Consider the following 144,179-nt stretch of genomic DNA (forward strand, 5'->3'; position numbering starts at 1 on the left):
AAAGATGAGTGACCTGTGAGTTAATATTGTTGGGGAATTATTTTTTAATTGGATGCAGTCTTACTGCTCGTTGCGTTTCACCTTGAAAGTTTTAAACAACCATTTCTTAGTTCAAAGATCTGAAAGTTCACCTGTCAGAAGTGGTAAAACAGGGCACAATAAGGGTATGCTCCTATAAATAGTCTGTGCTGTGGTCACTGGAACCTGTTAGAGTTCTGCAATAAATTATTTGCAGAACAAAATCCAAAAGCACAAAGTCAGCAAATAAGTTAATTGCATGCTCAAGCTTAAGTCTGGGACAGATTTACAGACATAATAATGTGCTGATGTACTTAAATCTTGTTTTCTCCCAATAACATCCAAAGAAGTGCCGTACTGACACAGGCTAAAGTTTTTTCCTAATCCAATATACCACTTGACAACAGGAGAAACTTGGATTATAAAAGAAATAGGCATATGCAGACAGATTCTCCTCCAGGTAGATTCTCTGCCATCAGCAGTTTCTGGACTTTCTGAACCACTTTATGCATGCAATTGTGTTTAAAAGTCAAAAGGATGGACCAATTTTACATGAATTTGCATAATCCTTTTATAATCCATTTAGACATTTATGGGAACTTCCTGGTAATTTGCTACTTGTTTCTATGTACATTTTTCTACAGATAGAGCTAAAAATTCCCTGGCTATTTGTTAAACAATACATGCAGCTCATCCTCCATAAAAAGAAGATGGAGGTATACCTTGCTTTCTTGTGTAGTGACTAATGATGTCTAATGATCAATAACAAATTTTATTCCCTGCTGTGGCCTGATGGTCTTTTTGTTTCTACTGAATTTCTAATAGTTCTGTTCACATTTATAATATATTAGAAAGAATATTGAATATTCACAACATCCACTTCAATGTTTTTTAACAGGCATGCATTTTTTTACGTACAGGCACACAGAAAAACACATACTTTTATATGCATACATATATTTGTATAAGAGCTGCCTATCAAACTCAGTAGTTTTTTTTACTTCTTCACCTGGTTATTCCAGCAAGATCATTTTATAACGATAAAATTTATACACCCAATATAAGGAGATAATTTTCACTCAAGTATCTTTGAGCACGTTCAATCATTCATACTTTCTGCGGGATGTGATAACATTGCTATTAGATTTAAATACACTTTAAAATCAGTATATAGAAGTTCTGTATAAGAAATATCATGTGAGAACCATGTAATTTCTAAATAACTGCAATGTCTCAAATCAGTTCAGCATCACAAAAAAGAGAATACTCTAAATACCTTTATTTTTCATTTGAATTAAGTTACTGTTGCTATTAATATTTTAGACTTCATAAATATTTTAGGAAGTAAGTTTTCTTTATGTTTATAGACTATGGCAGCTGATATATAATTTAAGGAGAAAAAATATAAATATACAGATATTCATTAGAAGCACATAGTCATAGCCTCAGAAAATGTCCATGTGAATTTTCTGTGAAGATTATTCTGTATAAAGTTTATCTTTTCTGCTTTACTCATTTACCTTACTTGATTTAATAATTAAAGCTGATGGGAAAAATCTTTGCAAATCTGAACTTTGAAATATTTATTAGAAGGGAAACAAAACATCACAAGAGGCAAATAAGTGAAATTGAGAGAGCAACTTACTGGAGTCATGTTTGCACAGTTCCTAAAGGAAGAAAGAATCTTCCTCCTTAAATGTGTTGTGTTTTCACTACAAGCAGTTAACTTCTTTATGAATTCTCTTTTATATTACATTCTTTTTGCCCCCTTCTTCTTACCACAACAATATTGCAATGGGTCTAGGGTTAAAATACAGGGAAAAGATCTCTTTGTTTCTGAAGCAAAGTCTATACTTGATCTTTGAGCTGTGACTTTAGCTGCCAGATGTTCAAACAGACTTTATTATTTATCTATTTATTTAATGTTTCAGAAATTAAAACATTTCCAGACTGATCAATACCTGAGCTTTTATAAAGGCAGGAAGTAAAAAGACTCCCAGAATTTCTAATTGGCTGACCAGTCTAGCCAGACTTGACTTATGGCCGTGTGTCTTTTTCTCCTACTTTCTTTTGTTCTTGTTTTGGCAGTATAAATAGGATTTTTGCAACATCTGTGTTCTGGTATGGCTATGGCCTTTCCAGATGTGCTGCCTGCTTGGGGATTGTTTTCTTAGCCTGATTATGCTTTAAAATTTATGAATGGGGAACCCATCAAGCTAGCTCTTCTTCAAATTCTCTTTTTTCTAGATCCATCTAAACACTGCTGTCAGAAATATAACCATGGATTTCAAAAAGGATGCCTCTTCTTGCCTGACATGCATTCTTCAAGTGCCACAACTTAAACTGTATATACCTGTCCTCCCCACCTTTCACTGTGTCCTCCTTATATGTCCATTACAGAGAGAAAGATTTTTATCACCCCAACCTTAGTAATATTGTCTCTGATCTACTTAAGTGGGAGTGTCAACATTTTTTCTTAATATCCTAATAGGTTTGATATGACTTGAATCAATAATTTCAAAAAATTACTTTCTCATTTACTATCTTTTGCATACCAAATGGTAGGTGATTTCCATCTAAAATCTGTAGTTAACTGCACAAAAACTGTATGTAGAAATACAGCAGGCTCCAAATGAATAGTTGAGTGCACTGAATGCCTATAAGATACTAAAGGGAGTTGCCTCATGACACACTTGTGAGAAAGGGAAACATTCAAATTCCTATATTTTTTTTTAACTGGGAAATTATTACAGAGAATGACTAACCATTGAAGAACACGCAAGGAGTAAACCCAGTTACCATCTTCCAATAAGATGGTAATTTTTTTCTAAGATTTATTAAAATGCTGTATTACACACCAATCTCAGTAGCTTGAATTGAGAAATACACATTTCAGAAAAATATTTTTTGCAGAATACCTTTGGACTTAACATAGGGAAAATATTAAAGCTTGGGTAAAGCAAGAGAAAAAAAAAAAAAAACCAAAACAAGCCCACTCACAGCTGTAGGAAAGATTATTCAGCCTTGCCAATACCATTTCCTTAAAATGACACTATATTGTCCTTGGAAAATAAAATATTACACTTTTCTTTTATAGTATTTTCAACCGACATTAAAATTGTATAATTTTAAATTCAATTGAAAATTTACTTTGAGTCAATTAAAGTGTGCCACATTTCCATGTGGTACTACATTGTAGATGCAGTGAGATAGGTTTGACTTTCTCCAAAGTGCCATAGACTGGAAATAGACTGCATTTCCTGACTGCACCTGTTCTCTACAGAAATTATGTGATACATCATATTTTCAGATCTAGTATGTGAAATGCATTTTGATCCCCAAATCTGAGATGAGAAGAAAAAACCAAAAGCACTCGAACCTCAAGCTTCCTTATATTACCTTCCCTGTAATACCACAGTACTGTACAATGTCAACACTCTTCAGTAATTTTGTTACCTCAGTCGAAGCCAAGAAATTCTGCTCTTCATGTTTTATTTTCTTTACTGCTTAATACCTAGCTTGACTCTATAAAGAATGCCAAAACAGATCCCTTAATGCCATTACACAGATATTAATCATTTTTAATATGTTGAAATATGCTGATTTCCTGTAGACAAAATGTTATTCTTTTAACTCTTTTCTAAATGCTGCTTTTTGTAAGATGTATGAAAATCATGCAGAAGTTATGCTAGTTACAAGTAAGACAAAAATTGATAAGTGCACTGCTTGTATGTAAAGAAATGAGCACTTTCCTCTGACTTATAATTCCATGGATTTTAGAATGACTGCTGTTGAACATAAATCAACTCACCCAAGCTAATTTTTGCAGTATTTATTTTTGTATTTCTGTATTTCCTTCACAAAACATTTATATTTTATTATCATATAAATGGCTAAAAAAAAGAGCATAGGATCTCATTGCTTGCTTTATTTTTCATTGTCTTTTAAAAATGTATTTACCCCTGGCCACGCAAAGTGAGTTTGGTAATTTTTTTGAACTGAATTGTTCATTGCCCTTTACCTTCAGGGTCATTTACAGGAAAGCAACATACGACTAAACTTACTGGACCTTCAGGGCAGTCTTACATTGTCTTGTGTTTTCTAGTTCATTGCCTGATGTGCAGAGCGCTGGGGAATATTAGAAAAAAAATTATTCTTTTCCCATAACAAATTTTTACTTCAGTTGTGTATTAACTGCAAAATCTTAAAATTTATTATAAAATCTTACTTGATTCACTTGCAAGGGGAAGTTTAATAATCTGCTGGACGAAACATTTCTGCTTCTTGTACATTCTGCTTTTTCTCAAAATCATGGAGTTCTTCTATTCAAAGTTATTCTATGTTTCCAGCAAGTAGCTAAATTAATGTGTCCCTTTTCTTCTATCATTTCCTTCTGACAGACAGAACATGAAAAAACCCGCTGTCAACTGCCTATGGAAGATTTATCTTTGACATCATGAAATTCAGGATTAACTTCTGGAAGGAGTCTTTTGGAAAAAAGGGAAGGTGCCACCATTGCTTGATGAGGGCTGCTGAATTTTCAATAAGACTTCTCACTGCAGCTTGGCAGGATATGTTGTTCAGTGGACTGAATTTTTTGTAGTGAAAGAGAAGTCTCTGCAAAGGAACAGGAACAGACCACACTCCTCAATGTGATTGATATTTAGATGTGAGGCAGGGAGTGCAATCAACCATTGATTGTGTATTTTCAACTACACACAAAGTGTTTAACATCATCTGATATCAGTATCTTTGGAAGATATTATTAAAAGTATTTCAGTGAATTTATCACAAGTATCTCTTGCTATAAAAGGGCAAAAAATATTAAAAAAAAGGCAGCACACAACAGCATAAGGTTTGACACATATGGAGCATGTCCCTAAAGAGAAAGATCTGGGATTTCCATTTGTGAGGATGTTTTAAATTGAGACAACCTTCGAATATAAACTGATGGGGAAGAAAATGCATTGTAACTGTCATTGGCAAAAGCAAACTGCCTCTAAATGCAACTTTAAGGACTTTTTTCACTTCAGACTCAAAGTAAAATCTCATGAGGTATGGAAATAGGAAGAAGTCACAACTGCTGATGATCATCAGCAAGAGTAAAACCTGAGATTTTGAAGATTAAAAGCAGATGAAAAATGTTCTCTGCATGACAAATACTATAATGCATTGCATTTACTTATGCAACTAATTGAAAACAAAGAGGCAGGTGGTGCTGCCTTATAAAACAATCTCTGCCAGTTAAACCTGATCTACATGTATCCCTCAGCCTACAGTTTCTCAAAGTTAGGTTCCTTTTACAAATATATTTTAACATAAATTTTATGATGTATAATTTTTATTCTGATCTGCTGAACTCACAGCAGATTCATAAATGGAAACACATATGGGGAAACAAGTATTTATCAAGGCAGAATATTGCTCATTTTTGGTTCAGATTTCCTTCCTCACCAAGGCATTTCCAAAGGCCAAAGTACTATGCAGGTATTAGAAAAGCTGTATGTTAAGAAGGCATCACTGTGCAGTGGCTTCTACGTGATACACTTTCAAGAAGAGCATTAGCTTTGAGATTCATCTTGCCTTAGTTTAAATATCAAGAGTTTAAATGTCTAAGCTTTCACTATTGTGAATGAAGACATCCTTTAAGGGATTTTCCAGATGTTTCTTAGCAGGGCGGGGACAAATACATGAAATATGCACATATTGGACTTTATTTCTCCCAATGTGATGGATGGAGCACCAGTAGCTCCTTGGTCCCATAAAGCTTGTACTAGTGCTGCAATTGGTTTTATTCCTTTGTCTCTCCCTTTGCCTTCCTCCTTTTTGGGTTTACATATTTATGGTATTTTACCTTCATCTACACAAAAAGCATTATGAAGAAGGATCATCACCCTGGAATCTCCTAAGGAGATTAACAACTAAATATCTGAAGTCATATCAGAATTTCTTTCTGGAAGAGGTAAGGATGGAGTGGTAAAGCAAGGAGGATTGAGTAGTTTAACATGAATAGAGGAGATAAAATGATGGATGTATATATGAAAGTAGAAAAGAGTGGATCAGAAATGCACTAAAACATTTTACAGGTTTCATAATTTCTGATGAATGTGCAAGTTTTTTTATGAAAACTCGTTATTTTTACTAATCTCTTTTCTAATTTTAAAATGGATTATTTTACATTTTAATATTTTTAGAAGGAAGTTTTCTTCTTTTTTTCCCCTTGAAATGATGTAATACCTATTTTATCTTAAATTGAACAAATGAGTTTGACAGCAAATATTTCCAAATTTATCCAAAGTAGTCTAATTAATCATTTATTTTGAGTTTTAGCTCCCATGTGGAGGGCAGGGAAGAAATTAGCCCCAGACCTCTGACTTTTGACTGAGAGAGAAATATATGCATTGTTGCATAACAGAAAATCTGGTGAAATAAAACTGTAAGCTGGATCCATGATGCTCCCAGGGTTGAGATAAAACCCTCCTTGAAACAGCAGTAAGTCCACAGAGTTAAACTGTGATTGGGATACACCCTGTACAGAATTTGGCAAAGGTGAAGCAGTTATGTTGTGTGATCACAACATAAGGTCCTCTCTGGCCAGAAGTCAACCAGCTACACATTTTCATGAGCCAAAACGTGAAGTCAAGGAACATGGTATCTCTGTGTAAGTCAGGACAACAGACAGTGAGTCAGATGCATCATTCGTGGTGATCTGCTTTGCACAGTACTATTGAGAGCAGCAGCCCAAAAGCAGCGAAGAACAACCATTACATCGTTGCTGTTACATATGGCAAAAGTTTTATAGACCGTAGACTCTGTATTGGCTTTTTTTTTTTTTTTTTTTATGCTTCCAGGCTAAAATGGAGAGGTTTATAATCCTCCTGATGAAGACAGGGAGTCTTCACAGCTATGCAAAATGGTACTAACAAAGGCACATTTCTAGCCACCCTTTGCTGTGTACTCCACAGACTAGAATCATCCTTTTAGACCTAACAGCAGCTGAGTCAGTCATGTTGCTAATATATAAACAGAGGTGGTCTTTCAGTATTATGTGCCACTTCAGATCTACTCTGGAGAGAATAAGAAAGGGCAGCCAGTGTTTATGTCTTCATCTTTTGCCTCTCATGCTCTGTGGACTGAATTCTTTTATCAGTTATGTTTAAGTGGAAAATAATTTGGTGGGGTTTTTTTATCCCCGGTAGAAGTAAGCCATGACTTCAAGTTGCTCTCTCAGAAATAAGTGAATGTATCCATATACTTCTTTTTTCCCCTCATTTTTCCTTTCTCTTTTTTTTTTTTTTTCTTTGAAATTCCACTCCGAGATATATTTGTCTAGTATAGTAACCATTTAAAAGGACTGCCTGGAGAGCTTGGGTGTTGCTTGGCTTGTATTGGATTAACTTTCAGGAGAGTGAGTCAGGAGCATAACAAGGAAGATGAAATGAGGTTTGTTCAGTGATATATATTCAGAAACATGGTAAGACACAGTCATGCAGACAGTTAAGATGCTGGCCAGCCTTTTCATCTTTGCAGACTTACACACATCCAGGGAAGGTCCAATTGATTTTGAGAGTTTTAGCTTCATCCTTTGTGGATGTTTGTCCTCATCGCAAAAAAACCCAAACGGAATTTGATTCAATTGTGTGTGTGGAAACACAGGAATAACAGACATCACAAGCTTCAACTATAAATGGATTGGCAGCAGTATCTGGGAAGCCTGTAAGACAACTGCACTGTCTTTCAGAAAGCCTTTATTGTAGTCTTTCAGTCTAATTGAACCTAAAGCCTCATCAAATCAACAACTGAAATAAGTTTTCAAACTAGGAAAAAAAAAATGGAAAAAAAAGATTGACTGCAACAATACTTCCTAAACATCAAAGAACAACTAGGGAAAAAGAGAAGAAAAAGCTATTCTTAAAATTATGTACTTAGGGAAAAAAAAAAAAACAAAAACAAAAACCAACAAAAAACAGAGGAGAGGAAGGGGAAAGAGCACTAAAGAAATGCTGAATACACTCTCTCAAGAAAAATACCCAGACCATGGTGCCTTGTGGGAATTTTTATTAGTTCTGAAATTAGAAACAAGGCACTGGGGTTGGGGAGAGGGGAGTGTCTCAAACCAGCTGCAGCTCATTTTAATTAAGGGCTAATTAGCAAGTAAAGCCTGCTGGAACTGGGAGAAGTCTCTGTCCCTATATAATGCAGAGCAGCTCACTAAAGCAGTTTTTGAGAGCTTGGTGATATTGGCAGGGGGAGAAGAAAAGCGTTTAAATTTAGAAATGCTTGAGCAGTTCTGTAGGTATTTTCTTTCCAAAAGATCTGTGTTTGCTTAGAAATTGCTGTTCTTGTAGGAGAAAAATGTTAAAGATGAAGATCCATAGGTATACAGGTATAGAAAGTTAACTTTCTAAATCTATTATTTCTTGAAGCTTATGATATTCCTCTCTCCCTTATTCTTTTGTCCTTATTTCCTATGCTAGTTATTCGGGTAGTTCTAATTTGTACCATATGAAACCTCTTTTTGTGAAATAACTAAAAATAACAGTTTTCTCTTAGTGCTGAGATATTTCTGAATTGTTTGGATGTCTATGATGTGTACCTCCTCAAAAATATAGTGTAGCTCTATGTTTACAAGATCTGCCTTAATCTTGATTTATCTAAATCTAATCTTTTTTAGGTGTGAGAACTTAATAGGTGTCTAGGTGATATTTCCTGCTGTTCTGAATTCTATTTATTAGAGGTATTAAAAAGAATAAGAAAAACTGACTAGGAAAAAATCCACCTGCTTGTTTAGTTTTTTGAAGTTCACCAGAGAATAATTAGCTACTTCTCTGACTAATAATAGCAGATATTCCTTGTCCAAGAATGATGATATGGTACCCATGTCTTCAGTTCTGCATGTGTATTTAGAAAGAGTATTATCACTTGGGTCTAGCCGTTTTTTATTGCTCCTTGACTGCTGTTAATCTGAGGCTGGTGTATATCAGAAAAGGCTGCATTACTGAACATCTTAAGGCAGTGAAGGAGAATGTTTAGCCCTAATGTTATTTGACCTATCTACAGACCGGCTGACTGGAGTAACATCAACTCCTAGGGAATCTTTTAATGGGAAAGATACTTCTGTATAAAACTTAAATCCCTCAGGGTTGTGCTAGGAATTTGTTTCCCTGTGTTTAATAGTATTAGGAGCCAAATGACATAGATGAAGAGGTTTTTAATGACTGAAAAATGGCAGATGTTGTGCTCATCTTGTTAGGGGTTGGAGGAAAGAGAGGGGAGGTCAGAAAAGAATGTGAAGGGAAATAAATCTCAAATTTTAGTTCCTTGGAAAACTGCTTAACAAGTATTCTTGGAAGCTATTTTCAGGTACATGAGCAAAGAGAAGGTGACTGTCAATGGACAGCGTGCATTTAACAAGGGTAAACTGTGCCTGACTAAGGTTTTTGCTTTTTTGTATCATTTACCTTGACTTAAGCAGATTTTCAGTTTGGTCCTCCATAACATCCTTTTTGTCAAGTTAGACATGCATGGACAAATGTGTGACTATAATGTGGGTGAAAAACTAGCCAAACTGATCAATATTTTTTGAATTTTAACTAGGAGGTGGTTGAGTGGTCTTTTTCTTAGGGTCAGTACTGATGTTACTAATGTGTAACGTCACCATCTGTAACCTGGGTGATGATCTGTAACAGTACTGGCTCCCATCTGATCCTCCCTCAGGCACTCTGCAGATGAGACTCCTGATGCAGCAGGTGTGGTTGTTCCAGGCATTACAGGGGTTATGTACCCTGTGTTCTGTACTCTGCTGTTTTGCCGACTCCTGAGGTCGGTGTCTCAAATGACTTCTCTGTGGCCCTTGACTATGCCCGTTCTGTGGTCCTCTTCCATACCAACTACTGTATTAACTGAATGGTCTGTTTGTATGTCCTGGTGTCCACAGACAACCTCTGCTCTGGTGTTGCTAGAGTAAAAAGCTGGATATAATTCTACTATACCCACCAGCACCAGCCAGAAAGGATTCCCAGCCCAGAAAAAAATTTCTTACTGACACTGGGTTCCTAGCCACATGGTGATGCCAGGTTTTTTGCGCTTTTCTTTCTTCTTTGTTGTGCTCTGAACAGGACATGGTTAAGCAACCGGTTTTGGGTTGGGTTGGTTTCCCCCCCCCCGTTTATTTCCTTCAAGCCCAACTGGACACCCAACTTTTCTTAAGGCATAGGCATGTGTTTTGCTCACTGAACAGTTCTGCCAACTCCACTCTAGTCACATAATGTAATTAGAAAGGTGTGTTGGCTATGTTGAGACAATGTGCAGTGTTCAAGCTAAATGCAGCTGTCAGTGCAATTTCTTTGATCCAATGAGTTTCTGAGAGAGAATACATTTCACTTGGGCTGGCAGTGACCAGTTGGGATTCCTGCATTCTGGCAAGGCAGTAGTCTAGTAACGCAGTATATCCCTCAGCTGTCTGTTCATGCATATGGTCTAGAGGCATGTTCAAACCGGTGTATTGCCTGTCATAAAATACAGTGTGCTTTTTAGCTCTGACTTGGGTCCAAGAGATATTGGTGCTGTTGAAAGCTCACCAAGTGCTGGACAAATTATGATGGTGTATTTCACGGGGTGTTTTTGACTTTTTTCAGCTGTATGCTTTTGGGACAGGTGATAGTAGACAGAGAAGCAACCACTGAAAAAGAGCAGCATGGACTGTCACAGATAAAAGGTGTCTTTATTTGACAATTCACTTGACTTGAATGCTCTGTTAAAGGTCTCTCTAGTATCTGGTAATGGAACTTTTTCACTTTTTTAAAATTAAAAAACCTGTTCAGTACTGAAGTGTATATCCAGCTGATTGCACAATCTCCCAGCTTCATTGAAACTCATATCATGTTTTACCATCAGCAGTGATGTTTGGGAGTTGAATCCACTAAATGATAAAAGTGAAAATACAATGTGACCTATGTTAAAAATCTTTCATCTAGGAAAGAAAGCTGTAAAGAATCCATGTCTATAATCTAGAAAAAATATAAATTACTAAGAAAACTCCATATGCAGTAAGGGTAACAACATACTGTAGATGAATGTGGAAATAGTGGAAATATTGAGAGAGGAAGAATTCATACCAAGCACTATGCTCTTGTAAGTTATGCTATCAGAGAACCAAGTATAGGCTGATGTTTGTAGATATATGGCATGTAGTAGTAATCCAAAACATGATACATTTACTACTAGTATGCAAATGTCTTTGAAGAAATATCCAAAAAAAAGAAACAAACCTGCAAAGTGAAATGCCAATTACCATTTTTTAATAGCTTGGTTCTTAATGTGGTGCCTACAAGTGAATAAATCTGAATTCCTTGTCTAATGCTGGAGAAGTGATCTGGTAGTCTTGGTTAGAAAGCTGAGGAATCAAAATATAGTAGTTGTAAGTAAGTCCTGGAAGTACCTCAGAACTAGGAAATTAATTTTTTCATTGTTTGTTTGCCTGGAAGGAAAAGGAGTTTTAATTTTTTTAAAGCTGTAAGACTGTCTGTTTCAGAAGATATGCCTTCTCATTAACATGAAATTTCTTCTGTGCTGTAATGAAGTGCTGGCTTCTGGCTATGTTAAACTTAATTATAATTATTTTCCTCCTAACACCTTTGTATCTGATGATTCTTGTCTTATCAAGTCAGATAGCAGATGCAGAATTAAAAGGAAAAGTGTATCTAATGTTTAATTCATGGTAATTTGTTCAATTTTTTATGATCTGAGTAAAATAACCTGTGTGAGTTCATATACTTGATTAATCTTTTTTGTCCTGGTTTAATAAATTTGTTAGAGGACATCAAATAATTACCAGGAAAACCCTAACAAACAACCAAAACAACTTAGATACAGCTTATTACCATAAATAACTTGAATTGTTAGTTCAAGCCACCAAAAAAAGAAACCCAGAATTGCATGTGACGTTGTTGAATATGCAGAATGTCCTAATTTCCCTTTATAAAATGATGTTTAAAGATACCTTTCCTGACTGTAATAGGATGAAGCAAACTCGAAACGATATTATGCTCTAGAAGCATCTTTGCAGACAATAATATGTTGCAGTTAACATTAAGGTAGCTAATAATGAATCTTATCTGACACTGTATTTTGTAGACTAACTTTAAGGCCAATGCCATTACCTCCTCTAAAATTTTATAGGAAAGTTTGCATCATTCTTATTAGCATTTGTCAGCTATGAATGACAAACTGATAGGTTGCATGGTTAGAATATAAAGAAGTCTGTACCTCTTCAAAACCAGGTCTGGGGTACTAAAGTGAAACTCAAACACACTGAAAGGTGATTGTATTTCCAGAAAGCCACAGTTTTCTACTCTTCAGTTCCTAGCAATTCTTTTGTTTTAGCCTGGCTTGGACATAATCAGAACTACAGATATGCAAAACCTCAACTTTCCTGCCAGCTCAACGGCCAATGCATTGAGTGGAAGTTGGACCTTTGGCTTTGTATCTCCTTGCTGTTCTAACACATGGCTACAACAGGGAGTAGGTGAATTCTCCCTGCTTGTAACTGAACTGTTCTTGCATTAAATGGAAGATGACAGATATTACAGAACTTTTACAACCTTTGCGCATTGGCAGCAGGTCTTGGAAATAGTTCCCTTATGAAGATGTTACTACATGAAGATTTATGAGGAGCTCATATACACGTGCCACTTCTGAGGCAGGTAATTTTGATAATCTGGATACAAATTATCTCTGGATATCTTGAGGTCTGTGACTAGTCAAGTCCACAGTTGCCAAAAAGCTGGAAACATGGTATGCAGAGCTCAGCCCTGAAGTTTATGTTGGTTGGACATTGCTTAGTGGCTAGAACAAGTCTTTGACTTGTGTTTTCAAGCTGTGATGAGACCATCAGTTGTGTCCTTTTGCTCATTGTGTCTACAAAGACAGTATGAAAGCATCTTTATTACAGAAGCATTAAATGAACAGCTCATTCTCTAATTAAATCTCCCCAGGAAGCTTTTTTTTAGAAGTAAGTGCAGAACAGCAGCTTAGAGTTACTGTCAAGCACCATTACTGGTTCAAAGGAGGACAAACTCCTTGCCCCAACAGGTATCATAAAGATATCATGTCCCTCAAAAAAGTCTGCATGTTAGGAACAAGTCTGCCTTGCAATCAGTCATGTAATTGTACAGATGTCAGGCAGAGAGCCACCTGGATTGTTGGCTTTTGTTTTTTCCCTTGTACATGAAAGTTACTTCCATGCCTTTGTGACCTGTGCACTGCTTAGACATCTAGAGAAAAGTGTGTCTTATAAGGAGGTTTCCTGGGTCTCTTAAGCTGCCTCTGTACTAGCAAATAGAGCGGGCACTGGGTTTCTGCATTGGCCTGTGATGATCCACACAGTTCGGTCCACTCTGGTGCACCAGGATGGTCTGTGCCAGCTAATGCACAACTCCCCCAGATGATGTCAAGACATAGCATGAGCCACATGCTGTTTCCATAGACAATATGCATATAGCCTGACAGTTCTGAGGTGTTTGTGTGTGTGGATGTAAGCTCTGCTATAGCACTTTAGTTCAAGGTCAAACACACCCTGGTCTGATATACTTAGAAGTTCATGTTGCTTTAAAAAATGTCTAGTTTTAAGTATAAATTCAAACAGTCATTCAGTAGACCCAAAGCCTTGGCCTTTGGCAGGGTTCTTCAGGGGTAGTGGGAACCCTGGGGGAACAAACTCTCAGTAATATTAGTAGTATATTCATTAAAGTCTTACAGACACGTTATGGAAAGGTGTTCAAGTCCTTGCAGCTATGCTGATCAGAGGTTAAACATTATCTCTGTAAACAGAAAACAATCTTATTCTAAGAAGTCTGGCTATGGAGAGAAAATATTTTGTACAAGTTTCAGAGGATGCCACTTTGAATCTCTTAGAATAATAAAATGGCATTTGGCAAAAACTGTTGGCAAGAGCACTTTGACTTCAGGCAGGTGTTACAGTGCTTATTGGTTTGCCTTAGCTTTATCCAGTTCTAGCTATAAAGATTTTGGTGGTGTTGTGGTGTTGTTGTTGGTTTTGTTGTGGTTTTTTTTGCCAGCATCATCAATATGAGTCAGTGTCTTATTTCATACACTTGGTGAGACCTACAGAGATAAAATACAAAGGATTAAAATCGGGACACGGGATTGCAGGTTAGGTTAGCAGAAGGTAACCTTTTCATTGTTAGGAGTGAATCCAGGAAAGCAAAGGAAGTAGTGCATTTCTTATAATGTGTGTACATGGAACATTAAAATGCTCTACAAAATATATTGCAGTATTTATTTACTCCTACTTTTATGCCATAGGATTTCAGTTCTTCAGAACTTAGAAATTAAAAAGTTATTTCCTATCTGCAAGCAATTATGCCAACACATCACATAAACAGTTTTATTACAAGGTATTAAAATTTGTATTTGGAAAACACTGCACAACTTCCAGGCACTTGTCAGCTTACACTAGTTGGAAGTTACAATGTGCAAAACTGTTGCAATGTTAATCTGATGTTTAACAGCCTTTTTTTAGTATTCTTTGATATGAAGAGTGCATGTTGCCTGTTTCCAGCTAGACAGAGAAGTCAAATTCCACCTCAAATACCTCAGCCAGCACTAATTTTGTTTCATTGTTATGCTAATCAGTCACTTTGATAGTGAGACTTCTGTGTTCAGTAAGCCACACTGGGTGGGTAGTGCTGTGTCCTGCTAGTCAATCAATGAAGATTTCTGACTTTTATTAGTGCCTTAAATGGAATGATTTCTTTCTGTTGTGAATAACTATAGTCTAACACTTGGTCTAAATTATGGTCCCTGCTCTCAAAAATGAGGCTGACTCCAAACTGACTTCCAAACGCAGTTAGGCATCTGAAGCCAAATTTCTGATGGGAGTTGCATTGACCATCAAAGTGATTTAAGTGTCTTGGAAAACTGTTGAGTACAGATGTAGTCTCTTATTAATTCAATATGTGTGATAATCAAGGCATGAGTGGAGCATGCAGTGACTTGAGATGAATCAGGCTTCTCTAGTTCTTAGCCTCTCACTCTAGTTCTTAACAGCTGCTGTTAAACTCTAGACTGATTTTGAACTTCTGGGGCATCATTGTTGCTTTGGTTATGTTTCTGCCCCCATTTTATCTACTGTATATTTCCTTGGATTTATTACCTTTATCCATTGTGTCATTTTTTGTGAGTTCTTCTGTACTTTAGAAGTCCATTGAAATAAGTGAGAAATATGGAAGAACACAGTTGTAATGATCAGAAAGAGCTGATTATGGTTTTTTAAGATGCTGTAGGGACTCTCCTCGTGTAACATGTACATGTCTACTCTGAACAAACAAGGTACTATGCCTTATTACAAACAGCAAAACTCCACTAAACCTAGTCTAGCCAGACTCATGTTTCCTGGTACAATTTTAGAACCATTTGATGAAATCAAGTGAATATGCAAGTATACTTTGTGAATAAATACTATATACTATATATATGAAATACATATATTATAAAAATCGGACTCCAAGATGACCAGATTTTGAGTAATATGGAATAAAACTGGAAGAATTCCATAGTGGTACATGATTGTGTCTGAGAAGAATTTGATCACAGCTAAACTTAAGATTAAAGTTAAGGGCAGTTTGGGGTTTTATTCAAAATATATGAAAAAAAGGGCTTGCCTCTAGATTTAATCAGTTTTAAAATCTTTGCCTTTTCAAAGAAAGGCCAGGCAGAGGGTTTAAGTCAGGGAAGATTAATGCATACTATTGGGGATTTTTATATTAGTTCATTCTTCTTTCCTGCTGTCTGCAGTGATGTCAGTTGCTCATGTTTTCAACCAATAAAACACAAGCTAAAATTATAGGTTGCTAAATATAACTTGCCACATCATTTAATTTGACAACTTATTTGTAAGGAAGACCCCAAAGCAAAATATAAAATGTTAATTGGGGCCAGAAATGAAACCTTGCAATAATTTTTACTCATTGCTTCTTAATTGCAAATTAATAATGAGTAGAAAATATGATTATAAAGCCCAACAATAAATGAAATGTGACTGTGGTTAACTCAAAGGAGGCTTCTCTCACTGGATTCCATTTAAGAGGCAAAGGTCACAGTTTCAAGGTAAAACATTCTGCAGCACAAGGGCATTTTTTTAACAAAAGGTAAACAAAGCTGAATTCCCCCTTTGCAAAGAAATTAAATCAAGTTTAGCAATCATATGGAAAATACATAATGCATATCTTTTAATTCTAGGTTGACTTTAACTGCCTTGGAATTGAGGTTATTTATAAAGGGAAATCTTCTCTAGGAATTAGAATTCGATGTAGGAACTTTTTTATGTTTGTGTGTTTATGTGTAGGCATGAGTACAAAAAAAGATGGGGATCTGCTGTCTGTCACCTAAATATAAAAACTTTGGGATTATATAAAATATGAATAAAACATATTCATGTTGCATTGATATTTGAAACAAATATTGCAGAAAAAAATCATTTGCATTACCTTGGAGTCAAACTCCTATGACTTGGCAGTAAAGATACTAGCTTAGACTTTTTTTTTTCAGTCTGTTATAAGTACTTTTTGTAAATATCCATGTTACATGAACTAATCATCAGGTAAATCTTACTGGTAGAGGATTGGGTTCCCAGGACTTTGACTTCCAGCTGAGCAGTCTAGCCCTGAGATTATAAAATCATGATTTTCCTTCTAAATAATCCAAACCCACTTTTATTCCAGTTTGAAGGTAAATGGGAGAAAAAAATGGGGGGGTAAAAAACCCCAAAACAACAAACAATTTAGTGGTTAGCAGTGGTAGATTATCATAAGGTCCCTAAAGGAACGTGTTCATCAGAGGAAACAATGGTGAAACAGCAACTTCCTGTCTGAAATTATTTGGATATGTTGATACAAAAAATGATTCAATGTAAGCAAAACTAAGATGAGTTAAAAATAGATCTTATGCTGCTAAAGACCAGCTGGCAGAAAGTCTGAGACTGGCACAGATTGCTGATTAGATTCCTCTGACCCTTTGTATTTCCTCTGGTGTACTCTCCTTCCTGTTGTCTTTTCCAGAAACCTTTTCATATTGCAGCTTCACTTGATTCAAATACTTTACTGTTAAGCCTGCAATAGACACTTCTACTGTAGCTTTTTTATCTTTCAGAAATAGTCTTACAATCTAAGTCTTAAACTTCTGCTTATGGACTATTTTAGACAACAACATTGCTTCCTTTGCACACGGATTTTCATGAGTAACAGGAACTACAAAAAAATCGTGGCCATCTGTGCAGATGCTCACCTGAATCAGGAGCACCCCACAGGTTTCATTAGCAACTACCAAACCTGGGAATATGCCATTTTGACTCATTAATTTGTGGTTCTACAGCTGATAATATTAGTCACAAGAACTCTAAACCCCAAACCCTCAAAAAATCTTCTATAGGTTCTCGTATAACTCAACTTGTATAACCCATTGTGTTTTCAGATCAATAGAGACATATATTATCACTGCTCCACGCTGGTATGTCTTGAGGATGCTATGATGAGGCAATTAAACCCAGAGTAAGATAATTTTTTGTTTTTCTTGCAAGCCAGTACTATACTTATAAACTACATATACACATAACCACTTCTTTTCCTCCTGAAAAACTAGTACCTTCAGGATCAGAGCATGGTGATGGACATAGGTGCATGAAGTTCCTTACCTATATATAGCAAATATATTAATAAGTTATAGTAAGGCTATTTGTAATCAATTTGCAATAAAAGCACAGCCTTTTGCAATAAAAGCAAAGAATGGGGAAAAGGTGGAATTCATTGTATTCAAAGTGTTTTATCTATTTCTGCAATAAAAGCACATCAAATTAGTAATAATTTGTAATAACTAAATTTTGTAAATTTTGTAGTAATTTGTAATTGTAATTAAATTTTGTAGAAATAACTAAAAATTGTAAACTGCCTTTAGACTCTGTACTGAAAAAGCTAAATGCACTTTTTCACTCCACCTATTTAGTAGTTACACTTTATTAACCAAGCCTAAATGCATAATTTTCACATTAACTGATGTTCTGGATCCTGACATAGTTATAAATGTAAACACATCCCATGCAGTAAGGTGTTATATAAACATGAATTATATTGTCAGCGTAGCTTGCCTTAATCCATAAGCATCTGCTATGAATCCCAAGGAGGGTATTTGTCACTTCAACTTTGATGCAAGTACCTATTCACTAAGAAGTGAGATGAGACTGATTCTTGCATGTTGTATCAATGTGGAAGATCAAGTTTTTTATCCAGGGACACATTAGTTTGAAGTTTGGTATTTTTGTCAGGTGGCACAGAGCTGCCCATACGATTTTCTGTGGTTTTATGCAGAAACTTAAGCTTTGAATGGGGCTCTCCTCACTCCACAACTATTAAGTAAAGATTCATTACATGAGCAAAAGGAGACAATGCAAGAAAAGCGAGAGACTGGAGGTAAGAGATATGAGTGAGTGTTCCAAAGTCTGTACAGTATTTGGCCTTCCTTGTAGCAGACATGTAAGTTGGTTTATGATAGTTCCTTTCATTATTGTAATGCTGAAAAATGTTATAGGCAGCCATTTGGGCCTCTGTTATATCTTTGCAATGCAGGGAATTTAGAAGAATAAACTCCTTCCTCATCAGAAGTCTTAGAGAAGCTTTAAGTCAGACACATGCAAACACAGCCACTTCTAAAGAGCAGGTCTATCATTTCCAATATCTCCAATTTATGTGAACCTGGAGACCTAACTTTGAGTTGATAGCCGGACAGTTCATAAATCTGAAGATGTTCTTTGAGCCAAAGGGTAACTCATGATGATTTACCTTCCTGTGCAGTTTGGCTCATGGAACTTCAGCTAATGCTTCCTTATTAGGTCCAATAATTTTATCATTTACTGGTGCATTTTCTGAATACATAATATTGAGAACACCTCAGATACACATTCTACATAATTTGCCATTACCTTCTGTAGCTGGACACAGACTTGAATAATTTACTCCACTGAACAATGGAGATATGTAAATTTTTTTTATCCCAGCTAGGGAAGTTTTCCTCTCTTATTGTCATATGACAATAAGAGGTGTTAAGGAGGTCGCCTGCACTGCTGAATTCCTTGGATAATAACAGAATCCTTCAGCCAAAATTGCCATGCTTTCCAGGGTCCTGGTACCCTCTTTATAGCACGATAAATCTCGTCTTTGTATAGTTACATCATAAATAGAGGATTTTTTTAAGCCATAAGGGACACTATGACTTGTGACCCAACTTTCTTTACAGCAAGGTGAGAACAGTTCCACCAGTTCTGTTCTGAATCCTGAAGAACTTATTGTAGCTATAGATTATCTACTGGAAAGACATGCAGTTCTGACACTCAGCAATGGATATTCTGGCAGAGTTTGTGTACATATATTTCAGGTGATAGTTATTTAACTTACATTCATAAGAAAGTATTGCCATACAGAAGCTGTGCTTCTAATTTAGCCATTATCCAAATTCTGCTTGCCTCGCATGCAACAAAATAACATAGCCAGACAGTTGCTGGGCCAGGAACTACAAAGAAAAACTGACTTGAAAAAAAACCAACTTAGGTGTACTCTAACTCAATATTAACATATTCTAGATTTAACCACTTCGAAAACTGGGAAAAAGAACAAGCGAAAATGACAGAAAGGAGTAATAGCTAATGTGATTGCCCTGTACTTATCACCATGTAATTTTGACAGTCTGAGGTGGATCTGACTTACCTTGGTTAGAAAGAAATTTGGTTTCAGTGTCCTGTGAGGGAGAAATACAAGACTTCGGGCTCTTCCTAATGAGGTATGAGACCTACTTGATCTCAGCTAACTATAACTTAGTGTTACCAGATTCTAAGTGAATTTCTAAATGTGTTCTGCCTCTTTTGAAAACAGTAACACACTGGGGTAACTAGGGATGATGTTTCATTCCTTACTTGCATTTTTTATCATAAACTAGACTACCTCTTCAGTCTTAATTTTGGGGTTCCCTTGCAATTTTTTTAAAAGCAAGAATGGATGACAGAACCAAAAATATTCCATCAATCTACTAGTCTAGTTGCTGAGTGGTAGCAGCCCTCAACTAGTATATGACAACAAACCTGTTGAATGTCATGGTAACATCTGACGGATCACTTTGGTGGTGGTCTCCAATGTGTACAGTGCTAACATCCATCCATTTCTAAAGGTAGAAAATTCAAGGTGTATTCCTTCATCAAGGGATGCTTTACCATCCCCTGGGATTAGGCATTGAGTCTCATTACAATGCAAAAGAAACTCTAGCTAGAGACTGGTAACTACAACAAGGCTGTCTTCAAGATTTTGAAATCCCCCTCTTCCCTGGATAAAGATCCTGTATTTTTGGGTCCCAAACAATCTTGTTTTTAGCTGTGCAAAGTGTCTGGTCAGATTTCTTCATACAGAATCTACATAAGGACAAATATAGGCAAATTAATATGTTGTTGTTTACCAATGGTAGGCTTCAGTGCTATTTCATACTCCAGGTGATGTTGCAAGGCATTCAGAAAAGTCTGTTCCAGACAGAAAATCACAGATTTATAGAATCATTTAGGTTGGAAAAGACCCCTGAGATAAAGTCTAACCTTTAACCCCCAGACTGCCAAGTCCATCACTAAACCATGTCTCTAAGCATCACATCTACATGTGTTTTAAATCCCTCCAGGGATGGTAATTCCACAATGTCCCTGGACAAACCTGTTCCAATGCTTGACCACCCTTTTAGTGAAGAAATTCTTCCTAATATCTAATCTAAACCTCCCTTGGCATAACTTGAGGCTGTTTCTTCTTGTCCTGTTGCGGGTTATCTGGCAGAAAAATGCTTATGGAAATATGGTTATTTTTCCTTATGTTTTCCAGGCAGTATATGGTACTTTTCCACACAGTTGCACTATAAGAATGACTGTGGTGCATCAGATGAAGTGTGCATCTAGCCTTGTATTCTGTCACTCAGCATGACCAGTATTTGATAAGTGCATAAAAGTATAAGAGCGGGGAAAATAAGCTATGATACTTTTTTGGAGTGTTTTCTCCCAGCTTGAGGAAATTTCTGTTCAGAGTCCCACTAACCAAGCAGAAGTGCCTTTACATAGTAGCCCATGGTGAATTTATTATATAAATATCTTCAACTTCTTCAATTGCCTTTTGAACACTTCTAAAAATTTGATGCACAACTGCCTGTGGCAAGAAGTACTGTTTTAACTATACACTTTGAAAATGTGTACTTATTTTGGATCTGCCTGCTTTATATTTCATTCTATTGAAAGAGACAATGAATGACTTATCTTTTATGTGCCACTGATGGCATCTGTCATGTATCTCTTCACCTATCTTTTTTCCAGGCTGAGAAGTGCTAGACTGTTTTATGCTCATCATGCTGATGCAGTCCTATACCTTTGATCATCCTTGTTCTTCCACAAGAACTTGAAAAGGTACCGAGAAGTTAAATGATACTGCAGGGCAGCTCCAAACATGAGGGAGTCTATAGGCCTCTCAAAAAGGTCTTGTTTTCTGATACAACATTACTGTTGAAACTACATCGTACCTCAAACCACATCTCCACCAGCTGGAAGTGACTGTAGCAGGTTGGGTTTTTTTTAAAATTACTATTGATATTACATTCTCTTCCCAAAATACATGAAGCCAGTCAAGCAAAGGAAGAGAAGAGGGTTGTAAAGGGAAATGGGATGATACCCATTCTCAGAGTGCTTAAGAATATTAACATAATAAAGGCAATTTCTTTTTCAATGTCCGACACTTAAAAAAGTAAAGGCAGCCTCTTCATGTGGTCTGTATAAATAATGCTTGACACCTCTAACATTTCAAGGAGTGGTAGAAGTGTTTACCATTTGATTAGTATAAAAAACACTTTAGACAATAAAATGCTTTGAAATTATTTATTTGCATTTCATAAAACAATTTGCTATAATGACAATGACATGCTTTTCTGCTTCCTTGCGTTTTATTTTGTGTGTCAATTCTCCCAAGCTAAACTGTAAACCATGTGGTGCTTTTAAGGGTTGTCTTTGCAAACTTTGCCTTGCAGACTGTAATACTTCAGAAAAGGATGAATAGAAACTTCTATGCAAAAAAAATATTCAAAACAGGTGTATCATTTATTTTTCTCTCCTGAAGTGGTGCTTTGCAAGTAGGCTGGATTCGTAGTGTTTGTGGTCTAGCCTGGTTCTGAGCACAATCTTAAAGCAGTGTGCATACAAGGCTATCTCTCCATGCAGCTCAGACTGCCTGTGTTCAAGCTGCCCATAAATCCCATATGTTTTTGTGTCAGGATGTTTTGTGGCTTTTCAAGGAAGGACTGTTTATCTGCCTGTCTGTGACAGATGGGTTATGTTGAGATAATATGCATGCGGTCCTGAGGATACTTTCAAATATATTCTACTTATAAAATTTATAAATATTTTTTTCCCCATTGGAAAATTTCATGAGGTCTACTCTATAACAGACAGCAGGGGTCATTAACAGGCAAGCAGTGAAGTGTGGGTGGTTAATTTGGTCTTAAATGGGCAAATCTTTCTCACACACAATACCATGAAGGTAGATGTACTTCTATCCATACAGGGATAACTTTCACAGGCACTGAAGGTCAGCTGCCCATAGATTGTGGGACTTACTAAAGTGCAAAAAAACCCCCTACTCCATTTGCAGGAAAAAGTTCCTCTTCTCCGCAGTTACTGGCAGGAGTTTACAGTGCTGGGCTATTGCTCATTTGCTGACAAGTCAGTGGTGCTCTTGGAATCATCACCTTATTTCAGATAACACTTCTGGGAAGGAGAGGGAGAACTTCAGACAAAAGAGCTGGTACAAAGAGGTCAAGCTTCAAGTATGGTAGCAGCCTTAGTTTAAGCCTGCAGAAATAATCTTTTGGGGGAGGAGTAACAGTCTCAGGTATGATGTTTCACAACTCGGAGGTCCTCACTGCTGGATTACACAGCTTCTCAGTAGTGTTATATTAAAGATTTATGATAAAATACAGCACAGCACAGATTCTGCTGGGAGACAATCTCTTGTTTGAATTGTTTAGGAGCAGATGCTCTGGGAACAAAGATGCCTTGGAAAAAGGGATGCCACACTATGAAGGTCTGGATGTACATCGTAATGGGCTGTCACTGACAATGTGTCAGTTAAAATGGGCAAGGCTTGTGTGAATTAGTATCACATCTGTGATTTGATATCAGGGTCTTCTAATATGGGCTGTGATGTTTCTTCATATGTTTCATTGTCAAAGTATTCCCAGACTTGTGTAGAAATAGAGTATTCTGGGGCACAACATGTGCTGGTGAATGAATAGGCTTTAAGATACCGCATAAAAGGCAGATCTTTGGGAAGGACCAAGCAATTTGAATGGAAGATGTCTTAAAAATATGATTCTGGAGGTGTCTTAACAACATACAGAAACTTCTGAGGGAAGGTTTAAGCAGAGGTGTACAAAGAATGATACTTATATAGCATGCCTCAAAATCACAGTTGTAATCATCTTTGGCATTCAGGTGCTTTTCATCACACTTCATAAATATTTCCATGCCTGTTTTATACTGTGCATACAAAATTATCTCTGGGAACATTAGCTGAACTTTGGGACCACGGAGACAGTTTTCTTGCTGGAGATAGATCAATGATGCAAGATCTTGATTAAAATACCTGGTGATGAATTTTTTATTCTTTGTTTACACTGCAACACACCTCAGATACAGGAAGTAACTAATTACATGCAGGTAAACTCCTCTCAAATACTTTCTCGGTGCTGATTTCCAGGAAACAATCCTCCTGAGGACTGAAGTAAATGAAATTAAAAGAACAGAGTAAATTTTATAACTGATTGCAAGAGCATCTCTTAAAATTGCAAGCAAAACCAGTGTAGGGATTGCATAGTAACTAAACTGTACTGGATGGCATGTGTATGTGTATAAACTGATTTATATTCCATGAGAGGGTAATGCACAGAACCCGTAATGTACTTAACTGTGTACTACTTAGTCACTGCTTTTCTAAACATGCTCAAAAACCTAGGCTTGACAGAATTGTGTATGATATCAAAGCATACTTGATCAAGTAGGCTGTGAGTGTTCATGTTTATTTCACCAGTGTTCTTACTACCTGTGCCTCCTATCATAAAGGAATAGAGAAGTTATTAATTTTTGTAGCAGGTTGTCCAAGTCAGTGTTGCCATAGAAACTCTAACTTTCAGAATTCTTTGTCTTCTCAGTTGCAGATTGTTCCGTTTCGTTTTTTGGCATTGATACTAGCCTTGCATTTAATAATTAATAATAGACTTTTGTTTGTAAGCCAATAAACAGGGGCGCATAGGTTCAACATGTAGTGTGATTACCTGCACCTGGTATGCCGAACTTCTAAAACTGCTGTATTGAACATGGCAGGGTGCGAATAAGCCAGCACCATATATTGAAACATTGCTAGGCTCATTTTTTTTTTTTCAGATATTCTCTTCAACATGTCAATGAAAGTGGTAAATGGCAGGCATCTTCACAAGCTTTAGTCCTTATGAGATTTATAACAAAAATGCTACCTCCTCCTAGAATTAGCTGCCTACACACAGCCTTTTTCACAATGGATCTAATAGCACAAAGAACCACAGAATGATGCATCAAATAATCACTCAATGCATCTCAGACTTGAACTAACCCTTTTATAATAAAATTATTTTTTTTCTGCGGGGATAGAGTGAATCTACCTTGCCAAAAATATGGCATACTCTTACACTGAAATTTCAGGGTTTATTTGTGTAGGATATGATATGATCTGGTAGCAACAACTGCAGTCTAAATAGCCATTGTGCCTATTGATCACTTTCTGCTGCAGTTGCTTAGAGATAAAAAATTCTCAGAAATGAAAAAAACCAAACCCAGCACATACACAACTATGATTTATTTATATTTTAAACATAACTTAGATTTTTCTCCCAAATCAGATTTCAGTTCAGTTGCAGTAGCTACTCTTGAGGGGAAAAAAAACCCAACAAAAACCCCCCAAAATATAAAACTTTCCAGATGCTGATATTCTGCAACCAAAACTGTCAAGTGAAAAACCAGCTTGATTTTGTAATGGTTTGAAATCTTGGCTATTTATGCTAAAATAAACCAATCCATCAAAATGTAGTTCACCTATTTCTAATGACTTTGTCTTCAAAGCTGGTATCATAGTTCTTTTCCTTGCTATCATGACAAGCAGAGACACGTGAAGGAGAATTTTTCCTTTTGCTTATAAAGGCCATTTCTTCCAGTCATTTTGAATGTACTGATAAGTCATACTCAGAAAACTTGGACCAATTTTGTTGCGTTGGTGTCCGTTACAGGAAACTTTGCTGCCAATGTGATTTTGTAACCATTGAGAAAACCTTCAGAGGAAGAGTATGGTGTGAGATATAAAGCTGAGGAATATATTAACAAACGTGCTTCCAGGAGCACAGTATTTGGAAGAAATGGAGTGTAATGCCCTAGATTCTGTCATTGGAGTATCTTACTTGCCTAAAGACATGTCCATCTTGAGGATGGTAAATTCTCATTTGCTTTTCTTTAGGTACACAACTGTCTTTTGGAAAAAGATATTTGATTGACATTGAAATATTTTATGGTAATATACTTTTTAAAGAAACTGAGCATTATTGAAAATTATTTTAAAATCATATTAGTGTCGCTAAAAAGCTCCCACTATTTAAAGTCATTCCCTTTGTTATAACCAATTTGTACTTAAATCGTCAATACTCCTTAAACTCTATTTCAACATTACATAAAAATGTTAGCATAATTTTTATATAATGATAAAAATAGGTAAGAGAGTCACAGGTAAGTGCTACTGTTGGAGTTGTCCACAAGACACTACAAAGTGACCCTAATATTTCCCACTTTCCCATTTCTGTGTTGTATGTCTTTTTTGTTATTCCCGAGCATGTGTGTTTGGATGGGGGAAATGACTCCCTTATTACAGCTTGAGTTGATCAGTCTAAGCCTAGAAAAGCTCTTGCCATAATACTGTAGTTGTTCAAAGTATTTTTAAATACCACAACTGGACGTGGCTGAAAAACTGCTGGCTTCAAGTGAATTTGATTCATGCTGTGTAGCCCACAACGCAAGTGACTGCTTCTTTGGTGCCTGTGCAGCTATGAAAGGTTTTCTTTTTGTATTTTTTTTCCTCTCCATAAAGCCCATATCTACTTTTCACTAGCACTATGGAAAAGGACAGGCAAATGCGTAGAATAGCTAAGTATCTTCAGGTACACATACCTGGCAATACAACTTAACCCTTACACCTGAAATTAGTTATGGTTTGTTTCTCTGAGTAGCAAATATATGTTCAAACCGGACCTATTAACCAAGACACAAACCAGTTTTCACAGTCCAATGACAAATCTGAAAGATGTTAAGCAAGAACTTTAGGATAATTACCTTCAAAATGTCTGTCTGCATAAGGTTTTCTAGTCTACCTCAGTATAAAATAAAAGCTGCATAGATGAAAACCGAAATTTTCTGTCTTGACACATTTGTGGAGTAAAGTTATGTTAGCTTTTTGTTAGGCTTCTGCGTGAGTGTTTAAGAATGGCTTAGTGTGAGAAAAATCTTCCCCATGTAGTGTATTTTATAGACTCTTACTGCCTGGCATAGATACAGACTAATGGGTGTGCTTCAAGGCTCTCCTGAGAACATAACCTGACACAGATCCTTCAGGTTCTTCTTTGAGGTATGCATATAGGCTTCTTCTTAAAAAAACCAACCCAACAACAAACACAAAACCCCAAAACAAACACACACACAAAGCAAACAAAACCAGAACAACAACAGCAAAAAAACCCACCAAGAATTCTGATATATAAGAGGATGGTGCATGCTGGAGTCTCTCATTTATTCAGTACTTTTAACCTTTTTGTATATATACTGCTGCAGGAAAAAAAAATACTACATAAATAACCTGTGAAGGACAGATGACCCCAGTTTTCTCTTCTCTTAAAAACATGTCATCATCCACTCACTGTCCTCATCCCCTTCTATAGTAGTGTGTTGGTCAGAACAGTTAATGAAACACGCATGAGAGGTAAAGAGCAAATCTTAGATCTGATATCTTCTCAGTCTCTTTTTAAAAAGATATTAGCTATCCCCATCACACTATGAAGCCCTGAGGTAAAGGGGACATAAATATCATTATTTGCTGTTAAGTCTGTTTCAAATTACAGCAAGAGTCACAAAGACCAAATACCAAGTCCTATTTCATGCTTTAATCACCATAAACTATAATGAGATTCATATCTGCAAACATTTATTGCTCTGCATCACAAGGATATTTTTAGCTACTTTGAAGACTGTTACAATGAAAAATAATTTCTACAAAGGAAAAATGATAGCTGCTTTTAAATTAGACATTAATCTTGGAGCAACACATAAGCTAAACAGTATAATAAAGATAACTTTTCTAGGCGTTTAAAATAAGAGCCTGTGATGTGCAATTAAAGCAAGAAGTCAAGTACTTAGGGTTTTCTTTCTGGTTTTGTCCTTTGCTTGCTGAGTTCTGCATTTTGAAAGTTAACTGTTGTGAGAGTTGGCTGCCTGAGAAGTCCAGCTGGATAATTCAGCATGAAGGCAATAGCCTCTTAGGTACACAAGTATATAACATGGAGAAGAAGTAATAAACCCAGCTATGCTGAACACAGCATTCACCCATAAAAAAAGGAAAGAGGATAAGCAGGATGAAAATTTAAAAAAGAAACATCTGGCTTTACGTACCTCAGAATCCAACCTTTTCAGTCCATCTGATTGCTTTTTCCTGGATGAACTGAACAGGTTCATATTAAGGACTTTTGTCATTGTGCATCATCTCACCTACTGCATAACATTGGCCAGAGAATTCTCTGGGGGAAAAAAAAAAAAAAAAAAAAAAATGTTTGAACAACAGTATTTAGAACATAATTTAGAAAATCATCTGTGTGACAATGATGGGCAGTACAGAAGCTATCCTCACCCCAAGGTAAGTTGCGTAGACTGATGGTTATTTATATAGTTTGCTCAAGAGTACAAATAACTTCTGGATTGAATGTGTCTGGTTTCCAACTCCAGCTCATGTACAGTCAGGAAACACTTCTGATCTCTCCCTAATAATATAACACAGAATATCAGCCCATCCTAAAAGGAATGTGGATGTATGAAGAACTCTGCTTCCCTCATGATCCAATCATGGCGTATGAATGCAGTGAGACGGGGATGGATGGATGACTACACCTACTTACTATCCTGTGCCCTAATTCATGTCATGTGGAAATAACTGGGTTAGTCCTGGGCGATGAGGAGTTTGTGAAGCTGTAAGAAGTGCTGGGGTGCAGGTTATGTCTTGTTTTGCATTCCTTGTGTTGGACTGAGCACTGTTGTAAAACTGATGTCTCCTATGCTTTGAGTTTTTGCCAGTTTAATATTGGTAGACAGAGTTTTTTATACACAAAACTTCTATGCACAGGTATTTTAGCATAAAATGGATGAAAGAAAAGGCCAACACCAAAGACCAAGCAAACAAATCATTCTGATGGCAGAAAGACAGTGAGGTCACTGTTCTGTATGGTCAACATTTAGTTCAGCTGATGTAGCAAAGAATTGTTTTTACCTCTGCATATTAGGGCTGATTTGAAAAATATTACTCTTTTGGTCACAGCAAATATTTTGTGAGACACCTTAATAATCATTTTTTCTTTTAGCACCAGCATCATACTCTGAATAACTTATAACAAGAGCATGAAAGGGACCTATCTTGATAAAGTGAATTACATAGTTTAAAGCGCTAAATTTATCTGATGAAAGATAATTTGCTCCTGTCTTGTCTTTAAATTTTTCCAAATCACACAGTTACAAGTTGTGACAGACTGAAGACATTGTAGAGACCATCCCAAGGGTGCTCAAGATCCGTTTGCACTTTGCCTCCAGAGAAATGGAAAGGTATAGTTCTGCTGACTTTTCCTTGCTTAGAAAGGAACGCTGCGTTAGGCTGTGGAGCTGCTAGTCAGAACAGAATATTACCCAGCTTAAGGCAACAGTGAATTGCAAAAAGCTTCACTCTGGGCTGCACCACTAAGAGCTGCAATAAGCTCTTCACAGTGGGAAGCAGAGCTGCTCAAAAGTCCTCTGAGAGTGACTTGATTCCTTATTAAGAAGCAAAGATAATATCTATCACAGATGAACAGACATGTTCTTATACAACTTTTTTGAAGTAGCCACAATCCTGTTATGTACAAGTTTTTAAAGTTTTATCTGTTTTTTTCCCCATCCACTTTTTCTTTTTAGCTATTAAAAAAAATAAAATCCATTCAACCTGATAACATTAAATAATAGAATGAAGCAAGGAAAGAATGAAAAAAGAAGCAGCTCTGGTGATCTTGTAAAGTGAGTTCAGATATTTAACTTCAGAATTCTCAGAAGCCTTGCATTTTAAATAATGAAGAAAGGAAAATAACAAAGGAGACATACAGAAACAGGAAAGAGCGAAAATTGGTGTTCTCAGTACAGCATACTTTCACAAAACTACAAAAATAGGAGGAGAAGAAAATATCACCATTCTGTGATTCTGTGAATCTGAAGGATGATGGCTTTTACATTTTCCGAAAGGTATCTGAAATTTAATTGTCCCTTTTTTCACTCTTTTGTTACCAGTGTGCCTTGAAGGGTGCCAAGTTTCCTTTCAAACTTGGTTTCAGATTTATTAGCCTGATGACCTTCTCCTTACATGACATTTGCTTTGCTTTTAGTTTCCATTTATTTTTAGCTGGGTTCCAAAAGATACAATTTCATGTTAATCTGAAGTATTCGTGAATCATTCATGAATATTTGCTGAATGGCCAGTTCTTCCTCTTTCTTTCCCTCCATTTGCTTTCCAAAATTAAAAGAATTAATTCTTCCCTCTCCCCTTACAACATTTTACTACAATATATCAGAAAGGAATTTTTTGAGTCTTCTAATTTCTATATGACATTTTGGAACCAAATTTAACTGGATGTAAATTCTAAAAAAAAAGTGAAGTTTTTAAAAGAAACAATTCATCAAGTTTTCTCTTTGGGTAGGGAGCGGAAATTGAAAGGTTTCCCTTAAAGCAATATATAACAACTTTCCTTGTTCCTTTTCATATTTTGATTTTGACCAACATTTTGAAAAACTTTAACAAAAACCTTTTCTATGCAAAGAATAGTTTGAACTATACATTGCATTAATCTAAGCTAATATATACTTAGAGCATTCACAGAGCCATTTTTTTACATTTTTGTATATTCCCATTATTTTCAACAGAACTGGGGCTCCTAAAGACCATATGTGTATGTGTATTTCTATACAATTTTGCTTGACACTGTGTCATTGGTATTTCTACAGATACCTAATCATCAGCTAAACTTTCTCACAGTGGCCGGGTAGCCTCCTGGGTAGTCAGATGTAGGGTCTTACTGAAAATTAAATAGCTGAATTAGAAAGATTTAATTATATTTCACATGTCTTTTGTTGGCCATCACAATACAGTAGCACTACTTCTATGCATAATATTATAGCTTAATGGACTGATATTCTAGATACTCAGCAGTGTAAGAAAGAACCTGAGCCACCAAAACTACTGTACCATGAGACTTTATGTTTCCAGGACCATATGCAGTCTCAGTGTGTCACTATGAGGTCAGTTCAGGCCCACATGACTAAACCTAAACCAGCAACCTTGAACATTAAAATGTTGTCTTGTCTGTTGAGTTAGCCAGAATAACAGCCCAGATCTGCTGAAAAAATTTCACATTTGGGAAATGAACTAACATGATACTGCTGCATGTGCAAAACCATCTATTCCCTGTCCTAACACTAAATTGTTGCAGGGAGTGGGTTGTCCATTGAGAGGAACATAAAAGAGACTAATAAGTACCTTTGTCTCAATGTCATTGTTTTTGTATTGAGAATTGTTCAGCTTCATCAGTCTTCAACCTCAATATTTCATAAATATTGCCTATTCCGAATTCTGACTATTGGTGTACAAATTATATCCTTCCAGTTGTGTAGATCTATCTTCAGGATCAGGGCCTTGTTTTACATGTCTGAACAACATCATTATAAAGGATGTTATCTGGGGGAAAATGGGATGCCACCAACATTGCATAATTTGCAAACAGCAAAACTTCAGACTGCCTGCCTCCTGATCATTTTGGAAAGGTATGGGGAGCATCCAATTGATGATTAAAGACCTCTCCATAGACAAACTAAACAAAAGGTAACAATTTATCCCAATGTTTTGGTTCACTGCTGATTAATTTTCTTAGCATCTGCTTAAGTGTTTGATTAAAGTATTCTACAAGCCCATCTGTTTCTGGCTGGTGCGAAAGGGGGAATATTTAAAAGCTTGCACACCTCATTTAGCAGAGAAGACATAAAATTAGAGCCCTGATCTGTTGAATTTTCTAAGGGTAAGCCCACTCTGATAACAGCATTAATCAATTCATTAGCTTTGTGTTTTGTCAGCTAAGACTTTATGGCACTACTGTGGGGTTTATAACGTGCCAGCACCCCTTCCACATTTTGTTACACACTTCAGACAAGAAACTTGACTGAATAAGAGTGAAGAGTCATATTGAATTTTTCTAGTCTACCAGTATAATATGCTGCTGGATATAAAATGGAGAGGACATGTTTGGGATTTCTACTTATCTTCTTGTTCTGGTGGGAGCCTTCAGCTTAGCAGCTGCCCGCTGGAAGTACAGCCCGGCAGGGAGGGACCAGCCCAGGAGGTTCCCGGAGCGTGTGGAAGAGACCTCCCTGGCCCAGCCGGTGAGGGAGCCGGCGAGGGAAGGTGCCCGCGGGACCGGCTGCTCCTGAGCCGAGAAGGGCGGTGTGGTGGCTGGAGGCCACCTGGGGCACAGCTATCATGGAGCAATAAGAGTTTCCCATTCCCAGAGAAGCGAGGCGAGGCGGGGGCCAGCAGACCTGCCTGGGGCTAGCGGGGGGCAGAGCTGGGCCTGTGGAGGAGCCGGGCTGACAGAGCCCCTGGGGCAGCAGCCCAGGGGCTGAGTGCTCCGGGCAGGCCGGACGATCCGAGCAGGTGTGTATGGCGGTGGAGCCGGTGGGGGAGGCCAGCCAGGCTGAGCAGAGAGCTTGGCTGGGACTCTGGAAAAAAGGAGAGTTTATGGCCTTTGGAAGGAGGGGCAGGACACTCAGGGGGACTGCAAGGGTGTCCTGAGGTTATGCAGGGAGAACATTAGAAGGACCAAAGCACAACTAGAACCTAATCTAGTTACTGCTGCGAAATACAATTAAAAATGTTTCTATAAAGACATTGGCAACAAAAGGAGGGGTAACGAGAATCTCCATCCTTTATTGGGTGCTCCGGGAAACAGAGTGACCAAGGGTGAGGAGAAGGCTGAGGTACCTCATGCCTTCTTTGCCTCAGTCTTCAATAGTCAGACCAGTTGTTCTCAAGGTACCCAGCCCCCTGAGCTGGGACACAGGGATGAGGAGCAGAATGAAACCCCCACAATCCAAGGGGAAACAGTCAGCGACCTGCCAGCCCACTGAGACACACACAAGCTTGTGGAGGTGGCTAGGATCCCCCCAAGGGCACTGAGGGGGCTGGAGGAAACGCTCAGCAAGCTGTGGTGCTTAGGGATATGTTTTAGTGATGGATTTAGCTGTACTAGGTTAACGTTTGAACTTGATGATCTCAAAACTCTTTTCCAATGTAAATGATTCTATGAGTCTATGATTCTAGGATTCTAGGATTTGAAGGGTCTTATTTCTCCTAACTACATGCTTGAAGGCCAGGCCAACATTATTTTATTATATTAATTATATTTATTATCAACATTATATTAAGGGATGCACAGCTCACCTGACTTCTATACCTGAGATATGTAATTCTGAACTTCATGACACATAAACTATACAATGAGTTGGGTTAGTCTTCTGACTGCTTTGCATCTCAAGGGACCAGGCAAAACTGTCTTGTGGGATGGAGACATCTTTGAGTTGTCAGTTGGTCATCTCTGCTATAATCAAAGAATGACAATAGCAAAGTTGTGTGTATTGCTGCTTATACTTCATATAATGGAATTTAAATGGTACATTTATAAAAATTCAAACAGCCTTGCAAGCAGCAAGACACTAGAGAACTACAGCCAAATATTAGTGTGAAACATTGAATAAAGGTGAAGATTGATACACATAGAGTCTCAAGGAATAGACAGACATGTCCAGCTTGGTTTAGAAAATCTCCATGGATGGCAATTCTACCCCATCTCTGGCCCCCTGTTCCCTATGGGAATAGTTTTGATTATAATATCTGATGAAAATTTCATTTATTGCAGCTTGTCTGTGGAGTCTTTTCCTTTGAATGTGCACCTTTGGCTCCAGCTGAAGCTGCCCTGTTGTTTGGGAGAAAAGAGTTCAGCCACCATTAAACTTTCCTGTGCTTCCTGCCACAGGGTCAGTCCTGTTTTATTTACTGCTGTAAATTTACTCCAGGAATTCTGTTCCTTTACCATGCATTCATTCTGCAGCATTAGGCAAATTAAAAAATATTCCTCTGTTCCGGTTTCCTATCTGTAAAGTCAATGTCATGGTACTAGTACTTTTGTAAAATCTGTTATACAGGTCTTGGGGAAGTGATTTTTCCTTTGCAAGAGTGGATTTTCTCAGGGTAGAAAAGATGACAGCTAACTCTGAGATTATCATGACCCCAAGCCAATATGTATTTCATGCCATACAGAAGTTGTGATCCTGTGCTGCTGTTTCTGTCAGCAGGAGGGCTTTGTTCATCTCTTCTATTTGTACATTTTTTTACACAGGAGTCCCCCTCTCAGGTGGACATCTTAGATAGGCCTTAATGTGAAGAAGAAGAATCAGCATAAACATTAACATTATTGACAGGATGTTCATGTCAGGGGAAATCTTCATCCCAGTGTATGCCAACAGTAGGGAACAGAATAGGTTTTGCTTGTTCCTTTCCTCAAAACCCTGCTAAAATGGATCCCTTGCTTCAGCACCTCCTGCCCTCTGGACAGAGGTATGGCAAGAGTTCCACATCCTTAACACAGACCTTGCTGCCTGCTCAGGTAGTTTATGAATAGTGTAGAAGTCGTCAAGGGCTTGTTTTTTAACTCAGGCAACTGGGCACATGCTGAGCTCACAGACTCTGCCTGGAAGGGTCTGAATTAGGGATGAGCTCAGCATACTAAATCCTGATGCTGGACTGAGGCATGTGAGCATTAGAGAGAACTGAGACATAGAACTTTTTCCTGGGGTCCTTCCTGGAGTACAACTGGGGGCAACAGCCCACTTATGGCCTCTGTTGATATACTTAACGTTTACACTACTGCAAACTTTATAGTATGAGTCATCTTTTTGCAGTGAGTAGAAAGGACAGTGACAATGAATGGGAAGCTGACAATTTTTCTTCTCTCTTACTGAGTTTCCCATTACAGAGCATATACAATTTGAGGTCTTTTTCTGTCTGATACACACACTGATATTTCCTGCAGTAATACATCATTTTATACATTTTCTCATGGTGTGGCTTGCATGATTTCTTTTGTGCAGTCATCTGAAAGCAGCCTTAGTTTCCCTTCATTCACAGGTGTTAGTTAAAGCTTTCTTCTCTGCTAAAGAATAGTCTAAGATTAAATAGAAAGATGCTGGGTTTTATTCCAGCCTACTGAATATTAAATTTCATCTAATGAAAATAGGTATCTTTATTGCCTTTTTTATACTTTTAAATGAATAAGAACAGGCAAAGCAAGATAGTCCCTACACTGGGATGATGTACGCAATAAAAACACTAAAATCACTGTAGAACTTATCTTTTCTAAAGTTCAAAGTTTTTCTTTACATAATAGAAATTATTTTAGCTCATGTCATCAGCCTGAATAAATCTAATAAGTCTTATTTCCTATCCTATGTCATGTGTGAATATTTACGCTTTCCTGTAATTATGAGAAATGAAAAAGGATAAAGGTTAGATTAGTAATTGAGCTGTTGGAAATCTGTGCATTTTCTTATGTAACCACAAATAAGTATGGATTTATCATCCTGAATCAGTAGAAGCACTGAGGGTTCTGAACATCTAAAGGGTATTTCAAGATTACTGTCTCTTTCAGACTACCGTTGTGATCATCCTGTGTATTTATTTGTTATCAAATTGCTCTCTCTAACTTTTTTAGAAACTTCATAAACTTTTATTTTCCCTACAATGAAGACCTGAAGACAATGATTTGGAGATACTTTCTCATCCTATCTGCAGCTGTTTGTTGTTTCAGGATTCAGCTGCACTGCTGAGCTATCAGAGCAGCGACAACATTCACTTTTTCCAAAAGCAAGGAAATTTTCTTGACATTACAGGTTCTAGAAAGTTGAGAAAAGCAGTAAAAAAACTATTGCTTCTGTAAGCCCTTGTGTTTGTGGGTTCTTCAGAAAAAGTTCAAATTTGCAGGAATTCCCTAAGTTTTGAAGGTTCCTAGGTTTTAAGGCAATGCAATTTCTCCCTCAAAATCTGACATTCTGCTTTAAGGAGGGAACACATAGGATCAGGAAACTTTAGTTTGGGAATCCAATACAGGAGCATATCCCAAGGCACACATGTAGAAACCTTATTCTCTACTTGCTTATGGCATAGGCATTTGTGGGTATATTTGTTTTAAAGTGGTGTGGCTGTAAGTTGTCAGCGTTATACATGAGGCAAGAACATTTTCAACAGCACAGAAAACTTCTGAGCCAATGAAGATCAGATAGCTGTGTGAAATCCTTCAGATCTAATAAATTTACTGATTAATATTTTCAAGATCACCAGGACCACTGTGATCAACTACTATATCTTCTCATTTAAAGACTGAAGGAATACAGTCTTCAAGTGCTTAATGAGCATTTGTTATAAAGAGCAAGAGAACCACATAGTCACTACATTGAAACAAGTACCAGTGAGCTTCAGCTTGTGCCTTAGTTGTTAACAGAGTTTAAACACTGGGAAAGCCTGTGCAAAAATGTTGTAACATTCTTAACTGGAGTTATAAAAACATTTAGAAAAACATTTATCAGTGATGATTTAGTTGATGCTGTTTGGTGGAAGGAGCTGACTTCTAATGGTGCCCTCACTTGTTTATCCATAGTTCTTTTCTGCAGATCATATGCTTTTCTATACTTATATAACTCTATTAATTTATGGTTAAACTAAAATATATTTTTTAGATAGACTTAAGGCAAGTGTGGCATAACAGCAGATAAACATTCAACTATGGAGAAGAAGGTAAGAAACTTTAATGCAGTAGCAAGCATATATTGGAATCCAGTTAGAGTGCACCTCAAATCATTACAGGAAAAAGTCCTTGAAGTCTTTTCAGATAATTAATTATTTAGTTGCAGTTAAACAAACAAAACATAAAAGCATTTAAAGAAGGTCTAGAAAACAAAACTTGGAACTATAATAATATCATCACACACTTTCCTGGCTTAGCTTTATGTCAGACTGTTCATTCTCCATTATGTCACCTCAAAAATATATAGCAGAAATGGAAGGGATCCAGAGAACCTGATGAAGTTCTTGAAGGCATGGAAAGACTGCTTAGTTTTGAGGTGATTAAAACCAGGCATTACAGAACCACACAGGGTAATGAACATCACAGAGAAGGTAAATTAAAAGTCCTTGCTTACTCTTTCTTCTAATAAAGCACAAGTATATGTATAAAAAATATGAAAAGAAATCAGTATGGAGCCAATAAAATGAATGGGAGTTCTTGCAGACAACATAATTAAACTACTGAGCTCATTGATATCGTACTTAATGGAGGATCAAGGTTTAGAAATGGGGAAAGAATTGTGGAAAAGAAGCATGACCAGCAGGTCGAGGGAGGTGATTCTCCCCCTCTACTCTGTTCCCGTGAGATCCCCCTGCAGCACTGTGTTCAGCTCTGGGGTCTCCAGAACGTAAGAAGGACATGGACCTGTTGGAGCGGGTCCAGGGAGCCACAAAGATGCTCAGAGAGCTGAGCTCTCCAATGAAGGCAGGCTGAGAGGGTTAGGGCTGTTTAGCCTTGACAAAAGAAGAGTCCGGGGAGACCTTACAGCCACCTTTCAGTACCTAAAGGGGCCAACAGGAAAGCTGGAGAGGGGCTTTTTACAAGGACATGTAGTGATAGGACAAGGGGGAATGGCTTTAAAATAAAAGAGGGTAGATTTATATTAGATCTTAGGAAGAAATTCTTTACTGTGAGGGTGGTGACGCACTGGCACAGGTTGCCCAGAGAAGCTGTGGATGCCCCATCCCTGGCAGTGTTCAAGGCCAGGTTGGACAGGGCTTGGAGCAACCTGGTCTAGTGGAAGGTGTCGCTGCCCATGGCAGGGGAGTTAGAACTAAATGATCTTTAAGGTCCCTTCCAACCCAAACTATTTTATGATTCTCTGATTTACAAAAAGATAAAAAGAATATGATTCTTTGCTAATGGCAACACCTACAACTGCAAAACAGACAGCAATGTAACTACTAGGTTTTGCCAACATTTAGGGTCACAAAAATATGTAGGCAACACACTTATTTGAATTTCAGTGAAGACAGGTTTTAAAGTCTACCTTAGGATGTGGCTTTTACAACCCCAGAGTTCCCATTTGTCAGGACCTTTCTCTGAAAGAGCTGGGAGTCGATGGACCTCAAGAAACCATGGCTGAGAATCTCTGAGCCACTTGCTGTAAGAAATTAGCAGCCTCAGCATCATGCCTGAATGAGATAAAACAGACATAAAATCTCCCATTCTCCTTGTGACATGTGCATCTGATTTCTCTGAAGTTCCCAGTCTTTCTAAGCATGATAATTTGTTAACAACTGCACTTGCACTAAGCGTCACCGGTTCTCCTCCATGAATAGTCAGGTGTCACCTTGTTCAGAACAATGTACTTTTGAATCCAAGCCAAAGTAATTATGTCTTCGAAGACTTGTACCTAGTGTGAGATTCATCTCAGCTGATTTCATTTTTCTAGAAGTTTCTAGAATTTTCTATTCAAAGCCAAGTACCTAGATTCCCCTATGTAGTCAGTGGCAAGAGGCATCTCCAGAGGAAGGCTGTTAAGATATCTTCCTTTAGCAGTAGCTGAAACTTAGATAAATGAAAGTGTATTTGTCTTACATTCAGGCCTGAATGCCGTGGTAACATCCTTTCCAGATATCACAATGAGGCAGCTTTGCTCAGTCTTAGCCAGCTTTGACATTAGTTCACTGCATACCTTGCCATCTATAATTGCTTCCAAAGTAACAGTAAAGATGTCTGCAGCCAGTATTTTTCTAAGAAAACTTTTTCTGCCAGTCAGCAATAAAATATAAGCTCTTTAGATGATGTGACCAGTAACTGGCAGCATTATTCAGCAAGCAGGGTCTTATAGAACACTAAAAAATAAAAACAGCAAATCCAGCTGCTAAAAATGTCCTCTTGGAAACACAAAAATGGAAGAAAAGCATTGGTCATTCCCCAAAATGGGCTGTTCTGCTTGTAAAACTACCTCTTTCAGCTTAAAGGCAGTCTTTTGTAACTTTTGTAACAAATGATTGAAAATGAAATATTCAGCAGACTTTCACTAAAATCTTGTAATGCATATTTCAGAAATATTGCAACTCCAATTTTTGATGGATGAAAAAAAGCACCTGAACATGTACTGAAGTCTGCAGTTTGTAAATTCGTAGTTGTTGAAGTTTTGGTCTCTTTTCTATGTCGTTTACAATTATAGCACCACTGTTTGCTGATCAAACTGCAAACACAGAATTCCAGGATGATGCCACTGCCTATTACTAAGTTTGTCTGGCACTTCATACCACAAGACCATCTTTTTATTACTTCTAATATCAAACAGTAATCATCTGGGCTGAAGTGGCTTTTGTTTTCTTTTTTCCCATGTCATGTGTCTGCCTGTTTTGTTCTATGGGTTTTCTTTACTGAAAGTTACAAACATACACTTGCTTCAGTTGTTTTTGACAAAAATGTTAAGGAGAAAATATATTACTCTTTCACAGTGTTGAATATAATTTCTCATCCAAGCATATGCACCCCTGAAAGGTAAGTCATCTAACATCAAATATTTTAGGAAAGGAGGAATCACCCCGTAGAGATGTCTGTGTCATCTTTGAACACAAAAGCAACCTATATGACTAAAGATTTACTAGCTTTATTGCCTGTACATCTAGTGAAAAGATTTCAGACTTGACAATAATGCACTTTGTGTCATTGGGATATTTGTTGTCCCTGGTAACATTAATTCCAACTGGGCAATGAGTTTGGTTTTGAGCAAGTGACGGTTTGCACACTTTCAACGAAGTCACATAATCCCAGAGAGCCAGCTCTGTGCCTCAGAGACAACATACTCTATCTGTTGAGGTGCTGGCATGTGTACCCCAGCGTGTGCATCAAAGCAGCTTAGATTATGACTAATATGCCTCTCTTTCTTCTGTAGCCCCACAGCTGTACACTGTTCTTGCTGTAGATGGTCAAGAGTTGCAATAATGGGAGGGATGTGAACAGCCTGATAGTAAGAAACGTATTGTTTACTTAATTCAGGCAGAGGAAGGAGTTCAAACGATTTATTCATAATCATTAGAGTATTTTAGCAAGTCTCATGGACTGTCATCTTGCCTTTTGAAATACAACCTGCTTTGTAAGCCATCCACCTTTGGAAAGGATTCTCTGGAAGAGGTTTTGGCACTACAAAGACTAGGAGTTCAGTTCCAACCCTTTTCCTCTAATCTTTCTTGTGAGTGTATTTAAATGACTTCCTACTAAATATGAGGGATATCTAAATTGAAATATTGAGTTAACTGATCTTGAAAACCAATAACCATGTCTTTTCTATGCTGTTTGTGATTTTGTCAGTAAATTGGAAAAAAAAAAAACCAACCCACATTGAAATTGATCCGATCCCATCAATAAAAAGTCTGCAAATGAAAAAGCTTATTTAGTATAGCATTTCTCAAGAAAATAATATTCTAAAGATAGTTTTTCATATAGCTCTAGAAATTAACAATTCTGTTTGGAAAACAGGTTTTGAGCTGCATCCAGTAAATAAAGCATTGATACATCTCTTATCCAAACATATAAACCCCAAATTTATTAGCTGCCTATTATAAAAGTGCAGCAAGTCATCTTCATTCCACAGTCCAAGAGGAAACCAGTAAAAAGTGGTATCCTTCAAGGGTCCATGCTGGGGCTAGTACTATTCAGTATGTTCATTAATGACATAGACAGTGGGATTGAGTGCACCCTCAGCAAATTTACGGATGACACTGAGCTGAGTCGTGTAGTTTATATGCTTGAGGGAAGGGATGCCATCCAGAGGGACCTTGACAGGCTGGAGAAGCTGGCCCATGTGAACCTCATGAAGTTCAACAAGGCCAAGTGCAACATCCAGTGCCTGTGTTGGGGGAATTTCCAGTATCAATACAGACTGGGTTAGGTGCTGGCAGAGGTTTCCCAGAGAAGCTGTGGATGCCCCATCCCTGGAAGTGTTCAAGGCCAGGCTGGACAGGGCTTTGAGCAGCTTGGTCTAGTGGAAGGTGCCTTTGCCCATGGCAGGGGGGTTGGAACTAGATGGAATGTATGATTCTATGATTCTATTAATGGATTGAGAGCAGCCCTGCAGAGAAGGACTTGGGGAAACTGGTGTATGAAAAGTTGGACACGAGCTAGAAAAGTGCACTTGTGGCCCAGAAAGCCATCCATGTCCTCAGATATATCAAAAGAAGCATGACCAGCAAGGTGAGGAAGTTGTGTCTCCCCATCTACTCTGCTTTTGTGGGACCCCTCCTCAAGTACTGCATCCAGCTCTGGGGACCCAGCAGAAGAAAGACACGGACCTCTTAGAGCAGGTCCACAAAAATTATCAAAAGGCTGGAAGACCTCTCCTATAACGAAAGGCTGAGAGAGTTGGGGCTGTTCAGCCTGGAGAAGAGAAGGCACAAGGGTGACCTGATTGTGGCTTTTCAGTACTTAAAGTGCATTTATAAGACAGAGAGACTTCTTACCAGGGCCTGTAATGATAGGACAAGTGCCAATGGTTTTAAACTAAAAGAGGTAGATTTAGATTTGACATAAAGAAGCAATTCTTTATTATGAGGGTAGTGAGACACTGAGACAGGTTGCACGGAGGTGCTGTTGATGTCCCATCACTGGAAGTGTTCAAGGTCACATTGGACAGAATTTGGAGCAACCTGATATAGTGAAAGATGTCCCTGCCCATGGCAGAGGGGTTGGACTAGATGATCATTAAAGGTCCCTGCTGTCTCAAACCATTCTGATTCCACAATCTTCAGTCCTAAATAAGTCATAAACAAATCATTCAATTTTATAATTAAGGTCCACCTTGTAATGTAAAAACATAAGGAGGCCAGCATCTGGTTGCTGGACCAAAATGTTTCCTGCATTTCATAGTATCTAGGTGGAATATTTGGCAGCCTAAACTCCTTTCAATCTATTTTTCTGTGGGTGTGTTAAGCATGTGTGTGAGCAATAGATCTGTATTAATGAGATTTCATAAATACAAATCTATTTTGTACAGCAGTGGAAAATATTTCACTGAGAGGTTTAACACTTCATAGTCTGCAGAAAACATAATGGCCAAAGACATTTATGGTAAAAAAAAAAGAAAAAAAAAAAGAAAAAAAAAAAAAAAAGAGAGGCAAATCCAAACTTTCATGGTACAAGACTGGCTAAAGACTTGTTAATAAAGGCAGAAAAAAAAAAGATTTTTTGTAGCATAGTTATCAGGGATATTTTGTTACCCATGAGAACTGCTTGTATGTCATTGCAGCCGTAATTTCACCTCCTGTTCAGCACTTGTTCTTTATTCTGGTTTCTAATGTGGTTGATACTGTGCTGTGCTAGTCATCTTTTTTTGTCCACCTTTTCAGATTTCTCTGATCTTTGGCAATTTTATCTTAGTGCTTTGCAAGTTGTCTTAGAATAGAATTGTAGCCATCATTAGAACAGCTGGTTTTGTAGGTTTTGTTTTATTTTTATGTTCTTTCCTTTCTTGTATCCCCAGTGACAAATTATCTGACCCTTTCCTCCAACTCTTCTCTTGGTGCTGAATTGCCTTCCAAGTAACATATATTACTAGGATATCTGTCACCTTGATGCATGATATTTGCCAGAAGGTATGCAACTCATCCTATACACAAATAAGGATACACAACTCACTGTAGTTTAATGTATCCAGCAGCTTGAATAATGTGCTTAGAGTGGATACATCAAGATGAACAGCAAAAAATACATAACCAATATAGACTGGAAATTTAAATCTTATAGTAGTTATTTCATTCAGCACTGTGCATCATGTCAGGGGTGTTGGAGATTCAGGTTCAGAAACTCACTTTGTGGAGTTCTGAGTCAGAACAATTTATCATCTACTATTTCAGCTCAGACTGTACTAGAACCTGAATTTCATTCATCCAGCTCTGAGATGAGTATTCTAAGTATGTAGCAATCTCTTAGCAACCTTTACAGAGCAAATTAGTTTGCTGTTTGAGGCAGCTCCATGAAACATGTAGTTAGCTTCATGACTTGTGTATTTTCTCCATTGCACTTGTAAGAAGTCTAAGGAGATTCACAGCATAGAGATAGATGTGTTTAGGAAAGGGGTCAGCATTTTGCCCCATAGTTGGTATCATAGTGACATGCCATCACTGAGAGATGACAACAGTATTGTACAGTGTGATTGTTATCCTAACCACTCTATAGGGATTTTTCTGACTCTAGAACAATCTGCTTGGATCAAGGAAATTTCTACATCAAGACAACTTTTGATTTCTCAGCCATGTAATCCCACTCTGGGAGTCCACAACTTCTCCTTCACTGTGTAAAGAAAATAGGATTCTCATGTTGTTAAAAGGTAGTCGCTGCAGGGGTAGCCTATAGAGTTATCAGCTCCAGATGACAGTTTATTCTGTGTATCTATTTTAACAATAAAGGGATGGGAAGAACTGAATTTTTATGGTATCTTTTTATTTTTATTTGCTGTAAAGGGTTATACAAAATACAAGCCTCTGACTGGTCATTGAACTCTTAGGTGGCTTAAATAAGCAGATGAATCCCACTATTGGGCTCCTGCCTCTGGTCCTTGATCATTTCACATAAACATTGTTTCTAGATCGTTGCTGGCAAGCCATATCTCACAAGAACAGAGAGAACAAACTAGGAGTATAAAGTCTGGTTCGTGTGTTAATCACAGCCTGTCAACAGATCAACAACTTGCTTTCAAACTTTTTACATCATTCCTGGATGTTGTTTGGGCTTGGTAATGTTGACTGCTCAATACTCCATACAAAGCAGCTGGTTAGGGTGCATTTCTTTCACTCTGTCTTTCCACTGGGATATTTAAATGTATGATAATTTACAGTTTAATCAAGTTTACTGATATTTGAGTATATGAGATTCTTGCTACGCTATACTGTGTGAATAACATTAAGCTCACTTCAGATTTAGACAGTCTAGATAATTAAATCATTCATGTTACTAAAAAACCCCAACAACAAAGAATACCACAAAAAAAAGTCCCACAAGACCAACCGAACAAAAAGACTTCTTCAACATTTCCAAACCTCTACATTCAAACAAAAATGAATTTCAGATTTTAGTCATAGTTTTAACTCATCTAAACACACCCAAAGAGCAAAAAAAAAAAAAATGGAAGTTACTCTCCAAGTTACAACACATTCTTCACAAAGAAAATAGTGTTTAAATTTTATTGAGAAACAGATTACACATGTATGCAATACTTCTCACATCCTTCGCATAATCAGGGCTTTTAAAAATTTAATCAAAGCACCACCTGCTTCAAAAATTCATCATAAAAGTATTTAAAATTTAAAACACAATTATGTGTCAAAAGCACTTGAGAACTTCCAAATCGGTAATAAGAAATTGTTCAAAAAATGCTGAGTATTGTCCCATTAACACACTTATTCAGCACATTAATAAACAAACAATACCTACATCTAGTCTTCCCCATTTAAGAAACAAAACCCAGTATCAGTAGCACTTTCTGAATTTATATATATATATATATATATATATTTATCTCAGACATATTTTGAGGCTGTATGTTCCAGTGTATTTAAGGTCCTCCATTGCAAGCACACTACATAACTTAAAAGGTTTAAATTGTGTTCTCTAGCTCTAATTCATGCAGCCATGTATCAATCTTGACTCTACAGACTCAATGCTTTTCAACTAAACCCAAATTTTACACTGGGGTTTTGCTGTTAATAAAACCATAATCAGAGGTTTGTCCTGCTTAAAAGGCTCAAATACATCAACTGGCAGTTTCTACAGATGACAGACAATTTCACCCCTGTTGTAACCATTCAGGGTAACCACTAAGACACAAATGAACCATACAGAGCTGTAATCCCTTTTGATGGGAGGACTGTCAAAGAGTAATAGTTGCGGCTGGTGAGAGCATGCAACTCTTTTCGGTCTCTGGATTTAACCAGGTTACACCATCAGCAGTTCAACAGTTTTACGAGGCTTCATGTTGCTGTGAAAACGTGTTGAAATAGAGGGTCAACTTCAGTGAGGCCAGAGGAGCAGATTTTTCTCACTGTTTTAATGATCCAATCCAACAGAGAGATATACTGAAGGAATATTCTCCTAGGGAACCCATTTAAATGCCCAGCCTAAATTGTGCCTATTAATTTTTTTCTGTATCCAAAACCCTGGATGTTTTCTTTGTCATTAAAGAACAATAGGAGGATACAGGGGCCATTGTTTTGCCTAAAATTTTGACTAAATGTTGGTTTGAGAAGCTATTCTTTTTTGCTTTTCGTATGGCAAGGATATGGTATGTGATGCTTATTAGCATTTGCTTCCTTTTTGACAGACTTCAAGTGTACATGATTGTAGTACATCTAAACTAGAATTCATTGAGCAAAACTCAGAACTACAAAAAGTCAGTAAGAAATAAACATACTGAGAGGAATATAATAGAAAATTACATGCTATGACCTACATAATATATATTAGCTGCCTAGAAAATTATAACTAACATGAAGACACTTCTTGGGAAACGAGAAATCTGCCATTCACCATAAAACGGGGGGTATAAACATACAATGGACAACAAAAAACAAGCATAAAATAAAAAAAAAAAGTGAGTATTTATTTAATCTTATTTTCTGTTTCTACTGATAGGAATTGAGAAGCAAATTGCTTCTGTAAGTGAAGGAAATGATCTGTAGAGAACTACTAAGTAACCTGGAGGTACCTTATGGAAAAATCTGAAGACTGAGCACAGGGATTTTGCTTCTGTCAACAGCAGGAAGCCACTTTAGTTTCTAACACACTGCAAAAGCATTCTAATTTCCACAGTACACAGGCAGCTGTGTTAACAGTGTTATTAGAGCACAAGAGAAAATACATCAATGTCTCATAAGGGACAGTGCCTTTGAATGAGCAGAAATTTTATGTATGTAAATACAAGTGTGAATGTTTCAAAAACATACCTAAAACAGAAAATTCCATTTTTATCAGCATACATTATTCTGTATTTTGAAGTTCAAACCCAATAACTATGCATTTTATCTGATGTATAATGTTAATTGTAATATTATTTTATTAACAGTCACTGTATTAATATGGCAGCATATTAAAAAAATTTCAGAGTATTATACAAATATATTACCACCTTGTCATCAAGTATCAGGGTAAGTGGATTTCATGTTAGCCACTCCACTGTGGTCCTGACTACAGGCTTTGCCCTGGTTTAAACTTTCCTGAAGCACCTCCTAGGATTGAGCCAGAATTCTGCACTTAAAAAGCAGTATAAATCTTAATATCGACAATCATAATAATACTTTTATTATATTTTACACAAGTGGTATCATTCGTATAGGTCCCCTGAAGCTTGAGCACACAAAGTCCATTAGAATTTTGCATGTTTGGTCTGCTTCTGTGTCCTTGATAGTCCTGCTGTGGTGGCATATAAAGGATTTGCTTTTAATTATCCAACTGCTTACTAAAGACTGCCTAATTCTGCAAAGAGAGGGGCTTAATGGCTGCATTAAGAACAAGTTGACTAAGCTCCCACTCTCTCTTGGAGTGAACACAGAGTTATATTTGGGCATAGGCACAGCAGCTCATATTAATACTGCAGCTCTGCTACAGCATGACCCTCTGAGACAGCTGAATGAGAGCTGGTAATGGCACAAGGTTTCACATATGGTAGTCCCCAGCTGTTAACTCATCTTCTGTTTTACACAAAATGATATTTTCAGTGAGTCAAATCCAGGCTCTATGCTTCTAATACAGCATCAGGAGCAGCACTGTTCAGACTTTTTTGTCTAGGAAAGTGGAATTCCAGGTCTTTTTGATTGTCACACTCACTTCAGATTTAATGTTAGGAGTCTTGGCTGTCAGCATCATCTCATTCCCTTTTAAAAATTAATAAAATTTAGCAGAATATATCTTTTAATCCATCAGATCTATTCAAAACTCATCAAAGAATCACCAAATTCTTAGCAGAAGTATTTTTCCATGCCCAGAAAAGGTATACTTGCCGCATATGTATGTAAACCAGCAGAACTGAAATATTTAATTCCCTTCAGTCCACCTTGAATATGAAGTAAAACTACAGATCTCTGAAAAAGAGGGAGAAAAGTATATGGATTTATCAGAATTTTCTAAAAGTGAGAACAAATCCAATTACACATTATTTTCTTTCCACGTCAGTGAAATTAAATGAGTTAATTTAATTAATTTCTGCCTAATTTAAGGGCTCAAAACTTAGATGAAAGTCAATAAGAATTAATCTCTGCCTAGAAATGATTGTGTGAATGTATAAGCAGCAATATGAGTATTCTTACTTATCATGAATATTCATAAGAACTGAATGTAAAACAAGGTACAGTGGCTATAGAAAAAAGAGACTAAGATGAAGAATCTTAACTTTTTATGTCTAAACTATATCCTTATTACTGACAACAAATCTGACTACAAAGAGAAGGGAACAGAAGTAAAGATTACTGTATTTCTAACTCACAGGGCAAACACTGTCCTAGGAGGAAGATCTGGTTCTAGTGTGTTACAAATGGTATCACCCTTGTCACATGAATTTTATTTCTGGAAAATAAACATTGTCAGTTCCAATTAGAGCTTGATTGTCACAAGTACTCAGTTTGCTCTCTGCTAAGCATTACATTGGCTGTCCAGCTTTCTAGTGAATTCGCGGCCTTGAATCAGTCCTTGAGGGTCCCCTTTGGGAGTACAGTTAGTCACTGGAGGTGAGGAAGCCTTGTTAAATAATAACAGAGTTAGTTAAGCAGTGAATTCTATAAACTAGTCAGGAGGTAAATGCAAAGAAAGAGTCAAGATCCACCTCAGAAGCTGAGAAACTGTCTTGCTCTTTCTTATTATTCTCAGATTTTTTTTCCTCAAGGTAGCTACTTAGCACTTTTTATTTTTTCTGTCTATGACAGAACCCTGAGAGAACCCACAAAAAACCATTGTGCTTTCTACATGCCCTTGAGATGTAAGACATCAGTCAAATCACCCAGCTTTTGCAGAAAGAACTTCCCCCTGCATTCCAAGGCACATTCTAATCAAGCTAGATATTTTAGTAAGAGGTAAATCAAAAACATTTCCATTGCGAATAATGGATTAAATATTAATTTGGACTAAGACAGGCAGATTCTACTGAGCTATTTAAGAGGCTAGGTACTTCACTTGAGCATCAAATAAGGCAGCTGGTCTGGAGAAGAAAGTGTCTTCTATTCACAAGGACAAGTTTTTAACTATGACACTATAATCTCTGCAAGTTACTGCCTTTTTAATATAGGCTGACTAGTGGGAAAAGAGGTTTCTCCAGCAACAGCATTTATTAGCATAAAGTAAATATAGTAGTTGTGGAAAATATACTGTGCTGGAGACAGAGTGAACTGGATTTCTTTTGGCAGTGGCAACTGGACATTTAAGGCCAAACTATTCCTCCTGCAGTGCCACTGTAGTACACTGGGTGCCATGGTGACTTGAATTTTTCCTAAACACTTCTCAGCTATGGAGTATCATACATCACTACTCACATGCTATTACATGGAGTATCACAGTCACTACTCTGCCAAATTCAGAACTGTTAAAAAAATAAAAAACGAAAAAAAAAACCCCAACCCAAAACAAACAACTCTACTGATCAATTGTTCAGCAAGTAAGTTATTAAATCAGACCCATCATTTACAAAAGGAGATAATAATAACTTCAAAAGTGGCTAAGCTGACTGAAATCTTATTTTCACATCAATAGCTCTGGTCTCGAATCTGATTTTGGTGCTGCACAAAAGGGGCACAGGGAAAGGAAACATTCACTCTAAAGCCAAGGTTTAGCAACAAGCTGCTGCATGCATTTCACAAACAGATATTTCTGTTAAAGTGGAGAGTGAAGAACTCAGTTATGATTTGTATAGAAAGTAGAAACCTCTTTAGGACATGTAAAAGCTGTCCACACATACAGAAGTTACTAATGGCTGTAGAAGGTTAAAGGACACACATTGAACAGAAGAATTGGGATGAGTTAGGCTAATTGAGTATGTGTATTCTCTCATTTTTTTTCCATGCAGAGTTTAGATCTATCTGCAGATCTGCTTTCCACTATTCTGTAATGTCCTAGACACACTGCTACAGCCTCCCTCCATTGTGCAAAGCACATTAATGTCATAGTCTGATTGTGAAGTATCTAAGATACATGAAAGGTGGTGTGCACAGTCACTGACCTTGCTCTGAATGGCAATTTGTCTTCCCATGCACTGGGAACAAAGGACAAATCAGCTCATAGTTGATATAACTAGAAAACTACATGTTCTCTTTAAGATACATAAAACAGAAGTTACTGATACCAAAAAAAACCCACTTGGAGTGTGAGTCTGAGCCTTTGGAAGAAAGTGTTGGTTACAGAGATAAAATAATATTATCCCAACCTGTAATAACATACACTGTATAGCAATGCTGCCTGAGAAGTGACCCAGACACAGCATCTAGCAAGGATTTCCAGATCCTTTCAATCCTGCCAGACCCTGGCATGTGCTGGTACTATGGGACTCTTAAAGTTCAAGTGCTCTGATTAACTCCTTAGACTACACAAGCACTTGATCCCAGCATAGCTGCTTTCCAAAGGGAGACAGTTGTGAATACTAGAGGTGCAGAGCTGATACTAACTAATCCTTTTCTTCCTGGGAGCTTACCTGGGCCAGAAGGAAGGAAGGAAGATCTGCAGAGGTGGGAAAATGTTATACCCTTATTTCCTGCAGCAAGGGGAACCTCTCATGGTCTTGTATGAACTTAGATTTCAGCAGTGCAGGGCTGTAGGTTCCCGTTTAATATATAGACTGCATCCAAAACCCACTATAATCCTCCTTGAATTTGGACATTAACTCTAGAGATAAATATAGGCAAAATTTAGGCTAATCAGAGCTGGCTGCAGACATGGGCAAAGCTGGCAGCTGCAGAGGGCAATGGATTGCTTGGCGTAGGGAAGAATAAAGAGCCATGTCCCCGTTGCCCATTTTATCTCTGCCAGAGCTGAGGTGAGCCAAACTGGCAGCAGCTGATGCTGCTGGGGAGGAAGCGGGAATAAGCAGAAAGGGGGCTGCATCTGAGGGGCTGCATGGCCATACCCCTGGGTGGGGCTGCCCTTGGCCTCTGTGCCAAGCCCTGCCTGCTCGGAGAGGGGTCAAAACTGATTTTTGTATAAGCCTCTGATAAACCTTGAGCCAGCTTTGAGTCAAAAAGAGCTTATAAAATGTGATGGCGGAAAAAGTAAAATAAATTTTAGAGAAAGATGCTCTTTTCTTTATGCTAAAAGCACTCGGGAGAAGATTAATAAGTAATCTTAAAAAGGGTAGTATTATGGGGTGTAGGCAGAAGCATGGGCTGCAAAAATATGTTTCTGACTAAAAAGGTGGTGTACAAGCTGATAAGATAGTGCATTGACTTTATAAGTTACTGTTTTGTTTTGTAGTTTCCCTTTTCAACTTTTCTTTATTTCTTGAAGAATGCTAAAGGAAACATAAAAGAAATTACTTCTGTCGATGGCATATCTGCTACCAATTATGTCATATCACAATGGCCTTCCCTTTCCATTTGAAACAAATTATTAGATAGATGAAAAAGAACATTTCAGCTTCAAAGACAATTTTGCTGTGTTTTAACTTTTCTATTTGAATATACATTTTGAAGCTAAGAAAGCCAGAAGTGTGTACATTTTCTACAAAATAACCCCAAAGTTATCCTGATAGTTGAAAAAATACTACTTTGTCAAAGTGATTATTTGGATATAAGGATTTAACTAAGGTACTCCAAACAAACATACAGAATAAGTCCTGCTTTACAAGAATTTATTTACATTGTTCATGTTTTTTCATGCTTTCCTTTGTGCTAGGGTTTTTGTATTCTTCTCTATTATGCAGTCAATATGTTATGCAGGGTACTCTGGTTACTCCAAAGTAAAGGAAAAATCCAGAAAAGGTTGCAAGATAACTTCATAAGAACTCTGTATTTCAGCAGTGTATAATTAAGCTGATTGGAGGCATTGGTCTTGAATTCAGGCTCTCTGAAATGCAGCTTCATAGCTTGTTAAGTTTGCTCCCAAAACAAATGCTTTTAGATGAAGTGAATTATTCTCTCAAAAGCTTTATTCTGTACCATCCCTTGAGGAGGTTTGGAGAATGTAAAAGGACCATGTAAAAGCATTTTTTATATATGAAGTAGAAAAATAAATTTTTATTTAAGTCATTTGCTTTAACTTATAAGCACTAAAATAAAGCTGCAGTGTAAAAATAAACAATAGTATTTTGAGCAGCCACATCATCTCAGCACAAAGCACAAAGCTGTGTCTGTCTGGGTTAAACAGCTTAGCTTCTCTGTAGCACATACAGTAGGAAGACATTATTCATCTCATCCAATACTGAAATGCTGCTAGATCTTGGGCACATGTTTGAAGCAAATCATAGCAGTCACTGCTGTTTGAAGATCTGCTCAGTCCTCCTCAGAGAAGTTCAAGCAAAGTCACTTTGTGTCATTTACATATGTTGTCACTTCTTTCTCATTAATAATGGATCTTCAATGGAGAAAGAATTAAAAGTAAAAATACCCACTTTGCTATGTCCCATGATCACATGAAGCATCTGGGATACATGCTGAAGACAGTTTTGGGTGTTCTTCTAAATTAATTTGTGCTTACTGATGTTTTTACTGTGATTTCAACAGGGATTTTTGTTCCCAGGTGACATAGCTGTCCACTGTGTCTGCAGTGTGAAATTTTCACAACATCCACTCTTAAAGCTGGCTGTGTTTCACCAGAGGGATGGTGAAGTTCAATCCTGGCTTTTTTATTGTTGTTGTACACACAGTCAAGTGTTATGTACATACATCACATTTTTTATCACCTTTTATGAGCTGATTAGGTAGTGTATCTTTTAATTATGCATCAGTAGTATTTATGCTTAAATATTTATTTTCTGTGAAAGAACCATATATGTAAATAGTTGTAAAACCGTCTACCTGGCCTACTTAATACAAATGGCCATGTAAGTGATTTGTTGATCTGAAAAGCTAAACTGTTTATACTACATCACTCCTAATAATAGTCTATTTATGTTTATTGTCTCTGTATCTACAACACACTGTTAATTCCAGCTCCTTTAATGGGACTATAAATTTGAAGGTTTCATGGTTAGGATTCATGAGGCTGACTTGGTGAATTCATCCCCTTGGCGACCTAGGACCAAAATGACCTGCTACAATGTACATGTTTCTGGAGCATGACTATACAAGTCATCAGGAAGGGCTAGAGAAGTAAGATCTGCCTCTTGCACCGCATTTCCCCTGATGATTATATTACACTGCAGCACATTTTCACTAACACTGGTAAAAGTATGACACTGAGGACTATTGAACACTTTTAATTTCCCCTGTGTATCCTAAGGGCTGAAATATCTGTTCTAAATAACTTTCTCAAGACCTGGAACGGAGTGGTTTGTATTCACAGATTGTATTAGTAATCTCTAGTGGGATAGTTTGCCACCATCTATGGGGAAAATAAGTGATAAATGGATGTAGTAAAGTGATCACTGTTTTTCTGTGGAATTAATCACTTGTGGACTATTTGTAATGCTTATTCAAAATGTTCAACAGCCCTTTCATGTGAACGTGGTGTAGGCTGTGAAATGATGATCAGCTCTTCACAGGAAGGATTGAGCAAGGGTGGTTCACTAGTTCAGTATTAGACCAATGTCAAGCATTGGCCCTGAAAATCATGTGGTAACATTCATTCGTTGATTAGATGATATTTTAACTACAAACATACTTTGTTGCCTCTAGCTAGCACATAGGCATATTAAGAGTGAAAAGTCATTAACAAGCTCATTTGAGTTTCTGCTGGTGTTAGCATGATTTTTTTTTTTTTAACTCTTACAGAAGATGTTCCCAAAATTTTTGCAGATAAAAAGCTCAGTCAATAGAGTTTTATTTGAAAGAGCATGCGGGTATTCACTTTGGCTTTGTCGCCTCTGTTCTGAAATGTATGTATTTGGTTCTTTTAACAGGTGACTCATATCATAACAGGATTAAAATAGTAGGGAAAACTTGGAATCAGGCATGAAAAGATAATATAAAAATTCTCTAAGATTGTTCTAAATCTTATGAAACTAAACTGTTAGGAGGACATGTTAAAATCTTGCTATGTGCATTTCCATAAAAATCACCGTAATTGGATGTACATAACCTAAAACATATTTATCGGCTTTAGTTATCAAAAAAGTGTTGCTAGAGTAATTGAGACATCGAAAATAGTCACAAATGAAATAAAGGTTCCAGGAAGGAGACTGGATAATTGCAGTCAAAATCTCCAAAATATGTTGAGCATTAACAGAGTAAAATCACAAATGTTCTTCCTAGATGTCTTGGGAGAATGAGTCACTAAAAAGTAAAAACTGATGAAGTGCCAGCCATGATGTTTTATTACCCCTGTAAAGTTTCTTCTGGTCCAGGTATCTACACTTTGTAGTCTGGTCTTCTTGTACTGATCTTGAGGGGTATGATGTGCTTACCAGACCATGGGAATTCTGAGGATGGTGCTTTTTCTAGTAGTCAACTAAATCCTGGACAGCACCTAGAACAAGAGATGGGTTCATGATGCCACAGTGCTGTCTTACAGGTATTTTCCTGCCTTTGTTCCTTCCCATTTTATCTCCTGCCTAAGTGTGGTTGGTTGGCAGAGGCAGTTCCACCTCTCAGCTATTTCTGTGGACCACTGAGCACTGAGACAGGTAGAATAAGCACCTTAGTAAAAGGGTTGAGGAAATGTATCAACTTGTGCAATAATGTGACAAGTGCTTCAGCAGAAAAAAGGAAAAGAAAGGAAGAAAGGATCCAACTCTCACTCTAGCCCAGACCGACTGCTTGTGTTGAGCCCCATACTGATATAAGGAGCACTCTATCACATAAAATAAGGGGTTTGGTTGGTTGATTATCTGTCCAGAGTATTAAGCAAGTGGCCAGCTTCCATCACTAGTCAGCCCTGAAGGATGTCCTCACTACCTACCTGTTAAACTTTAAAGGTCATGTTTCTGTGCTCTCCTCCATATTAAAGTATATTTCTTTATCAAGTTATCGATATCCTCTCTTAGTATTTAAGCCTTTGAGGTCATAAGGCTTTTGCTTGTCATGCTAGCCTATAGCATGTCATTGTTTTGCGTAAGCTCAATCTCTGTTGATATCTTTTTGAGGACAATTTCTCCATATTTGCTTTACTTCTCTTTAGAGTGAAGAAAATGCAGTTCCTTTATTATTATTATTATTATTATTATTATTATTATTATTATTATTATTATTATTGTGTGTGTAGTCAAGTCCTGGTCTAGAGCTCCCAAGAACTGCTAAAATCACAATGATGAAAATGTGACAAAACTTAACAAAACCCACAAAACCTCAGTACTCTCTTACACATAAACTGCCTCGTTCTACTTAAATGTATAATCCTAAGTAACTTGATAAATCCAGGTCCCACTGAGGAAGCTGATGAAGTTCAACATGGTTCAGAAGCTGCCTTCTGAATCTTTATGAATAAATGAGCTCAAGTTTTGTGAAAAGATGAGAAAACTCAGATAAGGAAATTTGGAAAGCTACCTTGATAAGTTACATATATAGATAATTGTCTAAATCCTACCTAATACTTTTATTGCACCTCTAAATGATGAAAAATTGAAGCTTTCATGGCTTCCATCCTCTTTCATTTTCTCATAACATAAATGAAAATATTTTTAGCAAAAGTGTTTTCCCTGTACCTTTTTTTTTAACATGACAGATTTGGTTTTAAAAGAAAAATATTGGAAACAGTGGAAAAATGTTCCTTTAAGGAACACAATATGAACAATTAAAAATTAGTGTAAATACTTTCCCAAAGATATAATAAAGATATATTTTAAAAACTGAAAGATAAAATTAAAGTCCTGCAGCAGTATAAACACCTATATTTTGTGTCCCAGTTTACATATGCTTTAAGAGAATAATACACTGTGATTATTTCCATCACATTGCTGGTGAGATACTGGTTCAGGAAAAAATGAGACTTAAGGAAGATCAAACTATTCATGTTAGGAACTCGTTTCTGCTCTCCTAACTGTTTTCTGATATTGCTAGTATGAAGCATCTTGGTTGTCGTTGGTGACAGGTGGTACATATAGCAGACTATCTACTAGTCCTGTAAAGGAAACCCAACTCATGCACAAGCTGTTGAATGATTTCTCTGCATTAAGATCCATTCTAAATAGTCTTTTATCACATCAGAGAAAGCCCTCAACTCTGTAGATCATATACACTAAAAAACTTCCTATATATTTTCTATTTTATAAGTGACAATTTTTTCCAGTGTTTAACCAACTGTAATGACATTAAATCAAATTTAGGATTTATCTAAAATCACCTGGCAAGAAAGTGAAAACTCCAGCAAAGCATACTTATAATTGAAATAGAAACATTAGCTGGTTTGGAAAACAAAAGCTCAGAAAATGGTGACTGCATTCATCATCTTCTGACTTGCATTTACATAAATGATCATGAACCTGGAGTTGCTCTACATAACTCATCCAGAGCAGCTGCTAGTGGTCTTTGCTGGCACAGCAATATGGCATATCAAATATTTAACAGTATACGTTCACTGTGCTTTCATGAAGCAGCCGGTTGTCTATACTGTACTTGGAAACTTTTGGTAAAGATGCCCTTTCCCTTGTCTAAAATGAGCTGGCATGTGATTTGTTATTCTGCTAGTTAACCCAGGAGGCAGTCAATTTCTGTCATTTCAAATATATCTGAAACCAATGAATCATGAATGGGACTTTTGTAGTTAGCTAGTGGCAGTTCTGCATTGCACATTTATACTGGATTTTACTTCTGAAATACTAACCTTGCCCAAATGATTTTACAGGAATTTCTTCACCTTCTCATTTTTATATTTCTTATATTCAACTTACTGCAAAACTATATTAGTTATATTAATTACAATATAACTTATATATATATTATATATAATATACAATATACGAAAGTTAGTGGTCATTTAATTTGATTTACATAGAGTATTCTTTTTTACTTTCTGTCCTGGTTTCACCTTCCCTTCTTCATCGTATTATAAATAAGTCTAGCATTACAAAACTACATGCGTTTGTCAGAGCATGTGTTCTCATGTTCAACACAAAATAGTTATTTATACAGCATCCTTACAACAGTGGATGTGCATTTGTCTCTCCAGTGTAAAATTATGTGCACCATTTAAAAACAGAGAAATGTTAAAGATACAGAAAAGAAGGTTCATTGAAAGGTAGTGGAAGCTGTTGTGGCTGAGAAGAGGCATAAGTAAAAAGTCAGCTCAGTGATTTTGTAAAAATTTGTAGTTATGGGACATGGAATCATTGGGCAGTTGAGAAGAACATATCAATGCAGAGAGACCAAGAGGCTGTGGAAATCATATCTTCAGTGGGATTAAACAATATGATTCCTAATTAATTTCCTTTTTGGGATAAATTAGAGTGGATAATTTTCTGTAAATCTATAACTCCACCTAGTTTCAGCCGGGAAGTTTATTTCTATGGGAAGATAACACAATTCTTTATATACCAAACCAGAAATGTGGGAGATGTTACGTATCTTGTGAAACAAAGTGCTTACAGATCAGTTTGTGACATAAACTGCACTATTAAGTCAAACCAAAGTACTTTGATCAATTTGCCAGAAATCATTCAACCACCACAGGCATAGTATAATACAGCTTCAACCCAATGAAATATTGGGGGATTTTTTTTTTTTTAATCATACTTGTGATTGAAAAACTTTTACCTGTTGTCAACTATTTAAGTGGAAAATTTCCTTTTTCAAGGCACATCATTTATAATAATTTCTGGTCAGTTCCAGTGGTAACCATTTATTTAAAGAAATTGCGGCATGTATAACTGCAGTGACAAAGAAATTAGCTTCACAGTCATGCACACAACAGTTTCAGCAAGGCTGCCTATTTCAGGATGTCATTTAAAAAACCTGTAGCATCACACAGTAACCAGTTTGAATGTAGTCCAGGTCAACAGTAATGAAAAGTTATTGCTGTCAGATAGCTGTTTGATTGCCTGTGTGAACTGAGTTGATGGGATTGATCCAACATGTAGTAGGCAATACTAAAATACACTGCCATTACTAAAGAAAATTTCCTAAGACAAGATAAAGAATCCCAGGGGACAAAGGGAAAGGACTGGTGAAAGGAAAGTGGGGAAGTTCTTGAAACAGCTTAACAGAGATGTGTAAAAGCAACATGCATTAAAGTCATCATGGTGGCTACTTTGAGTTTTGGGTATATGACTGTGGTATATAACAGATATGTTATTGGGAGAAGAACTCAACAAGAGCCTAAGACAATCCAAGTTGGTGTCTGATCTAGGAACCATCCATCCCAATTAATTTTCTGGGTTTAAGGGCCAGATCCTGCTCTAATGCTTCTGTGTGAAGCCAAATGCATACAGACACTAGTGATATCAAGATATAATGAATTAAACCACTGCAGCATCCCCAGATCTCTAGTAGGAAGGGAAATTTCCCTTTGTACAATGCAAGAAGGGAACCAGTATGTATGTCTGCATGCATCACCGAGAAATAGAGTGTAAAAAATAGTCTCACTGTAAATGTGACATATTTTTTCAATTATGGGAGGGTAGCCTTAAAGACTGTTATTGATAGCATTCTACAGATTATTATATTACATCCAGGTGCTTTCCAATGTGAAGTGTTGTTTGTATATGTATGATTCAGTAAAAACATCCATGAATCAATAATAATTTCAGAACTCTCTGAAATATAATCAGTGATCTCATTCCAAAGCTTTCCTTGGAATATAGATTTATTACATTATACCATGGACAATTAAACATAGAATGATAGACTTGTCCCCTCATCTATTCATATTATCTGACTAGAAATATTTTCTTAGCTAATTGAACAAGGAAGATAAGCAACAATTGTTAGTCTTACAAGCTTTATGTGCTTTTTGTTTTCATGCGTGACTAAATGTGTTCTGAGCTTCTTTGTTTAGGTAACTGATTTCTTTCTTTGTATCTCTGTAATCAACAGTTTGTAAACATCAAATATAGAGGCTTCCAATTTGTATTCACTTCAATGAAAAGTAAATGCAAAATGCTTCTAGAGTATAATCTAACACTTACTTTGCCTAAAAGTAAATAATTACTCAAGGATAACAGAGAATCAAGCCTTTGAATTGCAATCTTTAAAACTTGCATATCTGGGTCAACTACCAGAAAATAAATTGAAAAAAACCAACAAACCCAAACATTTACCTTAGTCTCTAGAAGGAGTAAAGTTCAGCTGATAGCTGTGAGACATGAAGCACTTTTATCTCTGGCTCCTACTGGCAGCCAAATGATGGATGTAAGCAAGATGACTTGTGGCAACAAACCATCAATGCTTTTCCCACAGTCACATGAAGTGGGAAGACAAGTTCTCTTGCAACTGTCACTATAGCAATGGAAAAAAAGGTAAGAGCTTCTTCACCAAAACTTATATTCATGCATATGCATGGATCAGTGGAAGATGAGGACCTAGACCTGGTGTTGGGTCATTAGGGAGGAAAAAAAGAAGCCAGAGACATATTCAAACTTGGCTAACCTGGAATTTAAGACCCAAATATCACTTGGTAAGACTGTCATTGCAGAACTCTAAAAAGTTTGAAAGGCTGAAAATATTCAGGTGAAAGGCAGCTTTTTCAGGAAACAACAATTAATTATTTCAACCAATGCAATCTTACTTGGATTACTGGTAGATTACCTTCTAGCTGTGATTTTGTGCTTCTAGACAGACCCATGAGCAGACTGATCTAGAAAAAGGACTCTGTGTTCATGAATCTTTGGGCAACTTGCCAGGTGGATTATCCCTGGAAGATCTGGACACCAAGGGTTTCCAGGATATATAGTGCCAAGACAACAAATGATAACAGGACTTCCAGGCTTCCTCTCATCATATTGGAATCCTCATGGCCCCAGGCTCAGTATCTCTAATCAGACTGCTAAACCCAGGTATTTAAGGCAGCTGCTCAGTGGAATTTATACTTTTATCAGTTTCACTGAACAACCGAAGTAACAATGAAAGGAAAGCTTACTTGGATGGGCTTCTATAACAGAGTTCTGCTAAAATTTCTTTCTTTTTTCCCCAAAAAGATTTAATTTTCTGAGTTCAGCTAAAACTGCATTAAAAAAAATAAATCCTAAGAAGTACTGGGAAACTTCATTATTTAACTATAATCAAAGATCTCATATAAATTATGAAGGGAAGGGGTAGTGTAAACCATAATCTCTACTTCAGAGAAGTTCTGTTTGTTCTCTGCAGTTCCCTCATTAGCCCTATGCACTGCCCAAAATGTTTAAAAATGGATTCATGGTGATTCCAGCTGTTCCCTCATTCCTGAGCAACAGGCTGAATGTGATTGACAGACTGAAGCAGGAATGTGATTGTCCCTGTCCACTCTTTATGAAAGCCTTGATCATTCCTCATTCTCCATGCACTAACACTGCAGCCACGTACTGAATCATCTTTTTTGAACTCCACGGAGACTCACATTTTGCAACTGCAGAATGGAGGTAAATGGAGGAAGATGAAGATAGACTGGAGGTAAATGGAACTGCAATCTGGATAACAAGCCTGTGCATGCTCTTCTGTATTTAATGACAAGTAGCACGTGCTATGCTAGGAGTGCAAATGGTGAAGAGGTGGATATAACTATTAACTTAGCTGTCCAGTATAGTTATGCTTGGGAGTGTCAGAACAGGGGGTTACATTTTGCCAGTGTGAGACTAATTTTGTTAAAAAATAATATTTGGTACTATTGCCCACAGCTTCTCTACTTGCCTTTCAACAACTTTAGTTTTCTGACACAGATCATTCTGTAATCTGTCAAAAACACTTTTTTACTACAATTTTGGAGTACTTCTACCTTTTCAATAGTGCTTCCTTCAGTCCCTGTATTTGATAGTTTTTATAGGTTGCTTCTTCAAAGAAAACTTTTGTACTTGTAAATCTATGAAATGCTGGCCTTGTCAGGTTTTGAGAGAAAAACAGAAAACAAAACTTGGAATTTCTGAAGTTATTTTCAGGTACTTTAAACAAAAGTGTCTACTATGTTGTGCGTTGCATGCTGTGAGGACCAGTGGGAGTTCCCAATAGTTCTGTATCTTGCCTCCTTGCACAGCAAGAGCTATTCTAGATATATATAAAGTAGTAATTTTCAGCAGACACAAACACAAAAAGAGGACCCTGTCCTCTTCTCTTGACAGCAGGAATTCAGAAAATAGAATAAAGCACAGACATTCTACCTGAATGTAACAAACATGTAGCACCGACCTTTGTCTTTTAAAATGAAAAGGTAGCATTGCACTGTCAGCAAGAGGCAATGTATGACTTTTATGCATGTGTAGAAGAGATATACAGGAAGAATTTTCAAAGGAAAAGCAAGATCTGGCAAATTCTTAGTTTGCAATTACTTTTGAAATTGAGCAATAAATTATTAAAAGTTGCTGCATTGTTGCTCAGAGATTAATACATATTTGCTCTAATGAAAAACATTATTCCTCTTAGCATATTTTGGAAACATTAATAGATTATAATCTCTAGGAACAACTGATAATTTAGAAGAATCTTCCTTTATGATTGTAGCAATCAGCTATGGTTGTGCAACACTTACAAGGCACAGAGAAGTATCGTTTGGTGTTCTGTCCAATCTATCATTTAATGTTGCATCTGCTCCTTTTCCCAGCAGTTTAGTTCCTATAAATGGGAGATAAATAAAGCTAAAAATTGTATTTACCAAGTTTAATAGTTCTGGAAAAGAAAAGAGAGTATTTTGCAACACCCAGACTGCATGCATCCATACAAATAGGGATCCAGAAATGTACATTTGGACATGGTTCAAAGAAATATGCTTGTATTTGTTATGTCAGCCTACCAGTGCTCAGTCACCTGCCAGAGCTGGAAAGGGAAGAAGAGCAAAAATAACTTCACTACTTTCTTGAATCCCTATAAAACCTTTGTTGTCCTAATCCCAAGCAGTATGAAGGTTGCCCTCAAGTCCACTCTTAAAGATTTCTCAGGGTCATTCTGACAGTGACATACAAATTTAGGCTGATAGATGAGTATTTTGGGGAATAACCTTAATTTGCAATTACATGTGCTGAATTTGGGCCTTATTACTCAAAACCCAGGAATGAGCAGCTCTAACAGCTTTAACATTTGTTCATGTTGCAGACACAGAGTAATAACAACAGCAAAAACTTTCTGAACAGCACTTCAGGACAGAGAGAAGGTGAAACACTTCATATTTTAGGACTGTAAGTGTAAATACTGGGAATAGCTTTGCCACACCCAAGCTATTTTACATGAACTAAAATCTTTGTCATGATAGTGGATTTTTGCCAGCAACCAACTCATTAAAATCTCCTATATTGATGTATCATACTGCCCTCTGTCTACACTTTTTCATAGTATCATGTTACATCTATTGCTGCAATGTAATCTAATACAAGTTCAGGTAAGAGGTTAATTCTTTCATTCTATTTGTGTCAAAGATGACATTCAGTTGTGAAATGTAATCCTGTGCATACGGCTCCAAACCATCTGTAAGCAAAGAATAAAGTGCTCAAAGAGAAAATATCTTTGCAGGGTTCAAAGGTCATTTATGTTTTTGCTTCACCAGCATTAAATAGTTTTAAATGGCTTATTAACTCCTGAAAAGCACAGCTGGAAGGCAGCTCATATACATGTATATTTGCTGACGATTTATGAAAGGAACATGAGGGAGAATAACTTTCTTTCATTACCATATAACCTCCTTAAAAGAGTGCTCTCAGTGACTTTATAGCAGTAACTGTGATTAATTACAGCTATTGAGATCAATCTGACAGTTAAAATAACGTTTGTTTTCCATCCTTTAATATTTTCCTGTGAAGAAGTTACCCCAGATATCAGAGCAATGTATGTGTATTCTGCTTTCCCCTTAGTAAATGAACGTGAAGGCCCACTTCAGAACTCTTTGATGACTTCCATTCCCTTAATCCTTAAAAAATACCCCAACAACATGAAAGGTAATGATACGTTTCAGTTTTGCCTGAGATTCACATAGTTATCCTAAATTGATTTAGAATTAAACCTAGTAAACTATGGCTGCTTTATTCAAGTGTTACTCGCTCCTTTCAACACAAGAACCAGTTAAAACCAAAGCAAAGCAAGCAACAACATAAGAAAGACAATTAAATTAATTTCACTGTGAGTTGAAAAGACTGAGTCTTCCGAGGAAGCTTTGCAAAATATAAGCACCCACAGGTCTGCAGATCTGCTGTTGCTGGAAGTCCCTGGCACTAAAGTAATTCCAGCTATATCTGTAATGTCAGTTCATCAAGAATTTCTATCTTTGCATTGTGACAAATACAGATAACTATTTTACAAAGGGGAAATGTCAGAAAATAAAATAATTCTGTGACAATTTCTTCTAGCATAGGAAAAACTCCATGGTGAGTTGTCCTTGTTCAGTTCATGCATTTTACTCTTAGCTTATTTATGCAACCTTTCACCCAGCATGTTTCTGAAGACTCACGATGCATCCAAATTTTGTCCTGCACTTTGGGAATTCTGAACACACAACTCACAGCTGGTAATCACAAGTCACCAAGGAGGAGATGATTCCAGGCTCCTGATTCCAGTCTCCTCTTGGGACAGAGCAAGCGGATTCTTTTTTTTTTTTTTTTTTTTTTTTTTTTTTTTTTTTTATCTTGCAACTACAGTGTAGCACAAAGCAAGGAAAAGTGGGCACAACATCAATGCATGGGTTAAATGGATATGCATTTTGGTCATCTACACTTTGGTGGCTTTCCTCTAGTTCAAAAGTCTTCCTTGAAGGTAAAGAAATTGCTAGACTTAAATGTTGCCTTCTGCAAAGCTCAGAGCTAATAGCCGATTACAGGTTAAACATACCATAATTGCAGATCATTTGGCATCAATCTGAGCAGCAGGCAGACTGTGAATGTTCAGGTGAGAGACATCTGGCAGGAAATAGATTTGGAAAGAGTTTTTGCAGCCCCAAAGATCAAAGGGTTTGTAATTTTGTTATCTGGCATTTGAAACTGTGGCAGAGCCTTCATTTGGGATTCAAGTGAAAAGTTTGGAATTCTTCTAATAAGTAGCATTACAAACAAATCTTTTTCCTTCCTCCCACATTTTTCAAGGTAAAGCATCCATAATTCTTCATTTCTTTAAACTTAATGTTTTAAACTTAATTCTTTAAAATATGAATAAATAAACACAGAGACAGAGACCTTTTGGTCTTGAAAGAAAATCTCTAAATGAGTGGTGTTCTAAAGAGAATCTTTAGCCAAAGTGAAATAGTTCATTTTATCTGGATGAAAAACACAATACACCCCTGCTCCTACTAGATCTTTGGTCTGCGGGACATGATTCAGACGTGGTTCATTGAAAGCTGGACTGAGCTTTAATCAGACTTTAAATGACTGTTAAGTTCTTTTGTGGGTGGAGTTCAGAAGACCATAGACAAAGCTTGAATTTCTGTTTCAGAGTTTGCCTGTTCCTGCTATTTCTTGTTACTTGATCTTTGTATGCCCAAAGTATGCTGCATACATTGGCTCTTTTGTGCTAAATCTTTCAATTCAGAGTACAAAGATTTAATGGAAATTTAGGTGGAAAATAGCCAGACTTCTCAGCAATTTGAAGGATTTATCCTTTTTCATATAGTCATATTTCTCTTTATTAGAGCACTACTACTCTTTTCTCAGTTTTTCTTTGAGTAGTAATTTTCTGGAAGGATGATTCAAAACAAAAATAATCAAAAAAAGAATGATTGTTAGCCAAATTTATATTCTAACTGATGCTTGCCTCTGAGAAAATTTCTCTTACAATTCAATAGCAGAATGTGAGATCTCAATGCTTTTTATTCTGCTGAGTTTCCCAGACCACTTACCTGTGTTTTGACATCAAACAATTCAACCTTTTCTTCCAAGAGCAAAAACCTCAAATGCTATTAAAGTCATCAAACCAGAAACTTTTGTTTTTCAGTAAATCATTCCTCTGAATAACAGTCCTAGAACCCTGACCCAACCTTTACCCATTCCTTATTTGTCAAATAATGTATCATAAGTCTCAACAGGAGTTAGCAGAACATTGAGGATTGCAAAAAACTGTAAAAATATTGCTAAGAGGATGTTAAATCCATGCTTCCATTTAGACAAATAAACATAAAGAATCACACTTACAAAAAGTCTTATAAGCAGAACTGTGAGGGACAGGAGCAGACATGTGGCTGAGTTGGAAAGTACCATGTGACCGAGTACATGTATGGCTAATTCAGTGTGCATGTGAGCTACAAATCATTGTTCAACCCTTCTCCTCACATGCTTAGTTAGGTAAGATAGCCGTGTAGAAGCTAGCTCCAGCCCATAGGCTGTACAGTGCAGTATGCTATATAGTACAGAACTGAATTCAGATTATTTTTGCCAATAAATTTGTGATAGAGAGCCTCCACATCTTCAACCTGCAGTATCGTCACAGTCACTGCTGCCAGAGTAGACTGACATCATCAACGTGAGGCTTTATGGTTAGAGACCAGTGGGAATTCTGGTGATCACGGACTTATACATGGATGTTCAGGACCTCAGCAATGTCAAAATGATAGATCAAGGCATTCAAAGTGATGTCTAGATACCCACTGTCTTTGCAGATCTAGATACAGAGTGCACATTGATAAATAAATGACTGATCTGACCATTTCCAGCTTCGTGAAAGCTAACCCGAAATTTTTAACATTGACCCTCATATGTAAAACGTGGATGTTGCCCCTTTTGTGGCCTCTATATAGCTCAGCAGTGAGAACAGTGACACATGCATAGCTCAGAAGGGGTGTTATGGGACGAGCAGCTTTTTTAACACTAAGAAACCCCATGCAAAATACATTTGAAGGGCAGTCAAGGGAACCAGTTACCAATGACACAAATACACTCATCCAAATAATCTGTGGATGGAAGCTATGACATGAAAACTTTGAAAATAAGAGTAGTTGGAGAAATATGAAAGTTGATTTAAGGTATTTTAATGAAATTTTCTAAGGGGCATTTTGTTAATTTGTAGTGATAAGGTGACTGATTTTTTTTTTCTATTAGACAAAAACAGCACTATGATTCTTTTTAATAGTGTTTTCGAAACATCTGTTATGATACCAAAACAGGTACTTAATCTTCAATGACAGAGTGTTTTCCATTTAGAATGCAGTCTGCAAAATGAATATTAATCTCTCAGTAAAGAACATGCCACCTTTATCTAATTTATTGCAGACATATTGACATTGATATTATCAGCTATGCTGAGTCACTGGAACATAATATGGGACAAAAGAATTACTTGTTCTGTGAAATAATGAAAGCATATCCCTTTGGATTGCCACAACATGTTGAAGTAAACAATAGCTCTGAAAACTAGCTTTTCGTGGAGAAACTGGCTACTCATGCTTTGGACAGGCATACTGTTCACTAGATGAAAACCTGGCTGGATGGCCTGGCCCAAAGTGTGGTGTGGAATTGAGTTACCTCCTGCTGGTGGCCTGTCACAGGCGTTGTCCCCAGGGCCCAGCGCCGGGGCCAGTCCTGTCTAATGCCTTTATGGATGATGTGGGCGAGGGGATCGAGTGCACCCGCGGTCAGTTTGAAGATGGCACCAACATGGGTGGGAGTGTTGATCAGCCTGAAGACAGGAAGGCTCTGCAGGGGGGATCTGGGCAGGCTGGATGGATGGGACAAGGCCAACTGTATGATGTTCACCAAAGCTGAGCACCGGACCCTGCCCCTGGGTCACACCAGCCCCCGGCAGCTGCGGGCTGGGGGCAGGGGGCTGGGAACTGCCCGGCGGGACAGGGCCCAGGGGGGCTGGGCGGCAGCGGCTGGGCATGAGCCCCCAGCGTGCCCAGGTGGCCCAGGAGGCCAGCAGCGTCCCGGCCCGTGTCCGAAACGGTGTGGCCGGCAGGGCCGGGGCAGCGCCCGTCCCCCTGCCCTGGGCACTGGTGGGGCCGCCCCGCGGGGCCTGGGCTCAGCGTTGGGCCCCTCACGGCCAGACAGACACTGAGGGGCTGGAGCGTGTCCAGAGCCGGGCAGGGGCTGGGGCAGGGGCTGGGGCACCAGCCTGGGGGGGCGGGGGGGTCAGCCTGGAGAGAAGGGGGCTGGGGGGGACCCGGTGGCTCTGCAACGGCCTGGCAGGAGGCTGTAGCCAGGGGGGTCGGTCTCTGCTCCCCAGGAACCAGCGACAGGACGAGAGCAAACGGCCTCATGTTGCGCCAGGGGAGGGTGAGATTGGGTGTGAGGGAACATTCTGCACCGAGAGGGCTGGCAGGCGCTGGCACAGGCTGCCCGGGGACGGGGGGGAGTCGCCGCCCCTGGAGGTGTTTAAAAAATGTGTAGATGTGGTGCTTAGGGACATGGTTTAGTGCTTTGGTTAGCATTTGGACTTGATGATCTTAAAGGTCTTTTCCAATCTAAATGGTTCTATGATCTTTATTTATTGACAAATAGATGAATATAGAAAACCTCTGTCTTTTATTCATTTGTACAGTTGAGTGGAGATACTTATACAGACTTTTTTTTTTCCTTTCATTCAGTGCATTATAGAGGATTGAAAATGTTCCTGAAAATATACAGTGCTAGCAGTTATTTATTAGAAGACTATTCATTTTTTGAAGGAACTTTAATAAGAGTAAAGATGCTTAAAATAGCTCCCCATGGAGTTAGCAAAAGTCCAGATGGGCTTACTAGCTTATGCCTAACATCAGCATAGTTAAAAGTTTTACTTACATTAAAAGCAATTTGCACATCATAGTGGAGAAACACCTTACCTGAGTACTGGGGGTGTGGTTAGGCTGAAAGTAAAACTAATTTTATACTCCAATTTATTTCATTTTATTTTTTCATTATTCAGAGAATCTCCACCTTCTACCATCTCACTTATTGAGGGGGTGATTGTTCTGAACTAAAATCCTGGCCACCTCTTCGATTGCACTGGAAACATTTGGCCTTCCTTATATCCCCCCTGACCTTCTGGAGTCTTTAGCAAATATTTATATGAAGTCTTAACATACTGTTTTATCAGACTGTCTCACCCATGTTGTAGGGTGGGAAACATTATGTTGCACCCAATACTTGCATCTAATTCCAGTGCCTTGGGAACAGCAATTCTACAGCAAATGAGTGACACCCAGATCTAATTACTCTTACCTTTCAGCTTTTATATCAGTGCAATTCCACTGTATTTAACTCCTTTCTCTGAGAAGTGCATTTGCATGAAATTTAGTACCATTCCTTCTGCTGTATAGAAAAACTGAGAACATCAAGTAAACTCAGAGAAAAGTTTTCTCTCTTCCCTTCCTTCTCCATTTCACTTTTATTAGCTCATGAAGGCTGATGACCACAGTGTCAGACGACAGCTAAGCATGCCACGTCTTTTCCTAGTGTTTACTATTTCTTTCTAAAAGTCATGTAGACTACAGTTCCAAATAAGAGCTTTTAGCTAACCCTAGTTTGTTTGTGGAAAATTTCCAGATGTTGTAGTATCCAGATGCCAAAAAACATCAGGTCACTTAGCTTCCAAGATCTGGAAAAATCCAATGCATTCAACCCAAGGTATTTGCAGAAGCAGTTATGTGTTAGTGATCCCTTGCTGCTGTTTAATGGCTCCTCCAGTGGTGTGTAATGCCTCACTACCCTCTCTCCTTTTTCCTTTCCCCAAGCAATAGTGTCTAAAGTTAAAAACAAGCCCAAACCTACAATATCTTTGCCTGCATCAAACCATGTCTTTTGATTTTCAAGGACTAATTACTTTCTGTCCGTTCAGTAACATCACGATCTGCCTTGAAATGTCATTCTAAGTTTAAATATCATTCTTAGTGGTGTAAGACATTTTATGATTTGAATTGCTTCTGACCTTCCTTAACATGCCGGCATGCAGGGCTGTGTCCATATAGTCCTTTTTTTTTTTTTTTTTAATTTATTCAGCAGGATTATATTTATTTATTTATTCATTGACTTGTGGATAATAAATGTAGTTTAAACATCTTTAACTAAAATAGGAGACAGATTCTGATCAGCAATTAAATTCCATACAATTTAACACATTGACACAGAATCAAGAAAACAGCTCTTCCTATCTATCTGTAGTTGTTATTACAGGAAATAACCACTTCGTAGGAATACGTTCAGCGATGTGCACATTTATATAGCTGTGTTGTGATCATATTGGAGTTTACTTCTGAGAGTCACACTGTCATATCAGGAAAGAAGTGAAATCAGTAACTGTCCATAAAACTGGATGAATTTGATCTGTTCCTGCTGCACCAGCTGTATTTGAGAGATGAGAAAGGGAGAGCAATTGTCATCAATAGGTAAAAACTGTAGACATGGAAACCCTCTAGTCACCCTGTGTGCCAGAAAAATAGAAGGGGAGTAAGGAGAGAGAGAAAAAAGTTTTTTAAACACAAAGAATTCCCATGTAGCCTGGTGTTTTAAGGAAAGATGTAGAAGCCAAAATAACATCTTTTGAAATTGTAATTTTACTAACCAATTTTCTTGTTTCATTAGGTCATTCTCTGGGTATTGATTATCATGCTAATTTTCTAAGCTATAAAAGAAAACTGTGATGCTTGAAAATCAATGACAATTCATGTCTTGATAAGAGAATCTTTGGGCAGATGGGGAGGCAGTCATATGATGCAGCTGTATAACATTGTGATGGTATCTGTGACCAGCTGCTCTGTGATGAGATAAAGTTTTGTACATAGCAGTGGGCCAGACACCTTATGAAATAATGCACTATGGGTGCTATGCACTAGAAATTTGATTGAAACCCCCCCACAGCTCAATAAAAATAGGTATTTTGGCACAGTGTTTGGGACAGGCAGGGGGATCACCCATGTACGTATACTTAAGTCCTCAGCTACTTCACTACCTTGGTGGAAGTAGGAATATGTGGCAGCTTGTGCTAGGCACACAACTGACCTCTCTGCTCACAGAGTTATGAACCCTTAATGTCCTGAACAGCATTGAGAAAGTAAAGTCTTTACAACCACAGCATTTATTATATGACCAACAGTACCCTCAGTTAAGAAGCTTAAACATTACAGAAATCACAGACTCACAGCATGGCTGGGGTTGGAAGGGGCCTCTGGAGACCATCTAGTCCAACCCCTGCCAGAGCAGGCTCCCCCCAAGCCAGCTGCACAGAGTCACGTCCAGGTGGGTTTGAACAGCTCCAGAGAAGGAGACTCCACAGCCTGTCTGGGCAGCCTGTGCCAGAGCTCTGACACCCTCACGGTAAAGAAGTTCTTCCTCATATTTGGAGGGAAATTTTTGTGTTGCATTTTGTGCCCGTTGCCCCTTGTCCTGTCACTGGGTACTGCTGAAAGGAGCCTGGCCCCATCCTTTTGACACTCACCCTCAAGATATTTGTAGACATCTATAAGATCCCTTTTCAGTCTTCTTCAGGCTAAACAGGCCCAGCGCTCTCAGCCTTTCCTCATAAGGGAGACATTCCAGTCCCCTCATCATCTTTGTAGCCCAAAGATTGTTGTGTGAAAAAAAATTATTACTGAAGGATAGGTAGTCTGCAGCCAAGGGCTTGATGCATATGGTCTATTTTTCCTAGTAAGGTCCTCAATACTCCTTCTGTTAGATAAAGAAAGTTGAATGTGACATAATGAATAGTATCTGCAAACTGTCTGAACCCCAGCTGTTGTGGCACATAGCACATGAGGAAAAACATACAAGGAATAGGCATGAGCTACTGAGTTTGTGGTTATTCTGATATCCAAAGAATTGAAATACTCAACCTAGAATCCAGTGAAAGTGAAAAATGGCTGAAATGGCTGCAGACAGCTTTTGTCAAGTTCAGCACTACGACTCTTCACTGCTGGGTCCTCCAGCATCACAGAAAACATGAGATTTGTGAAAACTCACTCAGAGCAGTAACATTTGGCATGTAACAGTGTAGAGTTACCTTTGTAAGGTATCTATGCCTAAATTCCTTCTTTATCATTCAAAAGTCTCTTTGGGTGAGCAAATATGAATGGCTTTAGGGGTAAGAAGTCCACACATTGTCATTTTGATCCCAGAACCCCTTTTCAGGGATTCATGAACATAGCCTTGCCCTTGAAGTAAATATGTAAACTGGTTTTTGGTGTTTAGGGGATGATCAGTTTACAGTTGGGTTATTGGTTTTTTTCTGTGATCCTGGAGTCTCCCAGTTAAAACCATGGCATAGAAAAAGTTATAAAAATGTGTTCATAAGAGTTTTGCAACACTGTCCTTACTCTCCTTTTGTTGCACTATCTGTTGAAATATCTTATATATATATATATATATATTCCTGAAAACATATCCCTCTAAGCATGAAAAAATGTGGTGTTTGAAAGTAGTCGTAAAGGACAGGGAGAAATAAGAAATGGCAAGAGAACCTTTTCACATATACATGTGTGTGTGTATAAATATTGTGCATGCCATTTTTGCTTTGTGTAAAGTACTGTTATTGGATTATAAGTATATATATGTCAGTACACATATATGAATATATATAGAAAGACTATAGAAGTTCTGCACTGTGTGCATAAGTCTTTGCTATTACAAAGTGACTGGTTCATTATATTTATTAAAAATCAATATGCCTTTTATAGTTACATCCCCTAGACATTGCTGTCTTAATGTTCTACCTCTAAAGAATGAGACTTTCCCATTCGGCCAAAATGCAATTTTCTAGCTTAAGCTCTTGGACTCAATTTGTTTTTAAAGACAAGTCATCCATAACAGTAACAGATATGGTGGCAGTTTCTTTACAAGAAAAAAAAAAGGGTTTTTTTTGAGATTTAAGATAAAGAGAAGATTAGAAAAGTACAGGGATAGTGCACACAAGCTTATTTTGCTTATTTCATTTCTAAATAGCTGGATTTATTACAGTTCAATATAGCATAACTGAAAAAAGTACCCAGAACAGATATAAACCTGACCTTCACACAGACTAGATAATGGTTATAAGAAATAGGTGGATGTAAGTAAAAACAGAGCCCTGAAAAAGTCTGTAGATTTACTTTTTTCTCTCGGGCCTGTTTTTAAAGGCATGCATAAAGAAAAATCTGTGCCCTTCTGCCCTTGCTCTGCTTTGGCCAGTGAAAATCCCTTCTGGCCTGGAAGCCGTATTGGGCACCTCTACATACCGGAGGGGTTGCCCTTGTGAGCTACACATCCAGAAGCATTGGGAAGCGCTGTGCGGAGAGACCTTCACTTTCTTATTGGGAGCAGAATACTTCTAGGGCTCTGTGCTGGTGTTCACCAGGGCTTTGACATCAGAGATATATAGCTTGTTTGATCAAATATTAGTGCTGCATGAAGGGAGCAGTGCTGCATGAAGGGAGCAGTGCTGCATGAAGGGAGCAATGCTGCTTTCAGACCTTGGACATTTGTTCAGTGGGTCCAGTTCAGAACTTACTGGATGAGACCATAACACCTTCTATATTGCATCAGTTCATTTAACACAATGTCACAAAATGGCCAGTAGCAGACACTTGAAGACAAGTGTAAGAACAAAGTATATGCACAAAGAAATTTTCCCAAAACACTTCAATTTCCAGCAGTTTATTTCAAAGACAACCTTTGATGGATTGTTCTTCCAGACATTTTTCCTATATTCTTCTGAATTTATGTAAGCACTCAGCACCCATGATACTGTGGAGCAAAGATACTCAGCTTATCTGTATATTAAATTTAGACTTCTGTATATTAGATTTAGACACAGATTTAAGCTAAAGCTGTCAGGCTTTGAATGGCATTTGAGTTATCAGCTTGAAGCCCAGGCACACAAGTTCTTAGGTTTCTGTTATAAAGACAATTCCTCATAGTAGGAATTGCAAGCTTTTAAAATATGCTAGCTTGGTAGGTTGACTATCTACTGTTAAATCTGGGAACAGCTATTCCACATGCAATTGGGTTAGTAGTTCACCTGTCCCATTCTACCCATTGTATTCAGTTTGTACTTGGTAAGAAAAACTTTCCTAGCACAACAGGAGTCGGGCTGGCAAATGAGGCTTTTGCATACCATCACAAATTGAGTAATAAAAGTTGGCTGAGTAATCAGTCCCCAGTTTCTGTGCTGAAACCCACAGTATGTCCTTTGTCAGGTTGAAAATTGGATTATGTGACTTGGATTTAAAGAGTAACTTAGAAGAAAATAAATTTTAAACACTATTGCCAATTTTGAAAGGTTTCCCTACTGCTATGTACCAACAAAACACTCCAACTTCTAAATTTCTAGTGTTTCTCTGCTTATCATGTCATAGTATTAACTAAGTAGTCTAGAAAAGAAATAAGGCTATAGTATTTGTGCAAAATCATTGGAGACTGAGGATATAAAAGAACTCAAATAAAGGACACTGAAGGAAAACAGTTGAGGAAATACTACAAATATCAGTCCACAGAAGCCTTTGCAAATGTATTTATAACATCACTAATGGTATTTTTGTTTTGCTACTGTAAAGATGGGGAAAATACTTTCCTGGGAGTTTTCAGTGCCAAAAAGTGAGACCTGTTTAGTTCTTTGTCCTGACTGAAAGTTTCCAATCTCGTGAAGTAGGAATACAAACACAGCAAAAAAAGCCATCTACTGCGTTGAGCCAATAAAGAAATACATATTTGGGTCCATGAGTAGCTGACAAAGAAAAACACCAAAAAAAATTATCCTTCAAACTACTGACTGCTAATAACATGTAAAGAAAACCAAACTTTTCTGCCAGAGGGTTCTTTCCAGTACTCTAAGCATCTACAGTAAATTCCCTATATGCTGTTCAGTTAAGTTCAAATCATCTGAATTATTGAATATGACAGAGAAAACCATCCTCATCTTAAAAAGAGCTGCATACTCCTAGGGGCTGTTGAATTCAGGGAACAGAAGTAAAGCCAGATCCTTCTGGTGCCATCCCACTGATATCAACAGATTTCCATCAGCATATCTGACAGCAGAATTTAACTCTTCATTTTTATGTAAAGGAAGCCTTTATGGTAGTAAAGAAGCCAGGCCATTGCATGCTGAAGTTAAAAATGTCAGTCCCCTAAGAACTAACTGTAGACAAAAGAATAGTATATAGACATAAAAGAAAAATTTATGTTTAAGTCTTAATTTTTTTCAGACATTTAAAAATATATTATCTAACAAAATGCTTGCATTTTAGTAAAAACAGGAAAACTCTTAAGGCAAAAATAAAACTAAAAAAAAGATGTTTCTTGATGTAGCTTTCACGTCTTAGAAAATATGATGGATACTTATAGAGTTTAGTGTGTTAGGAAACCTTATTGTACTGAGTGATCATTAGCGTAGCTCTGCGTGACTGACATATTCAGCCACAGGCACTATATCCTTAGCTGAGATTAGAGACCTGTGACAACAATCACTAAACAAACGTTTAGCAGGAGAAACCTTTTCATCCATCCCACCTTGGAGAGTTTGCAGCCTAGACAGAGAAGACAAACAGGACCACATAGGAGATCTGTCTCAGACCACTTTTACAGTCACTGGTGATTGCAATCCCAGATCCATTGTAGTAAATCCAAACACAGCCAATGACATTCTTCCCTAGCATTGTCAGGATGTTTCCTGGGACTATTTTGGTCTCTTTAAACTGATATTTTTCAGGAATAATTCCCACATGGAGTTTGGCATGTAGGAAATTCCAGTGTTCACTCTGGGTAGTCAGGTCGAATGCAGCCATTCTGTTTGGAAAGATAAAGTAGTTCCTAGCATGAGCAGTGACCAACATTTTTAATTGGTTCCTCATGCCTAGGAATGTTTCTCATGAAGTCTAATTGTTTAAATGTTTGCATAAGTGTCTAGTTTCCATTTAATCCATTCCTACATTAAAGACCTAAGGGACATGAACAGAACAGAGTGAAGACATCAGGTAGGCTGGATGACCACTGTTCCTTCTTGGGATCTCACTTGCAGATATACCAGTTTTTGATCTTTCCAGTCCTTAACATCAAGCACATGATCCACCTTCATATTACATACAAAGTACATGATTTCATGACATAAAGGACTATCAACAGAGATAAAGGTGAGGTTTTTTTAATAAAAAGTAGTTGATTAGGGTTCCTAAGCCTGAAATTTTTCATAAATTAACATCTAGGTAATATCCATCTACAAGTCTCCTGGGTGGAAAGCTGAGAAGAACCAGCCAGGTCAAGCAGTTTTTAACATTGTTATCACCAGAGATGCGTGGAAGTCTAGAGTTTTGATTCTTAGACCCCAATGAAATACAGCACAATTTATGTGACATCATTGTCAGCGAGAGTGGTGCCAGGAAGGTGCCTAGAACAACTGTGTTTCTCATGTAGAGATCTGATTGAAATGTATGTGTAGAGCTTTCTTGTCCAAAGTTAATAAAAAACAAAACTGAAAAGCAACCTGGAATTGGGTGCTCTGATTTCCATGCTATAAATATAACTGAAACTTCTGGTTTAGTTTCTAGACTTGATCTTTATTTTTGTATTTATTTATTTTTTAAACAGAGTATCATACTGCTGCATAAATGAGCTTCCTTGAGACCTAAACATAAGATGTGTTATTTCTAGTTATTAAAAATTCTATGCCAGTATCAAAGAAGAATAGTTTCTGCTTTTAGTCCATCAAAAAAATTAGCATAATTAATTATACCTGAACTACATTCACAGTTAGGTATACTATTTCTGCTTGATGTCTGCTCCTGAGCAGTTGTTCAGCCTTGCTATGCATTTTTAAAGAGCAGCTGAATTCTACTCCAGGATGGCATCAAGACAAACAAACAAACAAAAAAGTGAACTTTATTTTTTTCATATGCACTTTACCTAATCAATGAAATTTTCCATAGATTAATGAATTCATTTTTGAAAACTTCCATCAGATATCTAGCTATTTATCAGTTTAGTGTGAGCGAAGAGGAATATTGTATTCAGTAATGTCAAAACAGTTCAGAATATCTCTAAGCAAAAAACATGCCTTACCCATAGCTACCATGAACACAAGAAACTGGATCACCCTGATTAGAATCCTGAGTAGGAAAAACTGCTAAATCTGAACTTGACTCCACTTGCTTAATTTTCAATTTCATGCCATAGATTCAGCTTCTAAAAAATGGAAGTGTGTGGATGCTGCACCGAAAAACTGTTTTAGGATGCATCTTCACCATATCTAGGCTTCCCAAGAGAGAAATATCTAAGTATAGTCTATCCTGTCTACTTAATGAGGGCAAAAGTGATGGAGATATCATTATTCACTTGAGTCCACCTGATTTTCAAATTTAAAGGATAGTGTAAGGACTCTCATTGTGCAATGTAGGCTCATTTCTTTGGTTGTTATTGGCAAAAATCCTCAAGCTGGTTGTTCAGAAGGTAATTATCTTTTTCCATGAAGAGTTAGTCCTTGTTAATTATTGTGAAATGTCAGCTGTATTTGAGATAGTTGTAGGAAGAATTTATCATTTTCGTCTTTCAAGGCAGGATTGTCTTTTCTTCTCCACTTAGTATAGAACACAGGAGCTGTTAAGCTTACTACAATAGAAGAAGGTATTTGAATGATTTTGCAGTTAAAGTGAACATTTTCAGCAGCTATGAGTGATGTAGTCACTGATTGAAATATAGGCATATTGAGATGTCAGCTGGAGTCATAGATATCCACAACTACTCTTGATGAAATAAATAAAAAAAAAAAAAAGCAAAATTAAAAATAATTAAAATGTTATAAGCAGGAAAATTTAGACTGAAGAGAGGAAATGACATAATCTCTCCCAAACATATGCTATATTATTAAATTTTATATTTTAAAAATAAATAATAAATCAGGTATTAGGGACTCTGTGTTTTATCATAAAACATGAGAGTTGTGATGCCATTATATTGAAAATAGCTGAATGACTTTGTATAAGAACAATTCGTTGCCTGGTGTATTCAGTTGTACCAGAAATTGAAAGTGTGTTTTGTAAATTACAGCAATTATTTTTCAACGAGGTATAAAAAATAAACCAGCTCAAAAGCTGGACATATACTAGATGGAAACTACTATGACTGCCATCTTTTTATGGAAGATCTGAAAATGTACTAGATTAAAGGTTTACTTTAAACAAAACCAACCGTTCCTCAATATTTCATTGGGAATTTAATTTTAATCCCACTGTCAAAGAGACTGGAAGTCCTGTGTCAAAGTTTTTGTTTGGTATTTAGGATGATGAATTGTTTTGGAAAAGAAGTAGTTAGTAATAAATAACTGGTATCCCATTGTCTAATGTAATAATTTAAGGCAAACATAGTTCTCGAATACATCATTTGAGTAAGGAAAATTTCTTTCTTGCCTATGTACTTCTTAAAGATGGTTGAGATGCTAAATCACCTAACTCCAGAAAATTTCAGCAACTGTTTTAAATCAGTATGAGAATTTATTTCCAAAATCTATTGGAAAAATTAAAAATCTGAAAAAGATATTACTTATAAATATTACTTAAGAAAGAGTGTTATTTAGAAATCACACAGTTTGGTTTTGGGCCATATTTCATGCTTTTCATTCTTTTTGTATTGCATATGATTAATAAAAACTTCTGCTATTATGCTACACTACAAAAGCCCAATAATTTTATGATCATATCTATTTTTAATCACTGAAAGAACGCTTATTCTCTTAGGTTGGGTGCAAACCTCTTTAGCAAATCAAAATGTTTCCTCTTTCTTGCAATAAAACAATTTTGCTTTTATATCAAGGTTTCCCCATCTACTCAAATTACTCTGAGGATGTCCTTTGTCTGTTGTCTCATGCTCCACACACTTTCTATTTCCAGATTAGCTTCAATAGCCATTTTTCAAATCTGGGGGCATGTTCTGGAAAATTGGTAGGCAATCTGCCTGGAGAAGGAACCTACATACACAACATAAATTATGTTTTTGACAAAAGAATAACTGATGTTGGAGAGGACCTCAAGAGGTCTGTAATCCAACGTCCTGTCCAAAGCAAGGTCAGCTCTGGGGTCAGACTGGATTGCTCAGGGCCTTATCCAGTCAGGGACTGAAAACCTCCCAGGGTGGAAACTGCAAAACTTCCCTGGGCAGCCTGCAACTATACATGATAATCCACATAGTGAAAAGAACTTTTCCTTATATCTGGTCTGGATCTCTCTTGTTGCAGTTTATGCTTGTTACCTCTTATCCACCTACTAGGCACTTCTGTGATGTGTCCAACTAGTGCCTTCTCATTGACTTAGCTGCTCTCAGATCCCCTTATAGCCTTCTCTTAACAATCCCTGTTTCCTCAGTGTCTTCTCATGGGCTACATGCTTCAGCCCCCCACTGTCTTGGTGGACCTCTGCCACGAAAAATACAAAAATATTTTTTAGATGAGCACTTCAGCAACATCTCTTCAGAGATCATTCTCAGTGTGTTTTGGTGGGTTTTTTTTTTTTCTTTTTTTTCTTTTCTTAATAGAAGGATATATCCTTCTACCTACAGATGATATTGCTGTGAATAATTCAAAGATGATAACCACTTCTTGTATATGTTTGAATGCATCTCATTTATGGTCTCTAAGATCAAGTCTTACTATAACATCTCTTTCTTATTTTTCTGGAGATTCCTTCTTTGAGATTGTAAATTCAGTGTACAAAGAGTAAATGTATAAGTATTGCTTTTATGGGGAAAAGTGTTCTCATGTTCACAGCAATGATAGCAATTATGCTCACTTTAGCCTCTGCCACATTAAATAACCCTCACTTATATTTCATGACCCTGCTATCCTCTAAACTGACTAGTCCCTCCCAAATCAAGGATGGTGGTGAGTCTATGTTTACCACCTGAAGGGAACTATGAGCATGTAAAAGGTTTCCTAAGCAGACCCCCATGTCATTTACTGAGCCGAGCTTCTGCCACCCATGGCAAGGAAATGTTAGGGACATATCTGATTGTTCATCTGCCAGCTCTGTTTTGTTTTTTTGTTTTTTGTTTTTTGTTTTTTGGGGTTTTTTTGGTTTTTTGTTTTTTGTTTTCAAATACTAGCAGCAAACATTGCTTTCTATATGCACCTTGAAAACACAAGAAGTATATGGAAAAACTTGCCCGCTGATCCAATGAATCGAATCTTTCATCCTTAGAGCCAATATAATTGAATTGGCTGCTATGGTGGGCTTTTTTCAATTACTGCCTCAGAATTTATGGGCTTGTCTTTCTGCTAGGGACCTTGACAGTTAGGCAAGGAATTCTATCAGTGACTCCCTTTAAGGAAACTGTTGCAGTAGGTAGTCTTAGTTACTTTTCAATAATGAATATAATTGCAGCTAAAGGTATACCTTGGCCTATTGCCATTCCAGAGCAGCAGCTGAAGCAGCAGTCATGTGCATGTGGGATGCTCCACAGAACCTAAAATGACAGTAGATAACTATGTTCAAGCTATTGATTCATACCCCTGGTGAACAAAGTCCATTAAGTCTAGAAAGTTAATCTTCCCATCCTAAGGTTAGATACCTTAAGCTGCAATCTGTTTCTTGCTTCTAGTGGTGGTTAAAGCATTACCACTGGATGGTGAGTTAGCAAGTTAAAAAACAAGAGAAAAGTCATGGCAGGGCAATTTCAGGGAATTTGTGGCAAGTATACACAATCTAGAGCTGGACTTTGCACAAATAATGAGCCTCTGATTTTGGTACCTCCATGAGAATCCAGCTACGTACTCAATGCAGCTACATACACCTGCCAGCCTTTGAGGACAAATTTTGGTAGTGATGGCTGATAAAAGGAGCTCAGTCAGTGCTTGAATGCAATTGAAGGATGGAAAGAGGGTTTTGTAACCTCAGCTGCACAATCTACTGTCTACAATATTTGGGGGATTTAAGCCAGCTAATTTAAAGATAGCTTGGGCATCTTGCAAATGCCAGTCACACGCATGAGTACAGGACAGACAGACTTTTCACAGAAACCACCTATTCCACCTTTCTCTTGCTGCTGGACAGCAAGATTGGAAGAGAAATCCATTCTGTGTATCCAGAGCAGGCTGTGACCTTCACTGAGAAGAGAAGTTGTGAGGGAAGCAGGGTGTGAAATTGGAGTTACCTGCTGTAATTTTGCAAAATTAAAATGAGATGAGCAGTGTTCCTAGCCAGCTTCTTGCAGATCAAAGATGGGCTGCTTTGTTCCAGCAGCTAACAGGCATGTTGGTAATGAAACAGACTCACAAGCTGACATTGCTTTCCCTGTGAAATGCCATCCTCTTGCAAAGTTGTTGCCCTTGATAAAAAGGGATCAGAGGGTCATACTCTTCTCCCTGCTGAAAGTTTATTACACAGGCAGATGCTCAAGTAAAACATTTTAGGGGGATTGCTTCCTTTATCATCCATCTCCTGCCAAATGTCCATTTTGATGTGCCACCTGAGTTAACACATGTTGAAGCCAGAACTACCTTTTTTTCCCTTTTTTTTTAATATACTGCAGTTACTGCACTGTGCTTTTTTGACTTCATAAGCTTTCTTTTAAATGCCATTTTTTAATCTTCCTGACTCTTTTGACTTTTACTAGCCTACCCCTCGCTAACATCCTGACACTCAGAGCCACTGTGACATGCAGTGATGTGAAAGCAACTAAAAGGCCAGTGCCCTGTGCTTGTCAGATTACAGCTATGGACCCTGCTTAAACTATGTGCATAAAGTACTATATTCCAACTTCAATCCTAAAAGGACTAAAAAGTGCAAGTGAAGTTACAGCAAATTTTCAATAAAATCGTCTTTGTGAATTTGATTATGTTCTGTCTTAATACATAGGAGGGTAGCAGGCAGGCCCAGGGTGGTTTATAGCATTTACTGAGTCATTCCCTGTGCTACTCGCTGACTTACTGTAATCTGATTTTGGACCCATGCACTGCTGTGAGAAAAGGGAGCACTATTCAGAAGTGCTCAACAATATTGATCAATTATACATGATGAATTTGTAATGTGTAATAGTACAAATGCATCGGGTATTAAATCTTTGTGTAGCTTACGGGCTAAATTTATGTGAGTTAGCCAGCTGACTCCCCATTGTTCTGCCATCAGTATGCAATTAATTCTGTACTAAGAGGTTATAGTGATTTCCAAGTTACCACATGAAGATAATATTCCTGAATTAGATAATATTCCTAAATTAGATATTATACAGACTTTAATTCTCCCTCGGTTTTACCCAAACATACACATGTTTTTCATCTATATACCTATCGCCCAAAATGTTACTTCAATATATCATACAGGCATAATCTATAATTAATATGAAAATGGTGGCAAAATTCACGTGAGATTTTTTTTCTTTTGCTGAGAACAAGTAACAAATTATCATTTGTGACTTGCTTCTGGTGCAAAACCCATCTAAATCAGTAATGAGAAAGAATCATTGGTTGTCTACATATAATTAGAAATTAGTATCTGTAGAGTTATTATTCAATTCCTAGAACAGTTCAGTAGGAGGCTGCCTTGGAGAAACAGATGTGGTCTTACAGCTGGTGGGGGCTTCCACAGCTCATCGAACTTAGGAATGTACATTCACAAAACATTAAAGCCTTTTAACTTGGTTTAATTCCAGGTACAGATAGGAACTGCAAAGGCATCAATGCCATGACTGTCATTCAGCAAAAGTTTTCCCATACGGTCTGTTTATTTCCTTCTGAGCAAGCCTGGAAGTTCCTCATCTTCACAGTGTTTTGGAATCCTGCTTAAGCCCTCCCTACAGTCCCAGTTGGCTCTCCCTCCTATTAGCTTACCTACAGAGGCTGATCCAGGAGGTAGCATTGGAGGATGCCCAACACACAGGACCTTGGCCACAACCAAGCTCTACTTCCACAGCAGTGGTTACATGAAAAAAACATTGCTAAAGGCTCAAAACATTCATTTCTAGTTTCCTCCGCACCTGTAGGGATGACCCACACATCACAGATGAATGCTGCAACAAATCACGTATGAAAAGTATATTGTGAGAGCAATTCTAATCACTTATCTTATGAGCACTGTTGCTTTTCAAGCAATTACAACTTACCTCCTTCCTCAGCCAGGCATATGCCCTAACCACTAGACAAAGTCATGACTCTTTTTGCTCCTTCTCTGTAACCTGATTAATCTTTAATTCTTTCATTAAAAGTAGATCAGCTACAGCAAGAAGACTTGTCACAGCTTCCCATTTTGGTGTCTAAATTTATTGCCATTAATCAATCTCTAGCAGCTTTTTACTACTTTTAGCTTGATTCCTTAAAGAAGTTTTGCTGAAATGATTATTATGTTGGATGTTGATTTGCCAGTCTGTCCTTAGACACTAACTTCTGGATCTGTTGACCAATTTCACCAAGCTTGAAAGAAGGATAAAAGTTTTGTAGATAATTGAGTACTGGCAAGCATTACAAACATGGACAGGTGGATAGAGAGAACAAGACTAGTTTGGTCAAAGGAAAAGGAGGCAGAAGTCAGGTGTTAGCCTTTCTGCTTAGTAGTGGATTGCTTCATGTTGCAGCCAGGCTACAGCTATCCCTTTGCTGTCTCTTGTGAAATGATATGATAACTTGATGGTGGGGAGAGTAACACGGGAATTTCAAATTCCAGCAGTTCAGGAAAAGAGGGTCTGTTTCTTCTGATGAAGAAGAATTGCATGCTACAGGAAAAATCTTGCCTTTATTTGGGAAGTAAAAAAAACCCTTACTATGCATATTTCACCCCAGTAGGAGTCTTCATTTTGAAAGTAAAAGGAAGTTACAGTCCTTGACATTTTTCATGAACTTTGTCTCTTATATTTCCATAGTAATGATGTCCACAGTGAGCCATAACTCTGTGGATGATTTCATCCATATTATCTCAGCAGAAAGAATTAAAAAGGAAACAAACCCAAAATCTTTGAAGAGGTCAGGAAGTAACCTTGAAGTGAACTTGTTTAACACAATACATGTGGTAATTTCCATCTGCCGAAGAACAATCTATTTCCTAGATAAAACAGAAGATTTGTTATTCTTTACAATTCAGGATAGATTTTGATCCCTTCTCATACTGGCCTGACTATTCAGAACAATATGTGAGTTCACTTTTTTCCTCAGAGGAGTATAATATTATTCAGCATAAGGATATTTTGCTAACAGTCCAAAATCTGGTGGATATCAAATAAAAGAAGACATTACACTATAGAAAATTAAAGAAACAGTGACTAGATTTTGAAAAGAGTAAAACTAAGTCTACACTATCAAATAGAATATATCAATATATATATATATAAAAAAAAAAGTAGGTGTTTCTTTAGATTGACTCTTCTGCGTAAGTAAGAAAGGAGTTGAATAGGGTATTCTGTTAGCTTACTGATAGAGGACTGGATTTTCTTATCTTTCTATTTTTGAAACGCCTCTTCAAACTTCATTATATGCCCAAGTAATTCTTATATCTTCAATTAGGTTTTACTCAATTCTCTGGGACTTTCACCAGCTGGGAACAATGTCTAGCTAGGATGTAACATAGTTTCTTTTTTACCCCTCCCAAGGAGACTACTAAGGTGTAGTTATGCACATAAAACAAGAGGTAAAGAAGTGTGAATGACCTGCTGGAAAGGAAATCCATCCATCTGTACCAGGATAAAACATACAGGAATAAGAAATGTTTATTAGGAAAGAAATAGACCAATGTCTTTTTCTGAGCAAATTTTTTTTCAAAGATCTTTGGACACCAGGGCTGGAAAATGGCAGTGAGTTGGGAAATGCACAACTTGTATAATGACAAAGAAAGGAAACTGCAAAAAGCAAAATCAAACCTACATCACTTCCTATTTTTTATGTTGTTGAATGAAGCTTAGCTCACTGTGGATATAAAACAACTAACTAAATGCATGACATATACAATTTATTTTATTTTGTAAAAGAGGGAGACAAGCAGAAGGTGCAGACTAGGAAGGCTCAAAGCCTTCTCTGGGAGTACTGAGGGCAGCTGCTATAGAAGTATTATCTCCTGCGATGCTTCCTGGCTTCCTTTGATTCCTTGGAAACATCACATCAGGTATGGCTCATGCCACTTAATGACAAGCCTATTGTTATTTGCTTATCTCTTTGGGGGAGGAAGAAACTCGCACGTATTTCTGTTTCAGAGCCAACGGTTACAAATATAACACCAGAGTGTGAACCAGCAAGGGGGCAGTTATACCAGGTGGAGGAGGAATGCTGAGCCATGGAATGTGATGGTAACTCTAATTTCATAGAGCAAATGGGTTATAAGAGGGTAATTAAGGGAAGGAGCGAAAAAAGTGTATCATGGAATTCTGGGTAAGTGGAAAGAAAAAAATATCACACACACACACCCCCTTCCCCATACAATCAGCTAGACCATGCCATGGTGGTTAATCTTGGATTAAGTCTCTGATTATTAAGCAAGTATCAAAAAAAGCATCCCACAAAGGTACATTATAGTAACATTGAGAAATATTAGCAAGACTACGGTTATGTAGGTCTGACTTCTATATTAGAGTAGTAGGTTAAATTGCTAAAATGCACTTAAAAGAATAGAATTAATAGTCATGTGTTTAACTATGATACAGTGGAAAAGAGTTTTAAAAGATCTTGTAGAAATCAGTTATTTCTCGCACCTGCATCAGTATTTAACCAGTATTCAAAAAAAAACCCCAAAACCAAACCCCAAAAATAAACACCAAACTCCCACAGACAAACAAACGAACAAACTTCAAAACAAAAGCTGTTGTGTTTTCTACTGTGCAGCTGGAATTTGAAAAAAATAAACTACTTACTTGAGGGTATATATATATATAAAAGTGTCAGGAATATAAGAGAAAGAATAATAACTGTTCCAGGACTTAAGAGAAAAAAACCAAACGGTTTGCACAGTTGTCACCAAAGGAATCTGTGCAAGACTTGCATCGTTTGAAATATTCATAAGTGATCCACAAAAGGAAACAAATAGCACAGTGACAAAATTTGCAGATGACAGAGAATGATTCAGGACATTTTAAACTGAAATACATTGTGAAAATTTGCAGGTTTTTGTGATGCTGAGTGACAAGGAGATACAATCACAGATGGAAGACAGTTCTTGTTATATGCAAAGCAATACACATGGGAAAGAAATTCTTACAGTACACAAATAAAGGCAAACTCTAAATTAGCTTTTGCCAATGTGGAAAGGGATCTAGGAGTCAGTTACTGGTCTCTTCAGAAATTCCATTTAGCAATAAAGAGCTGTCATGAAGGCAAATACAACATTGCTGTTAAACAGTAGAGATTAACACATGAAAAGCTTTAAGTCAAAGGAAAAAAAAAACCAAACGAAACAAACAAAAAAAAACCAAACCAAAAACAAAACTGTACCTGTATCTTTATGCCTGTATAGAAATCCTTTTCTTCACCTGGAAAAGGAGTTGGAATGAAAAAAAAAAAGATAGGTAAGAGCAAAATCATTAATAGCTTTCTCTATAAAGGACCAGCAAGTAGTTTAGGATTTTTCAGATGATAAAAGTCAGGGAGACTATGATGGAGGCGTGCAAAATCGTGAGCTGCATGGAGAAGGAGAATGTGGAATGGTCAGGAGAAAGTTTTCATGTCTCAGTTTTCAACAGAAAAACAAATAAACTGGTCTGAAACTAACAAAATGAAGCACTCTTTCATCGAGTATACAATAACACTATGGAATTCAATGCCACACGATTTTCAGAAGGTCAGACGCATAAATAAGTTCAAAAGCAGACACATTTGTGGAAGAAAGTTTCCTTGACAGCTATGAAACACAATGCTATAAATCCATCCTGCAGCACACATTATGACAGATGAGAAAAGGTGGGAAGGCTTGAGGGACATACCACTCTGAACACTGCTTCGGTCTTTGAGCAGGTATTTTATGTATCAGCTTAGGGCCACAAGTGTAAGTACATGGCCATCTGCAAAACTTTCAACTCTTTCACCACTTTTAACGTTGACTTACACACTCGTGTCACAAGAATTTCCAAAATACTGGCCTATGACTTCAAAGTAACTGCCCTCTGCACAATTATTTATGGTTTGTTTGTTTGTTTACTTATTTAAGGTATGTGAAAAGAGCCTTTAATTGGTAATGGGATACAACAGATGCTTTTCAAATCCATTAAACTCCATGCACCGAATTCTGCTTCTCAACGTGGTGCCAATGACCTGGAACTGAAACTAAACCATTTTGCAGTAAGTTACTTTCTTTCTGTTTCAATGGACTGATTAGATGTGCTAAACACTAAAAAGCTCTCTTGGCAAAAGGTGTATTCTGGTTTCACTATCTGCTGCTATCTAATTTATCTGTCCAAATATCTACTTACAGGTTTTATTTCATGTACATCTGTAAAGCTTTAAAAATGTTAATAGTGAGTACTGCTGCTTTCCCTGCTCTACCCTTTCTAGCTGCTTGGGTAGACATTAATCCTGTATTTCATCAAAGTCAGACTGAAGGTAAGTTGACAAAAGAAGTTCCCCATGTATTTTGCAACATAAAAATGCATTGCCTAGTGCTTGTATCCCTCATAAGTACTTGTAAACTGTGATTTCATATCCTCTTAACTGCCTTTGACTACTCTAAAGATGTTCAGCTGTTGAATCCCTTCCTTGTAAGATTCATCCTATTTGGAGGAAGCTGGGACATCATTTAGATAAGCAGCCAAATGCTCACAATGTTGTCTCAGCAAACTTTCTATTAGTCTTTGGAAAGATGCCAGATTCCAATTTAAAGTAAAGGGCACCAGGCTGAGCTGATGGAGGTAGCGAAGGGAATTAAAAAGACTGATTCAGCTGCAAACACAAATGTAGGTCTGACCCAGCCAGGATTTAAGTGTTGGCAAGGCCCTCCAAATAGACTTTCCTTAAACAGGCTAAGGAGGAATGCTTTATTTTAACAGGTCCCAGTGACAAAATTTCTAAACAATAGGGTTAATTATTGTATTTACCAGGCACAGAGAAACACTGAATTAATAGATGTGGCACATAATGTTTTGTATGTAATACGCTAAAGTCACACACTTTAGTACTTTCTATACTGCAGTCAATTTTGCATACAACAAATGTTCCTTATCAGCTCTCATTTCTGTTCTTCCCCCTCATTCCCACCCTCTGCCATTCCAGGAATAGTTCTGTTACTTCATTAGTAAGCTAAAGCAGATTTGTACTTTTTTTGGGTGTTTTGGGGTTTTGTTTGTTTGTTTGTTTTATTATTATTTTGGCTAACATAAGCAGGAACTCTGCAAAATATTATATTCATCCTAAATATACTTTCTTAGTATTTAAGTTTGAAGCAAATCAGCCCTTGGCTTCAGACTACCTCATAAAGGCTTAAAGATGTACACAGCTGGCTATATACAACCATCTATGTTTTCTAACAGCAAAGGTCTTGGCTAACCTCTTTTTCAACTTCGCTCCAAAGTGCCTATTAATTTGGATGATTCAGATCTGTAGCTTTCCATTCTCCTTGGAAATGGTATAACTGTTTTCTAAATTGTAGCCAAACTGCTTTCATCATTACCTACAGTTCTTGTCACCAGCACTAGGAACTGGTGTTACAAGAAAGAAATCCCAGATACCACTGAAATGATCCTGTTCTAAGTAAAGGCAAGGGGAATCTGGTTCCAACGCAGCATATTAGAGGTGCTCAAAAGATCAGGAGTATTGAGTTTTGGCCTCTAATTTGGTGTGACCTTCTCTCACTTCTTTCAGCTGTTCCATAAATTGAATCTTAGCTGGTAATTATTGAATGGCTTGGTCCTTTTATATTCATTTTCTCTCTCTCCAATTTCACAAATGGAATCAATTGTTGCCAAATGCTGCACAGCTGTTTGGAGTAAGAGTCTTGGCATTAACAATCCCGGCAGTCCTGTTAGATTTGTTTAGTTTCCCCTCTAATCTCTGTACCCCATCCCAACGTCACAATTTGCCAATCCAGAAAGCTTTAAAAAAACTAAAACAAAAAATAACCATGACTGAAATGGTTTGATTGCATTAACCAGTTATTTTTCTTCATTCTGACCCATTCACTCATTTTGTTGTTTTTTTGTTTGGGTTTCTTTCCCCTCTAAATGATCAGACTACCTGTCTTGCCTGTGCTCCACCTTCTCCATATGTCTTTCACAGGCCATCAAGCACACAGTGTGTGAGGCAGGGGGGAGGTTTTGGCATACCGGTCCTCTTTGCTGTGCCTGCAGATCCATCCCAGGATAGAAAGGCCATGTGAAAGTAATGGGTCCAGCTGAGAATTTAACTCCTCTGACACCTTACTTGAAAAAGATCTGGCACTGAGATTAAAACACTGGTGTCTACACGGGTCTGATGTTCCCCAGTCGAACTGATGTAGGAGAAAAAGGTGAGAGGTAAGAAAAGGTAAGGAAAAAGACCTGGCTGGACAAATTGCAGTGCCTGCAGACTTCACTGCACAACTGAGAAAATGTTTGAAATTTGCCCTTCTTACAGAGGTGTCATGTTTTAATTCTGTCAAAAGCACAATTCAATAATTGCTTTATTAGTTAATGTATTTTGAATAGGCTTGTACCTTCTGGGTGGTTTCAATAATAAACATTAAAATAAGGCAAATAAATATTATGAATAGAGTTTCTTTCAATTGCATCCCATTTTCTTGACACTAATAAATCACATCTGATTTAGGTTTTAATAATATGTATTTGTAAGTCGTGGAGTAATTTTCTGAGCTAAAGGCTGTTCAGTCCATTTTCTGTTTCTTCTGCTGGCAAACTCTTTTGATTTGACTATTTTTCCATTAGCTTGTACAACTAGGAACAGCCATGCTTAAAGGAACCTGATCTTCTGCTCTTACAGAGAGTAGTCATGATTCAGGAGACATGTCAGTAGCTACTGGAAAGTAGACTTATATATGTTGAAGAACCAGAAATCCAAGGGATCCAAAGTAGTAAAGTGTGCAAGGTAGGGGGATCTAGGCACTATTTTATGCCTTTCTGATCAGCGCATACATCACTTTATCAAGTCAACATACAGAACATATCTTGCATCTTTGACACTTCCCTCACCCATTTCAACTCAGATTCCTTCCAGATGTTATTGTTTCATATTAACTCCACATTTCCTCCCCCCCCCGCATTGTTTTTTTTTCTTTTTTTTTTTTTTCCCCCACGAGGTATCAACAGCAATAATAGTAGGTATAGCAGATAGAACTTGGTTAAGGTAATCGCCATTTTGAATATCTTTCTTACATGGGAATTTTTTTGAGTGCCGATATTTTGTTTTATACTTGTCATTGTCATAGAGGAAGAAGGGAGAGGCGACTTCTCATGTCAGGGAAAGTTTTATTTCTGGTATAATTTCAATGGTCTTCTTTAGTCCTTCATGACCTCAAGCACATTATATGTCTTTAACTCAGTCTTGTGTCTGTTTCATGCATTTATAACACTTTCTCATATTGCAGTAGTTGCCTAAATCATATTCTGTCAGCTGTCTGAATGCTGATAGACAGTAGTTTGAAATATAAAGAAGAAAATAAGATTAAAAAAAAGCAGTTTACACGTTATTAACTTTCTACACAATTAACCTGCAAAAGCTTCTAGACATTTGTTACCCTACTTTTCAGCAGCTATAATTAAGTAATGTTCAGTGTAGATTGATTTCTTTCATTACTTGAACAGTCTAGCACTGGCGTATGATGTTTCAGTTAAATAACACTGAACTTCAGGTTTTGCCAGTGATTGCAGCTGTCGTGCCTTTTTTATATATAAAAAAGGTATTTTAATATTAAATCTCCCTTTACTTCCTTTTGCTTTTAAATCTTAGCCTGGCTTTCTGCCTACTGTAACAGCTATCTCATTTGCTTAGAGACATGGGAAAGAGTATATACGATACATATAGACATATATGCGTGTCCCTGAGCGTGCTTTACTGGACTGGTCTTACCTTCAGTTCCTTAGACAGGAAGTAAATATATGTGGGATAAAAACTATAGTGGAGCAATTGACAGCATGCAATAGTGGTAGAAGTAATGGGAATAGGTAATTAAAGAAGTAGTTTAATAAAGACATCAGCTTTGATGGGTAATGTATGAAAACTGAGTAATTTACTGAAAGAAATTTTTTAAAAATTTTCACACAACACTCAGGTCCACATGAAAAGACCTAGGTCTATTTGTCTTCTCATATTTCCTTACTTGAAATGATGATTTGCTGCTCTGACACTAAGAGACTGATACTGGGCTGTACTTCCTTAAGTGTTTGGTGAAATGAGTCAGTTCTGCAATGATTTCTATTCTTTGATTCCAGTGACCAGCTGAGGAAGCTAATAAATAGGTAAAGATGATTAGATTAAAAATGGCATTGAGAAGCAGTAAAATCTAGAGTTATATCAATAATTTCACACTTAATGCAAAATTGTCAAATTTTATCAGCTAGCCTTGGGTAAAATGAAAATCACATCTTTTGACAAATCAAGCAGCATATGTAGGTTAAGTGGGCAATTTGTCCATTCTATTGTGTAAATACACTTGGAAAGCAAAAGGATGGGGACAAAATACTGTATGGAACAGTGGCATTGAGCAAACTGGTCTAATGGAAGGTGTCCCTACCCATGGCACAGGAGTTGGAGCTGGATGGTCTCTAAGGTCCCTTCCAAACCAAACCATCTATGCTTCTACAATCTCTGTTATTGTTGTTTAAAAGTTAGATGTACGAGTCCATGCTAGGAATCAGGCTTTCCCAGTGAATGATCCATCACACACCAACATAGAACTTTTACATAGACTGGATGAATTTCCCTCTGAAGGTTATTAATCTACTTTCCAGTGGTTATAAAGGAAACATAGGGTAACTAGCTCAAATTTACACATCTAACGTTTTGATGACTCCAGATAAGATTAATTCACTCTTTAAAATCTGTTTCTGGGTAACTCAGAGTAATTATAACTGTCCTCAGACTCTGACCAGGAAAGGATATATTTTCAGAAAAAGAGCAAAACACCACCACACCATTACTTACTTTACTTGCTTTTTTGATGTGTGTTTCTGCTCCCCAGTTTATGGATGCTTCTGTAATATCATACTGCCATAAGTGTGATAAAGGCTGCAAAGGGATTTGCTACTGTGTTAAGGGAAATATCCCAGTTTGTATCCCGCTATCCTAGGCTGGTTCATGGACCATATCACCACTATTACTGTGTGCCCCAGAATGCTGATTTTATTTATCCTCTCAACGTCCCAGTGAGGAAATAAAGATCTGTTATTGCTGAAGATAACAGCAACTGATTTTAGGAACTGAAACATGGAGCCCCAAAGGGCACGGTTTGTTCCAAAACATTAAATATTTCCCATTTTAGGCTGGTGGACTGTACTGTGCATGAGCCATGGTTAAGAAGTACCAGCTTAGACTTTCCCTAGAATGAATCTAAACTGGACGTTAGGAAAGAGTTGTCTCAAATTGTCCCCAGATCTGGGATTGTAGACTGCAACCTACACACAGCTCTCATCTGCAGAAGCAGCAGGGTCAGGGCTGAAGCCTCTCATTCACTTCATGGGTCACTGGAAAATGCCTTACCCCATGCAAGACTCCTGATCTTCTTCCAGAATGACTGACTTCAAACTTCCCTTGCAAAAGCAAGGGGCAGCATGTTGTTTCTAAAACTTGGTAGTTGTTTGGATACTTATGTTAGCCAGCTGTTTTAACGAAAACACTAATATTTTCTACCGGAAAGGACCACTATCACTCCATTTTGTGCAGTACAGAAGCTCTCTAATACAGAATCTTCTTTGGCACATGGAAGATTAAAGTGGTCTCCTTGTGTTCACCTTGTGCCATGTATTCACCTTGTGCAACACAGAATCCCTAACAATCAATCCTAAATTTACTGACTACTCATGGATATATCATATTGCTGCCTGCGGTCTTCTGTTAGTAAGGACAGCCTGACATGCAGCCTAGCAACGGTATGCACATTTTGGCTTTTATGAAGGGTTAACATTTCAATATTTTTTTAATTCTTTTTTTTTTGTTCAGATACACAGAGGGATTAAAATATGAATGTGTACTATTTAAATGCAGGGGGGGGGGGGGTGTGACTACATGCATTTCAGAGACATAAAGAATAGATACCATAGAGACTGAGAGTTATTAAAAGCAAGGAAAACCATTTTTTCTTGACCATATATTAAGCAGGAATAAAGTAGAGGCCTTGCTTCACTTCCTATGAAGTACAAAGTATATATTCAAGTACATTAAACAAACAAACAAACAAAAAGCAAAAAAGCAAGCATTTTAAGAAGGAGAAAAGAGCAGAGAGTAAAAAGCAATGTTCAAGAAGGAAGCTTTGTTGAAGTATGAAAGGGCAATTTGCCAAAAGAATTATGCTTCTGAAGAAAGCAGTGCATGCCAATTTTCAGTCCAAAGCAAAATGTCTGTAGCTGAGGTCTTAACTTCTGGAACAAAGGGATTGTATGCCACATAATGCTTGTAAAACAAGTGAGTAATCTCTGCACATGCCTGTGTTAGAAATGAACAGAACATTCCCATTTTACAAATGAGTAATAGTGAGTCCTGAACATTTTTAATTAGTTCGTTCAGCTCCACTACAAGGAGACCAGAAAAGGAACAAGGATAGCATTCTAACAAAGTCCAGTAAACTAAAAAAGAACCCCACCCAAAAGCTGTCTATTTTCTGCAGCAAAGTAAACCTGAAATTATGTCATTCCTAGAACTGCCTCCTGCATAGGTACCAAACTTCCATGTGTGTACTTGGATGCAGCGTGGTTGCCTCTTTCAGAGTGTGTGGGAACCAGACTTGATCACACTTGCCAACACAGTGTCCTGCCAGGCACAGGGAGCTGAGACAGGTACTAGACAGAAAATGTCATTTTGCAGCCTCTCTCAGACTACTGTCTTCAAAGGGGATAGACTTTGTCAATGGCTTACTGTAGAAGACTGAATTCTATGGTCGAGACAACAACCAGCATAAATAAGCAGATACTGTCATGTACAGGGCAGAAGATAATAAAGAAGCTAATGTGAGTACAAGCTGACTAGTTATTACAGTAGTCTGAGTAGTCATACAGTCTCTCTTCTTCCACAAGGTCATTGAAATACTTGTAACTTAAGAGATCTTTAAAGCAGATCCTGATTGTTTAAACAGGATAATGATGGAGCATAGCATATTGCTCAGGAGTTCTGCTCGCTGCATGCCTTTCCTGCTCCAGGTAGAAATAGGGGTAGGTGCACCCTTTACTGTATAATGCTTGACTCACAGAATATCCCACCATATACGCCAAAATTTCAGGCCCTGAATCTCCTTCAAAGTGACCATGTTGTATTATATTACCTATCTGTTGTCACAGCCTTGGCAACACAAGTGTGCCCATGTCCCTTTACAAAAAGATCTGTGCTGTCTGTCATGTGTTAGTGTCATAGAAGAAACATTCACTCTGTGACCTGTGAGATACTGCATAACAACAACCTAGTCCAGTCCAACCTTTATTAACAGTACTACATTTATGAATTGGCCTTATGGTGATCTTATACTAAGAAAGAAGTGGGACAGGCACCAGTCCATGTTGAAGGCTATACAGAACCCCTTCGATGGCAAGCTGGGCCAACTCTGTGTTTTCTATGAGTGCAGTGGCTCAATACTCATGTTGGACTTCTGACATCTTCATGTGGCCTTTCAAGTATATTCTGCTAAGCATTCACCGTTCAGTTGAAACACTCAGTTCTTCAAGATGATTGCTAACAATTATAAACCCACTATCTCCCACTGGCTGTAAAGAACAAGCAGCAATTATGTGGTGGTGGAAGTGTATGATCCTTGAGATGGGGTTTATTTATCTGTGAGTTGCTGGTTCAGAGGTACATGGTCACATTCCTGTGTAACAATCCAACCTTATCTTTGCAGCAACAGCTGGGTAACTGTGAGTATCCACTTCCGCCACGTAATAGCCAGACACTGGGAGCCTGATCAGCCCAGACTCCTACTGGTGATACACAATTTCATAAAAAACATGTCTCCTGTTATGGAGTTCCCTGTGGGTGCCAGCTACTCCATCACAAAGCCTGTTCATTTATCTACTTTAACTGTGGGGTAGGTGTGTACCTTCTTCCTCTCCAGTCCATCAGGCTGCCTGAAAAGAAATCAGTTAAGTGCTTAAACCCTGCAGACAGGGTGTTTATGTGGCAGGTCTGGTATGGCATGCTGTCAACACTGGTATGTAGTCTGATGTGAGAATTTAAAATGAGCCACTTGGTTCCCTAGAGCCTTTCTTGGAGAATTTGAGAACTGGACTCAGGAGAATGTGCCAAACTGGAACGTATATACACTTGGTCATTTTGAATCCCAAGACCAGGGCTTAGAGTACCCTGAAAGCAACCTCAGATGTGCTCAAATATTTGCTGAGTAAACAGCGTGTGCATAAACCTTGCAGTTGGTGTGAAAAGAACAAGCCAGCAACCTAAAATATTTAACTGTTTCCAATTTTGAAAGAATAGCCTCTTTTCCAAATGCAGTGATTTCACCTTTTTTTTTTCTTTATTTTTCTTGTTTTGTTTTGGGGTTTTTTGTTTTGTTCTGGTTTTTTTTTTTTTTGTTTTGGTTTTTTTTTGTTTTGTTTTTGTCAAAAACTTCGGGGCTATTTTTGTACTTCTGAAGAAAACAGCTTAGAATTAACTGCCAATTCAAGTCCTTCAGGGCATTCATTTAGCCGGCAGCAGTTTATAGTCTTGGCTTATCTTCTTTTCACCTCCATGGTGTATGCTGTTATTGCCAGCCCACCGATAAACTCAGCTTCGTCTCGGGAGGCTAGAGACTGCACGTGAGATATGGATAAAAAGGAAAAGAAAACTCTTTTTGAAAGCTATATGTGATTAATCACTGGCTGATATTCCTTCCACTTCTTTATAGGTTTACTGCATAAGACTCCTGACTAATCCCCCTGAAGGGTTGTCATTTGTAACAAAGTTGAAGTGAACAATATTATTTTAAAACAAAACAATGTAGCATAAAGTAACACAAGCCAGTAAATACACACAGGGCAGATCTTGTGGAAGTAAATAGATAAAAATGCAATTTGATGAGGTTAATTATACTCAGAAGGGCTTTTTCTGCCTTATAGAAAATCTGTTTCAGTTCCCTGTAGATATGGATAATGCTTAATAGAGGCCTATGTGTAATGGAATATAGTTACTTCGTGACTATCTATGCTTCTCAGTGGCCTAGTCATAGGTGTGGAAAAGTCCTAAAATAAAATAAAACCCAAAATTCTTTACTTCTAAGTCATAAGTACTTTCCTGTGGAAGACTGAAGCTGTGTTAATTATCATTGATAATATACAGCTGTAGGCTGGCTTCAGGGGTGTGGGGGGCTGATGTAGATAAGGTGCAGCTGTGGCTGGTTCTGTTAGGAGGGAGAGCAGCCAATGAAGAGAGAGCATCTTGGATGAGGAGAGACAAAGAGAAGTCAGCAGAGGTGAAAAGCAGAGGGACTAGCTAGAACAGTGTGAAGAAACAGCATGAAGAGTAGATGGACCTTTGAGGCATTGTGTGGGATTGGTGGCTGTGCTAGGGCAAAGTGTGCTAACTACTTATTGAAGTTAACTCGGTATGTGAGGGTAAAGGACCTTGTTGGAGCTGGCTAGTTTTGAGAGTGCTGTGACAGTTGGTGCCCTGTGTGAGGCCCTTCAGATTATGAGACTGAGTGTAATGAGTGGTGACAGCAGTTGATGGTTGTGCCAGGGGACATTTGAAGTTTTGAACAGTGACAGTGGTGCCTAATGTAGTGGAGGCAGGCAGAGGTAGCCTGTGATCTGGATCACATTGAGATAGGTGGGAAGAGCCTGGAGATCTGGATCAGACACTGGTAAAGGTGAGCTGTTGGGATCAAAGAGAAGGAAGCCCAACTGCTGTGGAGTTTAGAGACTGAGGGTAACAGGCAATAGCAACAGAGTACGTGGCCAGATGTGGCAGCAGCGGCAGGTCCAGAGTGGGTCTGGCTAGACAGTGGTGATGGCTGTGCCGGGGGAAGGTACAGGAGCAGTGCAGTACCGCAAGCAGCTCCTGCCACTGCTGCTGCTTGGCCTGGTGGTATTCTTGCTGGTGTTCATGTGCTTGTTGAAGGTGTCTCCAGTCATAGAAGAAATGAGTAACCACAAGGATGTTGAGAAGCTTGTTGGGACACGGAGTAATGTATTAGTGATGTATTCTAGATCTGCTTTTGTTGAAAGCTCATTCAGGTTACTGTCCAGTGTGACCCAAGAGGTGAAAGGATGAGGTACTATAAGTTCATCAGAACCCCACTCTGAAGAAAACAAAACCCCAGATTTCAAGAAAGCAGATGAGAAGAAAGGTGATCAGCCCCCAGAAGCTGAAAAGCCCAAGATAAAATTGAAGAATGGATATGTGTATGAGTTCAGGGACAAGTTGTCCGGACTGTATGAAAAGTTTATTTGTAGAAAGGTTCTGCTGATTATTAAAAACACAAGGTGTGAAATGTTAAGAGGAAAAGAAAGAAAGGAAGGAATTGTAGAGGAGTTATAGAGGATTGTATGAAAAGTTTATTTGTAAAAAGTTTGTGATGATTGATAAAAACATGAGGTATGAAATGTTAAAAAGGGGGAATTGTAGATGAATGAGGCTGGGTTAAATATCATTGATAATATACAGCTGTGGGCTGGCTTCAGGGGTGGTGGGTTGGCTGATGTAGGTAAAGTGCAGGTGTGGCTGTTAGGTGGTTGAGAGCCAATGAAGAAAGAACAGCCAAGGAAGAGAGGGGAGGAAGAAACAGAAGAGAGAGCGAGCCCGTGATTGCCCTGGATGAGGAGGGACAAGGAGAAGGCAGCAGAGGGACTGGCATGAAGAGTATGTTGGTATGTGATGGTAAAAGACCTTGTTGCAGCTGGCTAGTTTTGAAAGCGCTGCAACACTTTCCAGTGTTTACCTCTTGCTTTTCAATTAAAACAAGAAAATACCAATCTATCAAAACTATAGTACTGCATGCATAACATGCACAGGTGACTTACTACAAAGCAACTACATAACTTGTGACAGATCAGACAAAAGTTTTCAACCATTTTACAATATGTTTTTTACCTAAAAAGTTCTTGTCAAGAAAAAAAATCTTGATTGCCTGAGGGAAATCTAGGAATCTATTAGGTTTTGGTTTCACAGAATTTTAGCTCTGTGAAAGTAGTTGCTCTCTAGAGGGCACGTCTCTGGGAGATAACATACCTTGCTGTAACTAGCATGTATCTCAACATCAGCCAAGAGCAGGTTTACTTATTCATGGTTGCTTGTAAATATCATAGGCGTGCAAAAGAACATAGTTTGTGAAAAGAGTGCAGCCATGTTTGTGAGTTCACAGTTTAAAGATTTAGGTTTGAAAAGCTCTTTGAGATCATCAAGTCCAAACATTAACCCAGGACTGCCAAGTCCATCTCTAAACCATGTTGCTAAGCACAGCATCTACATTTTTTTTTAAGTGCCTCCAGTGATGGTGAGTCAACCGCTGCCCTGGGCAGCCTGTCCAATGTTTTACAACCCTTGCAGTGAAGGTGTTTTTCCTAGTATCCAACCTAAACCTCTGGTGCAATTTCAGGCCATCTCCTCTTCTCCTATCACTTCTTAGGAAGAAGAGACTGACCCACATCTGTCTACAACCCTCTTTCAGGTAGTTGTACAGAGTGATAAGATCCCCTGAGACTCTTCTTCTCCAGACTAAACAACCCCAGTCCCCTCGGCCACTCCTCATCAGACTTGTACTCCAGACCCATCACCAGGTTTGTTGTCCTGAATCCTTGTAGTCCTCCAGAGTTGCCTGGCCCTTCTTCCAAAGGTAGTAAACTCTCCTTTTTTCACCTGAGTTCCAGTGAAAGGTCTCTGTTCAGTGAGGCTGGTCTTCTTGCCTGCTGTCTCATTTTCTGGCACATGGGGATGGCCTGCTCCTATGCCTTTAAGGCTACGTTCTTGAAGAATGCCCAGCCTTCCTGGACTCCTTGGCCCTTCAGGACTGCCTCCGAAGGGACTCTGTCAACCAGGTTCCTAAATAGGCCAAAGCCTGCCCTCTGGGAGCCCAAGGTGGCAGTTCTGTTGACCCCTTTACTTCTCTGAGAATTGAAAGCTCTATCATGTTGTGATCACTACACCCAATGTGTAGTACACCCAACTACACTACTACTCTGATCACCACATCACCCACCAGTCCTTCCCTGTTTGTAGACAGCAGGTACAGTGGAGCACCTCCCCTGGCTGGCTTCCTTTCCAGCTGTGTCAGAAAGGTCTCTTTCACACTCTCAGGAACTTCCTAGACTGCTTCCTATTTGCTGTGTAGTATTTCCAGCAGACATCTGATAAGTTGAAGTCCCCCATGAGAACAAGGGCTAGCGATCTTAAGGCTTCTCCCAGCTGTTTGCAGAATGTTCCATTTATCTCTTCATCCTGCGATGAAAAGAATGAAAACACAGAAAAAACTCAACCTAAACAGCTTTTCTTTTTCCTGCTTGACATAGGCTTTTGAATTTTCTATAAAACATTTTACCTTACAACATGCATATAGAACAGATTAGTGGTTCAAGCTTCTTGTTGACACAGATAACAGCAATTCATAGGTGTAAAACTATACAGTTTTGGAAGCTTTTTTTCTTCCCAGGCCTCACCATACCTGATGGAAGGGTATTTGAGATCCCTTCTGATCCCACCTAAACTCTGCTTTAAATCTCTTCATAGACAGTTCCTAGGTCCATGCTACTGTTCTTCTTTAATAATTCCCCTTCCTTCAAATCTTACTAGCAAAACCTATAATCTTTCTCAATCTTTATTTTAGAAGTATAAATGATTAATGAAAGATTATTTGCTTTCCCACTCCCATTCCCGTATTCAATGTAGTTAAATATAAATGAATATAGTATTCCTACCAAGCTTGTACCAATGCCTGCAACTAGTGCTTTCCTATCACTCGTGAAGGTATCTCACCTAATAGGTCTTCACGTTTCATGACATCAAAGACAACATCATGTGATCGCTTTCTATCTAGGTCAGCTTCCTATTCTGTTACTTCCACCTGAGTTTGCACCTTGTAGTTGAGGCTTTACCAAATTCATGCATTTTTAGTATGTACTATGAAAATTCATCTCATTCATTCTCTACCTGAACCAATAATTTCCCATGAGTCACTGTCTTCAACGTCCTACTGGAATGAGACCCACATCTTTTACATCCTAATGTTATTCATGAGCTGTGTTCTCTTCCAAACTGCAGAAGATAGTATCTCTTGATGCAGGGGTCTAGTGCCCGTTAACAAGATCAGTGAATAGAAGATATTTTATCTCCTTGTTAGTTGAACTGGATGCTAAATTGGGTCCTGCAGGATATGTTAGAGGAAATGTTCCAAAAGACTGATCCTCAAAACAAGGATAGGATGTGTCTGTAATGTATATATCCTTCAGGGACACCAGGAGATAAGGGAACTGAGACAAGGGATTTGAAAACCTTCCTGTCTGTTGTAACTCCCTTTAAATGTATTTATTTTTAATATGGAATGGTGGTTTTTGCTGTAATTCCTGTGTTTCTGATATAGTAGAATGACATTCCAGTCCATAGACGTCACGATTTGAAAAACTCGATGCCACGTACCCCAAACTCCAAAATTGTCTGCATTCCCACAGCACAGAAACAGTGACATAGTGCTTGTGAAGTCCATTCAATATCTTTGACAGAGGCCTGCAACAAAGCAGAAAGAAAAACTCCATTTTCTGTCCATGGTAGGTACCAGATTTTGTGGGGAAATAATGTATCATAAACAAATAAGGAAGCAGAGGTGAGAAAATAGGAAGGATAAGAGGAAAAAAAGTTTTGGAAATAAAAATGAATTGCAGATCTTCTAAATTTTTACATATAGTCTTACAAGGTAAGGACCTGATAATATCTGTAAGGTCTACAATATCATAAAAACAGACCTGTCTGCTCTTAATCATATTTCTTAGTTTTAGAAGAACAGGAAGGACCAATCAAAGAGTGGACTTAAACCCTCGTCTGTGTGATTAGTCTCACTCCTTTCTACCTCAAGTTGTTAAATGCAAAAGAGAAGCAGGAAGCTCTGCCACATATACCCATTGTAGTTTGTTGTGTAACATTCTGTAGCAGTTATAAAACAGACTGCTCCTGTACCAAATGGGATCCGTCTTGTCTAAATTAGACTGAAACAAGTACATACACAGGTCAAAATAAATGTAAATAGCACTGAGACAATTCATATGGAGCAGGTGAAGGAGCAGATCTTCTTGAGTGCTATCCCATAACACATACAGGACAACCAGGACATCAAGCCCAGCCAGCATGGGTTTATGAAAGGCTGGTTCTGCTTGATGAACCTGATCTCCTATGACAAAGTGACCTGCTTAGTGCATGAGGGAGAGTCTGTGGATGGTGTCTACTTGGATTTTAGTAAAGCTTTTAACACCATTGCCACAGCATCTCCTGGAGAAAGTGGCTGCTCATGGCTTGGGTGGGCATACTCTTTGCTGGATAAAAAACTGGCTGGTTGGCTGGGCCCAAGGAGTGGTGGGGAACGGAGTTACCTCCTGCTGGTGGCCGGTCACAGGGGTGTCCCCAGGGCCCAGCGCCGGGGCCAGCCCTGTCTCATGCCTTTATGGATGATGTGGGCGAGGGGATCGAGTGCACCCGCGGTCAGTTTGCAGATGGCACCAAGCCGGGGGGAGCGTGGCTGTGCCGGGGGCAGGGGGCTCTGCGGGGGGCTCCGGGCAGGCCGGGCCGAGGGGCCGGGGCCTGTGGTGTGGGGGTCCCCAGGGCTGAGTGCCGGACCCTGCCCCTGGGTCACACCAGCCCCCGGCAGCTGCGGGCTGGGGGCAGGGGGCTGGGAACTGCCCGGCGGGACAGGGCCCGGGGGGGCTGGGCGGCAGCGGCTGGGCATGAGCCCCCAGCGTGCCCAGGTGGCCCAGGAGGCCAGCAGCGTCCCGGCCGGTGTCCGAAACGGTGTGGCCGGCAGGGCCGGGGCAGCGCCCGTCCCCCCTGCCCTGGGCACTGGTGGGGCCGCCCCGCGGGGCCTGGGCTCAGCGTTGGGCCCCTCACGGCCAGACAGACACTGAGGGGCTGGAGCGTGTCCAGAGCCGGGCAGGGGCTGGGGCAGGGGCTGGGGCACCAGCCTGGGGGGGCGGGGGGGTCAGCCTGGAGAGAAGGGGGCTGGGGGGGACCCGGTGGCTCTGCAACGGCCTGGCAGGAGGCTGTAGCCGGGGGGGTCGGTCTCTGCTCCCAGAAAATTAGTGATAGGATGAGAGCAAATGGCCTCATGTTGCACCAAGGAAGGTTTAAGGTTGAGTGTGAGGAAAAAATTCTTCACTGAAAGGGTTGTCAAGACTGGAACAGGCTGCCCAGGGAGGTGGTGGAATCACCTTTCCTGGAGATATTTAAAAGACGAGTAGATGTGGCACTTGGGGACATGGTTTAGTGGTGAACTTGGCAGTGCTGGATTAACGTTTGGACTTGTTGATCTTTTTTTCCAACTTAAATGATTCTATATGCAGAAGCCAGTTGTGTGAACACATAGATGGCTTTCAGATAAGACATAAACTGATCAGTAAGATAAATAGCAAAAGTCTGTAGTTGTATTTATTTGCTTAGCTGTTATGAATACACACAAGAGAAATCCTGAGGAACTAAAATGATGTCATGACAGTTCATGTGGAAAAGATCATGTACAGGGATAAGTGGTTGGTAAAAATTGCTGGAGTAGCATTTTGCAAAAATCTGTTTCTATAAAAATGCTGGTGAATTTTTTCACACACACACACACCCCCACACACCCCGAAAAAAATATTCTTAATGCAGGAAAATGATGGAGACAGAATGGGGAGAGGATTTACAAACACAAGGAAAGGTACAGTTTCAAAATTTTTGAAGCAAATTTTTTATTTTTTTGAGTTCGAAATTATTTTGGCATCAGGTCTTTTTAAGGTTTCTTTAATAAAATTAAGTGTTCTAATATGTTGGAAAGTCAAAGCCAATTATTTTCATCTGCCCCCATGTAGAACTTTAAGCATGGAGTAACTGTTGAACAAGAAGTTCTGAATATTGAAATTTTTGCTATTTTGTTGTGAATTGATTAGAGAAATGTCTAACATTTCCCTCAGTGTAGGCAAAGAAATATCTAGAAGTCACATGTCCTGTTTGCTGTAGGTGCCTATCTATCCTGGGATGGAACAAATCTGCCTTTGGAAATATCTCTATTCCATGAGTTTTGATGGACAATAAATAAGTGATGGCAACTAACCTTCTGACTTTTAGGGAACTAATCTCAGATTAAATGAATTCCCTAGAGGACCTGAGAAATACTTGCCTTGGTTTCAAATAAATTTTAGTTCAGAGCACCCAATTTTTAATGGAAATTATTGCAAGGAAAAATAGGGTGGTGAACTGAGACCCATACCTTGAGGAGTAAGAAATGAAAAAATAGTTATGGACATGAATAAAGGATAGTAAATAATATTAAAAATCATTCCAATATGTATTCTAACTCCAATATATTGCTTAAGTACAAGGGAAGAAAGCAGCTTTAGCCTTAAGACACTGTACACAGATTATGGACCTAAATTTTGACAATTTAATTGTTGGGGTCTGCAGCGGGTCTGTAGACGAGTTAGTTGACTTTAAAGACTTAGTCGTGTACATTTAAGACAGCCACAAAAATGTCAAGTATGTAAACAGGGTGTGAGAACCCGGAACTTGGAACCGCAGCATACGGGCACCTACAACAACAGCAAATAGCAAGCAAGAAGAAGAAAGCCTATCAGGGTCTGACACATGAACTGTCTAAGATATATAAACAATATGTAAAAATAATAAAAACCATCTTGGCCATTTTGTCCAAACCCAGCCACGTAGATATAGTGTTTTTATGTCTGTCTCAACTTGCATCGCCACATGTAATTTCTTGTTAAATTCAGTTAAAATGCCCCGAGGAGCCAAAAAAATTGCTGATTAAATATTAAAGGTTTTCTCAGAGACCGTGACACCTAGCTGAGACTTTCCCTATGTCCCAAAGGAGATGTGCACTTGCAGGTGGCTCAGCTCAGAACGGTCCTTCCTCACAGACCACACATCTGCCATCCCAAGTTTCTTATCACACCTTCTGTATCTTCTCCTTGTACTTTTCCATATTCTATTCTTTTCTTTCCTGATATTTATCGCAGTGCATGTGTTTTATTTACACAGAGTAGCAACTAAATGATTTTATTAATTTGAAATTTTTAACATTGACTTTAAAGTAAGTTATCCTTAATTTTTTCAGCACATTAGAACTGAACGCAAATTCAACCTGCAGGATTACAATTTTGCTGGAGTGCCTGTTCTATTAGGTTTAGGGATTTTTCAAGTGCGTTTATTATAAGTGCATTCCTAACATAAGTCTGCTTCCACTAGCAAACTTTTGTCAGAAATAGATTTGATCCATTCATGCAAAAAAGACCAATTTTCTCTAATAAGCCTGCGTAAAATAGATTCCTCTTTCATGACTTTATCACAGATAAGTTTATAACAAATTTGAAAACAGGAAATATCACTGTATTTCAGTTTTCTTCTGTAAAAGGAAGTCTTCATTCAGGACTGGATCCCTTTTAGTTGACTGTAGTCCTCTAAAAGATAAGAGCCTTAGTCTAACTAGTTGTCTAGGTTCCTCTAAAACCCAAGAAGAAAGTGACAACTACAGGGACCAATTAATCCCATTTTAAATACAACAGCTGTTTGGCTAGAATAAATCATCCACAGAACTGGCAATCTCTTTTTTAACTTTGACTATGCAGCTTAATCTTAACCACTAAGCATCAGACAGAGGTGACATAAACCTTTGCAGAGCCTGCAGAGATTTTCCCTGAGTACAGGTGAGGAGCACCCAGGAGAGGGTGCGCTATCCTCCCAACACATGGACTCATTTAACACAGAGGTCAGGGAGAGGTGACCAAGGATGTCTCTAAGGATGTCTCTAAAGATGTCTCTGTCCTTGTGCCTTGAAGCATCAGGTAACCCAAGACGCACCAGGACTGCTGCCACCACAGTCATCACTCACACCTGACCATAATGAGGACAAGAGATGTTCTTAACTAACCATGCTTTTCTTTGACAAATATATAACTTTCCCCCCTCCTTCCATTATGTGGTTTCTATTATATATTTAACATATTTCCATTACATTTTTCTATCTCATGCTTGGGGTTCATTAAAGGAACACATTTAGCATACTACCATTTAAAATTACATTTTAAAGTGCTGTTATATACCATAATTCATACAAGTCTATATGAATTGCATTTGCAGTTGCTGGGGAATGATGCCTCATAAATCATTTGCAGCTTTAGATATTTTTAGTGTTTCCTGTCAATACCTAGCCATAAATCCTATACCATTGTCATTAGCATCCCAGTTCAATTCTTTAAGGAATTTCTTTCATTGCATGAAGACAAGCTTAACATAGTGATGAATGGTTAGAAAAAATATTGTTTCCCAGATTTCCCCTTTCCATTTTTATATATTCACAGGGAGAAAAACCCATTTTTTTTACTTGATGTTGTCACTGAATTTCGCAAGTTTGTATAAATGTTGCTAAATTTGAATGAATCTGGGGGAACAAGAAACTGAATGTCGCAACACGAACCCTACATTTTTGTGATCCCTTGCCCTCACAGCATGGCAGAGGTCACAAAAAGAGCCTGGTTTCCTTACCTATTTCACTGCATGATCTGAAAGGAGGCTTTATAGGAATCATGGGAAAATTTAGATGTAGCAGTGGCTTGGCTGTCCGGGAATTCTTTTCCTTCTGTGTCAAGCAGTGCCCTCTGGAGGTTGCTGCAGGGTGCTATGGGCTCTTTTTTTCCCCTTTTTTTTTCCTCTTCCCCCACCCCCACCCCCCACCCCCTATTTTTCCTCTTTTTCCATTCCTGTTTTTATTACATATAGCAGCACTGGGAAATGAGACATGAACTAAATTATGTTTAGAGATTTATTCTAATTCCCCTGACTGGAGTATCTGTTTATGTCTCCCCCCGCAAAATAGATACACTAATTCAGAGCTCAGGGCTGTAAAATGCTCCTAATTGTGACTTTAATCCAGAAAAAAAACAATCAAAGAACAACAAAGACTCCTCTGGGACTATTCATGTGCTTAAAGATAAGTGCATGCTTAGTACTCAAAGTGCTTCATGGCAGCAAATAGTAGGATCAGCTGCCTCGATATTAGCAAAACCTTTGAAAGGGTTTCCTAATTCCATTTCTGCAAATAATTCTATTTTACTTTGTTTTGTTCTGAGGGAATGACTCTCCTATATAAGAAAATGATTACTTGTTTTTGCTTCCTCTGTCCAGTGTGCTTGTATACAGCCATATTATTCAGAAGACACAAGGATAAAGAAAAGCCATTTTAGAAAGTCTAGTATCCAGAACTTAACCATTTTAAAATTTGTCAGTATTGGAGTTAGACAAAGTTATAACAACTCCAAATGTCCTAACATGATAGTACTGAAGTTATATCATCTACTTAAATTTACTCTCTGATGAAATATGTATAACATGACATCATTTTAAGCCAGGTTTCCAAGGGAAAAATGCTGGCAGGGTCTATTATGTTTGTCCACTTTTGAAGAGCATATTCTTGTAAATTTTCAATATCTTGTCCAACTCCCAGTAATTATTTTTAAAAATTATTAATTTTCTACATGTTTGGAGGAAATTTTAAGAAAATTGATGTGAAATTTGAGTTAATTTCACTATTGAGGGAAAAGCAAGTAGAAAACAAATCCCAACTATTACACTTGGCTACCCAGTTAGTGTGTTGTAATTCTGGCTGGTCCTTAGATATATCATTTCCTCCACAGATTTTTCTGCAGAGGTTGGCATTGGAGTGCAGAGTGCAGACTGAGGAAGAGCTGAGGACAAAGGAAAAAAGAGCCCTGGGGATCAGGCGACTGTGACAAGGGGATGGAGTTGAGCTTGGGGGCATTGGGGTGTCACTGGATATAAAAAGTAAAAGAAAATTTAGGCTTCATTAGTTCCATAGCTCCTGGGGCCATTGCTTCCCCCCTCCCTGCCCACCAAAAAAAAACAATCAAAAATTCTCCTCTTGTTTTCTGAACCTGAGGTCTCCCCACTAAACTGCTGGACTTCACTATATATCATCCCAGCCTCTTTCTGCTTTCCTTTGTCGGACTGCTGGTGCTTTTATCGCCTCTCAGCACCCCTTAAAACTCAATCTGTAGCTACCTCCTTGCTCTTTCCAGACTGTCAACTGGGAGTGCAAGCAAAAACTACTTCATCTGAATGTGAGATTTGAATTAAATCATATTTCCTAGAGAGAGTAACTTTGAAGTCAGAACTGAGGCATGGTCTGCGTAGAAAGTTCTTTTTAAGCATTACAAGCCTTTATTAAATGTGATTTACAACCCCCCACCCCCACCCCCCAAAAAAAAAAAAAAGTCTGAAAAGTCTGAAATTTGGCCAAACTGTCTTGGGTTTGGCAAAAGCCACAATGTCACATCCAAATTTATGCCATTGACAGAATTTGTCAAAGGATAGTAATAAAATATGGACAAAGTGATGCCTCTCCGTCTATTTTGGTCTCCAATGTGATCATGCCTTGTTTGCAGATTCTTTCCATAAAAAGTCTGAGATGGAAAATTTCTGCTTTTGTGGCTAAAGCTGAACAGAACCGTAAACATTTGAAAGCCGAATTTCATAATAGAATGTGCCAGGTAATCTTATGAATACTTAACACTATAGAAAAAGAGAAGATGGTGGTGGAATGCAAGACTTTATTTAGCAACAAGCAATTCAACAAGCAATTCAGGCAGCTACATACAGCTATCCGTCAGCATCTGAGATGACCCAGGGTTTTTGATGTATGTCTGTGGCAGATACAACACAGGACTTATAGGAGGCCTCTAGCTTTCTTGGATAGCAAATGGAAGCCAAACTGATCATCTGAGCACATCTTAATTCTCCTCTGATATCTTTTACTTAGGTATCTAAATTGAATATATTGATCTTTACCTGGGTGCCTAGAAGCTGGGAGTGTCTCTGAAGCTTGTTAATAAAGAGGAATGCGGTTGCTTCAAGCAGAATGGATTCCACCACAAATGTAACTTCATATTTTTTGCATGTATTAGTATCTATATATCCCTTTCTAAGGAAGAATTTCATAAGGAGGAGACACTCTGCTATATATTCCCAGTACTCATAAATATATATCCTTGGGATACTTGTTGACAGGCTCTCATCTCCCTCCCTATACTGCTCATCCAATGAAGGGGAATAGAAACCTGTCAGAGATTTTCACCTTCAGCTAAAATCTATCAATGACTATTTTCTCTCCACACCAGCACTGAGGATTTTATGAGTTCCAGAATGATATTAGCAGTTCCCCACTACTGTTTTGACATGGTTTTAAAAAAAACCCCAAAACCAACAAACAAACAAAACAAAAAACCACTCCATTTAAACACTGAGTGAACATTTTATTTGATGAAAACATGAATGCTCTAGTCATTTTGATAATCCAATCAATAAACAATTCCAGTAACAGTAAAAGCTAAATGCAGCAGCAGCAATGCTACTGGTTCATTTAACTACTCACAAAATATATTTATGGTTTTTGGTGGTTGTTGTTGTTATTATTATTATTATTATTATTATTACTCTTTGCTGTCAAAGTTTCCTGGACTTAAAGGTTTGGGTTTTGTTTGGGTTTGTGTTTGTTTTTTTTTTTAAACCACTTTGTCATATATGTTTCCATTGTTACATATGAGCTCTCAGGCATTAAACAGACTTTATAGTTTGCACAGTAATGCATTCCAGAATTTACTGCCAACTTGATAACATTTTTAATTTAGTGAAGCAACACTCTAATGCAATAGTGTCCCTGAAGAAAAATCAGTGCCATTATTTTTCTGGTATTAAATTTCTCTAATGAAATCAATTCCAATTTATGCTGCTTTTGTTATAATATAAAACTTGTTTTAAAGTGTAAATGTCCTAGCTGTCTGCTATGATGATATTCTAAGTTTCTGCTCACAAAAACAATCACCACTAATGGGATTCATAACTGATTGGAGTCTATCAGCAAAAGGCTCTGGCACAAAAACGTTTGGGAGAGGGGTTATAATGATTGTTTTAAGAGTAGCTAGGCCACTAATACATCTGACAACTTTGAAAAAAGGAAGGAAAAAAGGCATTATGAGTCTAGGTATGACTGTGCATGAAAGATGCACTGATGTCAGAGGAATTACAGAGATGGTCAGTGAACCTAATGTGTTTTGTTTATTTACGGATGCTCTTCACCTTACGTGAACGACCGCATCTGTTTTTGATTGAGAGGCAACACTTAATCCAATAAGGAATACTTGCTGTAATATATTCTGAGAGACAAAGTAACATAAATGGAGCAGCACTTTAGATTATGTTACAAATTACTTCATTTATAACATGTTGGTGTATGATGGGCTGAAACAAAACAATACTCTCTTTATCCTGACAAAAAATGGAGTTTTTTGCTAATTTTTCAATTTTTTTTTTGAAGGGTTGAGGGTCTTTTTCAGTAACTTTTCCTTGCCACCCAGCATCCTAGCTTTGCAGTGCAACAGCACACTGATGGCCACTGCACAAGGTAACATTTGGTCCCGATAGGAGCACAGCTCTCATTTCCCGCTCAATAAACCTGTAACCAAAAAAACAGGAAAGCATCCTCAGCTAAATTGTTTATGAAGATTAAAGACAAGCTCAAGTAAATATTCATGTGCATATTTAGGAGTTTATTCACTGAATAAACCACATCAAGTAAATTGTAAACTATCTGTGGGTTCCTGGAGTATTATTCCTTATTTTTTTGTGACTCATGAAGGTTTGCTTCCAGATGGACTCTAGTCTCAGTTCTTTTTCCTCTCTTAAAATAATCAGCTCCAAATGTCTTATGGGGGTCCCCGCACCAGGACATCTTAATCTATTATGTGATGGATTTCTCAAGGAGTGGAGAACTGGTTTCTTTTCTTTCCTGAACTTATCTTCTGGAGTTGTTTCTAGTCAATAAAGCTGCAGTAAAATCTTTACTTAAAATAAAATTAAAACAAAATAAAGCTATTGCATTTGTGCAGAATTCCCTTGATTTCAGGTCTTCCTGCCTGTTCTTTATTGATTCTGTTCTCCTTGACTGATGCATTTGGGATGTAACTCCTGGGAACATCTGCTCACTCCTTCCTCCAGACCCATCATTTGCAATGGTTTCAGAAATGAAAAATGCTCTACCCACTTTATCCCTTCCTAGGCTGCTGTGGAGAAACACAGAAGGGGTAGGGATCAGATTCCAATCTCCTTGTTAGGAGGATGAGAGGAGATAGAGATACCTGAGCTTCTAGGTCTTAATAACTGCTCTTTTGTCTTGGAGGAAATGGTATTTGAGGGAATATTCTTTGCCTTTTCTCTTGGCTGTTTTTCTCACCATGGTGATGGAACAGCTCAGGCAACAATTCAGGCAGAGTTTTCACCAAATACTTTTGAAATATTTTAGAAGTAAATAATATTTTAGTAGCCAGTAACTAGACAGGACTCATTTTTGAATGAGGACCCAGAAGAAAAAAAACTGAGCTAAACAGGTTTAAATGAGGGTCCTGTACCTTAGGATTCAGCTAGAGAGGATCCCACCAGGTACAGCCAGAGGAGAACCCAAAGCAGTCAGTAAGGAAATTCCATGTTATTCAGACCAGTCTCATAAAGTGAATGGAGATGTTTTCATTTCTGACAATGTATATCAAATTTTGATTGTTGTATAGTAGGACTTCTATACATAAATATTTCATTGCCCAGAATGGAAGCCGCAGCATAATTCCTTTATGAAAATGAGAGTTATAAAAATAAGTGCAGCTCAGAACATCCTATTGCTAATGTCTGTGCTGAAAATTTTTATGATTTGTAATATTTAGGTAGTTTTACTTCTGAATTTTTTTACATACACTATTATAAAATATTCTTAAATACTGATTAATACAATAATAACAATGAAAATAATTATGGCTCATGCAATGTCTATTTAATTTTAACTTAGGTTTCAAATTTGGTTCATATTTTTTCTTGTGATTTTCACTTTCCCAGTCATAAATATACACACCATTGAAATTTCAAAAAAGAATATTTCTGAGAGTAGATAGGATGGGAGTTTACGGGTAGATAATTTAGGGTTTTAATACACTAATGATCTGCAGAGAATGCATCTTTTTGTGCTTATGCACCAAAATCTATCTTATGATTATACATTTATTTTGTTTACTTAGTCTTTATGTGCTGGGACATAAAACTGTAAGAGATTTGTTTGCTTTGATTGGGTAGGCTTTAGTTTGCTGAAAATTTGATTTAGAAACCTAGATAAGACAAGAATAAAGTCAGAAGATGAATAAAAAGGCCATAGAGAACTCGGCTGTTATCAAGGGCAATATGTAGCTCTCCCTGGAGTAAATGTTTCTGATTTTCGGTTAACACTCATGTGTTTGTAGAGAGAAAAAGGCATGAAGTAATATGTCCCAAATGTTCATTGCTCTGGGAGTGAATAATTCTTCCCTGATATTGGCTCTTTGTTGCTTTCTTAACCTACATTTCACCTTTGGCTTGATGCTGAGGAGACAGTGACCTTTAGTATACGTTCTCTGGAAAGACCCACTGACCCTGGTTTACAAGCTGAGCTAAGATCAGTTAGATTCCTCCATGTATCTTCTAATTTTGGTTATATTAGTTGATAACATGGCCTCATAGTTCTTTGTATGTTCCAGAATACAGCCAGTGCTTTGCTTTTCCCTCCTTTTAGAGGGAGTTATTGTTATGTGGCTATTTTACAGACCTTGATTAAAGTAGGCCAAGGCACACAGTGTTTGTTTAGTATTGCTTACAAAAGGTTCAATTGAATATTTATGTTTGACTGATGGTGAAATTATAAGCATGCTTAAAATTAAGGACACGGTTACTCTTTTTGTTCAATCAAAGTATTATTTTGCTTTTCATGGTTTCCTATTGAATTTTATATTTTACTGTTTGGACTTATAGTTTTAGATTGGGCATTTATGTTATATTAAACTTGACAGAATACTAAATTATATTACCAAGATCCATCTAGCTGTGTAGGAGCAGAAAAAGATGCCTAAGGAAACAGGGCTGGTTTTCTTTACACATACAAAACTTGAAAAGGTAAAGGTATGATTTTCAAATATCATAACAAGTTACTACATCCAGACAGGCAGAGACTTCAGGTGAGAGTGCTAGTAATGAATCCCTCAAGGAAATACATTGCAAGTTAGGATGGGTGGGCCATCCATATTTATATTTTGACATTGACATGAAGCATGAAATCTCTTAATTATGAATTGCATGATTTCTGTAAATGTTTCGCCCTATAGAATTGACTTAGCTACTTGTTCTTCTACTTAAAATCATTATTACTTCAACTACAAAACTGTGGACATCTTGTTGAGAAAAGTAGCCTATTTTTCATTAAATAATTTGTCATTCTCCCATAGCACAGGAATTACTAATAATACTGTAGTAACAAAATCATCAAGTTTTTCTTCCTCTTTTTTTCTTCCCATTAACCACAATTATCAGTTCTTTTCAGACCTCCTTTCAGCACAAACTGGCAAATTATGTTGTCACCAGAGAATGCAAACCTATGTAAATTACAAGTTTTCATGCATTAAAGTTAACATCTCCAATACTAGTATATAAAGAACTTTGCATTTGTTTAAAATGAGAAAACATGTTTCTTTGGACTGATCTGATAAATATATGAAGTATCTATTTAGTCCAGAAATGTACTAAATACGGAAAGTTTCTGGGGTTTCAAAGATGCTTTCCCAGTTGTATTCAGTCAAATCTCACCTTTCCAACTCTTTCAGGTCAAGAAATCTAACCTGGATATTCTGACCTATGGATACAGCCCTGATCATAGAAATTCAGTGCACGAGAAACAGTCCTAAAGGTTCCCCTTCCTGCAGGTCTCTCCACACCTTTGCAGTCCTTGGAGGCAGTCTGAGTGGCTACTGACAACTTGCATATGTCAGTGTGTAAAATTTCAAGCCAAAAGAATTTGTGATGTGTAGTGAAAACAGCCGCTTGGTTTGACAACCGTTGGTGCTGCTTTCTCAGCCATTAGGCATAGGTCTGGATAACCCCTAGAAGAGATTCTAACATATTTCTGCGGTTGACTGAGAGTAAAGTCAATTGATAGGGTCACAAACAACTATGAATACACTATCTAATACTGCTGAGTCAGTGTCCTCACTTATTGTAATCAAAAAATTTCATGGGAGCATGAAGAAGTGTAATTTCTCATTTCAAGCCAAGTTAGTAACTAAGAATTAGAAAAGCATCAGAGTTATTCCCATTATGTTATTCCAGAATGACCGGACTCCATAATGGTTCATGACCAAGGGCCCTTGAGTGGTAGACCTCTGTTCTCCACTAACATCTTCTGGCATCTTTATGAGCAGAATGAGTCCTAGGATTCAGTCTGGAAAAGAAAACCTCAGAAAAGGCCTCAATACCACATTAATATTTCAGTGATGAGTTGAACTGTAAAGCTTGTGAGATCTGTCTTGAAATTGTTGGAGATGTCATGACGTCAAGGGTGATAGCTCACTTCTGGAACAAACTCATTCCCTCGTTAGCGGACTCTTGGAAAAGAATTATTTCAGATCTTTGCAAAATGCGCTGAGATTATCTATTACCATGCCAACTCACATTTCATTGCCATCTTGTATTACCCTGTACACATGAGTTCAGACTGAATTAACATTTTTATACTTAGATTGTAGGATTTTACAGTGGACCATAATTTTATCCCATGTTTCTCAGTAGTGTTCAGATTAAAAAAGCAGCTTTAGAAGTAAAACTCATAGTTTAGGAGGATCCAAAAAGAGATCGGTCCCATATGAAGTAAGTATATGGAACTGAGTTAGCAGATAAGAATACAGGCACTTTTGTAAGAAGTTTAATAAAAATTTCAACATGGCTTTTGGAGACACCACTGAAAGCAGTACACTGTATACCGGCATTCTTTCAATATCATCTAGAGTTCATGTATTTTTTTTTCTGCCAGGCATCAAAAGTAAAAATTTAGTTTAAATGTTAAGTGCTTCATACATATTATGACAAATTCAGTGCAACTTTCAAAGGAAATGAATTATTCTAAAGGTCAGATGTGTCACGGAATATCCAAAGAGTAAAAAAAGCTGCAAGCATGCTAGGAAATTAAAGCCAAAAAAAAAAAAAAAAAAAAAATGTAGAGAGAAGAAAAACAGATCAGATGTGAGAGAGACAAGCTACAAATCAATCATTACAGACAATGTATATTTCAAATGCACATGCTCCAAGAACTACTCCCACTCTGCTGTATTCTCACAATTCCCAAAAAGGCTGTTGTGTCACTTATGCCATGCATTTCTCTGACAAGTAAATATTACAGTGCAAATATTTTTGTCTTGGTCTTTCAGCATAGAGGGAATTGTTTAATTTTACAGTTTTAATTTGCTTGTTTTTCAATGTAAACTCATGATGACTGATCTGCCTCCTTAACTTAAACAGCAACAGTTTTCAAACAGGTATCAGACACAGTTTTGACATTTTATTATTATGGTATCTATTGTTTTGGGGTTTTTTCCCCAAAATCTAATTAAGATATTCTGATCAACTTTGTGCAGTGTAAATCACTATACCTGTAAAATTATTTATCATGTAAATCAGTGCAACAAAAAGGAGAATATGATACAAAAGCCAGCTAGAATATAGATTATATATATGTTGGCAAAATTCAGGATTCACTGATGTGGTAGACTGAGAATTTCCAGGAAACATAATTAAGAACAATGTAGGGAAGAAAAATGGCAATATATTCTGATTTATTAGTGGATCATTGTTATTCTTCATGGGGAAAAAAAAATAAAAAAAAAGATGACATCACTTGGTCTTATCCTCACGAGGTAGAAAGAAGTCTAAAACCATTGACATCTGTGTATTCCTCAGCTCTGCTTGAGCTGTACCCATTTACACAAGCTGCAGGTCTGACCCTCTGTTCCTTAAAATGCAAAGAACCATCAAAAATAAATGGAATGCAATCAATTACCACATTAAAACTGGTTAACTGGATAACAGAAAGAGATGGCAAAACCAAGCAGGCACACACGCCCCTGCTGGGAATCCCTGCTCAGCTTCCCTACAGGCTAGACTTGGGGACACAGAGCTGCAGCAGCTTCAGATCTGTTGGGTTACTCAATTTTCCACTGTCTATCACAATACTTAATCAGATTTACCCACCAAATGTTGAAGTCATATATATGTTGTAGCCAGCAGGCACACATTCACTTAGAGTCTGCACTGCCTTGACTAGAGTTCATGGCAGCTTACTATCATGTCATCAAGTTTCACCAAAATCCAAATGTTTCACAGCAGTCAGTCCATGAGATATCTTTGATGGGGGCAAAAAGTTAAATCTTGTTTTAACATTGTCAAAACATTTGACAGTGCTCCTGTAGATCCTTTCACGTTGGTTGCTATATCTCTTTAAAAAAATAGCTTAATATTAATATAATACTGTGTTTTAATATGTGCTATCTAATGTATTAAAAGAGCACTGAAGCACACCCTAGTGTCTCAAATTAAGTTAAATACTTTGTAGAAGAGAAAACTCTGCAGTTGTTCTGAATTTTTTCAAATTTATTTCTTGGGGAAGTTGTTTCTTCTTCCATATTGTAAGATTGAGAGAATGACCATACTAAACTGAATGAAGGATTGTTCAAGCTTAACAGTCCCTTAGAGACAGTGGCCATAAGCAAATACCTACAAAAGATTGACATGACTACACAAGAGTATCTCATTTCTCTGTTTAGTAACTTCCAATTAATTATTCCTCCCCTGCCTACTCTTCCCAATCCAAGAACAAATGGGAAAAACTAGAATTCTGAAAACCATTTAGGGAATGTTTTCACAAAGCTTTGAGTGATCACAGTGTCTCGTCTGTCAGTTCTTCTGAGTGACACGAATTGAGAGACAGGTCTGTGACACCAGTTCCCCCTTTGTTTCCTTTCCCCGAACTTGTTCATTACCTTGGTCTTTCAGACATTTCCAGGGGTTGCATGTCAGTACCCTTCATTTTTTTCTTAAAACATCCAAATGTACTGTGAGAGACACACATATGGCTATTTCCAGATGTTACTATGAGATACAAAGAAATTACGGGACCTTTTTAGGTCACAAGCAAAATCTATGGTAAATCAGGGGACTCAGCTTCGAGTTATCGAATCCCAGGTTACTGACTAAAAAAATACACCAAAACTTATTTATACGTGGCAGCTTCAGCTCTGTATTATTGCAGGAAGATGGCATGTGGCAGACATCAAGGTGTCTTTTTACTCAAATTAGTATCTCTGTTAAAATCAATCAATTCCTTCTTCAAGTAGCCAAAAACCAAACAAACTGAATCCAGAGAAAAACAAAGAGGAAAAGGCTTTTAATCTCTGGGGAATATAAAAGGAGTCTGAAGACTGGAGTTCCCACTATCTTATTCAGAAATGCTTTACAATATTTGAAATCTATTTGGCTCATTCTGCCAGGTATTCAGGAATTTCATCAGGATATAAAGGTATTTCTGGTTTGCAGGGAATAGTGTAAAAAGGATGGCCACCGTTACCTATTCAAAAACTTATTTGTTACATTTGAGTAATAACATTTCACTGCCTAATAAGGATAAATGTGCACTTTTATAGGTTTAATTTCCATATTTAAAACTGAATCAAGCATTTCTGTGCATACGATAGCACTGCAAATAGCAGTAGATTCATGATAACAGCATTAGCTACAGCAAGTTCATGAATTACTGTGTAATGCATCCCTTTACAATTTCAATATAGCCCATTTTTCTTCTCCCCTTCCTGCTGCTCTACATGCTATATCTGGGAAGCTGGAGACTAAATATAGCATTCACTGTGCCTTGAACTGGGATGGATGGATAGACTGAAGATTGCTTTGAAGATTATGTATCTATCATGACATGAATATTCATATTTGTCTCCAAAAAAATGTGTCCTTGGTTATTCCAATGGAATGGTACTTTTTGTTAACCCTGAGTCACTGTGTAGGATGGAAAGGAGGACTCATAGGGTCAGGACAGCAAGGAGAACCTTAGCATTCACTTTTCTTCTGCTTACACAGTGCTTTCCCTGATTCTTATAATCTTTTCCAAAGCATTCAGAGGATACAGGGGTGGAAGGAATATTTAGACTTGTACAACCTTCCTCTGCACCCAGATGGCCAGGAGGCTTAGGCAGGAGATGAGTGCTATGTTGCTTGCTTTGAGGGGTTCATTCCTGGTTTTAGACCAGTACAAAGTTTGCACATAGCTCAGGAAACAAAACCTGAAATCTCTTTTCCTCAATAAGATTTCTAACCATTAGGCTAAGATTTTCTTGTGTATTTTATCCACTACCAGTGACAAGGCAGCAATTGGGAACTTCTTGGGAGGAAGTAGGTAGAAACTTTATCCCCTCTCAGTTGGGTTTTTTTTGGTAGTGTTGGGTTTTTTTTTTGGTGTTTGTTTGGTTTTTTTCTTTTCTTTTTTAAATACATGTGTTTAAATCTATAATAGAGAATGTATTCCAGACTCGGGAATCAGGTAGTGACTGATTTTATATTTATACCTGTGTTCAGTGTTTCCCACTTGTTATATCCAAAACATTTTACAAGTCTCTGGTCATGTCATGGTTTTTTGGGGTATTTTTTTCAGATTTTTTTGTTTTTTCTATTGAGGTACATTGCTCTATCCTCCCTGTGTTACATTGGTGAATTGTGCTATCAGATTTTGAATCCTGTTCTGGATGCTTCTTACTTAAGGCTGAAAGTCTGACTCCTTCATTGTATGTATTCTATACATACTGAATATGGTAGTGCATATGAATTTATCTTCTATTGTCAAGTGCCCACATTGCAGACAGCCTCATGGCACAGTGTGCACAGTTTTTCAAGCCTCACAGCAATGTACAGGAGGAAGCACAGAAAAACTTGGAATTCAGTGAGAACCTGGGTGTGCTTATCCAATGCAACCTGAGAGGTAGCTATGTCCCTTCCTCAGGAACCATACCTTGAATTTAATGTTTTCAGAGAATAAAACTGAGAATTTTCAGTTAAAACATGTCTGCATTTCATAAAAGAATTGTCAGATTGATGATAGTTTTGGTGAACTGCTGCCGAGAACCAGGGAGGTTTTCAGTCAGCTTTTCTGGAAAGCTATTTAGGAGCCTGGATACACAGAAGTCATAGCTTTGAGGAAGCTTTTACATGTGAACTACTCAGGACTTCCAGTCGTGCAGGTCAGCTGCCTCCTCATATTGCCACACTTCAGGAGAAAGGGATATCATCTCATCAGTGAGTTCATGCTTGCCAGACAGACAGGTAGCCCAGCAGTGCGAAATCTGTGATGTCCCTAGGACAGAGCTGCTCAAATAGATGGTTCTGCCAACGTTTAATGAATACTGTCACAAATCATGTCACTTTAGCGTATTGCTGCTGATTCTCTGGGAGCACATGTGACTTCTTTAGCACAAAGACTTGATATTTTTTATATATTTCTTATTATTTCAGGCTATTTGTTTTTTTCAGGAATACTTGAAGATAGTAATTTTCTTCCAAGAAATTCGCAGATCTGAAATTTATCTGTAAAATTTTATTTAGTTCCTTTCTTTCTAGTGTTCCTGTTCCTCATACAAAACATATATCAAATCTGGAGTTGAAACCCGCATTTGTATTTTCAGATATTATATTTTATTTGGACTTTCTGCAAACACATGTTTTTTACCACCTTGTAATGCACATCATCATAGTTAGTAGCCTTCACTAAAAAATAGTCAGAATTAGAGAAGCTCTAACAGAGACTGTTTATATGGAGAAGAAATATTCAGACATATAGTAATTAAAACTGTCAGAGATTTATAAAACTAAAATAAAATTAATCCCGTACTTCATGGTTTAAACCAAATCCCTTGGGATTATAACGAGACCTTCATGGGGACAGATTACACATCTGTTGACTGAGAATGAGAGGATTTATGCCTTCTTCTGCAACATCTGGTACTTGCAAACATCAGGAAATATGACAGTCTATACGTTTGACCCAGGAGCAATTCCACGGCTACCTAAAATCTGGACTATTATATTAATCTCTTGTTTTCCAAAGCACTAATTCTCAATTTAGATTTCAAAACATGAAAGAACAGTGATTGCAGCATTTTTTTAATGCCAACTGATAACAAGAACACCTATTAAACAGTAATATGAAGATCCATATCTAATTTCTCCAGCAATTACAATGAAAAATTCACATAAACAATTAAGTTTTAATTATGTCCATTTAAATATTTTAAGTGGAATCTACTTCAAAGAGATGATTAGGCTTTAACTGAGGTATTTCAAAGCAGCTACAAGTTACCAACCAACCCACTTCCAAAGTCTAAATTAACACAGTTTAGCTACCTTTTTATTGATATCCAAATGGTTTTTGAGATGCCAGAAAAATGCTTTAATAGAACTAGATGTCTGATAAGTTAATAAAAGTATAACAGATTGCTTTCTGATGTCTAATTTAGAGCTAATGATATTATACCTAAGTTTTCTCAGACAGCAATCTTCTAGCATTTAATTACATTACAAAAGAAAACTTGCAATGCTAAGTCTGTAACTAATAACTTAATGGGGGCAGGAAGTTATAACAATAAAAAGGTTGCTGAAAAGAGCATTTATTTTTATCTTATTTTATGATTCCCTGTGTTCCCTTTAAAACAGAAATAGTATGCATATTATTCATGAAATTCCAAGCCCATTTTATTTAGAATTAATGGGACTTTCTACCTTAAATTATATTAAAGTAGGTCCAGACTGTATCTGCACTGCCTCTGTTTACTACACAAGTATGCAGTGCATCATTCTCCTGGCCCCAGGAATTCTTAACTTAATGAATACATGACATTAAGACACAACTAAATTTTCTGGTTTTGCAGATCTTGATTTTTTGGTTTGTGGGTCCAGCTACTTGAGTTCATAGTACTGTCTTCGGATTCCTTTTGCAATGCATGGGAAGACTACGGTGTCTGTATTCTAGCTATTAGCAAAGGAGTAAGAAATCCAAGAAGCAAAACATCCTCATTCTATTCCCTCTTCTGCCATGAGAAAACTCCAGCCCATTAACTGCTGTGCATCTGATGTCACAGGTAGAGCTTTTGCTCATCTGTTTCTTGGATACTCTTTGAAGAACAAAAACCTCTGCAGACACGATGAATCTGACAAAGCCAGACAAAAGCATCTTTGTTAGCAGGCTTGCTAATCTAGTGAGGAAGGCTAGGTTAGCCTCAGACCAAGAAGCCAAGCCCAAAGAGAAGTTCAGGTACAGGGAGGAGAGGGAAGCTTGTAGAGGCTAGTGTGATGGTGGGGAGGTACTCAACACCTTGACAAAAGCATGGGAACCAGGCAGGAGGAGTTAGCAGTCTGCTCAGAGTCACAGACCTAATAGTTCACCGGGATCATTGCCTGGAGTGCTGTTCTAGATGGATACACGCTTGTTAGGAAAGACAGGCAAGAAAGATGGGGGATAGGGTGTGTGTTCCTTCAGAAAAGGAGTGCCACAACTGCACAAGACATTGCTGTTGATGTTATGGACCAGATGAGAGTTTATGGGTCAGGTCCCATAGATCACTGTACCCTAGTGGCAGAAATAGATTTAGATAATTATGCCTAAAATTTCCCATCTAGTTCTTTGTTGAGAGCTGAACAAGGACCAGGAAATATCCTTTGATGCAAGTAATCTGATAAAGGAAAAATAAAATCATACTCTGGAGAAGATAGCAAGGAAATTATATTTCATTACAGTTTGTCCACCTGATTCGGAATCCTTTGGACTTCATAGCATAAAACTGTCTTCAAGGGAATGTCATGGGAAAATAGGAGTCAAGTTATTTTCTACAAAACAAGTTCTGTCTGTATGAGTTACAGGTATGATGACATCATCCTATTCATGACCTGAATAAGATCGTTGAAACACAATGTTGATGAACTCCACTGGACATCATGGAGTTATTCTGCCCTCCTTAGACCATTATCTATCTTATCCAAGCAAAATGCGGCTTTAAGACAAAGAGTAATACCAGAAGCAAAAAATACAGGGTTATGTCCTGCCTCAACATCTGAGGAACATGGAGATTGTTTTGGTATCAATGTTCATACTTGGCAAACAAGTATGAGCATGCAGTACCAATGTTCATACTGGATTGGCCAAGTATGGGCAAGTACCTTGAAGCCATTCCACTGGATCCTTAATTAGAACTACTTGTTAAAACTACTTGTGTGTTACTTCTCTGTCACCAGAGCATCTATATTTTAAAGAGTGGAAAGTGTAGAATACAAATAGAGGTTTTTCCTAGCACCTTTGCTTTTTATTATTTTTGTGCTTAAATGATTCATTAGAGTTTAATCTTAATGCTTTGTTGTTTTGTTTTTTTTCTTCTCCTCTTTTTCCTCTGCCTCTAGTTCATGTAGCTAATCTCAAAAGGAGAGCTATTAACTCAATTCAGTGACCTATGTATTGGATAATTAAGCAATATCACATAATAGCCTGCATATACAAATCTGTATAATTATAGATCATTGTGCAATGGCTTTTGCAAATCAGGGAACATAGCACAGGATTTGCCATAATCATCCCAGAATGCACTTCCTGGTGTATATGATGGGTTTAAACTCTGGATACTATAGAGATTAATTTCTGTCTGTTTCCTAATGAGCAATAACTTTTTCACCATTCCCTTGGAAAAAAAAAAAAAGGATACATAATTTCTTTTTTAAATTGTTTCACAATTCATGGGATTTTATTTTTGTAATTTTGGGTGCATTGGAAGGCATAAAGCTGCATACCTGATCTATGCTGTAATTTTTCATTTCTCCCTTTCTGAAAAATGCGTTGTTAAGAATTCAATAATGTCTTAAGCAATAACAGTTATGAGATGACAAAGGAGGCTGGTTTTCCTTATGTATTCTTTCTCTTCTCTCTCTCTCTCTCTCCCTCTCTTTCTTTTTTAAATTGAATGAACCTATATATCCAGAAGCACGAAGACCATGATCAGTATAGGTCTGTCAATTTTTTTCCATTGCTCTTCATTGCTGCATCTAGATATTGTGCTTTCAATTCTCATTTGATATCTCATCACAAACACAATCCTCTGAACAGTATGTAATATTTGACTTATTTTGTGTTTAGTAAATGAACATGTTCTAGATTCTTCCCTGCTTCTGTTCTGGTCTATTTGTGCATGTATATGTCTATATATTGTGAAATCCTCACAAACCTTACCAAGATAAAGAAGTAATTTTTTATTGATACGCTATCGAAGCAAACACAGAAAGGATTTCTGACTAACTCAAACTGCCTGAAATGTAGATCACTGTTTAATCAGAAGATTATTCCTTCTTAAGTCAAGGGTTTAATTTCCATTGCAATAATACACACCTTTAAAAGATTCTCTGTAATTGTATCAAACACCATGTCTAAAGACTCTGGGAAATATAATCATCCTCCCAAAAGTAAAAGAAGTTTTAAGATAATGTATGTAGTGTAATAGGATTGTTTATATAATTCAGAGTGAAGAGGGATGAAGAGCTGAATTTATTACAGACCAATAATATTCCTCACTCAGCTTCCACTATAACACATTTTACTGGATCTTCTGAGGTTCAGTGTTTGAGCTTTTGGTGGCCTTGGCCCAATCTTCAGTTATAATGCAAATGCTGATGTCACTCATGATCCTTAGGAGCAAGTAGACAGGCTCTGATAAGAAGCAAATATACTTCTTTTAACACTCCCTGTAGTTCTGAAATCAGCAATTTGAAGTGAATGGAAATCTATTTGGATTGCATAGATTATTTTAAAAAATAAGTATTTCTGACATAATCAAACTTGATTCCAGCAGGTTCTCCACAGCCATGCATTATGACACTGGATCAGGAATAAAATATTTTTATCATATAATTTTAAAATCTTTTTTATTTATTGCATTGGAGAAATGAATGAAGCACTAATTTTAACATGACAATTAAAATACAGTACATTGCTTTCCAATAAAATCTGACACAAATTTTACCGCAAAGGTGATAGAGGTTATCTCACTTATCTGTACTTTAAAAAACGTTTAAAATAAATGTTTTAGGCATTAATCAGCTTCAATTCTCTTTCAAAAGTTCTGATTTCTCCCATACATGCCTTTTTTAAGAGGCTTTACTTCTGAGAGTTTTCATATTTTCTGAACATAAGTTCCTGAGTCTCTCCAGTGACATATTAAGATATAGCCCAAGAGATCCTCTGCTTGCTAAATTGATTACTTCATTATTTGCTGTTGCCATTTAGCAATAGAAACACCTCAAATCCTGTATACAATTAGTAGCTTTAGGCTATGTTGTTAAAACATGCTGTAGATTGATAATTGAATATTTGAATTTTAGCCTGGGTCTATGTCAGCATTTAGTAACCAGATATTATTTAATTCAGACCTTGATTCAAATAATATTTTAATAATCCAGAATTCATCTATGGGAAAAATGAATATAAGATTAACTGGAGCAAAAAAAAAAAAGATAAATAAAGCAATAATAAAACACAGAAGTCAAGACAAGGTGTAAATTGCACTCAAGTTTATAAATCTGTAGATTACATTCTCTTTTCATCTATTTTGTTCTTTTGATTTCTTGCTGGGTATGAGATTTATATAGTTTTTCTCTTGCTAGGATGCAAAACACAACTCACCTAGAAAAACAGGAGAAAAACAGTAGGATTCAACTCATGGATTATAACACCACAATTTAGAAGAGAGGTAAAAAGACTCTACTTCTGTGGTGTGACAGTGAACTTATGCTTTCTTCTATATGAAGAAAGTGATGACTGGAGTTAAAGCAGCAACAAAGGCAGTAGGTTACACAGCAGGAAGAGCTTTTCATCTGTGTGATGGTGCATTTCTTCCACTCCTCTGGGCTGCTTTACGGCCTCAGGAATCCCCGTTAGACCTTGGCAATTGTGTAAGGAGTTGGGCAGTTAAGCACCCCTTGACTGCACCAGTGACACTTGCATGGCTAAGGTGGGGAATGGCACTGTCCATACCAGGAACTCCCGGTGCCTGGCCAAGGTGGGGAATGACAGCAGGACTAATCAGTCATCCCCTGACAGCCTTGGAACATTTCCTTACCTGAATCACAGCCCGAGTAGAACGGTACCATTGTTACTGAGATTCTGAAAAATTATCGATCCAGTTTGTGGCCAGGATGAAAATTTACTGATGACTAAAGCCAAACCACTTATAAAGAGCAATTCTAAGTGAGACCTTTTGAGTTCTCCTGGACAGCAATGGGCTGTAGCCAGCATCTCCCTCTGAGCAGGGCACTGCTCAAAGCTTGCAAAATCCAAGTTTGTGATACTAGTGGGACCGTCGCCAAAAGCTGACGATGGGGCCTGGACTGATACCACTGCTCCTTAAGGCTCAACCTTTCAACCATTGAGAAATGCAAAGGCATTTATTGTCATTATTTCACTGATCTCAAGGGGAATTTTTAACAGATATATCTTTCTGCATTTGTGCATATATCTCTATAAATCTATCTCTTTTGTGCTTGTGTGCATGTGTGTGTGAATATAAGTATAGTGTAAGTATTACTATTTTGACACCATAGTACACCACTTTTGTAATTTAAGCAATTCCTATTGATTCACTTTGTTAAAGCAGTCATAGATTAAGTGCTGGTAAAATCTTATGATCAACCTTAAACTGTGAATAAACCTTAGGCATCCTTTACATATAACTGTTGTCCAAGTCTGAGACTAAGATTGGACCTAGCCACCCCTAAGCTCTATTAAGAGTTTAGAAAGCAAAGGGGTCTATTCTGAACCTCGTGACTCAACAGGAAGGTCTCTCTTACTCTTCATCCTACTCTATATCTCCCCCATTAGACATAAACCATTGACCAAGCCTGAGACTAAGAATGGATATTGCAACACCTAAATTCTACTAAGGGTTTAGAAAGCAAGAGAGTCCACTCTAAACCTTATGACTCTATGGGAGAATCTCCCTTTCCCTTTTACATCTTTGATCCTTATAAAAATATTTTTGAATCAATTCTAACTAAATTTGATTTTTCTCTGTGTGTTCTATCCATGTAATAAGTACTAGTGAACCTTGTCATTGAACTTTGTGAAGTCACATTTCCTAAATTCATATTAAAACTAATTTGCTCATACCTTTGATGGTGATTCTTTAGGCAACCTAAACTAAACCACTAATTTCACAACAATCTGCATAAATAATACTAGAATAGGACATTACAGGAATTTCTGCAATCTGCAACTCCATTTTTCAAAGATTTGCTTAGACAAATGTTTGTCATGAACTTTTATGATTAATCAATCCTATCTCTGTGCAAAAGATTGGAAACAAAACAAATGATCTCTTGAAATTCCATCCTGCCCCATTTTCTGTGATAAATCATTTTAAAACATTTTTTTAAACATTTACTCTTTGAGATAAATGTTTGGCAAAATACTGCCAGGAAAAGGTAAGTAGAAAGACCTGGGGAAAAAAGTAAGTCCAAGTTTTTAAAGTATCATCATTCAGGAGCTGACATCCAAGAAAAGGTGTTTAAAATGCAGAAGAGAGAACAAAATAACAGAGAAAAGAATTCTTTCCTTGTAATAATGCCACGACAGGTAACCAGGAAAGGGTGCCCACAAAAAAAAGTGAAATGGACAGATCATCATCTGTCTTTCACTTACTTGTCAGTCTATAAAAGTCAGCACTGGAAGGTTGTGAGGCGGTGAAATAATTTTATCCTAAGAAAGCAAAATTACAGCAGACCTCAATGACAACATGAACAAATTCTGTGGAGATCGCTTTTTTGCTTTATTAACAACTGTAAAATAGGGAAAAAAGTCTATGATAATTCCAAATTCAGTTGTTTTTATCTCAGTGAACCAAACATTTTTCTCGCATTTTTTACTTGATAGTTCTTAAGTGTTTTCTGTGTATAGACAATAAGCAAAAAGGTTTCTGAGGGTTTTTTTTGCCATTTTTTTTCTCTCCCTATTCCCGCCCCCCCCCCCCCCCCCCCAAGTTTCCATTGTGGCACTGTCTAGTGAATTTGGAAAGCTAATTTACTGAATATCTTAATGACCAAAAAGAAACACATATCCAAGTATGAATTGCATGCCAACCAACATGCATAATAAATATTATTTGAGGAAAAAAAAAAGAATATAATATATTGATTACATCCACTATAATAAAGTTTTCACAATAAATAAACAAGATCATTAAAAGTGCACTAAAACAATCAGAAACTGCAATCTGTGCCTAAATATTTGCGGCTAGACCCATAAGTGATATGTCAGCTGCTGTACCCTGTGCGCTGCTTTCACTGGAGTCCTGCCAGTTCATGTTGTGTGGAGATTTAGGTTTCGATATTAATTGATATACAGTTGTTGAAAGATATTTGTGATGTTTTAGCTTCTCTTTAGTAGATGATCCTTTTTAGAAGTTCTGACTTACATAAATAAATTGCTTCTAAAGGATTTTCTGAAGATTTTTATTGAGTTTGCTTTAATTTCATTTTATGCATGTAACGTTAGTAATGCTTTTTTTTTTTCATGGTTCCCAGTGGAAAACAAGTGTCAGAGCAGTAGGATGTGTCTTTCAAGCCTTCCTTTCTGAAACTTCTTAGAGAAAATAAATGTATGCTACACAATAGGTCAAATGTTCAGACAAATTCCCCAGAGAGCAGTATAAACGCTTGCATGCTAGTAGCCTAACTGTAAGAAAAAAGTTGAGAATAAAAATGTAGTGATATCGGGAAATTCTGGAGGACTTGTCAGGAGTGCATAGGATGACTCAATGACTTCAGTAGTAATGGTTGGTTCAGCATCCATTCCATGTCACATTATGTAGATGTTGCTGAACTTCTCACTTTTACCTCATGAAACAGAGGCAGTGTTCACCACAAGTATTGGCTATCCTCCTTCAAAGTGGAGATCTAGTGGGACCTTTATAGGAAAGTAATGTTTCATAAATACAACAGAATGATGCTCCATGGAAGGATCAGCTCCCTCTACACGTTTTGCTTTCTACCTGCCACCAACTTCTTTATATAGGCACAGAAGACAGCTTTGAGAAAATGCCTAAAAAGTTACTCCAGTTTTTAAATTTGAAAATTCAGCTCACAGAGGATATTAGGGATGTAGAGGAGAAGAGATGCTAAGATGGATGGGGATGCATATATATACATTCACCATCTCTGCTATTTGTGCTAGTATTCTCACATAGTTCCATAGGAAATGTCTTCACTCCCTTAGCTGCTTCCAGCTCTACTTGAATCTACCCAACTCCATACACTCTACTGAGTGATTTGAGGTTGCTTATTGTAATAATCAGACAAATTTTACCCAAAAGGCTTTTAATTTTTTTCTTCCACCAACCATCAACCATGACAGATGCTTCAAGATGAGAGGGACTTCTCTGTTTCAGGAGCCAACGCTTGCTATGACTACCACCCAAACTTCCAGCCAAGGTCTTCTCAGAAAGCAGAAACAAGTGTGAGTAATTGTGCAATGTCTAGCGCTTCCCACTTTTATTTTTATTTCTGTATGTTAGAAGCATACTTGTGTTATTTTGTCTTGATGCTTTTCTTTCTTTTCTGATGATGTATCACAAAGAGATAAGTAGGCACCTGCAGCTGGTGAAGAAGACAGGGAAGAAACTATTGGGGAAAAACAACAACAGGAAAATATTTTATAATCTTATTTTCATTTTATGGGTAAAGAGCCAAGGTAAGTGAAATCTGGTTTTTTTTCCCATTGAAAATGTAATTTTATTCTGCTTTTCAAAAGTAAAAAAATAATTACTTGCTTTCTGTTTACTTTTTGAGCCCTCAAACCATCCTTTTCTCTTTCCTTTCATTTTTGCCATTCTTAGAAATGGAATTTTAATTTTTTTTTTCCAAAATTTTAATCAACTGTCAATTTATTCCAGTAAAAAGCTTTTTATTAATAGGCTTTAATCATGGTTGTGCTATCTTATAAACAGGAAGATTTGACACAACAAGCTTGGAATTACTACAGGTCAACTTCAACCCAAAATTCAATCTCATAACTAAGACATATAATCTCTTTTATAGTCAAATATCAGCTCAGTTGAAGTATGTTGTAGTATTCTTACTGACTTATAGATACCTCTTGAACAATGTATGCTGACAATGATGACAACCAAATTTTCACACTTGGAAGTAAGTTGCCTTAATCTGTATTAAAGTGTTAATTATATGATTTCTGAGGCTGGCAATTATCTACAATTCCAAGGATTTCTTTGAAGGCATACCACAGCTCATCAGAAAAAGTCTCCTTGGTGATACTGAATGCTGTTACAGAATAGATGTGCCTCACCATTATGAGTCAATATATAATATGAAATCAAACACAGTCTTTGTCTTTGAAGAGAATGCATTTAAAAAGCAAACAAAACAAATTCTTTGTAGGTGTAATCTAAAACTCAAACAAAATGTTCAAAGAAAAAAAGGATTGAATTTAATGTTTCGAAACATATATTTAATCAATAAAAATATCTGCACTGTTTCTAATATATTGATCAGCATTTATAGCTTTCCTGCAACAAGCTATATAAATTATATTTCTACCTGTCATATAATCTGTCCATTAGTACTTCAAGAAGAAAACTCCACAGTCCACACCATTATGACAGTTGTAAAATATTGATTATTCTACTGTCTTGTGTTCAGGAAGTCCAGGAAATTAAGGAAGAAAAATTAAAGGAACTAAAGCCAATTTAATAGGAAATTACAACAACAGTTTGCGTGAATTTTACTACTAGATAGTATATACCTACAAAAAAGATGTAAGAAAAAGAACCTGGCTTTATGATGTCTATCAGTATAAATAAATCCTACACTGAATAATCCTGTTATGAAACCACGCAAAAGTACAAACTGCAGCCATATTGTAAAACTATCTTGAATAGGATGCTAGAATGATTTGATATCAGAAGTGTGTATTCATCTAGCTATTAATCTTTTGATTCTCAGGAAATCATAGTAAATAGAAGTAAAATACACTTCAAAAATTATCTAGTACTTTGTCCTCCTCCAAGGATGACAATTCACCGATTCCTGATTGACAGCTAATGTTTCATGTTGCTGTACATGACTATATCTCACCACATTATACCAAAGAGTTATCAGCCTTTCTTCTCTCTTGCTCTTCCCCCCACCTCCAATTTTATTGCATATTGTAGGGTATTACATAATACAGACCATGTTTTCCCCTTGAGCATCTTTTACAGATTTCCATCTTAATGAGAATTACATTCCACAACCCTACAAAATATTCAGAAATGTATGATAAAAAAAAAGGAATTAAACTAGTAGCCATTCCTGTTGTTCTTCCAGAGTGGAACATTTTCATGTTTTTTTAAAAACTTAATTCCCTTACTAAAACCTTCCCCACGTGTAGTTCTTCTACTTTAAAGATATGTTGACTGTTTACAGACATAACTAAATAACTTGAATTTATATTTATCTTCCAATATGCAGGATTTTCTATCCAAAATAATACAAGCATCTATATTTACACAATCATTAAAGACAATAAGAAATTTTATTTGAGGTGAAAAACACTAGTTGTTTTATCTCCTTAATTACATATATTTTCCATGATTAATATAATGGAAAACTATGGAAAAGATTTTTTAAATTATTGTTTTATTGAAAAATCATGGGGAAATTTTACTGCAGACTAAGTTTAAATAGTTTAAATGGATGATTCATACCAGTAAGAACCTAAGAGATGAACTGTGTAAAGAGAGAAGGTCTTCTAACAGGGCTCTTCTAGGCCCAGTGCTGTGTCTCCTGTCATTTGCTGCGCACCATCTAACGTCTACCAAACCTCACCAGCTGTGCCAGCAACAGAGAAGACACTTTCAGGCTGCTCTTCAGCTGTATCTTTGAAGGAGTGAGTGCCCCGAAAGGCAGTGCACGTTGTAGGCAGGAGTGAGGGACAGAAGGTGGTGGAACTGTCCGTGGTCCATGTATGCCTTCTGTGGTTCCTCCTACCTGGGATGGGATTTATCTGAGACATCAAAGATGAGCAGGACTTCAGGCAGCTTTGGGGTATTAAATCATTCCCACCTACTTTCAGTACAGACATGAGGGTGAGGTCCAGTCTCGACAGAGCAGATGCCATCATGGTATATCTTATCTGAACACTTCTGCTGCATGGCATATTTCAGAGAAAAGTATCCTACAAGCCAGATTCCAAGGACAGGAATTTAGGCAAGGAAAGGTTACCAACTTGCTCCAGAGTGGAAGAGGCCACATGTCCATGATCAAGAATACTACAGAAGTATCTGCTGGCAGGAATGAAGCTGCACAGGTTGATCACGAACAGTTGATGTTACAAACTGCTACCTGCTGAGGCAGTTTAACTCAAAACATTTGAAAGAAAGCCATTTAGAAAGAGCAAAAAATCTTCTGGCTAAGAGGACAAATGCTGCTAAAAGATATAGAGAAACATCACATGAAAAAGTCTGAATCTGCTGTAATTAATAAATAAATACAGGGGTTTAGATGTATAATCTCAGAGCTCTGACATTTTTTAAATAGTCTGACTGGTATTTATTACAGAGGTCTAGGTGAGTAAGAGCGCATGGACAGGTTTTGTTGTTTATTTTTTGTTGCTTTTCTAAAGGACCTCCCCAGACTGTCTCCATGTGGAATGTATGAAATCCAAATGCAGGATCCTGAGGACAGAAATGTCCAGCTGGAAAGCTCTCTCTTAAGTTCCTGAGTATTACTGCAATAACATTGACTTCCTGAAAGCAATGCTGGTTTCTGCCATCTGAAAACGCCATCCCACTCTGTTCACTACAAAACCTTGGGGCCAATTGTGGTCCTATCAGTTTGTGCCATAGTCTATAGAACCGGAAGTGAATTTTTCCATTCCTGGAGCTGAACAAGGCTGATGTTAGGTTAGCCCCAGAGTGTGATAATGAGCGAGGCTGTGGCATAATGGGAGAAGAAAGAGATGAAAGGCTGCACATCTGTCTGTTCAGAATTCCAGGATGAATGTAGCTTGTCATTCCCAGAATTAGATATGGTGTGAATTTAGCTGAGTGGAAATGTAACAGAGAAAGTCCATGACCTTGTATTGACAAATACAATAACAGGCAGAGAGAGGTGAAGTCATAAGGCTAAATCAAGGCTGAGGTTCTGTAATTCTGATCACAGGAGAGGTTCCCAGGAGCTGGAGGTGGTGAGAGGGGATCTATATTCCAACACTTAGCGTGACATAATCTTGATTTCAGGTTGTTGCATGAGAATGAACATCTTTAATCACATTAATCAATCAAAAATAAAGTATAAATCCACCAACATAAAAGTTCCTTTTGAAAACTGAGCACCCAGCTTTTTACTCTCTCAATGAAAGTTTAATTTCAAGTGCTTTGATTCATATGTAATATTTTCAAAAAGGGAAAAGAATTAACTGCATCCCCAAAACACTCTCACTAGTAAATTCCACAACAAAGCCATCCATTATGAGTGATCAAGTTCACTGTTTACCTCCTCAGAACCCCAATACCAGGGGACTATTTCAGCCTTTAATTACAGCATAATGAAGAAATGAAGCCAACATGATATTTAACTCATCCCACTGTTGAATCATCAGTTCCTTGGAATTAGACAAAAAAAATCTCACTTTCAGACTGTTTAAGGTATGCAAAAGTATTGACTTTCTAAAGAAAGACACCTGAGCATGTATATTTTATTTAGCAGTCAAAAAATAGGGCAGTTATACACATCTTCAGTTATACTGCTTCATTCCCTTTCTCCTGTTCATGAGGGTTTTGTGGCTGATAGGGTCAGGTTTTTAAAATATCATATACACTTAATTCTGCACATTCATGTATTTTCCATGGCTGCTGTGGGAAAAGGTTTGTGATCAGAACAAAACTCCCATCTGTCACACAGCTCTTCTCCATTTGTTCGTGGAGAGCTGAGGCTCACCATGGTGTGCTGGCCTCAGCAGATATGGATCAGCCTCTGCTGTGCCATTTGGACACCCTTTGGCAAGTCATTCAGCTGTCACTGTCTTAGGTCAACAGCTGCGCGATGGGGATAACGTTCAAGTTTTGCTCCAGATCAAGTGTGAGTTAGATCTCAGAACAGGTCTCACAGCACCTATGCTGAAATTCATCAAAAGATTAATATTTTCAAATAAAGCCAGGGGGCAACCCAACAGAGCTCTGGGACTAAGACCCTTGCCTTAATATACAGATGCAAGTAATGGTATCAATGCACATCGGTGGAAGCCTGCGTGCTGTGTACGTTTCCTGGCAAGGGAATGATGGTGCATGGGAAGTCTGGAAGGCTCTGGGTGTGACTGAGGGGGCTGAATCTATCTGTTGATTAAACCTGTGGGGGTTTATCCTGGATTACATAGACCGTGTCCACACTAGCTCATAAAATAGGATCAGGGCCTGAGCTCTAGCACTGACCTGTGATTATCTAATTCACTAGTTTATAACACAATCCCTAATCTGGGTTATGGTAGGTACCAGTGAGCACTTCCTGGGATGATTCCCAGGGAAGCATCAGGGGACAGTGATTCCAAGGACTAATCCTCAAAAACAGTATAGCTGCTGTTACCATGTATTCAAAGGAAAAGCTAAATCACTCTGAATGTAAACTGAGCCCATGGCACAGTCTTCGGGGTGGCGAAGGGATCTTGGGCTGGATAATTTTCCTGTGTTCATTTTTTTAATGAGGTCGTATTCAGTGATCTGTATTGATCAGGAGACAGGATTTAAGGAGGTAAGGGGTCATGTAACAACTACATCACCATTTGCATGGTCATAATCACTGTCTTACCTGGTGATAAAAGGGCTGTAAATTCTCTTGTTTGCATACTCTCCCTCCACTTTCATATATATATTTTGTAAGGAAAATTTGTGGTGTATTTCAAAACTGATCCTCCATCTCAAGCTAGTCCCTGGAACTAACAGACCATAAATTGTTGGTTAACCTTGAGACTCTCAGATGGCAGGCACTATATGAAGGCAAATCCTCACCATTGTATATTTTGCTTCTAATGTGATGTGTTCTGCCAAACTCTCTGATAATACAATAGATCAATCTCCCTGCATCAGTGAAGCTGCACAGATTTACACACCTATGGTAAATTTGGTCTGGTATGAAAAAATCTGCTTTTAATACAGGGATGACGTTCTTGCTCGTGCTCCATTAAGTGTAATTGAATTAGATCAGGTAAAAAGTAGGTTGTGAATAAGAGAAAAATGCTTTTTCAGTACTTGTTGGATGAAAAAAAAAGAACAACGAGAACAATATCTGACCTCGTGACTTGCATTGGAATAGGAAGAATCATGTTTTTGGGGAAATGAAAAAGGAAAAAAAAAATATCAAAAAACCCGCACAGTACAGCTTCAGAAGAAAAAGTTAGGAAGTGAAGATCTAGGACAGTCACTATCTCCACTTTGGCTGAAGTATGGTCTCTAATGACTCTGGTGACATATAATCAGTTTACGAGCTTTGTTGTATTACATTCACAGACAATGCAGATGTCAGCATTCCCATTTCCCCTGAGAACAGGCAAATATTACCTTATATTCACTCAAGAGTGCAAGTACCAGCAAAATTTGGCCATTCTAATTCACACAAAATTCATTTCTGCATAGTTCTACCTAGATCTTTTGTTTATCCAATAGTTGTCTCTCATAATGACTTTTTTCTTCAGTCTTTTGAGAAGACTGTTAAAATACTGATGTGATCAGAACTGCAAAATCAGATTCTGGAGCCTTTCAAATTCCTTTTCCACTGAATGACTTCCATGGGTCCATGTCAGCTCTCACCCTAAATTTCTTAATACTCTCAGAAATCATATGTTAATGGAATTTGCAAACACCACTTTCTCACAGCCCAGATCTACCTCCATAACTAAGCTTCAGCTCTATGCCTACCCTACCAATACCACTGCTGACTTCAATGAAACTTCACCAGAATACACCGTAATGGGGGACTACACCTCTTCTTCTTTGTCTAAGATAATCCTGGGCATAAAAAGTAATTAAAAAAAAGTTATGCATTTCGTGCTAAATTTTCAGATTCAGTGGAAGCCTGTATTTTTCAAGGATTCTGGAAAGCTGTAGCCTTAAATTCTTTCATCAGGCAAGAGGACCAATTACCAGTTCCACAGATAATGTATTATAAGTGTCTAAATTCCTGATCAATAAATACCCTCTTGTCACTCATTTCTACTCCTGATCAGCCACACATTGTTAACTTCTCTTCCCTTAACAGAATTTGTAGTAAGGGATTATGGTTTATGTGGTATTAAAGGCTAAATAAACATTTGTCGGGAACATCAGGTGATAAATCATGTACCAGAGTGTCATTATCTGTTGATTCCTGATGCAGCATAAGTAATCTTCAGGTGTTTCAGATTTCCCATAAATGTTAGGGTTGAACTTTACTGCATTTGGAAGGAGCATAATACTGATTCATTAAGCTTAAAATTTTCTGGTTTAGTGAGTTACTCTAAAATTTCATTGTCCAATAAGGAATATTCCACCTAGGAAACAGTCTGGTTGTGATACCTAATAGGTGTATTGATCAGTCCATTCTTTGTGCAGAGCTGAGAGAGGTGACTGTAATGGGAAAGAAGTTGTTTCTCTCTCCTCTGCCGTTGAAATACTGAGCATATCTGAGATACTAGCAGGCAAAACCTGAGATCAAAGTAATGATGATCTGCTCATCAACTGTTCCATTTTAGCATTTTTTAATGTTTTGTTTCTGTTTTGTAGAGTTTGCTTTTGAGATGAAGGTACAATTAAAAAAAAAGTACTTGCAATTCTACTGGGGATGGAAACAGAATGTGATATGGGGAAGGATTAGGAAAGTTTTAATCATGCAGAAAGCAGCATTTAGCCTTTTGGCAATTTTTTCTATAATACATACACTAAATACAACATAAAATTGTTATTATACAAAATTGTTATTATAAATATACATATGTTTAATAGTACATATTGTATCAATTGTATAATAAAATCACATTTGAGTGCAACTACTATAAAGCAGAATGGGGGAAAAGATGGCATATGCTTCAAAAGCAGAGATTTGGATGACTTGACATAGATATTTGTGCATATGTTACTTGGGGAAGCACAGGTTGGATTACCCTCAAATTATATGGAATTCTGATTGAATGCAAACAGTCTAATTGTGAATGATTAATATTCATTCAGGTAACTGAGGTAACTCATACATCCCAGAAAAACAATTACTGACTTCTCTGTGGTGGAAGGTGAGGACCTTAAGGAGGGAATTCTGATTTAAATATCTTAAGTGTTACCATCACATGCAAGTTACCATGTGCCTGCAAAAGTAAAAAATAAATAATGGGAAAGACGTTTTTATTCAAGAATTTTAAGCATATTGTTCTTCCATTCATACCAAAAATTTAATTACTCTATAGACTCTTCAGAAGTGGAGTAGAATTCAATAGATCTTATTCTTGTTTCCATTTAAGAAATTGAGTTCCAAATGTAATTTTTTGTACAATAAGAGATGTGTTTTGCAAATGCAGGAGTATAAGAAAAACAGTATCTTATTTTTTGAGCAGGTGGGAACCTAAGACTCACCTGTATTTATATTTTAACTTATCAGCTTCTCAAACTTAAAAGTAATTTACAGTATCACAAAATCAGTATCTGGCTAAAACTACAGTTTAATGGTAGAATAAGAACTGAATTTGGCTAAGATGGTTTGTGCAATGGCAGCGTATCTGACAGAATTCTAGCTCAAGTGGCCAATTTCAAGTATACAAAAGGGCCAAAGCTTGAGGAACCACAGAACCAACTTTAGCAGGATGAATATGGCTTAATCTCACTATAAGTGATGGTGCAGAAGAGTTCAGCTGCAGATAGAGCCTGCTTTCAAGCACTGGTGTAGAATCAGTGGCATTAATGGGATTTAATAAAACAAACCAAATGCTAGTGAAGGAAAAAATCTGCTGTACATCAGCTAGTGCATGATGTGGCTCCTTAGTTAAAACTAACATTATTATGATACATGAAACTAGATAGGCATTTGACTTTCTGCAGTTGTGAAAGACCCAGAATAAAGCACCTCTTGGTTGACAGTCTCTGAGTACAGGCCTCTGGTCACCATAGGACACATGATCCATGTGTGAGAACAGCATTCACTTACCTTCAGAAGAATCCCATTGAACTCTGAGTTAGCAAAGTCAAGAGCTGGAAGTCAGCCTTTTCATTTTGAAAAATTGGCCCCATGGGTTTTTATTCATATTTGAAGATCTACACAACTGCTTGAAGAAAGAAGAGGTGAGAAGGGCAGAAAACCTTCTTTTTATAAAGGGTTCTTATAGTTATATCCAAGACTTCAACAATAGAAAAGATATAGGATGCCCCTGACTGATAAGGCTCTGCCTTTCCTTCAGATGACTTCCAAGCCACTTAAAAACAACACCCACAGATTATTAATTCCTTGGGGCACCTTTTGAACTTCTGATTTTGAGATCATGAACTTTTAAACAATGTGAAACAACTATTGTGAAAATTATTTTTTGGTAATGTTTTACTATACTCCCTTAACCACAACGATAATGTGAATGTACAGTTTCTTATCTTCCTTTTCTTGAAGTTCTCTTTTCAGCTAACTTTTTTCTAGTTGACATGGAGTATTTACATTTCTTTTTTGCTCCATTTTGGTATCCTGTTTTATGGAGCTGCTTATAAATGTTTTGTGATGAATAGCCAATACTTAAGAGCACATTTACAGTTTCATCCCAGGATCCTCCAATCATTTTTAAAACACCAAGCCAGTCATAGTGACTAGTTCTGATCTCTTTAATTGCTGTATTTCTTGGGAGCAAGCAGGAAACTCCCATTTCTGTGGAGAGGAAAGCCCATCACATCCCCTATAAGCTGGGAAACATTGCTCAGTCCCCCTGAAAGAGTCCTTCTAAGCCTGTCCTCTGTGAGAGTACCTTTCTGAATACCTTTCTGAAAGGTATTAACTTCTCAATTTTTCACTGGGCCAGAAAACGTGGACACAAATCTGCTAGAAATCAGTCCTCCAATCTTGATTTTTTTCCTGCCTCTTTGCTCTTTTTTCTTGGAATGGGCCTACATGCTCTTGTGGGTCTCAAGCAGTCTCATACGGCTCAGTACAAGATAGGTTAGCAAAAGTCTTTTTACTGAAGACTATATAATCGAGAGCAATTGTTATAGGTGTCTACAGGGAAAAAGGAACTATCACTTCAGACTTCTGGGATGTAGCTTTTACCATACTGAATTTTTGGAGAGATATATGTCTCAGATTTTAAACAGTTTCCTCCTCTATTGAATAGAGTTTGTTGTCTGCAATCAGAGCCCAGATATCCAGCTTCCTTATTTAAGAGATGGAATTGAAAAATTCTATTTTACATAGGTACAGGACATAATCCCTTTAACTAGAGACAAAATATAAGTGTCTGTTTAATGGGAGAAGGGAGAGAAGGGGCTGGAAAAAGAATAAAGTCATATGATCCATGGATGCAGAAAATGAAATGAGATTCTATTGAAACTTAACAAGTTAAAATACCAGGCTGCATTTGTATTTCCAAAACGCTAAATTAAAATCAGAATCAAGTTTATCAGGTTCCTCGTTTCCTTCACAGGCTGGATTCTCTCCATACAGTGATCTCCCTGGATACATCATGTCTGGGGTAGTGTGCTACAAAAATACCAGTTACAAGATACTGCTCTATCACTGTGTTAGCACATGAAATTTTCAGTGGAAAATGCTTACTATAAGACGGTTGAATGAACCATCAGATTTCCCCTATGTAAGGATACTCTGTCCAAACTGATGTTAATGGACTCCTTGGAAAGAGCCTCGTGCTGCAAGCTCCCAAGGAGAACATTTCATATGCCAGCCTGAATTTAGGCAAGAGGCTTTATCCAGGCCACAGCCAAGAGCTCTTCTCTATTCTGTACTTTCATAATGTCATTATATTCATCATACATATAACTTTTGTAGTTGTTGCTGTTGTAGTTATTGTTGCTACTGACTTATAATTTTGTGTCATAAACCTCTGAATCTTACCGGTTTCATAGGAGTACTGAAACAGACTGACAGACTTGGAGGTATGACCTGCCTAGCAGCTTTTTACCTTTATCCACATGTGGAGGAATCAATATCTATCCCAACCAACTCACAGAGCATCTGAGCAATTGCAGGTTGCAGTCACAATGGAGGGAAATGAGATTGCTTATCATATCTGAAAATTAGTACATTTTGAAGTAGATACAGTATGTGGGTTTAGGTAACAATTTGTAAAAGCTTCTGGATATTAAGAAGTCTAAAAGGGTAAATTCCTGAAGCGTGTTGCAGTCATCTTGTGTGCTCACCTGGTTTAACAGAATAAGGATTTCACCTAGTTCTGAATAAATCCAGTTTTAATTTAAATACAAAACAAGACACAGGTTTAGTCATTCTGACATAAAAGTCAATGAGATTTAAGTTTTTATTCCATTTTCCTTGTTAGAGGTGTTCAGGCAATTTTCTGTATACTTTACTAATCAAATGATTCTAAAACTATTTCACATATTTATTCATGTCATTTTGATATTTTTACAAATGAATACTCAATTGGTTTCTTTCAACAAGTGCTGAAACCAAGAACAATGCTCACATAATATTGTGGGTCTTAAAATGAGCATATTTAATGCTTATAATTGTATCATCCTTGTGGCAAAATTGGTGCACAGATATCAACTAAATCCGGACAAGAAACCCAAATTCCTTAAAATGTGTTTTTACATTCTTTTCTGGTGTTTCTACAGGACTTTGCTCAAGCCTTTTCTTGCTTTGGTTTATATTTTGAATGAAAAATATTGTAATTTTAGATAAGACAATGTGGCTACAGTGTTTTCTAAACGAATAGTTGTATTTGAAGTAGCAGTTCATTATGCAGCCAGCAAGTCCTAAGGTTGGGAAAAGAACTCTTAAGTGGTGTTTTTGCATTTAAACTTTTACTTAAAGCTTGAATAGAAAATATTTTCTCTGCTTTTGTAAAATAGGCACAGTGAAGGTACTGATTTGCACTTGAATGAAGAGTATATACAATAGCTGAAGAACTGGTTTAATATTAAACTTTTGGTGCAATTAATTACTTGGTCTGAATGCCATAAAGACTTTGGTGACTAAAAGCTGTGCACTGGAGCATCAAAATGCTAAGTGTCTGGCCCTCACAATGAAATCTAGGATGCTTTATTGAGTATAAAGGTTTTTTCATACAGTGTTTGAAAAGTTTCTGCATGTGTAGGCTGTAAAATGTGTTCTGGTGCACAAACATCTGAGGTACCACCAGCCCTATTGCATCCCGCCTTGTACTAGACCTGCCTGTTTTGGGATGGACAGCTCAAGAGCTGCAGATGTCTTGAAAGCATTTTCTATTTCTACATGTTTTATGACATGAAAGTTTAGTACAGCTTTCTGCCACAGGGCTTTCCAAACAGTCATTTCTGGCTTAGGTGCCTAATAATTATTACAGACCCCATGTTGGTTTTGGTCCTGAATTCCCATGATTCAACTCTTTCAGCTGCAGATAAATTTATTTTTTAGAAGTACTTAATGAAGAGTTTCTGATTCAGACACAGAATTAAAAAGTTTTAAGACTTGCACAGCGTCTTGATTAAGAGGAAAGAACTTCCACTAGCTTTGGGCTACTGACCGTAACGTATTCGTGGTGGCTTTTGGTAGTGTCCATATTAGAAAAAAGTAACCAAGTCACATCTGATCAGACTAGAGATTCACAGCTGAATTGATTTGGTAGGGAGAGACTGTACGTCACTAGAAGAAATAAATCTGTAGGAGGCTGTTAATTATAGACAAAAATCTCTGTGAATAATATTTAAATGGTACATTGCAAGCAGAACGGGTAACTTAGCCAGCAGTGGCTAGAAAGTGAGGCTTTGGTCATAGTTTTCATCGGGGAATTTGAAGATTTCAGGTTAGTTCATGGTCCTGTCCCTGCCTCCAATGCACATTAAGCCACTGTTTTTTCCACACTCTTTGTCCACTGCTTGCTTGCTCTGACCTTTTTTCTGTTTTTCATAAACTGTTTTCCTAACAAATTATGCTTTCCTGTTACAATTAGTTAACTGGTTGTTACAATTAGGTAAATAATCCTTGGACACTGCTTTTACTTTCAAACACTGCCTTTGCAAAAGTATTTTTAATCTGTACCAGAAAGAAATCCATGCTGGGCAGAAATTACCATGGTGACTGTCATTAGACTTCTTTGGAAGGAATTTGGGAGGGTTTTTGTCATGTTTTATAACATGTTAGTTGATTCATCTGTAGGTGACCACTTTTCGGTACTACAAGGTCCGCAGTAGTCAGATGTCATACCAAACACAGTTCTCCATAATGGACATAGTTCAGCTCTGTATTACACACCATTTTCCAGGTTTTTTTCATCTTTATCATGACTGAGGTATAAAAGATTAACAATTACAACTGTTGAAAAAAAGATAATTGTGCAAATTTTGACCTTTCCTAACAGCTCTTTAACAGAAGATAAACGATGCATTTTGAAAAAGGTTCAACAAACATCCTCATCAGTTCTATGATACCTTCTTTATTGCTATTTAGTCCCTCCACTAAATTAATCTCTTATGTTTTACACAGTGCTGGGTGTTTAAAGTAGAAACCTTGCTTCTGGTATCATTATTAATAATAAGGAATCAGTAGCATATATTTTAACTAAATCAACAGGCTATATTCTAACTAAACAACTTCACTGACACCAGCCTCCACTGCTAGATTTTTGTTCTGATGGATGTGGTTAAAACCAGCATCCCTCACTAGAACAACCGAGTCCAAAACCATCACTAATGCATTATCAATTAGGGTCAGATTTAACAACAAAAGCTAACAGAACTCTCTTTGAAAACAGAGGCTTATTTTGTATTAACTTTCACAACCTCAATAAAATTCACCTTCCAGGACGTCCAGCAGACATCCAGTGTTCCTACTCAGACTTATACCTTATGGATTTTTATTTCTCTGTGTATGCTGCCTAAATGTGTTTTATTTAAATGGAAATTTTACAACTGAGAGGACAGAGTAAGGATGACTTAATTGCATTTCCAAAAGGGCAAGCTTCTGTTCTACAGCAGTTCTATCACCTTTGAACAGATTTTTTAAAAAATGAACCACATTCAAAATTCAGGTTTGGTACTGCATCGCAATTGATTCTCCTCATATTCTTCTTCTACAAAATCAGTTATTCTTTACTATTCTTAGCGTATTTAATCCTGAGTTGATATGTCACTAAAGTTAACCTTCTAAACCCATAGACAGCTATTTCATGTCAAGACCTCACAATAATACCTTCACCTTTTTGCAATTAAAGTCTGCAGTACTTACCTAAATACTAACTTTAAAAACGAAGAATCACCTGTGATCTGTGATTCCACTTCAGAATTTCCTTTGGGGTGTTTTATTTAAATCTGCAGGAGAACAGCTCAGCATGCATAGGGTCAAAGCAATGTTGACCTCTTGATTGAGGGTGGGAATAGTACAGAAAATTCTCTGTAGGTCTGGCAAAAAGGGAGTTCTTCGGCAGAAAGATTAGTCTTTTGTCCTCACTCCTTTAGTTCTTTGGCTAGAAAGCTCATGCTATCTCTCCAGCTGGCTAAAAAAAGTGTAACAGTTAGGACTTTGATGTACTGTAACAATAATGACCTTAGAAAGTCAATTTTGTATGGGTAGGCTGAGAAGACTAAACTCCAGCAGGGTGAGCACAAGCCACCTTTGAGCTGGAAAGGAGTTATTCACACGAGTGTGCTTCTGGTCAAGATAACATGGTGGCTTTCTTTGCCTCCTGTTAACTAGCTGTGCTCCGTAGCAGGGTGGTGAGTTCAAGTGAACCAGTTGAACTAGTTAGCTCTCAGTTTGGAGCTGGCTTGCAGCCTGACAGGCCAAATGTTGGAAGGGAGGTAGCACTTATATGACTTAGCACATATACCTGAATTCTGAAATTTGGATCATACAGGGACAATTGGACAGTGGAATAGGATCTGATGTTCCCAACATGACAGATGGAAAAATTCTTAGTCTACTTAATGTTAACTCCAAAAAGAGGAAATGAATGTCTGAAACCATTAGGATTCACAAGCAGTACTCTATGCTGCAGAAGTGTTATGTACCTCTTCTTGCTTCGTATTTGCTGTGAGAGTCCTATAAATACAAGGTATACTTTAAATGTAAAATTTACCCTTTTTTTAAAAAACTGCAGAGTAGGACTTGCTCTACCCTTTAAATACAGCTGAAGAGAGGAGTCTTTTCTATGCACAGCATCAACTGGTCAGTGGGAGACCTTTGCTCATCCTTTATTTCCCCCTGATAAGTTTATTAGTTGAGGAACAGGGAATGAGTGAGACAGTGTATATTCCATCTTCCGTGTGTGCTGTCAGCATACCTGGACCACGGACAGCAGGACTTGCTTGTTAGAGCAACCACCTGGTGGGAGAGTGTCGAAGTGATCCAGACCCCTCTCTCAGGGCAGCTGTATTTTGTTCAGATGCGAGTGCTTCAGAGCAAAATTCTAGGAAAAAGAATATTCCAGGATCCAAAGAGTTAACAGCTGCCTGCTTTGCATTTATTTTTAGCATAACTTTCAACTTCTTAAAACTATACCCACTTGTCAAAACTCAAGAACCTTGTTTGCCAAAGTGAAATACACATCAGCCCCTGACCCATCAACAGTGACTTAAGTCACTTAGCTTTCCAAGTCAAGACTTATGAAAAATAGACATTTCAATAGTGAAGGTTTGGCTATTAAAATCCCATTTAAAATATGTTGTCTAGAATGCATTTCTTAAGTTTATATTCAGAATATATAACAGGATGGTGCGTGAGTACTGGCTTCTTACTCTCAGTGTTCTGCACTATTCTACTATTTAGAGTTAATTACAAACTTGCATTGACTGAAATGCATACCACCTCGTGTATTTTGCATAAACAACCTTAAAAACAATAACAGTTTTCAGTGCATCATATTAGACATAAAGATCATTAGACATAAAGATAGATTTTGACTCAGTAAGAGAAAAGCTGTTCAAGCAGGTGATGTCAGGGTAAATTTCCAGCTGAAGAAGACTTAAAACTACTGCAATGAACATCAACACGAGAATATGATGAAGCAAAATCTGTAATTGTTAGGACACAGTGCTGCTAAACCAATAGGAAGGGTGAGAAGAGAAGGTGAGTGTGGATGGAAGAGGTACAGCTATCCAAAGATGACCCAGTCTTTCTTCAGGTTATGCTAGTGGAATGGGTCAAAGAGGAGGGTAGAAGCTACAGTGCCCTTAAACTCTTTCAAGTCTTTGTTCTATGGGGTTTTTTTCATGAAGTGGTCTTCTAGAATCAGGCACTGACACAAACCTCTCAGTCTGGAATCAAGTCCTGTATCTTTTCCAAAAACTTGAAAATCCGGTTGATTTATTTAAAAATATTTGCAGAAGTCTCAGACAATGAGGTGTAATCTGCATACTTTAGATTCAAAGAATCTCAACAACACAAGTTTCAGTTTCTTAAACATTCCTTTTGATTTTAAGACTTCATTTTCCTATTGTCTTCCTAAACCACCTTACCATTTTTTGAGCCTGCTTATCAAAATCAAAAGAAAGGCTAGAAGCTTTGATCTTTGAAGTGAATTTAAAATAGGATGAGTTTAGTTGTCCTCCTCTGCCCACAGTACTTTCAGTTCTCAACTTTATTAAGTTTGGGAGATTTTTTTGTGTTTGTTTATGTTTTCGGTTTTTTTTAATACATATCTACATTAAATTGAACTATGAAAGGCATTAGGAATACTCCTTGCTACAGTTGCTCTATTAAAAAAAAAATAATATTACAAACTTGCAGGCAAGAAGAGGTAGAACTGCAAGCAACTCAGCCCGTGTGTTTTACAACATATATACAGCCTGAGGTGTTGATTTTGTTAATATCTCATTTTCCTAAGTGTGCATTTGACTTGACAGTGCAAATTAATGTTCTAGCTGTGGTGGGTCCTGATGTATGGCAGAAAAAATTATGAGCAATCAATATAACTTATAAATATTGAAGTGCTACCATATGAAACATCAGAAAGTGCTAGAATAATAAAAACAAGAAGAGAAAGAAATTATCAATATACAAACCAAATAGCCACCTCATCTATGGTTCCTTATATTGCGCAGCAAACTCAGTTCTGAACTGCTGAAGCATTGTGAAATGCAGAGCTCAGCACAGTCCACCAATTCAGAAGACAGCTGCCCTAACGTGGGCATTATATACTGAGTGTGCCAGGGAATGATGGTATCACCGACACGGTGATATTGGGATGTTCCTTTCATCTGTCCAGATACTCTGTTAGCCAGAATCCTGCCCCAGTCCTCCTGACCAGGACAGCAGGTTTTATTTACCCCTAGATGGCTTCATTAATAGTATTTTATATGTTATTGTTCCTTTTTTCATGTTTCTTGATGGTCCTTTTCTCTGCCTTTGTACCTCCCTTTCTCCACCCCAGTCTCTTTCCAGATACTCAACCTGTCTAAATTACTTTTTACCCGTTGGTACCAGTTTTTTTTTATTTCCATATCCAAATTTGGTATTTGTGATATGGTTCCCTATGCCATCTGACCTTGCATGGCATTACTAATATGGTTACGTAGGTTTCCTTATAAGGTTTTATTCCCAAAAATGTCCCCAGTACTCCCTTCCCATTACCTGTGAAGTTTTCCCATTTACTGATATCCTTAACTACCTTAGCAAATCCAGTCATCCCTCATGGCTCCATCTGCAACTTCTGTCACATCTTGTATTATCACAAGATAATACTTTATGTCACATCCAGCAATTTCTTGTGTCATGTCCAGTAGTTTTCCATGTCCACCCCAGTTTGCTTAACCTCAAGCCAGTGCTAAGCCTTTTACTCGCAGCCTTGACAATATGCAGAAACTAAGAGAAGCAGAACAGGTTGATGAGACAGGAGATGTAGAGCAGACTGGGAACTGGTCCAAGGGCTGTTGCTGTTGCTCTGCTCCAGACACACAAGCATGGTACATTCTGTGCCACACAAACTGACTGTGCCATGTAACCTTCCTCTCGTTCATCTTGCCCATCCTGTGAAAAACATGTCTCTCATGCAGCCACTGACACACTGAAAGTCCAGCCCAGGCACCCATTTCCAAGCTTATGAGAAGGCATATGTGAACAGGACAGCCTCTACTTTATGCTTAGAAGGAAAGGCAAAACCTCCAAATTCAAAGAGAAATGTCTGATAAGAAGGTCAGTGCATAAACTGAATGAAAGATGCAATTACATAATTTTCTGCATTTCTCCTACAGTACATCTAGTATGAAGTATTTTGCTTCCTGCTAGATGCTGATCAGCTAGGATTTAGCCATAAGTTTCTATTGAAGAATTCCTCTTTTAAATGACCTTCCATCTGACTAACTTTATTCTTTGTAGCATTGCCACCTCTTTTGCTTTTTGAAGTTCAGTACATGGATGTGAACTCAAGGTTCACATATAAAACTTGGCAACTTCAAACTCCACAATTGATTTTTCTCTCCAATGTGTTATGTCTGAAACATAAAATACGAAAGACTTCAGGCTTTTTTAAAAGTATAAGGAAGACTGAATGACTGATCATTGACAAAATGACTTCTGCACTGCCACTAAGAATTGCTAATTACCCCCTTGAAAAACACCCACCAAAGAAGCTGGCTGTGTCCTGAAGGTTTACAGAGCAGATGGCATATTGCCAAAAGATGTTAAAGCTTCCTTCTTCAAGGTGTAGGTCTGCTGTCACTCAGGAGTAAAGAGGTGAGTTGGTGCAGAGCCTTTTTCCCTGACACAGCTCATGAAAAGAGCTTGCAGAGCTCCCTGCCTCAGACCTGAACTGCCCAGTCTCAGACTTGGGCATCAGGTGGTTTGAAACAGGTTTAGTAGCTTTCTGACCATATATTTGGTCATCAGTTTTGTTTGGCAACCATAGAAATGATTCTGCCTTACACAGTCTTCGGCCACTGCCAGGGTGGGTAAACAAATGCAGCAAAGAATTTTCTCTTATTTCTCAGATGAGAATACTGCAGCTGTAAACTAGAGACTAGTAATTTGTTCTTTACATAGTCATTTTCCAAGAATGATTTGTTTACATTTACATTTATATGATATTGAAAAATATCAGATAAGATATTTCCTAAAGTTATTCTATTATTCTCTCTTAGAAATAAGCAGTAGTTGCACTACCAGCAAACTTCTGAGGGATTGAGTCCAATAATTTAAGCAGCTGTATTT

Source organism: Falco peregrinus, chromosome 2 (genome assembly GCF_023634155.1).
Source record: "Falco peregrinus isolate bFalPer1 chromosome 2, bFalPer1.pri, whole genome shotgun sequence".
Taxonomy (NCBI): domain Eukaryota; kingdom Metazoa; phylum Chordata; class Aves; order Falconiformes; family Falconidae; genus Falco; species Falco peregrinus.